This window comes from Octopus bimaculoides, chromosome 11 (assembly GCF_046866305.1).
Source record: "Octopus bimaculoides isolate indiv1 chromosome 11, ASM4686630v1, whole genome shotgun sequence".
Lineage (NCBI taxonomy): Eukaryota > Metazoa > Mollusca > Cephalopoda > Octopoda > Octopodidae > Octopus > Octopus bimaculoides.
The window spans coordinates 74,314,235-74,441,734 of record NC_142938.1 but is presented as its reverse complement, the minus strand read 5'-3'; the positions used below and the strand labels follow the sequence as shown (position 1 = coordinate 74,441,734).

General features: G+C 38.8%; 3 protein-coding genes across 6 annotated transcripts; 1 reads left to right on the top strand and 2 right to left on the bottom strand.

Annotated features, from left to right (window-relative positions):
- Positions 1 to 12,399: 12,399 nt before the first annotated feature.
- LOC106871654 (exportin-5) lies at positions 12,400 to 74,463 on the bottom strand. Of its 3 annotated transcripts, none has more exons than XM_089360346.1 (32): positions 73,848 to 74,463; positions 67,045 to 67,166; positions 66,704 to 66,776; positions 65,005 to 65,142; positions 62,747 to 62,929; positions 60,675 to 60,893; positions 57,944 to 58,020; positions 56,160 to 56,259; positions 55,202 to 55,285; positions 53,265 to 53,390; positions 51,894 to 51,984; positions 51,156 to 51,278; positions 48,918 to 49,087; positions 48,018 to 48,113; positions 46,303 to 46,434; positions 45,420 to 45,526; positions 43,963 to 44,055; positions 42,148 to 42,247; positions 40,783 to 40,848; positions 40,472 to 40,584; positions 38,953 to 39,053; positions 38,107 to 38,203; positions 34,885 to 35,021; positions 33,122 to 33,219; positions 32,155 to 32,201; positions 31,524 to 31,603; positions 30,502 to 30,629; positions 29,402 to 29,506; positions 25,363 to 25,503; positions 23,146 to 23,217; positions 21,267 to 21,362; positions 12,400 to 13,379 (listed from the first exon to the last, which is right to left on the bottom strand). In XM_089360346.1, the coding sequence occupies exons 1-32, from the start codon at positions 73,935 to 73,937 to the stop codon at positions 13,359 to 13,361; spliced, it is 3,426 nt and encodes a 1,141-aa protein (XP_089216472.1). In that variant the 5' UTR covers positions 73,938 to 74,463; the 3' UTR covers positions 12,400 to 13,358. The 3 variants fall into 3 exon arrangements, with proteins under 3 accessions (XP_089216472.1, XP_089216470.1, XP_089216471.1); XM_089360344.1 differs by lacking the exon at positions 12,400 to 13,379 and adding an exon at positions 16,397 to 16,991; XM_089360345.1 differs by lacking the exons at positions 12,400 to 13,379; positions 73,848 to 74,463 and adding exons at positions 16,397 to 16,991; positions 73,649 to 73,762.
- Positions 74,464 to 85,668: 11,205 nt separating this feature from the next.
- LOC106871655 (protein YIPF4) lies at positions 85,669 to 93,598 on the bottom strand. Its single transcript, XM_014918239.3, has 6 exons — positions 93,394 to 93,598; positions 90,151 to 90,322; positions 88,547 to 88,718; positions 87,891 to 87,968; positions 86,962 to 87,075; positions 85,669 to 85,854 (listed from the first exon to the last, which is right to left on the bottom strand). The coding sequence occupies exons 1-6, from the start codon at positions 93,566 to 93,568 to the stop codon at positions 85,717 to 85,719; spliced, it is 849 nt and encodes a 282-aa protein (XP_014773725.1). The 5' UTR covers positions 93,569 to 93,598; the 3' UTR covers positions 85,669 to 85,716.
- An 82-nt stretch (positions 93,599 to 93,680) lies between these two features.
- Positions 93,681 to 119,630, top strand: LOC106871652 (uncharacterized). Of its 2 annotated transcripts, none has more exons than XM_089360347.1 (14): positions 93,681 to 93,798; positions 97,441 to 97,618; positions 98,335 to 98,454; positions 99,613 to 99,736; positions 101,042 to 101,179; positions 101,903 to 102,118; positions 104,541 to 104,728; positions 105,614 to 105,710; positions 110,171 to 110,360; positions 110,655 to 111,102; positions 112,227 to 112,983; positions 114,479 to 114,521; positions 116,244 to 116,415; positions 119,400 to 119,630. In XM_089360347.1, the coding sequence occupies exons 2-14, from the start codon at positions 97,458 to 97,460 to the stop codon at positions 119,419 to 119,421; spliced, it is 2,676 nt and encodes an 891-aa protein (XP_089216473.1). In that variant the 5' UTR covers positions 93,681 to 93,798; positions 97,441 to 97,457; the 3' UTR covers positions 119,422 to 119,630. The 2 variants fall into 2 exon arrangements, with proteins under 2 accessions (XP_089216473.1, XP_089216474.1); XM_089360348.1 differs by lacking the exon at positions 93,681 to 93,798 and adding an exon at positions 94,222 to 94,359.
- The last annotated feature ends 7,870 nt before the right edge of the window (positions 119,631 to 127,500 follow it).

The following is a 127,500-nucleotide window of genomic DNA, read 5'->3' as shown; positions in this document are numbered from 1 at the left end:
ATGTATCTAAAGTTCTTTTAGTAGTGCGGCCCGCTTCACGATAAACGTTGTCCATAAATGACTCAAGCATTTCACAGACACATGCCCTCTTCACGTAATAAAGTGGCACTCCGTCGGTTACGACGACGAGGGTTCCAGTTGATCCGATCAACGGAACAGCCTGCTCGTGAAATTAACGTGCAAGTGGCTGAGCACTCCACAGACACGTGTACCCTTAACGTAGTTCTCGGTGAGATTCAGCGTAACACAGTGTGACAAGGCTGGCCCTTTGAATTACAGGCACAACAGAAACAGGAGGTAAGAGTGAGAGAAAGTTATGGTGAAAGAGTACAGCAGGGTTCGCCACCATCCCCTGCCAGAGCCTCGTGGAGCTTTAGGTGTTTTCGCTCAATAAACACTCACAACGCCCGGTCTGGGAATCGAAACTGCGATCCTATGACCGCGAGTCCGCTGCCCTAACCACTGGGCCACTGAGCCACTGCGCCTCCACCTTCACGTAATACCCAGGAGAAGTCAGTATGTTACGGTGTGTGACAATGGTTAAACCCGGTGCCAAGGTAAATGGCACACACCCAGGGTACCACACAGCAGACGACTGTAAAGTGAATGTTTTAACAACACAGCAATGCTTCCATCCGTCTTCTTTGATAAATTACCTTTTTGTTTACATATTTGTTCTCCTGTCTTCCCGCTAAATTTATATTTCTGCTGCCACTAAAACTGCATCTGACCCACCCAGAATATTTTTTGCTTCTTCTTTGCCCAAATATTTTAATCCTGTCTATTAAAAAGTTCCGCGTCTTCCTTTGCATTTACAAAAACTGTGTGTGTGTGAGAGAGAGAGAGAAAGAATTTATTGATAACGTTCTTTATTTTTTAATTTATTTCTATATATTTATCTTTTTCTTCATCCGAATCAAATCAAATTTTTTGTTATATATATATATATATATATATATATATATATATATATATATATATATATCTTTATATAAACCAAAAACTCTTAAAAATAAACCTAATACTCTACATAAACGTATTAAATGACTTCTCAGTTGATGTTTTACTCTTTAGATATTGTTACATATATAAAGTCATGTATGTGTAAGTGTTTATATATATATATATATATATATATATATATATATATACACACGTGTATTTATACGTTTATATATTTCATATACGAATGCACACATAACCGTACAGACACACACATGTACATAAGAAAGAACTCAATATAAAGACTATAGAGTTTATATATATATGTGTGTGTGTGTGTTTATATATATGTGCACGAGTTTATATTTTCTTTTATTTGTTTCAGTCATTTGATTGTGGCCATGCTGGAGCACCGCCTTTAGCCGAACCGCTAAGTTACGGGGACGTAAACGCACCAGCATCGGTTGTCAAGCGATAGTAGGGACACACACACACACACACACACACACACATATATATATATATATATATATACACGACGGGCTTCTTTCAGTTTCCGTCTATCAAATCCACTCACAAGGCTTTGGTCGGCCCGAGGCTATAGTAGAAGACACTTGCCCAAGGTGCCACTCAGTGGGACTGAACCCGGAATCATGTGGTTGGTAAGTAAGCTACTTACCACACAGCCACGCCTGCACCTATAAACAACAATAATATTATAATAATTAAAAACCTATTAATGGATCGGATTATACAAAGTTTCATAATATCGTGCCTCCAACCATTTCAGTCATCGGGCCCACGGACGGTAACAATCACAACTAATGAAGTCCCTTATTGTGTCGTTGAGAACAGAGTGGAAGTTCTATTTATTTTCGTTTGGAGCCATGAAAATATTCTAGAAAAAACTCAGTTAATATATATGTTCAATGGCAGGTAATCATAAATCAATGAACGGCGTTATTTCACTTATGAAAAGCTGAACGTGTATAATTTTTGGGTGTGGGACGTTTTGTCGCTTATTCGATACTGACGTTTTAATGTTTGTCTCGAGCTTTCTGTGTTAATGTGTGTGTGTGTGCATCTAGTTATTTAATGTGTGTGTGTGTGCAGCCAGTTATTTAATGTGTGTGAGCGTCTAGTTATGTCTGTATGTATGAGCAATGCTTATCTTCTCTTAATGTATATTCCTGTACGCGCAAATGCATACGTAACCAATGGTTAATGACTCCGTGGATAAGGTACCAAACTGGTTTGAAACTTGATTAAATCAACATCAAGAGACTTATCAATCCTTAGAGAAGTAGTAATAGAGCCCACTACTTGAGCAATTGGACGTCTTAAATTAAAATATGTTGGGTACTCAACATCTAAAAGGTCTTTTACTATTTCGCCTATCTTTACGTTCTAAGTTCCAATTCCGCCGTGGTCCACTTTGCCTTTCATCCTTTCGGGGTCGATAAAATAAGTACCAGTTGCGTACTGGAGTCGATGTAATCAACTCTCCCCCTCCCCCAAATTTCGGGCCTTGTGCCTATAGTAGAAAAGTTATTATGATTTGAGGTATGGAGACCCATACGACGTTGTTGAAAATATCATTGAGAGTCTTCAGGTTTTAAGCGTGAAATTATCATTTATTCCCTGCTATAATTTATTCAGTTTCGTGGTAGATTCTGTTTTTGAGTTACATAAATTCCTGCTTATGGAGCATCTCAAATTTAAATCTAAAAAGGAACAGCAAGGAAGATGATATTTGAACCCAAATATTTTTCAAATAAATTTGAATTATTTTGCTTTTATTTTTCAATGGTGAAGAGTGTGTTTAGAAGACGAATTAAATTCACGAACCGAGAATGAAGTTTTAATTTCACTCTCTAACCGAAATCACTTCAGTTTATTTAGTCTGTTGATGTCATCGAGTACAGAATAAACATTACGACCGCCTATTTTTTCCCTTCCTTCTGCAAAATTAATTTGAGCCTGGTATATATAACGTCTTCCTATTTTAGTTATAATTAAAAAAAAAAAAAAAATTAACATTAAACACAGGAGCAAGTAGAATCATACGGCCCTGGATACAATGTCTTTCGGTATTTTCCAACATCCCTTCACATCTAGTTTGAAATCCTGGGAAAGTTACTACAACCTGTGTCCGCCTGAATCATTAAGACATAATTATCCACGAAGTACGGAGGATCACTTAATTTTGGTGACTCGTTAAAATATTAAGAATTCATTTAAAAAAAATATTACAGTTTGCATTTGTTTTATAAGAATTTTGATCTGAAACCAATGTGGACATGGACAAACCGCATCGGGTCGTCTACGTATCGAGGTAGCGTATTCTATAGGGCAGTAGATAAAGATAGCATAGGTTGTCCACATTTCAAAACTGTCGGCTACACAAAAGACATCGACTACGTTTAGTAAGGTCGTACTGATAGAGAAAAATAGAACAGAAGGAGACTTAGAAACTTACAAGATGCTCTTGGGAAAGGAATCGCAACTGATGTGATCGAGGTGAGATTAGCTCTCGATAAATTCTTCAACACAAAGCACGAAGTCTGCATTATCAGAGCCAAATGCCTGTTGTAGGACGCGAGGGGACGAAAGCCGCTTGATGAGTCCGAGTGGTAGAGGTGCAACGTGAAAGCAAAACCACAATTCGGGCTTTTGTGGACCATAACTGGCGCATGCTATTCGAGCCCGAGTAGATGTGTACGGCATTTAAGTAGCACTTCGCTCGACTGTTCGGGGCGATTGGTGGGCCAGAACGCAGGATGGATCTCAGTGCTTACATTGTTGGCTTGACGGGACTCTCAGCAAAGGAGGCCATGTGTTACAAAATGCCAATAACGGCCGCGGAAATACGGGAAACAATAATTAGCTGCACGGGGTACAAATCGCTTGACTTGTATGATCTACCCTACGAGCTTTACTTTTACAAGGAAAACTTGTTTGGAGACATCTTGATAAATATCAACCGCAACAGGCAGCAGAACGGGAGAGTTTCTAGTTCTGTGAGCCAAAGAGCGGTAACGTTACTAAGAAAAGAGGTCAAACAAGATGAGCCACGTAGATAATTTTAGGCCCATAAAATTGCTAAATGCAGATTTCAAGATTTTTTGGCCAATGTTGGCAAATAGGTTGGCTGGCACTTGTCAATGATTTCACTGGTGATGCACGAACAAGTACAATTCCGAACAGATCTATCCACGACAGCCCCATCTCGTGCGATACATGATTGAGAGGGTGAATGCAGAACGTGGTATAGGGGAGGCCCACACAAGACTAAATCAGGAAACACTATAGTCTATATTCTACAGAACTGCACACACACAGAAAAAGCAAAATAGAAACGGGTAGCTCCTGGTTGCGAAGCGGACGTCTTAACCACTGAGCCCTGGCTGCGTCGTATTATGTCTTTGATAACATCTTGAAATCCCATAAACAAATGTAAGTCATTGAATCATCCTGCTGGAATCCTTATAAGTAAAACACCTACGTCCCTGTCAAAAGTCTTTCTCTCTCTTTCTTTCTCTGTCTGTCTGTCTGTTTGTCTCTCTCTCTCTCTCTCCCTCTCTCTCTCTCTCTCCCTCTCTCTCTACCGGATTGAGAGGTTATTATAAGAGAAGTGGAGGTTTTTTAGGAAGTGAAAACGAAGTGAGCTTTCAGATGTCTGTGTTTATTTATTTGTTTATTTATTTTATTCCAAATATATTCTATTTGTAAACCACTCCTGCTTGTTCAGGAAGGGCAACAGCCATGTCCGATGGCGATGGTGGTAGTGGCTGTGGTGGTGGCGGGGCTGATGGTAAGTGGTAGTCGAATTGCCACCTCCTTTCCCCCACCCCCACCCCGGTACCACGTGGCTCTCTCCACCCTCTTCTATCAAAGTAATTGATGACTTGGTCATTTACCCACTTTCCACGACGACAGGAACTCGACTTCCTACATTTTATCGCAATCCCTTCTCCCACCTAAATCTCTTTCCCTCTCCTCTTTCTATATATCTATTTTTCTTTCTATGTCACATACACCTCTCCCTCCCTCCCCCTCTCTCTCTCTCTCTCTCTCTCTCTCTCTCTCTCTCAAACACACACACACACACACACACACGAAACACTTTAACTCATTTTCCTTTCATTTTGACAACAGCAATGTTTCCACAGTATTCCTTCCCATTTCTTTCTTTCTTTTTTTCTTTTCTCACATTCTCCCTTTTTCTCTCGCTTTCTCTCCCTCTTTCTTCGTTGCATTTCCACCCAAGAAGAACTTGATTTTTTTCTTTTATCGTTTTCTTTCTCGCCCCCCCCCCTCTCTCTCGCATACACACACACAGACACACACACAAATATACGTATAACATATCTTCTCGTTTATCTTTTGCTTGTTTTAATCATTAGACTGCGGCCATGCTCGGGCACCGCCTTGAAGAATTTTTCGTCGAATGTATCGACCCCAGCATTTTTTTTTCCAAGCCTGGTACTTATTCTATCAATCGCTTTTGCTGAACCCCTAAGTAACCACACCAACACCGGTTGTCAAGCGGTGGTAGTGGTGGGGGACAAGCACAGATGCAAAAACACACACATACACACATATATATACGATAGGCTTCTTTCAGTTTCCGTTGGCCCAAGGCTTTTGTCGGCCCAAGTCTCTGGAAGACATTTGCCCAAGATGCCACGCAGTGAGACTGAACCTGGAACCGTGTGTTTGGGAAGCAAAATTTTTACTACACAACCACACGTGTGCCCATATATATATATATATATATATATATATATATATATATATATATATATATATATATATATATATATATATATATATATATATATATATATATATATATATATATATATATATATATATATATATATATATATATATATATATATATATATATATATATATATATATATATATATATATATATATATATATATATATATATATATATATATATATATATATATATATATATATATATATATATAAAATACAAATGATATATGACCATATGCATATATACGTACATGTATGTACAAATCTACATGTATATATAGATGCATATCTGGGTACAGGACGTTGCAAAAAAACGTGGACTGAATGATAAACAGAGTACAGAAAACACACAGGCCACCTGTTCTGGCTTGTATCCCTTGTCCTCGATCTACCTGAAGATCTCAAGTTACTTCTCGGCGGCTTCTTTGTCGGCTGACACTGTCTCTCCATGCAGGAAAACACACTTTATTTTTAACTGTTTCTGGAAACGGTCAAACCATCCCTTGCTGGCTTGAAAATCTTTAAGGCTCCGGTGCTGTCAATGGTCTTGGTTGCGGTTCTTCGGTGTCTTCTGCTCCGTCTCCTCTGTCGAACTGCTGGAATAATTTCCGTGCTTTCTCACAGATAATGTTACAACTCAAGGGGATGTTTTTCTTCTTGCAGTCACTGATCCACAATACCAAGGCAGATTCCCTCCTGACAAAGTGCTCATTTCTCACTATCGTTATCTTTTTGGCACTTTCAGCTACGGTAGTCCTGATCTCCACTTCGTTCTTCTTTATGTAACATATGGTGCTTTGGTCGACAACATAATAGCGACCTACTGCAGCATAACTTTTACCTTCCAGGAACATATCCAGCAGTTGTGCCTTCTCATGGAAGGTCATAACCTTTTTCTGGCACTTTGGTTCACTACCAGAAGCCTTGGAAGGTGTAGGGCGTTCGGGCTGCATCTTAGGGTTTTGATAACACGCTGCGAAAAACACAGCGCTCAACAAAATACTGGAGATAGCTACTGGACGCAGTTTTTCCCAAAAAATCCTACAAAATCTTGCTTTCGCCTAATATGTGCATACCAACAATGGGAAATTGAGCAGAGATTAAAAATAATCATGGTTTTGAAAAAGTGAGTTTATATTACCACTAGATATAGTAATGTATACTATAATAATGAAAGAGAGAGAGAGGGCGGGGGACTAGCAAGTAACTTAATTTCAATGAGGCTATGTTGGCTCACGACCTTAAAAATTATCCAGTTGAAATAAACAATGTGTGTGATCAAATTTAGCGATGATTTAAAAAAAAAAACGTTGGTATAAAATTAACGTTCAGTCTCGTGTTGTATATATCTTTGATCTGTCATCACTAGCTCAAATAATATCAGTGCGATACACTGTATATATATATATATATATATATATATATATATATATATATATATATATTTGTTTATTTACTTTCACTATAATGAGAGGTTGTTGTTGAGAGACAAATACAGTGAGAGAGAGGGAGAGAGTATGTATTTGCGAAATCTAGATAGATGTCGCTATACTAATTAGTAAGCTTTGACTGGAAGCAAGAATAAGAGATACACGATACACCGTATTTTGTATCTAAAACAATCAAGCAACGTGATGCGCAGCTATTCTCATCAGAGGGAACTTCAACTGCAAAGGGGCGTCCAGTGAGCCCGGTTAATACGGTATATTGTTATCAATAATTTAGCCTTTAAAAATGTGAAAAAATATATATTGCCACGAAAAATGCCATAAAAAATCGCGGACGATATTTACGATTCCGTGAATATGCAGTGGTTTCCGCGAACAATTATTAGTTCTACGAATAAGCGGGGGTAGACTGTGTGTGTATATATATATATATATATATATATATATATATATATTGATAGGAAGGACAAGAAAAGAAAGAAAGAGACCTCGATATTATGTAAATAGAGGAATTTATCTGTAAAAATATGTGACACTTATTCGGTTACCATAATAAAACTCCGAGTTTCGGATGCCGGGTTGGGAACCCACGCCAACATCTCTTCAGTTATCCGGCCATTGAAAATTTCTGTGAAAAATGGGTCATTTTTCACACGAATTCATGGCTACCGAATAAGGGTCACATATTTTTACAGATATATATATATATGTGTATGTATGTGTATATATGTATGTATGTGTATATAGATATATATGTATGTATGTGTATATATGTATGTATGTGTATATATGTATGTGTATATATATATGTATGTGTGTATATATATATATGTATGTATGTCTATATATATATATATATATATATATATATATATACATACATACACACACGTACATATGCGCCAACGCATGTATCTATGTATGTGTGTGAAACTAGCTGAAAATACCTCAGGAGCTACAAGAATGCACTTACGAACATGCTTGACAAACACGATGCCTTTACACGAAACTCTAGTCCCTTGAGAACCCCTGTGTCACTCTCGATTAATAACGAATCATACAAAACACTACTTTATGTATTGAGTTCTGTTTCTCCCGCTTGTAAAATGCCTACACACACACACACATTTCCAAAATGGTTAAGAAAGATATATAATCCAAGCAGATACCGTTTTCGCTCCTTATCGGTTAACAATGCTGGTTAACCACAGTGAATGTAGATAAACTCCATTTAGTTATAATTTGCTATACTCGGTTAATCGTCACTTGGTAAATCCAAATGTCTTTATAAGGACCGCAGAATGTCCGTAGAGAAAAAATAATGAAATTAGAATCGGAACAGAGATTTGCACATCCATGTTTTATTTTACAGTTAATCACATTTTTCTTCGTCTATATATGTATGCATATATGCATACATATATAGACACACATTCATACGTAAGTGCATATATGTATACACATACCGATGCACACATCCACAGACTCAATTATAAGACTCAGAGTCGCAGACTAAGCGTTTCCGCTAAATGATGTTTATAAACTTTTTATCACCTGTTGCTTGCATAAATACGCCATCTGTTTTCTGTTTTAAATATAATAATTTGTTATTAAAAATGGGAACAACATTTTTGGTACATGGCCCTCCTGAAATTGCTAATTTCGGTTGGGGGTGGGGGATTAGTTGATTATATTGACCCCAGTGCTCGACTGTATTTATTATTTTATCGACCCCCAAAAGAATGGAAGGCAAAGTCGACCTTAGCAGAATTTAAACGTAAAGGCAGACGAAATGCCGCTAAGCGCTTTGCCCGGCGTGCTAACGGTTCTGCCCGCTCGCCAATTTATCGATGTTTAACATTGGTTTCAAAGTTTGGTACAGGAGCAGAAATCTCGTGGGGGGGGGGTAGGCTAGGCCGGTTACATCAACCCCAGTGTTCGCTTGGTACTTATTTTATTGACCCCGAAAGAATAAAAAGCAAAGTCGACCTCGGCGGAATTGGAACTCCGAACGTAAAGATGGATGAAATGCCGCTAAAAGATTTTGCCTGGCGTGCTAACGAGACTGCCAACTCACCAACTTTATTTGTTATTAATATTCTTTTCTACTCTAGGCACAAGGCACAAAATTTTGGGGGAAGGGGCCAGACAATTAGATCGACCCCTGTACGCAACTGGTACTTAATTTATCGAACCTGAAAGGATGAAAGGCAAAGTCGACCTCGGCGGAATTTGAACTCAGAACATAAAGACAGACGATTTACCGTTAAGCGTTTCGCCTGGCATGCTAACATTTCTGCCAGCTTACCGCCTCTTTATTTATTAATATTAAACGTTCATTTAGTGGCATTTCGTCAATCTTCAGGTTCTGACTTCAATTTCAGCCGAGATCGACTCTGCCTTTCATCCATCGGAGAATGATAAAATAAGTACTGGGGGTCGATACACTCGACTTACCCCCCGCCCCGAAATTGCTGGGCTTGTGCCAAAATTTGAAATCAATATTAAACATTTATAACAGATAAAGCGGCGAGCTGGCAGAACCGTTACCATGCCAGGCAAAATTCTTAGCGCCATTTTGTTCATCCTTACGTTGTGAGTTCAAATTCTGCTGAGGTTGACTTGGCCTTTCATCCTTTCAGGGTCGATAAAATAAGTACCACGTAAACAGGTGAGCAACGACTTGTTGGTTAACCAACAAGAAAAAAAAAAAGAAAAAAACTGAAGTAATACCAAATAACTCATTCGTCTGTTTTTTTTTATTAGGTTGGTCATTTTTGGATACTAGTGGAATCGTAGGTTACTTAACAATAGTGATTTTACTTCATCGATGCCTTCCGTGTGAAAGGTAATGGATCACGTAACTATCAGCTTTGCCTGGTTCTGCCTAGCCAATTAGTGGCGCGCTTCGCTTTCACATGCCTTGATCCTTTATGGATTCATTGCAATCGAAAATATGTCGCTTATTTAAAACTTGTTTTATTGGACTAGGGCCATGCTGGGGCACCGCTTTCAAGGGTTTAGTCGAATAGGTCGGTCCTAGTACTCACTTTTTTTTTTTAAAGCTTGCTACTTATTCTGTTAGTCACTTTTTGCCGAACCGCTAAGTTACGGGGACGTAAACAAACCAATACCGGTTGTCAATAGGTGGTACGATACAAACTCAAACACACACACACGCGTGCATGTATGCGAAGTGTGGCTGTGTGGTTAAGACGTTCGCTTCGCAAACGCATGTTCTCAGGTTCGGTGTCAGTTAGAAAGCATCTGCTATGACTTCTGAGCAACGAATAGCTTGAGAGGAATTGGTTAACGGAAACTGCGACGGTGTGTGTGTGTCTGTGTATCGACATGTACTAGACATAAAAATGAGTTCCAGGGTCAATTCGATTAAGGCGCTTCAAGGCGTTACACAGACTTAAAAAGGAGAGAGAGAATGGTGTGTTTAAGTAGATAACCACACAATTCTATAACTGCAACTCGTTTCATTTAATTTGGAAGAATCGACCTGTCATCCTCAATGGTCACACGATGTGCTAAAAACAACAGCCAAATAACATCGATTCTACACTCCGTTGTATAACACGATCTTTATTGGAAACAAGAACAAAAAACAAAAATATGGAATTCACGATTGAAATACTTTTGATATAATAATGTCTGCCAAATCACAACTCGAAGAACATTTTATTCATTAATAGTTTAAGTGAAAATATAAAACGAATGTATCGGTTTATATTTTTTATTGATTTCATTTTATTGGATTGATTTCTTTTTGTCTCGAAGAGTCTGTACCTGTAGCCTGAAAGCCCAGAAATTATTGAGAACACAATTGATACGATTGCTGTGTGAAAGATACACGGTAGCCATTGCTAAACACACACTGTTAACTCACTTAAACGTTTATTATTTGTTATTTAGTGTCTAACGAGCCAAGGATCTCTCATAAGGACTCGTGGTGCATAGAAGCACACATAATTATATCGTTGACATATCAGAATCGTCTGCTATGGTTGGCTGCTGCAACAGCCAGATCGCGTAATTTCAACCTGCTATAAGTTCCTCAGTGACAGAAATCCAGCAGAAATACGGCATGATTTACCTTTAGAAGATCTCTTGTGATAAGTAGCTTACTTCCCAACCACATGATTCCGAGTTCAGTTCCACCATGTGGCACCTTGGGCAAGTGTCTTCTACTATAGCCCCAGGCTGACCAAAGCATTGTGAGTGGAAATGATTGACGGAAACTGAAAGAAGCCCGTCATATATATATATATATATATATATATATATATATATATATGTATGTATGTATTTGTTTTGTGTGTGTGCGTGTGTCCACCATCGCTTGACAACCGATGTTGGTGTATTTACATCCCCATAATACAGCGGTTCGGCAATAGAGACCGATGAAATAAGTATTGGGCTTACAAAGAATAAGTCGTAGGATCGAGTTCTTCGACTAAAACCCTTTAAGGCGGTGCTCCAGCATGGCCGCAGTCAAGTGACTGAAACAAGTAAAAGAATAATATATGTGTATGCATGAGGGGCATTCCAGAAGTTTTGAGACTTTATAGGAGAGGCAGTTATAGATTATTGAAATCGTAGTATATGGTTACTATAAATCTAATAAGCTGACTTGCCAACGTCTGTTATTTCAGATCGAAGGAGACGGCTGTAACAGCACTCTGCTAAACACCGCTTGTCGCATTCTCGGGTATCAAAACTGTTCCTCACCCTCTCGACAGTCTCGGCCTTGCTCCCTGTGAATTTTTGTCGTTCTCCCAAGCTGAAGGAGAACCTCGGGGGCAGTCGCTTTGAAGATATTGAGAAGATGAAAGGTTGTGACAAGGGTACTGGACACCTTCGCCTTGGAGGATTTCTATGGGACTTTCGCGAGGTGGCTGAAGCGATGCGACAAGTGCATTGAATTCAGAGAATCCTTTTGTTTTTCTTTCAAATTAATAAATGCCTCTCTGAAAAAAAAAGTCTCAGAACTTCTAGAATGCACTCCGTGTATATAACCAATGTTAAAAGCGCGAGACCACTTAGATATCTGGGACATTGATTGATGAGCTACCAGGCACGAATTCTCCCTGCATCGTGTTTTTGCTTCATTTTCTGCTCGCTATGTTTTTGTCCTGTTCTCTGTATGTCGCGGTCTCGTTCGTTTCCCCGTTTGCTGTGCTTTCGTTCATTTTTTCTCTTCATTATGTTCTTTCTGTTCAACCCTTTATATTTATTTTTTATAGCGGCGAGCTGGCAGAAACGTTGGCATGCTGAGCGAAATGCTTGGCGGTATCCCGTCACGTCTTGGGTCCAAATTCCGCGCCGATTAAATAAGTACCAGTTACGCACTGGGGGCGATGTAATCGACTTAATACCTTTGTCTGTCCTTGTTTTGTCCCCTCTGTGGGCAATAAAGAAATATATATAGATAGATATCAGCCAACAAAATCAAAGCTGAGTGTCAAAATTTTTAACATTATATAACAAATAATAAATGACAGAATGGACGCCAAGACAATGAGCAAGACCAAAGGCCAACCAAAGACATGATGGCGAAATGATTTCACCCGCAGCCCGGGGCTTACGTGGCCATGACTGGCCATAGACAAACAGCGGTGGAAGGAGTCCAAAGAGAAGTTCCTTTTTCAGGAATGATGAAACCCTGGATAAGGGATAAATGTTTAAGTGGATCTAATAGTCTTTGAGTACTTTTCAATGGCCAATATGGTTATTTTTTTTCCATGTTGTAATTGTTTTAGCATCAACACATGGCCTCAGGTCTTTTCACTTGTCCGGCAAATAAGTCGCCGAAACGCGATTGATGTTATTCTTGAACCATTGCAAACTGGCGGCTGGAGGCACAACATGGGCAAGGAGTGTGTCTGTTTGGGAGGAATTTCCCGAGAGTCAGCGTTCTGGGGGGGGGGGGGGAGGACTGGGCGTTGTAGTTAGTGCATAGACTGATGTAGTGGACGGACGAAATACGAATGCCAGGAGGAAGAGAGAGACGAAGAATGAATGGACGAGACCAGCCGAGTCAGAGTAGAGGCCATTGTAACTGCAATACAAAAGGCTGAGAGGACACTGTCCGTGTGTGTGTGTGTGGGGGGGGGAAGAGGCTGGAGCGATGGTAGCGATTTCGAAGCAGCATGAGGTACCACGTTGTATCTACTTCACTTCACTCTGTACCTGTGAAAAAAGAAAAAAAGAGAAAAATACAACGAGGTGGTCATAGATGGGTTGCCTTTGATCATAGCTTTGCCCGATCACGGCTCACATAAGGCAAAACAACATGAGTAAATTTCGTGTGTATATATATATATATATGTATATATATATATATATCAAGATAATTGAAAACAAGTATTACATTTGATAAATACCGCTGCTAGCGCCACATAAAAAGCACCCAGTACACTCTGTAAAGTGGTCGACATTAGGAAGGGTATCAAGCTGTAGAAATCATGCTAGAACAGACAATGAAGTCTGGTGCTCCATACGACCTGAACAGCCGGAGGTCAAATCGTCCAACCTGTACCAGCATGGAAAACGGACGTAAAATGATGATGGTGATGATATAGACATCTCAAAATTAAATAGACACCCCTCATTATACTGCTTTATCTGTGAAGACACTAATTGGTGCTTCAAGCTTGTTAATGTATTATACACAAGGCGTGTCTACTAAATAATAGATTAAGCATTTCAATGCATCAAACGAGATTATTTTGTTTCTAGAAATAAATCTTTCAAATATGATGGTGTCTATTTATTTTTGAAATATAGACAAAAAAGTTTTTAAAAAATAAAGAAAAGAAAAACTCCGTCGGTTTCAACGATAAGCATTGAGTCGTTCAATTAACTGAACTAGCTACTTACTGGATCAACATGGAAGTAGCTGAATATACCACAGATACGTTACCTATCCATAACGTAATCCTCAAACAGAATCAGTATGACAAAGATGTACATTTGAATTACAAGTACAATCCATTCAACGGGCTTCCATACAGTTTCCACAACAAGGTATGGGGACTACAGTAAAAAGATTCTATCTTAAGACACCATGCAATGTGATCGAACTCCTGACTTCGGAATTGTGAAGGAACTTCTTTACCGCTCGTCTGTATACTATGCACTTCTATGATAAAATATTTAAATTATATAGAATATGCCAAATGTAATAAATTTATATTTATTTTAATTTTTGAAAGAATTTCATTGGTTTCAATAATCAGATTGCGTCCATGCTGGAACAGAAATCATTCCAGCCTAGCTCCTTATTTTGTCGATTTCGACTTGTCGAATAGCTATTACCAGTTAGTTTCATATCAAGGGACACAACTCTGTATATATTCAATACTTGTAAAAAAAAAAATTGACACAAGTTATCTTTTCTTTTGTTTCTATTTTATATCTTTTGGAAAATTAAGATGCGCTTGTGAGTAGAAATAGTAGACGGAAACTTAAAGGAATCCGTAAGATGTGAATGTGTCTCGACATCTTGTGAAAGATATGAGCATCATGTCATACAAGCGCTGTCCTTCGTCTCCAATTTTTCAAGAAAAACATGTCTAGTTTCCTTACTTGGAAGCAGGTGAGAGTTGGCAGGTGGTAATATATCTAACAACGAAATTCAGTCTGACCCATGCAAGTATGGAAAAGTAGACGGTAAAATGAAAACGATACACAGACACCAGCCAATAGTTTGTCGTTCTCATCTACAAAGAATTCTTCTTGAAATGCTACTAACTCCACTTCTTCCTCCCATTGCGTTTATTCCATTGTTTGAATTAGACAATATTTGGTTTTAAAAAAATGACTGGTTGGCCATGGGTGGAACGCTATTGATCATTAGTCTTCTGGTACATCACTGACCACCTCAGGCTATACCAAACAATAAATGACCAAGATGTATTTAATGAAGCTTATATCACCCAAGCAGGTCATGGTAGGATTTGAACTCAGAACCGAAAGAACCAGAATAAATATCACAAAGCATCCCATCCAATGTTTCAAAGATTCCATCAGTCCACCACTGAGGACTAGTACTTTATTGATTCTGGAAGGATAACGACTCAAAGCTGACCCCAGCAGAATTTGAACTCAAAATGCAAGACATTGCTCTAATAATTCCACTCATCCACTGCGCCACACACGTACTTTGTTTATTGATCTTGGAAGGATGGAAAAGCAAAGCTGGCTCTGACAGGGTTTGAACTCAGAATGTAAAGAGTCATAACAAATATTGCAAGGCATCTTGTCCAATGCTCTTATGATTCTGCTAGTTCATTGCTCCAGACTGGCACTTCATTTACTGACCGTGGAAGGATGAAAAGGTTAAGTCGAACCACTTCCCTACAAAAGAAGAGTCTCTGTTAATTCACCCGCTACATATTAAAAACTGGCACTCCACTGGTTACAATGCTGAGGGTTCCAATTGATCTGATCAACAGGACAGCCTGCTCGTGAAATTAACGTGCAAGTGGCTGAGTATTCCAGAGACATGCACACCCTTAACATTAGTCCTCAGGGAGATTCAGCATGATACAGAATGTGAAAGGCTGGTCCTTTGAAAAAAACAGACACAACTCATTTTTGCCAGCTAAGTGTAGTGGAGCAATGTGAAATAAAGTGTCTTGCTCAAGGACACAGTGTAGCGCTGGGAATCAAACTCATGTCCTTAAGGACATGAGTTGAACACCCTAACCACATAGCCATGCACCTCTACACATTCATCATCATCACCACCACCATCAACATTTTAATGCTTGCATGGGTTAGATGCTCTTCCTGTTGCTAACCCTCATCTCTCTCCAAGCAACATAATATTTCCCCATGCCCTGACAGGTTTTCACAGAAAAGTGGAAACAAAAGATGCCAGTTGTGTGTCACTGACATGCTGGTGCCATGTTAAAACCACCCAGTTCACTCTGTAAAATGGTTGGCATTAGGAAGGGCATCCAATTGTAGAAGCAATGCCAAAACAGTGCTATTAAGTTAGACATGACCTGGGTCTATACTGGCCGAAACCTATCAAAGTCATCAAAAGTTATAACTGGAGTCTGCTCCTGTCAAACCGTCCAACCCATGCCAGCATGGAAAACGGATGTTAAATGATGATAAAGATGAGGATATCACACAAAGCGAAGTCAAGGAGACAACACAATACTTAAACATAAACCAAAAAAAAAAAAAAAAAAACATTTTGAAAGTTTTTTGCCCTTATTTTTTAATGAATGACATGAAGTAAAATCACAGATAATGTTGTTTGTAGCCAACATCAGTGCTAGACTGCATTAGTAGGTCTCTGTAGTTGGGGGCAAACATTATGATGTCATGGGCTGACATCACAGAGCAGGTCCCTTCGACACGCACACACACGCACACATACACAATGAGACATTTTTTTTTGCGGTTTATGTTGTGTTTTTCAAAAACTTCCAATGATTTAGATCTCCTTCTTCTTCTCTCTCTCATTCACTCAAATCTTTCAGTTCCCAGCACAGTTTGAGCATTTTCGATTCCACAGCAGTTATTTTCTTGTTGCAGCATGGAGGTTTATTTTTTTCGTTTTGCATTTTTTTTTTTTTTTTGTGTAAAGACTTGGTTGGCAGGTGGTGGCCATGGCTAGCATACAAACTGCCATTACTTGGTTGCGTCAACGCAGAAAAGATTGGCAAGGCCAGTAGATTCGGAAGCATCTAGAATGTCAAGAGAAGGCAGTTTATTCTTCAGCTGGAATATAGGGGGGAGTCTTTCAAAATGCCTTTCTTTCTTGAAGTGCTCACCGAGATTTTTCTGTGGAATTAAAAGAAAATTTAAAATCATTATTATATAAATATATAATTGATATGGTTGTACGGTTAAGAAGCTCACTTTCCAACTCCATATTTTTCAGGTTCAATCCCACTGCCCGGTACCTTGGGCAAGTGTCTTTTACTATAGCCTTCAGCTAACCATTGCTCTCTGAATGAAATCGGTTGACAGAATCTTTATGGAAGCCATTGTATACACACATACACACACATTATCACCATTTCAATGTCCACCTCTCCAGGTTTACATGGTTCTCTTAAAACACATTGTAGCAGATTTTCTACGGATGAATGCTCTTCCTGTTGTCAAGCGAAGAATTATTTCCTTTAATCCTTCAAATACAAACAGCTGAATGGCCAGACATGTTTCCATGGAGGACTGCAAAACATGATAAACACGAGTGTGTGTGCACATTCACTAAAAATCATTGATATATAGTTAGAGAATAAGGTTCATTTTTATAAGGAAAACATTGAAAGTGGCTTCAAATTTTGATGGTAGCTGGCTTCATCAGACAATCTGACAAAGCTGACCATTGGAGAAACTTTGAAGTCAGTCAACCTTTCCCATGTGCGTGCATGCATGTGTGTGTACACATACACCTCATGACTGTATGACTGGATGGACACCCATTATTTCACCATCTGTAGAGGTCCATTACCATCAGGTAGGTAAAGGCACCAGTAGAAGTTGTCAGTTTTTCTTCCTGCAAGAGTTCTACAGGTGGATGCCCTCCCTATCACCGACCACTTTACAATGTGGATTGCATGCATTTTATGCTGTCACCAGCACTAGAAAGGTTCTCTGCCAGAATTAGGTGGCCCTCTCTCCTGTGTCAGTTTGTAGTCATAATTATTAGCAAAGTGGCAGAATTGTTAGAATATCGGACAAAATGCCAACAAGTATTTGTCCTGGTGCTTTACATAATGAGTTCAAACCCTGCTGAAGACACTGCTTTTCATCCTTCTTACTTTACTTAACATAGCGCTTCACTCCCCTATGGAGCAGATACCATCAACAACTTTTCTTCCATGTTCTTCACTCTGGGCTGTCTTTTCTGCTTTGCTCCAGTTAGATCCCTGATTTTTCTACTCTTCCTCCATGAAGGCACATGACTCAATGGTTAGAGCATCAGGCTCACAATCCCTAGGTAGTGAGTTTGATTCCTGGACCAGGCTGTGTGTTGTGTTCTTGAGCAAGACACTTCATTTCATGTTGCTCCAGTTCACTCAGCTGTAGAAATGAGTTGTGATGTCACTGGTGCCAAGCCGTATCAGCCCCTTTGCCTTTCCCTTGGATAACATCAGTGGTGTGGAGAGGAGAGGATGGTATGCATGGGCAACTGCTGATTTTCCATGAACAATCTTGCCCGGACTCCTGCCTTGGAGGGTAACTTTCTAGGTGCAGTCCCATGATCATTCATGACTGAAGGAGGTCCTTACCTCCATATTTGCCCAAGGAAGGGCCTTCCTTTCCCAGGTATTGTTGTTTTTGAATTGCCGTTAACACTTCTGAAGCTGTTTTTTCTCTAGGCCCTACATAAACCCATTTTCACCACTGGGAAGAGGTGGTCCATGGCCTCTGTCTTTTGACCTGTCCAACATGGGTGGCTTCATCAGGTGCTTGCACTCCACTGGCTCAGCTCTTAGGGTCTTTGAGGCACACATGCCACCATACCACAACAAAGACTGAAGCATTCATCCTTCTGATGGGGGAGTCAATATATCAGAATGCTAGTTCAGGCAGAGGAATGACAGAATTGTTAGAGATATTAGACAAAATGCTTCACAGCATTGTATTCTGAAGGTCAAGGCAGGTGGAGCCAACTAGTTTACATCTAACCAGCTGCCTGACTTTGCCAGTATCGCCTGACTTGGTTGCCAGTACCGCCTGACTGGCCTTCGTGCCAGTAGCACGTAAAAGCACCTACTACACTCTCGGAGTGGTTGGCGTTAGGAAGGGCATCCAGCTGTAGAAACTCTGCCAAATCAGATTGGAGACTGGTGTAGCCACCTGGTCCACCAGTCTTCAGTCAAATCGTCCAACCCATGCTAGCATGGAAAGCGGAAGTTAAACGACGATGATGATGATTTTATGATTTTGCTTAGGAAAAGCAATACTAATAACCAGTTGTTAGAGCTTTTTATACATATGTATTAGAGGAAAGCATAAAGCAGAGCGTGATATTTTTTTTATTAATACACTTCATTTAATTAACACATAAAGAAGCTATAGGATGTTACACAGGCACTTAGCTCAGAGTGTACTGCTTCTTATAGCAGAAACAGATGTAAGCCGATGAAGTTGATTTCATGATTCTTGTTCCCTTGTCATTCATTAATATAAAAATGTGTGCGTGTACCTTAGTCAAAACATTGCATAATTGTTGTAAATGGATGCAATTCATTTCCAGTATTCTGTGAAAACATGTCTGGCCATGGGGAAAATATTATCTTGCTTGGAAACAAGTGAAGGTTGCTGACAGGAAGAGCATCCAGCCACAGAAAATCTGACTTGACAAATTCCATCTGGCCTTAGCAAGCATGGAAAAGTGAACATTAAATGATGGTGATGGTGATGACATGGGAGAGGTTCAGGAGATGTAAGACACAACCACCACCCCTCACCATCCACCACAATCTCATGCCTCAATCATACACTCACCCCAGAACCCTCATCCCACCACCACTACTTCCAGTCTTTGACATCACTACTCCCACTTTGTTCCTGCTATCGTCGAGTCTGTTTTCTGTCCACCCTACTCTCTAAGGATGTGTTAATCTAGAGGTTTTGCATCCTTATAACGTAGTTAAAATATTAGTTTTTGCAACCTGATAACCATCATCACCAGTTTTTGTTCCACTTCTATCTTCTCTATAAAAAATACCTCAAGGAAGGCAAACACCAGACACCATTCTATTATCACAAAACAGTCTTTGAAAAGCACACAGCGCATGCCAAAGAAATCACCAGAGGTCATTCACTGGCCTCAAGCACGCAGAAAGCACTGGTATCTCAGACAGGTGACCAGACTTACAGCTCGACGAATTCACTCCTTTTCTGTGTTCTTTCTTATTTTTGGTACTGGCTTTGGCAGAGTACATTTAGTACTGTAGAAAGGCTTACTGTAGCAAGAACAACAAATTCCTTCTAATCTGTGATTATATATCATCATCGTTTAACGTCTGCTTTCCATGCTAGCATGGGTTGGATGATTTGACTGCGGACTGGCGAACCAGATGGCTGCACCAGGCTCCAACCTGATCTGGCAGAGTTTCTACAGCTGGATACCCTTCCCATGTATATACCATCATCATCATTACTGTTCCGTGTTAGCAGGGGCTGGATGGAGTTTGAGACTGTTTTACTACAACCTAATGCCTTTCTTGTCCCTACCCCCTCCACCTGTTCCCAAGCAAGATAATACTTCTACAAGGACAGACATGTTTTCACAGAATGTTGGAAATGCATGACACTGCTTGTACGACAGTGACACTCATTTACAAATACCACATGACAGAAAGACAAGGAGACATAAACACACACACATATCAATCCATCTACCAATCTATTTCATCTATCTTTCTATCTATCGGTAGATAGATAGAACCCTATCTATCTATCTACTTATTTCATCTATCTATATATATTGTTGTTTTAACATCCACTTTTCCATGCTTGCATGAGTCAGACAGAATTTTGTTGAGGCAGCCCCCCCACTTCCTATTCAAACTTTACCCTGTGTACAAGTGACACCCCAGTTTTTTCAGTTAAAATCAAGTATAACACGGTGTGGCTTAATACATGAGCAAATGTTGTATATCCATATATGATTGGCTTCCTTCAGTTTCTACCTAAAAAATGGCCTCACCAAAAGATCGGTATGGTCAAGGCTATAGTAAAAAGGATCCAAGGTACCACAAAATGGGATTGAACTATAAACCATGTGGATGTGAAAACAACTTCTTACCCACACATCCATGCCTGTACCTACATTTAATTATGGTAGATAATCTATTATATATATATAATATTATAACACACACAATCAGTATTATAAATAATTTATGAACACAATAAGGTAATAGCCATCATTCTTTGGTTTATACAAGAGATTTTAAGATGATGTTAAAAGCAAGCTCAAAGAACTAAACTAGATTAAGCTTAAACCAAAGCTATTAAAATATCAAAGATTTTTCCAATAGAAAATTAGAAAATTAGAAAAAAAAAAAAAAAAAAAAAAATTCAGCTACTTACACCAATAATATCAGAGACCAGCTTTTTAAAAGCATCTTTTTTCCTTTTGTCAGACTGTTTCTGAGGTGCCACGTGGAGGACTTTGTCATCAAACGACTGCAACAAGAGGAAGAAATCAATGCCAAAACTAAGAATTATGGTTGACATTCATAACGCAACACAAAGCTAGTTGGTCATCCATTCACTCCTTTGCTAAACCTACTCATCAATGGAGAATCGATGGAATGGGACAATTCGGAGCAGCTGTTTGGACGCTACCGATTTGGTATGGCAGATTGAATATACAACCTGGTTTTGGCAGCAGCACTTTTTAGCACTGGAGGTATGTACAGAGAGAGAGAGAGAGAAATAGAGAGAGAAAGAGTATGGGAGAAAAAGTCAATAAAACTTATCAATTTAACATAAATGATAGAAATACTTTCCGACATAAAAAGAAATATGCTGAGAGAGAGAGAGAGTGGGGGGGGGGAAGAAAGAACAAGGAAAACATTACCCTGTTAGCATTTAAGCTGGCCATATCTGGCCCAAATATTCTGTTTTATGGTTAAACTGGCCAGGTCTGACCTCTTACACCTACCCTACAATGTCATTCTAAAAATAGAATGTCACATCATTGTCAGAAATCTCAGAGCTATGAGATGGTGCATGATTGATTTGAAAGAAATGTGAATAAATAAGCATTACATTTGACAGAGTAATCTGAATGCTAAAGGGTCAAATCATCTGATGCCAAATAAGTCAGTCAAATCAGCGATGCCAAATTGGTGACACCAAAACGGCTGTGCCAAAACGTCTCATACCTGAGAATCAAATACTAGCCTGACATGATATGGATTGGTCACCATTCATCCTCACCTCAGACTTGTTATCACTGGAGAGTCAAATACTAACTCAAACACATTCTTAATGCTTCACAGCTTTTAACCTCTTAACAGACATTTTTTTTCTTCAATTTTCATGAAAAAATATATCTTTTTATTATTTACTTTGAATCTGTATATAAGGAAGACTAAGTACAGAAATTGTTTTGGATCCATTATGATTTATTATATAGTTACTGATAGATATGATAGCTACCAATTGTTAATGATTGAAAAGGAGAATAACATCATGAATGCAGTATTTCGGGTTAGAAATAAGTGACAGATACCTCAGAGTACAGTGGATGTATATTTTCGTTCAAATATATATTTACTAAACACCTCTGAATGAAAATATACAGGGTACTATGTTAAAGAGATTAAAATGGATTAAAACACAAAGCCAATGTATTCTGGTTACACATGAGATCACAAAACAGTTAATGATTGCAATATCAATTAGGAAAATATTGTCTTAACCCTTTCATTACTGTATTTATTTTGAGATGCTCTGTGTTTCTTTAAATATAACAAAGAATTTAGTAAAAGAACTTAGTTATTAAGCGAGTGTTAGGAACATAAATTGTGACTAAGGTTTGATGGAAGATTTTAATTCAAAACTAGCCAGAGCCGGATTCAGCCGGGTTGGTAACAAAAGGGTTAATACAAAAAAAAAAAAAAGGCTAGTGAATGCACCCACCTTCTTTAACCCATTAGTGTTTGTATTATTCTGCCAAAATTAATGCTTTTTTATCCACATTGTTTTGAACTAATTATGCATTATCTTGTAGCTATGAGATCTTGATGAGGTAGCTGTTAATTTTAAAAACAATATTGTAGGATTGATGTGAGAGGCCAGATCTGGCCAGTTTGAACATAAAACAGGCAGAATACTTTTGGCCGGATATGGCCAGTTTAAATGCTAAAGGGTTAAATTAGCTAAAATAACATTGAATTTGAGGATGTGAGGTGAATCGTTATTAAATGAATAGAACAAGACAAGAAGAAATATGACAAACCTTCAGAGATGTTTCTGTACAATATGGTATCTGTTGTTGCATCACTAACCGGATATCAGGAAATAGAGGGCGCTGTGGCAGAAAAAGTGGAAAATGCATTGAATGAACCAAACAAAACAACAATAAGGGTAATGTTACTCGATAGATGGCATGGCTCAGAGATTGGAGATTTTGTTGAGGTCAAGCTGTTACTTTTCTGCATTGACAGGTCACAGCTCCAGAACTATGGACGTGTGATTAGAAAGCTGCAGGAAACAGTCAAAAGGCGAATTCTTTAAGCCAAGACAACTGGTAGGAAACCTAGCAGTAGACCAAGAATGAGATGGTTGGATAATATCTGTAATCTCAGATCATGCTTGGAATTTCAGCCAGAAAGTGTAATGATGGTTACTTCTTATAGGAGCCTAAGGAAGAGGTGCCTGAAGACTCTAATCCTATGACCGTCTCTGGAATAACGAGTGGAGAAGGTAGGTGGATGGATGGATAAATAATTTCTGCATCTTCCCTGTAACATTGTAATTTGTTGTATACTTACTCCAGTATAGGAACAGGCAAGGCCTGTGCCTATAGTGGAGTAAGAAATTTGCTTTCCAGCCACATAGTTTCAAGGTTCAGTCTTATAGCCCCTGGGTTAAACGAAGCTTTCTGAGTGCATTTGGTAGATAGAAACCAAGAGAAGCTCGTGTGTGTGTGTGTGAGCTACTGTCTCTTTGCCTAGACATCATGTGATAGGTGTACACAAATGTCACCGTGATGCAAGCATATCCTTTGCTTCCAACGTTCCATGAAAACATGTCTGGTTATGAGGATATGTTACCATGCTCAGAAACAAGTAAGAGTTGGTGACAGGAAAAGCATCTGGCAGCAGAAAATTCATCTTGACAAAATTCTTTAGATATACTAAAGTGGACTGTGAAACAATGATGAAGATATGATGACCACGTGTACCTTGATTATTTAATAGGTACACCATGCTTCTTGTAAAAGATAACCAAACACGTAGGTGACAGAAAGGTTATGATATTCTAATACAGTGCCTCAGAAAATCTGCCCAAAAGATCACAGCAAAGAAAATTGGATGTAGTCAATTGTATCCACACCATTGTATTACACTTGCTTCTGGATGGAATAAAAAAAAAAAATTCTTGATTGGGGTAGATTAACACCTGCAGCATCCATGCCACACATACATTAGAAATCATTGGCGTGTAAAAAGGACCTTTTGAGCATTGGGCCTCACAGAGGCAATGACAAATAAATTAGAATTTTGGCAATATGCTGTGCTTGAGAAGAAGATCCATGAAACCAAGTGAAATTGTAGTCACGGCAAGCACTGGTGTCACACATCTCGCACCCGTGCCAGTGGCACGTAAAAGCACCCATTACATTCTTGGAGTGGTTAGCATTAGGAAGGGCATCCAGCTGTAGAAACCATGCCAAATCAGATGGGAGTCTAGTGCAGCCCCTCAGCTTAGCAGCCTAGGTCAAACCATCCAGTCTATGGCAGCATGGACAATGGATGTTAAATGACCCTTATTATTATTATTATTGTGAAGGTACATAGCTGACTGGTGAGAGTACTTGGCTCACGTTTGTAAGGCCGTGAGTTCGATTACCAGTAGCGTGATGTATCCTTGAACAAGACACTTTATTTCACATTGCTCCAGTTTATTCAAGTGGCAAAATTAATCTGCAAGGAGAGGGCTGATCCTACTAAAACAGATTCTGTACTAAGGTAAGACATGAGTCTGTGTCGTAAAAAAAGGTTGAAATATAATCAAGAAATGCTTTAAGGAAGAATATCTAATCATAGGGGCCATGCCAAAATTCACTAGGAGTACAGTGACGCTAATTAAGAATTGATTGGGATCATGATGATGAGAGTTAGTTAAATAAATACTGAAAGGTTGATGTTAATCTGGACAACAGATTTTCTCGTAGATTGTTTAATCTGTTCATTATTATATTTCTTTCAAACTGTACTGCTTTTGTGTCAATCAATTTGGAAAATAACAAAGTGCGTGTGCCACTTAAAAAGTACCCATGCTGGTGCCACATAGAAATCACCTGTGCTGGTGCCGCGTAAAAAGCACCTGTGCTGGTGCCAGTACAGACCATGGCAGCACGGGCATAAAATAATGGTCATAGTAATGGTGGTATGTATGTATGCGTTACAGAGAGAGAGACAGATAGACAGGATTTTATGATTTTACTCACCAGAACTTCATAGACTTGTAATCCCAGACTCAGCAACATAGCCTGGCCTGCTTCATGTTGACCATGTAGTTTTAGTCCTAACAAGACAGCATGAAGTAAGTGATGGGCAACAGCTGAGGTTACTGTTTTGTCAGCAAGCATCTACAAGCGGAGATTTCATGAAAGAGAGAGAGAGAGAGAAATATTAAAAACTGAAAAGTTTTGCACATGTTGAGTTGAAATCAGAATTGGTGGAGAAGACAAAATATTTTGTGCAATGTTATTACCAGTTTGAATATGTCAGTGGCAAATATAAAGCATCACCCAGTCCAGGAATTGAAATCACAATTTTGCCATCATGGGTGCAACACCATAACTACTAGGTCATACATTATTACACACACACACACACACACACACACACACACACACACACACACACACACACACACACACACACACATATATATTTACATTATATACATTTGACGGATATTCGTCCTCATCTTGTTTGTTGTTAACACAACGTTTCGGCTGATATACCCTCCAGCCTTCTTCAGGTGTCTTGGGGAAATTTCGAACCTGGGTTCTCATTCCTATCGATGTTACTATTATTATTATTATTATTATATTATTATTAACCAGGTCGCTGCCGTGAATCGAACTCGGAACCTTGGGGTTAGTAGCCCGCGCTCTTAACCACTACGCCATATGCCCGTGGGCATATGGCGTAGTGGTTAAGAGCGCAGGCTACTAACCCCAAGGTTCCGAGTTCGATTCACGGCAGCGACCTGATTAATAATAATAATATAATAATAATAATAATAATAATAATAGTAACATCGATAGGAATGAGAACCCAGGTTCGAAATTTCCCCAAGACACCTGACGAAGGCTGGAGGGTATATCAGCCGAAACATTGTGTTAACAACAAACAAGATGAGGACGAATATCCGTCAAATGTAGATAATGTAAATAATGTAAATAATTCCTCATCTCTTAAATATAGAACTGTAATATATATATATATATATATATATATATATATATATAAAGGTGCAGATGTAGTTGTGTGATAAGAAGCTTGCTTCTCAATCACATTGTTTTGGCTTCAGTCCTACTGTGTGATACCTTGGGCAAGTGTCTGCTATTACAGCCTCAGGCTGACCAAAGCCTTGTGAGTGGATTTGATAGATGGAAACTGAAAGAAGTCTGTCAAATATATATCATCATCATCATCGTTTAACATCTGCTTTCCATGCTAGCATGGGTTGGACGATTTGACTGAGGACTGGCAAACCAAATGCCTGCATCAGACTCCAATCTGATCTGGCAGAGTTTCTACAGCTGGATGCCCTTCCTTGTGCCAACCACCCCGAGAGTGTAGTGGGTGCTTTTACGTGCCACCGGCATGGAAGCCAGACAGCTGCTCTGGCAATGATCACTCTCAGATGGTGCTGTTAGCGCTCTACTATTTATGTGTTTGTGTCTGTATTCGTCCTCCTACCACAGCTTGACAACCGGTGCTGGTGTGTTTACGACCCTGTAACTTAGCGGTTCAGCAAAAGAGGCCAATTGAATAAGCACCAGACTTATAAAAGGTAAGTACTGGGGTCGGTACATTCAACTAAAAATTCTTCAAGGTGGTGCCCCAGCATGGCCGTAGCTTAAGGACTGAAACAAGATATATATATATATATATGTAGGCACACACTTGAAAGGCTTACATGTAGTTACCCTCAATCAGATTTAACTCACAAGTCTTGGATCATTTCAAAATAAAGAGAATGAATGGGAGGAAGAGAGCCTGCCGTATGTCGACCCAATAGAGGGACCAGCTATCCGAGTTGATAGTACCAGGGTAGATAAAGCAATTAAGAGTATGAAGACCGGGAAAGCCCCCGGCCCATCAGGAATCACTGCAGAGATGCTCAAAATATCTGGCAGTGTTGGCTATAGCCTAGTCACCCGTATTACGAACCAGGTGATACACGAAGGAGTCATACCCAATGACTGGTGTAGCAGCATCATAGTCAACTGCTACAAAGGTAAAGGTGACGCTTTAGATACAAATAATTACAGAGGCATCAAGCTGTTAGATCAGGTTATGAAAGTTACAGAGAGGGTCATAGCCCAACTAATTAGGGAGCGAATCAATTTAGATGAGATGCAGTTTGGGTTCGTGCCAGGTAAAAGCACTACTGATGCCTTATTTCTAGTGAGACAGTTGCAGGAGAAATACCTAGCTAAGGATAAACCTCTGTACCTGGCTTTCGTTGACATGGAGAAAGCCTTTGACAGGGTCCCCCGATCCCTTATCTGGTGGTCAATGAGGAAACTTGGGATAGAAGAATGGTTAGTGAGAGCTGTGCGAGCCATGTACAGAGATGCTGCCAGTAAGGTGAGGGTTGGAAATGAGTACAGCAATGAATTCCGGGTAGAGGTAGGGGTCCACCAAGGTTCCGTCCTCAGCCCCCCCTTATTTATCATAGTCCTCCAGGCAATCACAGAGGAGTTCAAGACAGGTTGCCCCTGGGAGCTCCTCTAGGCTAATGACCTTGCCCTAATTGCGGAGTCACTATCAGAACTAGAGGAGAAGTTTCAGGTGTGGAAGCAAGGTCTAGAATTGAAGGGCCTTAGAGTCAACCTAGCTAAAACCAAAATCCTAATAAGTAGGAAGGTAGATAAAACACAAACCCCTTCAGGTAGATCGCCCTGCTCAGTATGTAGAAAAGGAGTAGGTAGTAACTCTATAAGATGTACCTGGTGCAAGCTATGGACACATAAGAGGTGCAGCAACATCAAAGGCAGGTTAACTAGCAAGTTAGTTTTTGTTTGTGGCAGATGTTCAGGTGCAATAAAGACTGTAAACAAACAGGAAACAACTTCTATCTCATTCCAGGGTGAAAAACTAGAGGTAGTCGATAGCTTCCGCTATCTGGGCGACCAAGTTAGTAGTGGGGGTGGGTGCGCTGAAAGTGTAGCTGCTAGAATAAGAATAGCCTGGGCAAAGTTTAGAGAGCTCTTACCCCTGCTGGCGACAAAGGGACTCTCACTCAGAGTAAAAGGCAGACTGTATGACGCATGCGTACGAACAACCATGCTACATGGCAGTGAAACATGGGCTGTAACTGCTGAGGACATACGTAAGCTCGCAAGGAATGAAGCCAGTATGCTCCGTTGGATGTGTAATGTCAATGTGAATACCCGTCAGAGTGTAAGTATCTTGAGAGAAAAGCTGAACATTAGAAGCATCAGTTGTGGCGTGCAAGAGAGACGATTGCGCTGGTATGGACATGTGGTGAGAATGGATGAGGATAGCTGCGTGAAAAAGTGCCACACCTTAACAGTTGAGGGAACCCGTGGAAGAGGTAGGCCCAGGAAGACCTGGGCTGAGGTAGTGAGGCAAGACCTTCGTACATTGGGCCTCACCGAGGCGATGACTACTGATCGAGACCTTTGGAAATGTGCTGTGCGTGAGAAGACCCGGCAAGCCAAGTAAGATCGTTGCCAGTGCCCCTGGACTGGTTCTTGTGCGGGTGGCACATGAGATGCACCATTTTGAGCGTGGCCGTTGCCAGTACCGCCTGACTGGCTCCCGTAGGATTTTCGAGCGAGATCGTTGCCAGTGCCCTTGGACTGGCTTGTGCGGGTGGCACATAAAAGACACCATTTCGAGCGTGGCCGTTTTCGTGCGGGTGACACGTAAAAGCACCCACTACACTCTCTGAGTGGTTGGCGTTAGGAAGGGCATCCAGCTGTAGAAACTCTGCCAAATCAGACTGGAGCCTGGTGTTGCCATCCGGTTTCACCAGTCCTCAGTCAAATCGTCCAACCCATGCTAGCATGGAAAGCGGACGTTAAACGATGATGATGATGATGATGAAGTAGAAGACATCTGCTGAAGGCATCATGCAGTGCAATGGAATCCAAAACCATGTGGTTGTAAAAGAAACTTCCAAACTATACCATGTCTATGCAGCACAATGGCTCCATTACCAGCCAGTTGACTATAGGCATTAAGAAGGTGTCACAAAAGTGTAATCTTAACGATACTCACCTGTTTAAGTACTGGCCATCCCAAGCTGATACATTTGTGGCATGTGGAACTGTCACGCCATAAGAGTCCATCATACACACACAGGAAGATAAAGGGATAGATGTCCTGTAAAGAGAAATATAGAAATGAGACCTCTGTAACAAGAAAATAACTTTTTCCCCCCAGCATTTCTTTTCCTTATTATATGTCATTGCATTCACAAGTTTATATTTGGTACAATTGATGTAATTAAATTACAAAATTACAAATGCTCTTTTATTCAGCATTGTGTTTCTTAGAAAGCACTCAATGAATATGAAAAGACACAGGAATCAACATAATTTGGCTGAAGCTTGATTAAACTTATAATTTGGAGAAATGTTTTTGTTGATATGTTTGAAGATAGTAGAATTGCAAACGTTTGGGTATATTTCCAGAAGTATGAATAAAGATGATAAAAATTGCTATCTCAAATGTAAGATGACAATGTCACAGTGAATAAAAATTTTGTGATTGCATTATGAAACTGAAATCTTCAATAATAAAAGAAACTTGAAAACTACATTTTGATAAAAATATATTAAAATTGGAATTTATAAGCATTTTCTAGACGGTGTTAATTTTAATAATTGCATTTTTTTTTTTAGTAAAAGTTACATACACCAAACAAATAACTAAACAGCTTTCTTAATTATAGTATAGATGTTTCTATATATTTATTAATTAGTAGGGATATATGAATTGGTTGAAGCAGATCAATTGACTTCATGAGATGGTATCATAAAAAATGCAATGCTATTATCTAGCACTGAATTCCATGTAGCTAACTTTAGGTTAGCTACATGGTCACTTGCCTCACTACAATCTACAAGCACAATTTTCCTTGTATCACACCTTACTGTCTTAAGAAAGGGCATATTGAGCAGAGGAGTGTAAGATTTGAATAAAGCCATTTCGGATACGTCCATCCCATCTTTTTCTGTACATCTTCTCAACCAGGACAATGAACAGCTTCAAGGCAACAGAGGTTCAATTTCAGGTGTGGAATTCTCAAACACACACAAACACCGATAGAAGGCAGATTGTGATGAATAAATTAAACAAAACAGAATAATAATTACTTCAGTTTTCATACACATTTGGCCCAATTCACTGAGGGTATCGTCCCTGGTGGCTGCTCCCTGAGATACAACCTCCATATCATCCATATTGTCTTCTGTTTCAGGTTTCTTGTTCATACATATCACACCTGAACAGAATGAAAAGACAGTAAAAAACAAAAACAAACCAAAAATCAGTAGACACAAGTAGTTTCGTTATAATTAGTGAAATTCAATGATTAGTTAATACCTGGGCTAGTGCAGGAGTGGCTGTGTGGTAAGTTGCTTGCTTACCAACCACATGGTTCTGGGTTCAGTCTCACTGCGTGGCACCTTGGGCAAGTGTCTTCGACTATAGCCTCGGGCCGACCAAAACCTTGTGAGTGAATTTGGTAGACGGAAACTGAAAGAAGCCCGTCGTATATATATGTGTGTGTGTGTGTGTGTGTGTGTGTGTGTGTGTGTGTGTGTATGTTTGTACCCCCAACATCGCTTGACAACCGATGTTGGTGTGTTTATGTCCCCATAACTTAGCGGTTCAGCAAAAGAGACCGATAGAATAAGTACTAGGCTGCCAAAGAATAAGTCCTGGGGTTGATTTGCTCAACTAAAGGCGGTGCTCCAGCATGGCCGCAGTCAAATGACTGAAACGAGTAAAAGAGAGTAAAAGAGTTATTTTTATTTGATTAGTTATTCATTATTCTAAGATCTTTCAAACCAAGTGAAATCATAGTTGTGGCCATTGTTGGCGTCAGGTAACTGGCACATGTGCAGGTGACATGTAAAAAGCACCATTTGAGCGTTAGGCCTCACACGGGTAATGTGGCTGATGCTGGTGTCGGGTAACTAATACCTGTGCTGGTGGCACGTAAAAAGCACCTTTCGAGCACATTATGCCAGGGGTTTGCTGGATTAGGGATGGCATAAGGCTTTGATCAACATCAATTTATATTAGTACAAAAAGAAGCAAGTGTAAGGGAGGGGGAGAGAAAATATGAAGCAAAGGTTGAATGATAATGAAAAATAGAAAGAAATTGTATCACCTAAAAGTTCTAAATATTCCCTCGTTAGCTGCCTTGTTAATTGGTCTTCTAGGACTTCTTTGTCTTCATCAACACTGGAACTAAGAGGAAATGGAAAGTAGAAAGGAACAGTCAGAGAAGAAAGGGGAGAGAGAGAGAGAGAGAGAGAGAGAGAGAGAGAGAGAGGAGAGCTGAGAGAGAGAGAGAGAGAGGAGAGCTGAGAGAGAGAAAGTAATAAAGACCAAATAAATTTAGTTCCAATAAAAAGAATCATGTGGAGGCGCAATGGCCCAGTGGTTAGGGCAGCGGACTCGAGGTCGGAGGGTCGCAGTTTCAATTCCCAGACTTGGCGTTGTGTGTGTTTATTGAGTGAAAACACCTAAAAGCTCAACGTGACTCCGGCAGGGGGAGGTGGCGACCCCTGTTGTACTCTTTCACCCCAACTTTCTCTCACTCTTTCTTCCTGTTTCTTGAGTAACGCTGTGATGGAGTGGCGTCCCGTCCAGCTGGGGGGAACACATATGCCATAGAAACCGGGAAACTGGGCCCATGAGCCTGGCTAGGCTATAAAAAGGGCGCATAATGATAAAATAAAAAAAAAAAGAATCATAGTAAAAAGTAAAAGAGGAGTGAATTGTGTGAAAGGACTCACGTATCTTGGCATCGTTTGTTGATTTGTTCCCATTTCAAACTCAACCGCTGTAAAAATAACAAAACAAAAAAAAAAACAAAAGTAAAATAAAATATGACAAGAAAAAAACAAACAAATAAAAGGCATTTTTTTTATCATCATCATCATCATTCAAAATCTACTTTCTCATGCTAGCATGGGTTGGGCAGAGCTTATTGAGGCAGATTTTCTACGACTGCATGCCCTTCCTGTTGCCAACCCTCACCTATTTACAAGCAAAGTAATATTTCCCCATGGCTGGACACGTTTTCGCAGAACACAAGAAATAAATGACACAGCTTGTGTGACAATGACAGGTATAGCTGTGCGGTAAGTAGCCTACTTCCCAACCACATGGTTCCAGGTTCAGTTGCAGTGTGTGGCACCTTGGGCAAGTGTCTTCAACTACAGCCTCGGACTGGTAGACAGAAACTGAAAGAATGGCAGCGACCTGGCAGAATCGTTAGCACGCCAGGCGAAATGCTTAGCGGTATTTCGTCTGCTGCTACGTTCTGAGTTCAAATTCTGCCGAGGTTGACTTTGCCTTTCATCCTTTCGGGGTCGATTAAATAAGTACCAGTTATGCACTGGGGTCGATGTAATCGACTTAATTTCTTTGGCTGTCCTTGTGTGTCCCCTCTGTGTGTAGCCCCTTGTGGGCAATAAAGAAATAAGAAACTGTAGGGAAGACTGTCGTATTATATTTATGTATATATCTGTGTGTGTCACTGTGTCTGTCTCCCGCCACCACTTGACAACCAGTGTTGGTGTGTTTACGTCCCTGTAACTTAGCAGTTTGACAAAAGAGACCAATAGAGTAATTACAAGGTTTCAAAAAATAATAAGTCCTGGGGTCAGTTTGTTTGACTAAAACCCTTTAAGGCTGCGCTCCAGCATGACCTCAGTCAATTGACTGAAACAAGCAGAAGATAAAAGATTACTTACTCACCTGGTACATATATGGACAGAGCTTGGAGAGCAAAGGAAGGACAGCAGTTACAAAATACTCTCGTGGACAATGTTGAACATAAGGCTTCATAAAAACACCTAGAGTAATACTTAAGGAAGAATAAAATACTTTGACTTATTTAATCACCAATTAAAGACAGACACAGATTTCCTAACTTCAGTAACTTACGGATTAGGCACTCAAATAAGCAAGCAAATAAACTGGATAAAACTGAGGCACCTCACTTTGTAATGGTTGGTGATGACAAAATGTACATTAATGACTAATTTATCACAGCTGACAGATTAACCAAGAGACTTTAATGAAGCTATATATAATAAATCGTATCAGGGCAATTCCCCCTGATGACGACTACCCCTAGGACAATTACTGCCCTTGGTTAATTACCCCATCTCCAATATATTAAGAAGTTTTAAATCATCATCTGTTGTCCTTAAGGGTAACTGTCTGGCGGGGGTGGGGGGGGGGGGGGGGAATATCCTAGACTCATAATAAACAACAACAACAACTCAGTGCTAGATTAAATACGAAACCCCTATCACGATATGAAAGAAAGAAGAAAAGAGAATAGAATTAAAACAAGTTCCTTAACTCTTTTGATACGCAGGTCATTCCTGCTGCTATGATGCCAACTTTATGTTATAAAGTGATCCAAATTAAAACCTTCCATCAAAATTTTGTGTTACATTATGTTTGAAACACCAGGCAAAGTCTCTTGTTACCATATTTCTGTCAACCCTTTAACATTTAAACTGGCCATATCCAGCTACACTCTCGGAGTGGTTGGTGTTAGGAAGGGCATCCAGCTGTAGAAACGTTGCCAGATCAGATTGGATCCTGGCACAGCCGCTCGTTCTCCAGACCTCATTCAAACAGTCCAGCTCATGCCAGCATGGAAAACGGAAGAGTACAACTGATTTAACCATTTAGTATCTAAACCAGTCATATTTGGCCAAAATATTTCATATGTTTTATGTTCAAACTGGTCAGATCTGGTTTCTCACATCAACCCTACAACATCATTCTAAAAATTAACAGTAGGCGTAGGAGTGGCTGTGTGGTAAGTAGGTTGCTTACCAACCACATGGTTCCGGGTTCAGTCCCACTGCATGGTACCTTGGGCAAGTATCTTCTACTATGGCCTTGGGCCAACCAAAGCCTTGTGAGTGGATTTGGTAGACAGAAACTGAAAGAAGCCCATCGTATATATATATATATATATATATATATATATATATATATATATATGTGCATGTGTATGTTTGTGTGTCTGTGTTTGTCCCCACTACATCGCTTGACAACCGATGCTGGTGTGTTTAGGTCCCCCGTAACTTAGCGGTTTGGCAAAAGAGACCGATAGAATAAGTACTAGGCTTACAAAGAATAAGTCCTGGAGTCGATTTGCTCGAATAAAGGCGGTGCTCCAGCATGGCCACAGTCAAATGACTGAAACAAGTAAAAGAGTAAAAGAGTTACCTCATCAAAATCTCAAAGCTACAAGATAATCCATGATTAATTCAAAACAATGTGAATAAACGAGCATTACTTGAGACAGAATAATGTGAAGGCTAAAGGGTTAATAGGCACCAATAAATAACTGGTAATTATTTCACTGACTTCAGCAAGATTTGAACTCAGAATAGCTAAGCACCACGCTACATTTAGTCTAATGCTCTAATACCAATGTTTTGTAAAATGCTAAACAATAAAATCAACAATACAAACATTATTTTTAAGGATACGAATAATTGGTCGCAGTCTGTAGTCGGGTATATTGTTCAGGTTGATTAAAACATAGTTCAACAGTAACGAGGACAATTCCGGGTGAGCATAGAATTCATAACCGAGACACAAGCCAGCATTGCCCAGGATATGGTAACTGAAAAAAGAAATAAGGAAAATATACAAAATAAAGCAATATGTGAATATCTTATGGCTGTTTATAAAGAAAAATGCTGTAAACATTTGTAAAAAGAAACAGTTATAATTGATTGATCGTAGAGTGTCAATATATTATTTTGTCATTAATATCTTTATGTGCCATTGGCATGTAAAAAACACCTGCTACGGTCTCGGAGTGGGTGGCATTAGGAAGGGCATCTAGCTGTAGAAACCTTGCCAAATCAGATCAGAACCCGGTGCCGCTCTCCCAGCTTACCAGTTTCCTGTCAAACCGTCCAACCCATACCAGCATGGAAAGTGGATGTTAAAATGATGATGATGATGATGATTCTGAGTTCAAATTCTGCTGAGGCCGACTTTGACTTTTATCCTCATGGGGTTGATGAAATAAGTACCTGTTGAGCACTGGGTGAGGTGTGTGTGTGTGTGGGGGGGGGGGGGGAGTGTCAATGCAATCGACTAGCCCTGCCTCGCCAAATTCCAGACCTTCTGCCTGTAGCAGAAAGGCTATTATTGATCAAGTGAACAGTTGTAATTGATTGATAATCTTAGAACCAATACAATAATTCCTTGTGTGCATTGTGAACGGTGTGGATCAAAATGATGGCTTACATATTCATTCTGCATCTGTTCTGGCAGCTTCCCACATGAATCTGCTACCAAGCCTGATATATATACTCATCCTGCCTCCTCCTAACTTTGTCTCTCTCTCTCTCTCTCCTCCTTTTTCTATACAATATGTGTGACTGGAGAATTAAACCAACATTCATATTGGCTATTATTATTTAGATAGGTGGGGGGAGGGGCTCTGAAAGAGGTCTCAGGGAGTAGCGTCCTTGCCTTCCTGAGCTAGTTTTCCACCACATTTCTTAAAAATCATGGTAGGGGCCTTGGTCTTGGGACCACTCATGTCTAGAAACTGAGGTAGGGGGTAAGCAAGGGCATGCTCCCTGTAGAAAATCCAGCTCCAAAAAAGCCTTATGATAGCAAAGGAGAATGGGCACCAGCCAGCCTGAAGGTTGGGGTGGACTGCACCTGCCTGCCTCGGTTGCTATGGCATTGAGGAAGATCCGGCCACTCCCGTTAATGGGGACAAACCCAGATTTAAAACACTGGATGATGATGATAATGAAATAAGGCAGCAAGCGAGCAGAAAAGGCTGAACAGCAGGCAAAATGTTTGGCAGTATTTCTTCTGGGTTTATGTTCTGAGTTCAAATGTCACTGGGGTCGGCTTTGTCTTTTATCCCTTTCAGGGTTGATGAAATAAGCAGCATATAAGCCAATGTGAATACCCGTCAGAGTGTAAGTATCTTGAGAGAAAAGCTGAACATTAGAAGCATCAGTTGTGGCGTGCAAGAGAGACGATTGCGCTAGTATGGACATGTGGTGAGAATGGAGGAGGATAGCTGCGTGAAAAAGTGCCACATCCTTAACAGTTGAGGGAACCCGTGGAAGAGGTAGGCCCAGGAAGACCTGGGCTGAGGTGGTGAGGCAAGACCTTCGTACATTGGGCCTCACCGAGGCGATGACTACAGACCGAGACCTTTGGAAATGTGCTGTGCGTGAGAAGACTCGGCAAGCCAAGTAAGATCGTTGCCAGTGCCCCTGGACTGGTTCTTGTGCGGGTGGCACATGAGATGCACCATTTTGAGCGTGGCCGTTGCCAGTACCGCCTGACTGGCTCCTGTAGGATTTTCGAGCGAGATCGTTGCCAGTGCCCCTGGACTGGCTTGTGCGGGTGGCACATAAAAGACACCATTTCGAGCGTGGCCGTTTTCGTGCGGGTGACACGTAAAAGCACCCACTACACTCTCTGAGTGGTTGGCGTTAGGAAGGGCATCCAGCTGTAGAAACTCTGCCAAATCAGACTGGAGCCTGGTGTTGCCATCCGGTTTCACCAGTCCTCAGTCAAATCGTCCAACCCATGCTAGGCATGGAAAGCGGACGTTAAACGATGATGATGATGATGATGATAAGCACTGAAGTCAGTGTAATCAACTAGTCCCCCACCCCCACAAAATTTCTCCTCCAGAATTATTATATAGAGATAAGTAGCGAGTGTGCAGTCATTAATAGAACATTAAAAACATTACCGATAAATCATTAAGCATTACCAGCAATATTTGACCAAAATCTAACATAGAAACAAGCTTACCCCTCACCAGATTTAGGAAAAGGTGGGATGTTTTCAAAGGTACCAATATTCTTCTCACAGAAGCAATTTGGCCGGTGCTGGTGTCGCAGAACTAGAAACTGTGCCAGTGGCATCTAAAAAGCATCTTTCGAGAGCTGGGCCTCACGGAGACAACGACAAATGACCAAGACCTTTGGCGATATGCTGTGCTTGAGAAAGAAGAGTCATCAAGCCGAGTGATATTGGTGTCACGCAAATGGCACCTGTGCCGGTGGCACGTAAAAGCACCCAATACACTCTCAGAGTGGTTGGCATTAGGAAGGGCATCCAGTTATAGAGACCATGCCAAATCAGACTGGAATCTGATGTAGCCCTTCTGCTTATAAGCCCCGCTCAAACTGTCCAACTCATGCCAGCATGGACAACGGGCATTAAACGATGACGATGATGATGATGTTGATTTTCACCTTCTAGCAGTGGACCAACAAATGATAGAGATGTTTTCCACATTCCAGCATCATTGTTTCATATCTGCCTTCCATGCTGGCAAGGGTGGGATGGTTTCACACAAGCCGACCAGGTGGAAGCCTGCACGTGATTTGTGTGTGTTTTGGCAAGGTTTTTACAGCTGGATACCACTCAATAAAGTGGACCAAGTACTTTTTATGTGGCACAAGCACAGGTGAGGTCAGTTTTGGCAAGGTTTTTGCAGCTGGATGCCCTTCCAAATGCCAACCACTTTACAATGTGGAATGGATGCTTTTCAAGTGCTGGATGCTAAAGAAACAAAAGGCGATATACACATGGTTTACAGTCCAGCAGTGGTCTTTGTAGTTCCATTTTGTCTTAGAAGGGTGTTTATAATGTCTAACAACAATTCCTGTGATACTGACCATTTTAGGTTTAAAATCGTAGCAAATACTCACCCATTGTCATGGATATTGCCAATAAAGTTCTGCATACGTTCCACAGGTTGTTTGGATATTGTAGAGTCTGTATTATCTATGTAAGGTGGTTGGATACCTGAAGAATACAAAAAAAAAAAAAAGACAATAAATAGATGCAGCAGATGTTTCCAATTTAACTCTTTGGCATTCAGATAATTGTCAAATGTCATGTTGCCAGTGCCGCCTGACTGGCTCCCCGTGCTGGTGGCATGTAAAAAGCACCATCTGAATGTGGTTGATGCCAGTATCCCACACCTGGCTGGCTCCGAATGTGGCCGATGCCAGTGCCGCCTGACTAGCTCTCGTGCCAGTGGCACATAAAAAGCACCCACTAAACTCTTGGAGTGGTTGGCGTTAAGAAGGGCATCCAGCTGTAGAAACTCTGCCAAATCAGATTGGAGCCTGGTGCGGCCTCCTGGCTTCCCAGTCCCCAGTCAAACCAGCCAACCCATGCCAGTATGGAAAGCAGACGTTAAATGATGATGATGTTTTGAATTAATCATGTATCATCTTGTAGCTTTGAGCTTTTTATGTGGTATTGGCTACTTTGGCTCCACAAAGTCCAATGCTCAAAAGGGGCTGCTTTCCCATACCAATTACATGACACCATCATCAACCACGACTACGATTTCACTTGGCTTGATGGGTCACCTCAAGCACATCATATCGTCAAAGTTCTCGATCACTGGTCATTGTCCCTGTGAGGCCCAAAGTTTGAAGATCATGCTTCACCACCTCATCCCATGATGATGATATTAAAAAAGAAAGACAGAGAAAATAAAAAAAAACAGTCTAATAATTAAGGAAAGCTTATAAGGTACTTACCTAAAACTGCTAATTTGTCGACTTCTTGCAGGTCATATGCATTGCAAAAATCTGGATGTCTTAATTTCAGGTTTTCTGGAAGCCAGAGAGCACTAAGCGTCCTATAAAACAATTATAATAATTATTGATTGTGGCTGTGTGATTAAGAAGCTTGCCTCCCAACCATGTGGTGTGGGGTTCAGTCCCACAACACAGCACCTTGGGCAAGTATCTTCTATTTTAGCCCCTGAGCTGAACAAAAGAACAAAGCCTTATGAATACAATTGGTAGAGAGTAACACGTTAAGGGTACACGTGTCTGTGGAGTGCTCAGCCACTTGCACGTTAATTTCACGAGCAGGCTGTTCCGTTGATTGGATAAACTGGAACCCTCTTCATCGTAACTGACGGAGTGCCATTTATACCATACTGTGAAAGTTTCATAGACCAATGTTTGTCAAACAAAAACAAAAAAACCCTTAAATAACAGGAAAAGGTTGCATGAATGTGTGCTCCAAATGGAAAAAAAAATTAAAATCTTTTTTATTTCAAGGGTAATTTTTATATTTTCAATTTATATACTCTTTTTACTTATTTCAGTCATTTGACTGTGGCCATGCTGGAGCACCGCCTTTAGTCGAGCAAATCAACCCCAGGACTTATTCTTTGTAAGCCTAGTACTTATTCTATCGGTCTCTTTTGCCGAACCGCTAAGTTACGGGGACATAAACACACCAGCATCAGTTGTCAAGTGAAGTTGGTGGGAGGGGGGGGGGGCAAAAAAGACACACAAACACACATATATATATATATATATATATATATACAACGGGCTTCTTTTAGTTTCCGTCTACCAAATCCACTGACAAGGCTATAGTAGAAGACACTTGCCCAAGGTGCCACGCAGTGGGACTGAACCCGGAACCATGTGGTTGGTAAGCAAGCCACTCCTGTGCCTATATGTACAAAATTATGAAAACAAAATTCTCTTAGATTATAAAATGACAAAATAGCAATAAAATCATTTGAGGTTACCACCTTGGTGTTATCAAACAAACGTACAGATGGAGAAGAATTGGTACACTTTCCGCATGTAGAGCTCATGTAGAATTGGTACACTTTCCTCATGTAGAGCTAGTTGAAACATTTCTTTCTTTCTCTGCTATCCAGAGCATCATCATTATCTATCTCATCTGATGATGAAGGACATTCAACCAAAGCTCTTCTTCATTGCAATATATGTCTTGCATTTGTAATTTGATTTCTGCCATTGATAAGGACCAGTTACGCTTGGGCATCAATTGATGGCCGTATCCATGTAAAATTATTGAAACATCAATTTATGATGATAACCGTTCTCTAATGAAACATCAATTTATGATGATAACCGTTCACTAATGAAACATCAATTCATGATGTCTGCCATTTAAGGGTGAAACAAATAAATAAATTTATAACAGCTATCAACAGGTGTAATTCATTTTTGATCTTAAGAGGTGCAGAGATATTGTCGAATTGACAGGTGTGGTGAGCTGTCTTACCTGAGCAATCCAAACAGATTGTTAAGTAAAATGCTGATGTGTGGAGTAGCAGGGTTTCGTATCTGAACAGTGGAATCAAGGTTTGGATTAACAAAACCACCAGACTTTGCAATCTGTTCAAAGAGAAATTAAATACAAGTTATTTTCGGTAATTGGACTGTGGTCATGCTGGGGCATCACCTTGCGGGAGTTTTCTTTTTTTTTTTTACAAGTTGAATATAAAGACGATATTGCAAGCGAGAAGAAACAAACTGATTCGAATGATTAAGATCGAAATTCATAAAAATGAAATGGAAAGAAAAAAGACAAACCTGGAAATCATCAGGCCATTTGCTCCTCTTCATAACAGCAAGTATTGTAATGATACAATATGAGATCTAGAAAGAAAAAAAAAACCTCATTTGTACAATTCTATATTTAAGAGATGAGGAATTACGTACATTATTAAGGAAGGATAGGAAAATATTAGATTCATAAGCCCTAAAATTCACCCCATAATTACCCCCAGGCATATGGCGTAGTGCTTAAGAGCGCGGGCTACTAACCCCAAGATTCCGAGTTCAATTCCAGGCAGCGACCTGAATAGTAATAATAATAATAATAATAACAACAACAACATGAGAACTCAGGTTTGAAATTTCCCCAAGACACCTGATGAAAGCTGGAGGATATATCAGCCGAAATGTTGTGTTAACAACAAACAAGATGAGGACAAATATCCGTCAAATATAAATAATGATCATTTGTACAAATAATACATTGTAAATGAATCACAGAGATCTTAATGTTTCTTAATATGAATTTCTTCATACTCTTTTACAGTATTTTCTGTCATACAAGTCAAATTCTTCAGACCAAAATTTATAGCCAGAAAAGGTAGGTTCCCCAGACAAACATTGTCATTCATTTACAATATTCTGTGAAAACGTGTCTGGTCAAGAGGAAATATTTACCTTGCTTAGCGACAAATGAGGATTGGTGACAGAAAAGGCATTTGGCCAAAGAAAATCTGTTTCAATGAGCTCTGTCTGACCCATGCAAGTATGGAAAAGTCGATGTTAAAATGATGAAAGTAGAGAACAGAATTGAGATTTTATGCAGACTCCCCACCACCACCATGGCTGTGTAAACAATTGCTGTGAGGTTAAAGTACCACACTAGAGTTTTCATGGTTAACAACCATCCATACAGCTGTAGCTCTGTAGGATCCTCTATGAAGCTGTTCAACCTATTGAAAATAGCAGCCCATCACTGCCGCCGCCACCACCACCACCACCATCACTATCATCATCATTTAACGTTTACTCTCCATGCTGGTATGGGTTAGACGGGTTGACTGGACCTGATGAGCTGGAGAGCTGCACCAGGTTCCAATCTGACTCAGAAGGATTTCTATAGCTGGATGCCCTTCCTTATGCCAACCACTCCGAGAGTGTAGTAAATGCCTTTTATGTGCTACCGGTATGGGAGCCAGTCAGGTGGCACTGGCATTGTCCACCCTTGAATAGTGCTTTTTACGTGCTACAGGCACAGGAGCCAGTCAGGCGGCACTGGTATTGACCACGCTCGAATGGTACATTTTACATGCCACAGGCACAAGAACTAGTCTTTGATTATTTGGACCCACAATAACAATAGAATGAAACTTAATTCTAGTAGTATGAGAAACCATTTACCTGTGAACGGTTAATACCACTCAAGTCATCAGTGCTTGGTTCTACAGGAGGTTGGTCTAGGCCTACAAATGACATGAATTTCTCAGGTGACTGAAAGGCTCTGAAAGAAGAAGTAATATTGTCAATGAAATTTCTTTATATTTTCCATAACATTCCATAATATACTGTATAAGGAACCCCCTAATTTTGGGGGGCTTAAAATTTGGAAAAACGGTTTTGTAAGGGATTATAATATTATCCATGTTTAAGAAACTCACAGAATTTTTAGACCTAATTTTTGACAAAAAAAAAAAAAAAAGGGTTCCTTAAACACGTTAAAATATGGTAGATACACAAATACACAGATACACTCATAAACCACTGAAATAACTCTCATACACCTGTTCTAAATAGCAAAGGAAACAACAAGGCACTGAAACTAGGATTCCACCTCCAAAACTTTACGGTAAAGTTATTTATTCTATTAATAATCCTTCTTACTATAGGCACAAGGCCGGAAATTTTGTGGGAGGGGACCAGTTGATTATAATGACCCCCAACTCTCGACTGTACTTATCTTATCGACCCCGAAAGAATGAAAGACAAAGTTGACCTTGGCGAAATTTGAATTGAGAACATAAAGTCAGACGAAATATTGCTAAGTGCTTTGCCCGGCATGCTAACGGTTTTGCCAGCTCGCCGGTTTACCGATATTTAACATTGGTTTCAAAGTTTGCTACAGAAATTTCTGGTGGGGAAGGGTAGGCCAGTTACATCAACCCCAGTGTTTGCCTAGTACTTATTTTATTGACCCCGAAAGAATAAAAAGCACAGTCGACCTCGGCGGAATTGGAACTCCGAACGTAAAGATGGATGAAATGCCGCTTAAAACTTTTGCCCGGCGTGCTAACGAGACTGCCAACTCACCGACTTTATTTGTTATTAATATTCTTTTCTACTCTAGGCACAAGGATCGAAATTTTGGGGGAGGGGGCCAGTCGATTAGATCGACCCCAGAACGCAACTGGTACTTAATTTATCGACCCTGAAAGGATGAAAGGCAAAGTCAACCTCAGTGGAATTTGAACTTAGAACACAAGGACAGACAAAATGCTGCAAAGCATTTTACCCAGCGTGCTAACGATTCTGCCAGCTCATCATCTTAATAATAATAATAATAATAATGTTAAGAACACTTTGTTTTCATTAGTATGGATAATAATAATAATAATGCTTTCTACCCCAGTACTTCACTGGTACTTAATTTATCGACCCCGAAAGAATGAAAGGCAAAATCGGCCTTGGCAGAATTTGAACTCAGATTGGAGCAATGTGCGAAATACCGCTAAGCATTTTGCCCAGCATGCTAATGATTCTGCCAGCTTCCTGCCTCGAATAATAATATTGGGTTGGTGCATAATTATTGTGGCTTTTTTTCAATAAAAACAATAACAACATGTAACAAAAACATCTTTAAATGATTATTTCGGAGCATATTCATCATCTACTTCAATTTCTGCTTGGCGTTTTGTTTAAACCTTTTTGTTGAATAAAATTTATTGAAAAAAAAAGCCGCAATTATTATGCAGCAACCTAAATAATAATTCTCTCTAATTTTGGCACAAGGCCGGCAAGTTTTGAAACCACAGTTATAATGGAGTAAACGCCTTAACCACAAAGTCACATCTTCAACTATTATGTCATTTTCAGCAGGTTACAAACTGCCAAGAATACAAAACAAACATTTTGTCAAACACATTTCATAACAACATGTAATGTAGGATTTTACAAAAAAAAAAAGAAAAAAAAAGCGAAACCAAACATAAAAATACTCACAATTCAAAACTGTTTGATAACCAAATTTCTTTCACTGGTTGAAGCACTTCTTCTATGAAAGTGGATTGTTTATCAAAGTTTTGAGATTGATTACTGAAATATATAAAGTTAGTAAAACTAAATGAGTCATTCTAAAGGACAGAATTTTATTGGATAAAACTAATGGTGGTAAAACAGCTTACCTGGACTTCAGGTGAAACAGTTATTAGTGTTTATGTTGTAGCTTAAGACTAGATCATCCCTTATCTTGACATTCCAACACTAATATTACGGTGATTTTTATTTTCAGTCAGTGAACAACATTATCTAATGTAAACTGGTCACCATTTCAAATATACTTTATTCTTTACTTGTTTCAGTCATTTGACTGTGGCCATGTTGGAGCACTGCCTTTAGCCGAACAAATCGACCTCAGGACTTATTCTTTCTAAACCTAGTACTTATTCTATTGGTCTCGCTTGCCGAACTGCTAAGTTACGGGGACGTAAACACACCAACATTGGTTATCAAACGATGTCAAGTGTTTATGTGTGTGTTTAGTACAAAACACATGCGTATATATATATATGCGACGGGCTTCTTTCAGTTTCCGTCTACCAAATCCACTCACAAGGCTTTGGTCGGCCCAAGGCTATAGTAGAAAACACTTGCCCAAGGTGCCACACAGTGGGACTGAATCCGGAACCATGTTGTTGGTGAGCAAGCTACTTACCATACCGCCACTCCTGCGCCTACAGCATATTTGAACCCATATGAAAGCCATTTCACTGTATTTTGTCAGAGAAAATTTTCTCATTGTAGACAAATAGGTGCAGGAGTGGCTGTGTGGTAAGTAGCTTGCTTACCAACAACATGGTTCCGGGTTCAGTCCCATTGCGTGGCACTTTGGGTAAGTGTCTTCTACTATAGCCTCAGGCAGACCAAAGCCTTGTGAGTGGATTTGGTAGACAGAAACTGAAAGAAGACCGATGTATATATATATATATGTGTGTGTGTATATGTTTGTGTGTCTGTGTTTGTCCCCCCAACATCGCTTGACAACCGATGCTGGTGTGTTTACGTCCTCGTAACCTAGCGGTTCGGCAAGAGACCGATAGAATAAGTACTAGGCTTACAAAGAATAAGTACTGGAGTCGATTTGCTCGACTAAAAGCGGTGCTCCAGCATGGCCGCAGTCAAATGACTGAAACAAGTAAAAGAGAGTAAGAGTAAATAGGTGTAAACACACCAAGTCAGCTTTGTTGTTGCTTATCAAAAGCTTTTGCATGGATTTTATGGCTGCATGCCCTTTGTAGTCATGCCTGTAGAGAGGGTTTCCAAAGTTCTATTACAGACAACCACTCTGGTAGTGATGGCCAAAGCATTCATGCAGTCCACATTGTAAAATGGTTAATGAAAAATGATGCAGCCAATTAAAAAAAAACATACTAAGAAAAAAAGGAAGAAACAAGACTGACCTAATAAGAATTAAAGCTTCTGTTAAAATACATTTCTCCATTTGAGACAGTTGAATTGGGTCCTTTGCAATGTTCTGTATGTGTTGATAAAGACTTGGGAATACAGGCTGGAATAAATTCACAGAAATATGGTGGTCAGGAATATATAAACCAGAAACAAGAGGTAAAACATTAAAGATTCACTTTATATGTTTTACAGCTGTACAACTTAAGAGAAAAACATATACAAAGTATATATTAAGTGTTTTAAAAAATGAAGGACAAAGACATATACTGTAATTTAAAGCAAAGCATTAACCCATTCCCTACCAGTGACCCCATATGGGATCACTTAGAAATTACAAATTTCGTAATTATCTGTCAATATTTACACATATCTAACCTTTTTGCTGTATCTACTAGGTATATTTCTCTGATATTCAAATGAGGTTTGCTAATTTTTCACCCAATATCTCGCTTATTTCTATTTAAAATGTTATTTTGATCATTCCAGCGCGTTTCTAAGGCTGTTTTATGCTAGAAATCAAAGTTTCATAAAAAAAATTCCAGTTAATAGAACTATGGGAGGTAATGGGTTAAACATATGTTAAACACATTAACTGCTGTTTAACCCTTTAGCATCTAAATCAGTCATATCCGGCCCAAATATTCTACTTGTTTTGTGTTTAAACTGGCCAGATCTGACCTCTTGCACCTACACTACAATATCCCTCTAAAAATAAACAATTACAAAATTGAAATCTCAAAGCTATGAGATAATACATGATTAATTCAAAACAAGGTGAATACATAAGCACTGCATTTAGCAGAGTAATTTAAATGTTGAAGGGTTAAATAGGGTGTTAAAAAAAAATGGAAAAGAATACAGAAAGAAGGATCTTACAAATAGCAAATCAGGATACTGCTTGCAAACTTTCACAAGAACTGAGCAAGCATGCTGCCGGACGTTTTTAACAGCTTTGCTTCGTGTCGATTTAGTTTGGCCAGGAAGATTGAAGACAACTGCTGAGAAAATCTGGTTTAAGAAATCGGTGAAAGAAAAAAGAATTTGTTGATGCTTTGATAAAGGATACAAAATAAAATACACACAGAGAAGTTATGCAAAATATAAAAATACAAACAGAGAATAAGAGATATCACATAATAAAGAGCTGAGTAAAAATGTAAAAATGTATTAATATAAAAATATTTTATTTGTTCATTTAACATTTGTTTCTTCATACTGGTATGGGTTAGACAGAGATTACTTAAAGCAGCACTGGATGCTCTTCCTGTCACCAACCATTACCTGAATTCCTACAAGTCAATAAAATAAAATATCTTAGTTCTTGACTGGTATTTTATTTTGTTGGCCCCAGAAAGATGAAAGGGAAATATAACTTTCGAGGGCTTGGGTTCAGTTTCACTACTTGATACTTTGGGCAAGTGTCTTCTGCTATAACACCAGGCCAACCAAAGACTTGTGAGGAGATTTGATAGAAGGAAACTGAAAGAAGTCTCAGGTGTTTGTGTGTGCATGTGTGTATTATTTCTTTACTATTCACAAGGGGCTACACACAGAGGGAACAAACAAGGTCAGACAAACAGATTAAGTCGATTATATTGACCCCAGTGCGTAACTGGTACTTATTTAATCGACTCCGAAAGGATGAAAGGCAAAGTCGACCTCGGCGAAATTTGAACTCAGAACGTAGCGGCAGACGAAATACCGCTAAGCATTTCGCCCGGCGTGCTAACGTTTCTGCCAGCTCGCATGTGTGTATGTACACATATATGTATATGATGTGTGTGTTGTATGTATAAGTGTGTGTGTGTGTGTGTGTTTATCGTCTTCTTGTCTTGACATCATATCATAGTTGTAAACAAGTATCACCATCATATAAGTGGTGTCCATTGCCAATCTTCTGTGAAAATGTCTGGTCATGGAGGAATATTACCTTGCTTGGAAACAGGGAAGGGTTGGTGACAGGAAGGGCATCCGACTGAAGAAAATCTTCAACAAATTCTTTCTGATCCATGCAAGTGTGGGAAAGTGGATGTTAAAATGATGACGGCATGGGTTTTGTAATAAGGTTCAACATCCAAACTAATGCCATCTAGCAAAGAATTCCACCAAACGATGTAATGTAAAACAATTCATAATTTACAACAGCATTAAGCCAAAATCAGAACAGAGAAATAGTTTATGGGGGGGGGAAAACAGTAAAATATATGTGGAATGATTTGGTTTGCAAGATTCTTTATGTGAGTTCGTGTGTTGAAGCATATTTTGTTGTGTCTGCGAAAAGTCATTCTCTCTTTAGTGCCTTATAATTTAATACACTCACCGGTAAAGTTTCCACTCATTTATTTTTCTTAAATTTCCGTTGTGTTCTGCAACCTTTTCAATAGTTGTTGACTCTGTCCGTCAAAGAACGCAGTTTGAATAACAGACAGTCAACAACTATTGAAAAGGCTGCAAGACACAATGAAAATTTTAGAAAAATAGATAAGTAAATGAGTGGAAACTTTATCGGTGAGTGTGTTAAATGATAAGGCACTAAAAGAGAATGACTCTCACCAGACACAACAGAAGATGTGGAAGGTTTTGTAACTCACCTTGTCTAATACGATTGGTAGCGTTTCAAGACTGTCATTAAGGAATGTGAATAATGCGGAGACACAGGACAGCAAACATGATAAAATCAATGGATCCTATAACAGGAGAAAAAGAGAAAAGTGAATTATTACTAACACGTTGTAAGCATGAACACACACAAGACAGAAACTATGAAATAAATATGGAAGATTACAGCCCCAAAGGTCAAGAATTTGGACCTTGAAAGCCACATATTAAATAGCAGACTAATCATATATTGTATTTGATGGCATATGATGCAGTTTTTCCCCCGAAATATAGGTATGGAGTTCATTATTTTTGGAATATCATATAAGAGTTCCAGAATAATATAAATTTGAGAATCACTGTTCAACATGGACATGCTAGAGATAGCATCCAAATCTCCAAACCACACCGACCATCTTAAGAAGTAGACATATTGGATAATGTAGTTTGTGGTAAGCTATATCTTGAAAGAAAAGATGGGGTAGTCTTGGTTTAACTATTTTGATACCAATCTGGCTGAAGCTGCTTCTGGCTCTGAGTACAAATGTCTTGTTTCCGTAAGTTTTGAATTAAAATCTTCCATCAAACCTTAGTCACAATTTATGTACCTAACACTAGATTAATGATAACTAAGTTATTTTACTAAATTCTTTGTTATATTTAAAATTAATTGAAAGAAACGCAGAATATCTCAACAGAAATATGGTAAAAAAGGGTTAAGTAACTTTTTGATTAAGGGTCTGCTCAATCAGGACTATTTTGGTGCTAAAAACAACAATAACGAAGAAGAAACTCATACAAAACAAATGATGGCAGCTCTAACAAGCAACACCAACAACAACAACAACAATAAAGTCAAAATGGGTTTTTTTTAAAACCATTGCATACAATACCTGTGTGTTGTAATCCAAGACTTGTTTCAGCAGCTGGACACCGGCGGCACGATCAGGTTGTGGATTAGGGGATGTTGTGAGTCTAGACATGACACTTTCCAAGAAAGTGGTCAAGCCGTCCCATTCAAGGAAAGCAGGCGAACTTAAGTTACAGTTACCACGTTCGGTTCCTACATGGAAATATCACAAAAAGTTATTTCAATTTATTTCTGTTAAGAAGATTCATCCACAAAACAATTTTATTTTGTGTGTGTGTGTGTGTGTGCGGCTAACTGTTCTTTTAGTTTCTAAGTACTCAAGGCATTTTCTTCTCATACAATATTTAGAGTACTAAGATGAGAAGGATGGAGAGAGAAGATACTAGATGGCTTTACTAACTGGCCCAATAGTATGCTAAGCTGTATGTGGGACTAAAGGGTATGGAATTCCACGATTGCCAGTGCCTGTGGGCATGGTACAGTAAAAAGATGGATAGATAACTATAATAATGAAAAATAGTTCAAAAGAGTTTCATAAAATGTTATATGACGATTATCTTGGGTATACAATGGGTATTACCAATGAGATCAAATTAAGAGGCGAGCTGGCAGAAACGTTACCCCGCCAGGCAAAATGCTTAGCGGTATTTCGTCTGCCGTTATGCTCCGAGTTCAAATTCCACCGAGATCGACTTTGCCTTTCGTCTTTTTGGGGTCGATTAAATAATTACCAATTACGCACTGGGGTCGATATTATCGACTTAATTCCTTTGTCTGTCCTTGTTTGTCCCCTCTATGTTTAGCCCCCTGTGGCCAATAAAGACATAAATAAGATAAAATTATAAAAGCTTTAAATTCATTACAAAAAAAATCACAAGTTCCAATTGTACAATAGATATCACCTTTAACGAGGCACACTATTGGCCTCAGTTTTCAAGATAGGGAGCATTTACTCTTCAAAGTTGATGGGTTAAATGTTAGGTAAAAAATCTAACCTGTTGAAATAATATATACAGAACATGAGCTGGTCTGGTAGTTGGTAATGAAGAACAATGCTTACTATAGAAAACAAGGAGTACACTAGCACACTCGCACCCCAATTTTTGGTCTATGTTGCGTAATTACAGCAATCAGATAGATCCAGAAATTGTCAATAAATGTTCAGATTGCAATGGCCCTCTACATGATGTTCTATCTCTCTTCCACTATGTAGCTAACCCTATTGTTATAGATATAGATCTATGGGACAACCCCAGGAAAGTGACAGAATGAATTCAGCACAAATTGCAATATTGAACTTTTGAGGGAAGCATTCACACCAACAATTTATATTGGGACAACCAGAACAACAGCCTCGATTGTAAAAACCATTTCAAAAATGCAATGCACATTCTGACCTGTCTAAGGGGGAAGTAACTCTGAATAAGAACAGACACTGAGCATAATGACCCACCTAACCCATGCTGGCAGAGAAAATGGATATAAAACAATATGTTTATATATATATATATATATATATATATATATATATACTGGTTAACCTCTATTGTCTTTATACTGCATAATTTAGTGGATTTATACCAGCCAAAATATGTTACTGGTTTTATGTTCAAACTGGTTATATCCAGCTGTTCACACTTTCCCTACGATCATCATCATCATCATCATCGTTGTTTAACGTCCGCTTTCCATGCTAGCATGGGTTGGACGATTTGACTGAGGACTGGTAGACCAGCAGGCGACACCAGGCTCCAATCTGATTTGGCAGAGTTTCTACAGCTGGATGCCCTTCCTAATGCCAACCACTCCGAAAGTGTAATGGGTGTTTTACGTGCCACTGGCAAGAGGGCCAGTCAGGCGGTACTGGCGACAGCCACACTCGAAATGGTGTATTTCACGTGCCACCTGCACAGGAGCCAGTCCATTGGCACTGGCAATGATCTCGCTCGAATGTCTTTTCGCGTGCCAGGTAGGCGACGTTGGTAACGATCAACGGCCATGCTCAAAATGGTGAATAAGTAAATAATGACATTATTGAAACCTCAAAGCTATAAAATACTGCCTGATTAACTAAAAATAATGTGAATAAATAAGCAGAACATTTGACAGAGTAATTTGAATACTAAAAGGTTGACAAATAAAGTAACAGGCTGAAATAAGTATCGGGGTTGATATGATTGACTAAAAACCTTTAAAGGCAGTACACCAGCTTGGCTGCAATCCAATGACTGAAGGACTAAACTGGAATCAAAGTACTGACCTCCGCCAATATCCACAGGTTTCTGCAATAAGTCTTGTAACCAAGTGGCAACAGCTTCAAAGGTACATTTAGGGTTGATGCGTGTAGCAAGTCGCAGAGTTTCTGCAACTTCGGCTCTGTAACCTGGGAAAAGAAAAGAAAAAGATACAATAAGAAAACACAAGAAAATGTAAAGATTCTTCAGTGATAAATTTGAATACAGTTTTATATTTAAGAGATGAGGAATTACGTACATTATTTCCATTTGACAGATATTTGTCCTCATCTTGTTTGACAAAAGACCAATAGAATAAATACCAGGCTTTAGGCAATATATAGCATTTTGGGAAAGTGTCTTCTATTATAAGCCTTCGGCTGATATCAAATCCTTGTGAGTGGATTTGGTCCTTAGAAACTAAAATAATCTTGTTGCGTGCACGCGTGTGTGTGTGTGTTTTGTTTTGACATCATGTGATAGGTGTAGTAAATGAATGTCAACTTTGTACAAGCGAAAGCAGGTTTCCAATCTACCCTGAAAGCTTGTCTGCTCATGGGGGAATATTAAGTTGCTTGGGGACAAGTAAGGGTTGTTAACAAGAAGGGCATCAAGTCAATAGAAAATCTACCTTAACGAATTCTCTCCGACCCATACAAGTATGGAAACGTGGACATTAAAATGATGAAGAACGATGACAGAATTATATTCTATATAAGGATCAATATTTCCAAAATCAATGAATTACAAACAGGAATACTTACGTGAGAAAAATAGATTGAATTCTTCATCGCTATCAAAGTCCAGCAAGGCATAGCTACAACTTGGTGAATTATTCTGACTAGGAAATCCAACCTAGAAAATAACATCACATGTATTTTAGATGTTGCTGATCTTCATTAAACACTTTCATGATATTAAAAATGGAGAGCTTCTTACAATGCAGAAAGGAAAAGGTCAATGTACACATATGATATATGAGCAACATGGCTGATACTGTGTACATTCACATTTGTTTACTTCTGATGATGGGCTGGTGAAGGCGCATGGCTCAGTGGTTAGAGCGTCGAGCTTATGATTGCGAGGTTGTGAATACGAATCCCGGACCGGGCTGCATGATGTGTTCTTGAGCAAGACACTTTATTTCATGTTGCTCCAGTTCACTCAGCTGTGTCACAGGTGCCAAGCTGTATCGGCCCCTTTGCCTTTCCCTTGGATAACATCGGTGGTGTGGAGAGGGGAGGCTGGTATGCATGGGCGACTGCCGGTCTTCCATAAACAACCTTGCTCAGACTTGTGCCTCGAAGGGTAACTTTCTGCCTCAAATAAACGAAAATTTGTTGACTCCTTATCATTTAAACAGATCTTATCTGGCCAAAATATTCTACCTGTTTTATGGTCAAACCAACCAGATCCAGCCTCTCACACCTACCCTACAATGTCATTCTAAAAATAAACAGTCACTTCATCAAAATCTCAAGGCTACAAGATAATACATGTTTAATCCAAAACAATGTGAATAAAAAAACATTACGTTTGACTGAGTGATCTGAATGCTCCAGGGTTAAACTTTTTTCTTCCTTTTGCATTGTAAGAGGTTCTCTGCCTTCACCATTTTGTTATTTTACTTCTTTACCACAATGCTTCAGACAAGCTACAATGTTCTGATCCCATAATCCTTCATGATGGAACATCCTCTCCCTGGACCTACACTTCCCTGTTCCAACCACAAATGCAGAAGTCAAATGGAACACCAGTTATATTCATTTCACCAACCTATCCCTAAGTAACCTCTATTTTTTTTAGCATACTAATTTGTCAAGAAAGGAGTGGCAGCACCTGTAACTCATTATTATTATTTCTTTTTATTTCAAGAATATCCAAGACTGGAGGAAGAGAAGAAGTTAGCCTCCAACCCGAAACCTGATTCGTATCCTTGCAACAGACTGAGCTCCACTAAAGGTACTCATGAATCAGGGGTTGGTATTAAACCAAAATAAATATCACAAGGTATCTCATTTCTTCGAGGCAGTACCCCAGAGTGGTTCAAGATTTTGGATAAAAGCTTATCAATCTGCAATCAAAATTAGAAATACCAATTATTTTTTTGTTTTTTTTTTTGTCAAGAAACTTACCTTAATGATGGTTGTAGTGGCACTGCGCACCAGACGAGGTATGAAAGACATTAATGTTTCATCTTCGGATATAATCTCATGCCTGAGGAAAGAGGCCCACAGGGAATGCGTTAAACTGCCAAGAAACTAGCAAGGACAATAATAGTAGAAAAAAAAAGAAAAAGAAAAAAGAAACAGAACGTTGTCAATAAAATTATCTCAAACAGAAAGAGAAGAAAATAATAAAGGTAAAAAAAAAAAAAAAAAAAAGTCATGGGTAATGGCCACAGGTATCATATATCTCACCTTTGCTACAGTGATGAGAAATATTTGAGTGTGTGAGGTGTAGTATATAGTACAGGTTTTTGACTTTGGTTGGATGAAAAGAAAAAACAAATGTGAAATCAATTGGTGGAGGGCATAACTCAGAGACTGTAGCCAATTAATTAAATATTGGTTTTAAATTTTAGCACAAGGCCAGCAAGTTTGGAGGAGGGGGGTTAAGTAGATTACACTGACCCCCAGTGTTTAACTGGTATTTGTACTATCAACCGCAAAAGATTGAAAGGCCTCAGTTGAAAAGAGAGAGAAAGAGAAAGGAAAGACTGACGATGGAGGGATTAGAACAAAGACTACTGCATTATTTACCATGAGAAGACTTCTTGTATGGACTCATGATGTATATAATCCATCATCATCATTTAATGTCTGTTTTCCATGCTGGCATGGGTTGGACAGTTCGACAGGAGCTGATCAGCTGAAAGGCTGTTCAGACTCCCGGTCTGTTTTGACAGTTTCTACAGCCGGATGTCCTTCCTAATGCCGATTATTTTTAAATAAGGCCACTGGCTATTTGCGAAACCAGTGCCTGATTAGACACTGAGATTCTATATACCATTGATGAGGGAAGTCGACTGCTGTGTCTAGCCATGGACATCTGCGATTGAGAAGCCCAAGGAAAGGCAAAATCATGTGATCTGACAGCCACAGCAAACAATTATCGTCTGTCAGCGATATAAACATATAAGTGCTTATATGTACCACAAGTCCACATGAGAAGTTCCCTCATGGTAACTACTGCAGTATACTGTGTTCTAACACAACATCCACTTTTAGTGGAAGACAAATATATATACACACACGTGTGTGTGTGTGTGTATGTGTTAGTGTCTCCTTTTCTTGATACAAATGTTTGTTGAAAACAGGTGAGGGGTGGAGACAGGAATGGCATCCAGTGGTAGAAAATCTGCCTCAACAAATTCTGTTTGACCCACGCAAGCATGGAAAAGTAGATGTTAAAACAATGATGATGGTTCGTTGTTTTATTTACATTTTACATCTTTTATATTATTTTATATACAGTAAAAATAAGAAGAGTCGTAAACATTTAACTACTCGGTCTTACTGTACTGGTACCTGGTGCAACACTCTGGCATGCCAGCTCCTGTCAAACTGTCCAACCCATGCCAGCATGGAAGACGGACATTAAATGATGATGATGATAAAATCATCAACATCATCATTGTTTAATGTCCATCTTCCATGTATGAGTAGGACAGGTGACAGGAGCCAGCCAGGTAGAAAAAAAAACAACCCTAGGCCACTGTGTCGGTTTTGGTGTGGATTTTACGGCTGGATGCCGTTCCTAACACCAGAGCCGGTAGAATTGTTAGCACGCCGGACGAAACGCTTAGTGGTATTTTGTCTGCCACTACATTCTGAGTTCAAATTCCGCCGAGGTCGACTTTGCCTTTCATCCTTTCAGGGTCGATGAAATAAATACCAGTCACGCACTGGGGGTTGATGTAATCAACTTGCCCCACTCCCCTCAAATTTCAGGCCTTGTGCCTGTAGTAGAAAGGATTATTTTATATACTTTAAAATACAGCAAACACAGCTGAAGAAAATGAAAAGCAATGATAAATTAGAAATTATTTAAGGTGAGAATAAAAATTTACCCTGCTTGGGTGCTCAGTAAAAGCTAATACTGCTTCAAGGTATTTCGTAAATGTAGGAGGTTTCTGGACATCTTCACTGTAACCCTGTTGAAATAAGAATAAACAGATAAGATTTACAGAAATATAGAAGCAGGTATCACTGTGAGATTGAAAAGCTTGTTCCCCAATCACTTGGTACCAGGTTCAGTCCTATTGCATGGCAGCACCTTATATTAATGTACCCTACTTGTTGAAATTCCAATTATTTATTTGTGCAGCTGAAGATAGCACTGTATTTAAATTGATGTAATGATTGCATTGTTCAATTAAATGGAGCCACTTGAAACAGTCGTACTGCATTACTACTTGATATCCTGTTGCTAATTTTGATTTTATGTATGTATATATATATATATCTTTTATTTTTTACTTGTTTCAGTCATTAGACTACGTCCATGCTGGGGAACCACCTTGAAGAATTTATAGTCAAATGTATTGACCCCAGTACTCTTTTAAAGCCTTAGTACTTTACACACATACACACACACACAGCATGTAGCACTAGGAAGGGCATCCAGCAGTAGAAACTAAGCCAAAACAGGTGACTGGAGCCTGGTGCAGCTCTCTGGCTTACCAGTTGATCCGTCTAACCCATGCCAGCATAGAAAACAAATGTTAAATGGTGATGATCACACACACACACACACACGCGATAGGTGTCTTTCAGTTTCTGTCTCCCACATCCACTCATGAGTCCCGTTTGACCAGGAACTATAACAGAAGACATCCTCCCAAAGTGCTGCACAATGGAACTGAACCCTAAACTGCATGGTTGGGAAGCAAGCACCTAAAACACCAACACAGCCTGTCTTTAGTGTGACTACTCCAAAATAGTAATGATGACAATGGTGTCATTACCAACGTTAACGATGATTGCAATGATTGAATTGTGAAAATGAAATTTTAAAATCTAACTTACCCATAAAGCACAAAGTTGTTTTCCAATTTCAGTGAAGACTTGACATAACCGTTTTAGGAAAAGATAATAACGCTCATCGGTCGAGGAATTGTTAGCTTCTCTTTATAAGTAGAAGAATGATGAAGATAGAAAATGGTAATTAGGAAGAGCTGAAATGATGTGACTAGCAATAAATAGCAGCAAATAGTTACTTAATTAAAAGAGGAAACAAATTCCAGTACAACATCAATGTTGGCACTCCATCGCTTACGACATCGAGGGTTCCAGTTGATCCGATCAACGGAACAGCCTGCTCGTGAAATTAACGTGCAAGTGGCTGAGCACTCCACAGACACGTGTACCCTTAACGTAGCTCTCGGGGATATTCAGCGTGACACAGTGTGACAAGGCTGACCCTTTGAATTACAGGTACAACAGAAACAGGAAGTAAGAGTGAGAGAAAGTTGTGGTGAAAGAGTACAGCAGGGTTCGCCACCAACCCCCTGCCAGAACCTCGTAGAGCTTTAGGTGTTTTCGCTCAATAAACACTCACAACGCCCGGTCTGGGAATCGAAACCGCGATCCTATGACCACGAGTCCGCTGCCCTAACCACTGGGCCATTGCACCTCCACTAACAACATCAATAACAAGGAGGAAACCTCTGATATGGTTACTAAGTCTGCTAGTAATAACAAGTAAAGCTCTCTAAAATTACACCCTGTTGCTTTTAACATGTACAACTGGTGGGTCATTGCAAACTTGACACAATCACCAGAAGCATCAATGGTGATACATTTTCATCATTTGAGAAAATATTTTATTTTTCATCCTTGACATGGTTTTGAGGACATTTAAATAACATGAGTGCTAAATATTAAAGTTTAATTATGAAATATTGTCAACATGCAAAAAAAAAAAAGAAAAGGATGGATGGGAGTTAACTGGAAAGAGAAATTAAGATGAATATGATGGGGTGCCAGAGCTAATCCCATAAGGTACAAGGGCCAAATTGACACGATTGTAGCTTCTAGCCTTCATTCATGTTTTCCAGTTCTTTCATGAAAAACATGTCTGGCCGTTGGAAATATTACCTTGTACGGAAACAAGTGAGAGTTGGTGACAGGAAGAGCATCTGATCATAGAAAAATCTGCTTTGGTAACTCTCGTGCGGGTGACACGTAAAAGCACCCACTACACTCTCTGAGTGGTTGGCGTTAGGAAGGGCATCCAGCTGTAGAAACTCTGCCAAATTAGACTGGAGCCTGGTGTTGCCATCCGGTTTCACCAGTCCTCAGTCAAATCGTCCAACCCATGCTAGCATGGAAAGCGGACGTTAAACGATGATGATGATGTCCAAAATTAAAATTTTTGTTGTAATATATATATATATATATATATATATATATATATATGTATGTATATATACGAGAAGAAAATGGAGGAAAAATAACAAACAGAAATGTATCTTTTGTGCTATAGTAAGCCTTACTAATTAAATAATGGCTTACTAGTGCAAAAGACACTTCTGTTTGTTATTATTCCTCCATTTTCTATATAAATTAAACTACGGTTTACTCACCTTATTACCTGCTGCCGTATACCTTTTACAAGGAATATACCTACTAAGGCAATCACCAGGAGAGCCTTTGGATTTACATATCCCTTAGAGGCTTTAAACACCTCTAACTTATACATACATACATATCAGGTATCTTTTGGTTTCTGTAGCTAATGGGGGTGATGATAACCTTTTTTGAGGTAGATACTTAGAAAAAGAGAAGGGAGAGAAGAAAAATGAACTTACATAGCAGCAGTAAAAATAATAGACATGGCATCGTCACTGAACAATATCAGTAAAGGTTTTCTCTCTTCCAAGCGACCCTGAAATTGATGAAATATTATGATACAACACTGACCAAATGCTATGTAAATAGCAAAACTCAACATTACCCCCAAATATTACATTATACAAATATCCACTTTCTATTCATAATTCTCTTCTGAAAAATCATTAAGCTCAGAGATCAGCGACACCTAAAATAGAGACACTCAAAATAGAGATGTTCAAAACAAAAGGCACTACTTCTCTAAATTGAGAGATCGCAGCTCCAATACTATGGATATGTGGTAAAAATGTCTCATGAAAGAATTGCTGGATAGGTTTTACTAGCAAAACAAGATGGTAGGATAACATCCATGAGTTTGGCTGTTTTTAATATCCATGAGTCCAGCTGGATCAATTGGAGACGGTTGCTTCTAACAAGACCCCATGGAAGGAGTACTTGAGGACACTGCCCCTACAACCCTTCCAGGAATAAGTGAGCGAAGAAGATGAGATGAGAGATGAGATTGTGCAGTACTGTAGGTTTGAAAGGTTTTCATATCTAAAGATTAACTAATCTACATTTGTAAAACAAACTGATTAATTGGCATCAAGTTGTTTATTGACACACCTCAACATCTGGCCTAAAGATACTCTGGTTCTTCTCTTTAACATTATTATAGTGGCTTTTGCTCTTTGGTGCCAACTGTTTCCATGCCAGCTCTACTCAAACACTTGTCATGTCTCAAATATCATGATTCTTCTTCATAAGCCCTATGTTTAAACTTATCTCTTCAGAACATCTCAGATTCCCTCCCTGTACATTTTTCCCCCCTGCAACTACTAATGTTCAAGAATAAAGATAACCATGCCAATACTAGTCCTACCACCCTCAGTTAAAGGGTCTGGTTTTGCAAATTACTTGGTGACCTCACTGGTACCAGTGTCATTCAGTACATTCTATAAAGTGGTTGGCATTTGGAAGGGCATTCAGCCATAGAAACCATATGGAAACAGACTTTGGAGCTTGGCTCCTGTCGAACTAATCAACCTAGACATTAAAGAGTGATAATGTTAATCTTACTCGTCCCAGAAACCCTGTGAAGGCCGTGTGCAAAGCCCCTTGTAACCAGCCTAATTTTCTAGAAAAAAAAAAAAAAAAAAAGCAAAGCAAAACCTAATTCCATCACATTAAACCTCACCCAGTGTTTTCTAGCAATGCTTTGGTGGTTAAACGAAAGTCTTGTGGATGAACTCTGCTGGATGGAAACTGTACTGGTTTGTTACTTGGTGAAATACTTTATCCGCCACCCAGTTTTTTCATACCAACATCACTTCTGATCCTTAGGTACCTTTAGCAGAATGATCTCTGCTGCTGCGAGTAGTCAGGCCAGGTTTGAGAATAAACAGATATTTTGATACACTGTTTCCTAAGGTAGTAACAACCGATAAATTGTGCTTCCCGTCCCTTTTCTTATCAACTAGTGTTTGAGGTCCTCTCTTCAACAAACAACCTTGGACACTGTTGCCCCCGACTCCACTTCCTGCTCTGAGTTAAGTCTTAAAAAAAGAAAAAAAAAAAAAGGACCATATTTGGTAGCATAAAGGACCCACAGGTATATTAGACACACCCCGATTTCAGCAGTGCATATTGAAGAAAAATTGATTCTTGAGCATTAAAGCTAATAATATTTCACCCTTTTAGCATTTCAATTATTCTATCAAATGCAATGTTTATTTATTCACATTATTCCGATATTAATCATGGCTTATCTAGTAGCCTTGAAATTTCAATGATGTCATCATCGTTTAACGTCTGCTTTCCATGCTAGCATGGGTTGGACGATTTGAGTGAGGACTGGCAAGCCAGAAGGCTGCACCAGGCTCCAATCTGATCTGGCAGAGTTTCTACAGCTGGATGCCCTTCCTAACGCCAACCACTCCGAGAGTGTAGTGGGTGCTTTTACGTGACACCAGCACGAAGGCCAGTCACACGGTACTGGCAACGGCCACGCTCAAAAAGGTGTTTTTTACGTGCTACCTGCATGGGAGCCAGTTCAGCAGCACTGGCAATGACCTCGCTCGAATGGTTTTCTAATGTGCCACCAGCACAAGTGCTAGAAGGCAACGCTGGTAACGATTACGCAGATGTAATTGATTATTTTTAGAATGACATTGTAGGGTAGATGTGAGAGGCCAGATCTGGCTAGTTTGAACAAAAAAAGAAAAAACAGGTACAATATTTAGGCCTGGTATAGTTATTTTAAGTGCCAAATGGTAACAGATTTGTCTTGTATTTGTAGCTTTGAGATTTCGATGATGCGATTGTTTATTTTTAGAATGATATAAATTTAAATGCTAATAGTTTAACCTATCAGCATTTAAACTGACCATATCTGACCCAGATATTCTGTTTCATGTACAAACTGGCCAAATTAGGCCTTTCACACCTACTCCACTGTGTCATTTTAAGAACAAACAATCATATCATTGAAATCTCAAAAGCTACAAGATAATGTATGGCTAATTCAAAACAATATAAATAAATGAACATTATATTTGACAGAGTAATTTGGATGCTAAAGGGTTAAAGCAACTTTGCATACAGGACCGGAGGTGACTTTTTTCAGACGTTCTTTAAAAGAAAAAATTGTGCATTTTATATGCCATCAAATAAGGTAACCAAATACAAGTTTATGATAGTGTCAGTTACCCTTCTGGAAACAATAAGTAGAAGACATTCTGCTGCCATTAACTGGAGTGATTTGTCATTTAATAGCAGACACAACAACCGTAGAAGAAGACTATTGTCGTCAAGAATATGACTCATTGGTACCCACTCTACAAAACCACACAAGGTCTGTAGTACAGCTTCACATACTCGACAGTGAACCAGTGCCCTCATCTGAAAGTCTCTCTCTGTACTTTGTTGCTGAAAAGGAAACATAAAAAATGGTTAGAAATTAATCATCGTTTGTCATTTCTCTTACATTATTTACATTTGTCCTCATCTTGTTTGTTGTTAAGACAACATTTCGGCTGATATATCCTCCAGCCTTCATCAGGTGTCTTGGGGAAATTTTGAACCTGGGTTCTCATTCCTAAGGTATTTTTCAATGTTATTATTATCATTCAGGTCACTGCTTAGAATCGAACTCGGAATCTTGGGGTTAGTAGCCCGTGCTCTTAACCACTATGCCCACGGGCATATGGTGTAGTGGTTAAGAGTGCGGGCTACTAACCCCAAGATTCTGAGGTTGATTCCAGGCAGTGACCTGAATAATAATAATAATAATAATAATAATATCGAAAAATACCTTAGGAATGAGAACCCAGGTTTGAAATTTCCCCAAGACACCTGATGAAGGCTGGTGGGTATATCAGCCGAAACGTTGTGTTAACAACAAACAAGATGAGGACAAATATCCGTCAAATGTAAATAATTCTCATCTCTTAAATATAGAACTGTATTGTCATTTCTCTTCTCACACTCTTATAAAACTAACCACCTTCTCTTCCCTACTCCCTGCCATCCTTAGATCCACTGTTTGTACCATCTTTTATGCTCACCTTCTTGTAGTTCCTTGGGAATTTGTTTGGTACCTCCATTTCTACCATCTTTACCTCCTTCCAAGCAACTTCTGTCCACCCTTATATAATGTGGGGTGGTCAATATCCTTTATAGCAAGACACTTGTGCTTGTCCCCTCTATCATACTTTAGCCTCTGAACAGGGGGGCTTTTTCCCTGTTATCTTCCTGTCTTAAAAGTTACTCAGTGATCGCACAAGTGCCAGTGGCTTGGAAAAAGTACCCAGTTTACACTGCAAAGTGGTTAGCGTTAAGAAGGGTATCCAGAACACAGAAACCATGCCGAACGCTGACACTGAAAAGCTCAATGCAACTTTTGCTGGATCCTGTCAAACCGTCAAACCCATATCAGCATGGTAAACAGACAAATGATGATGAAGATGATGACAATTTCTTACATAGGCCCAGGGCTACAAATTTTGGGTGGAAGAGAACAATTGATTATATCAATCCTCAGTATTTGATTTGTATTTTATCTCACATGGGTTGGATTGGTCTGAGGCTCTTACAGAAGAAATTTGCCTAAATATACTACGCAGTGGGATCAAGCCCAGAACTACATGCCTGCAGAATGAACTTTCAGAAATACATAACCATATCTGTATGGTAATGAAGTACGCTTTGTAATCATGTAGTTGTGAGTTCAAACCCACTTTGAGTGAGTGTCTTCTACTCTCGCATTGGGCTGACCAATGCCTTGTGAGTAGAACTGGTAGATAGTAACTGTACAAAAGCTTTTCCTCATCATATTTTAATATCCACTTTTCCATGCTGGCATGGGATGGAAGGAGTTTTTACTAAGGAAGCCAGATGCTCTCCCTGTCATCAACCTACACTTGCTTCCAAACACAGTAATATTTTTCTATGACCAGACATGTCTTTTGCAGTATATTGCAAACGAATGACCCTGCTTGTATGACAGTGACAGTCATTTTACAACTATCAAACGATGTCAAGACAAGCACACACAAACACACATGCGCAATGGGCTTCTTTCAATTTCCATCTACCAAATCCACTCACAAGGTTTTGGTTAGCTCAGGGCAATAGTAGAAGACACCTGCCTAAGGTGCTGCATTGTGGGACTGAACTCGAGGCCACGTGATTGAGAAGCAAGCTTCTTAACCACAAAGTCATGCCAGTGTCTGTAAGTATGATTATAATAAATATCAGGTGAGGCATTGATTTTGACTTACCAATGATTGATACTGTCCTTTATGATAATTGAGTTTGGCCAAGAAAAATTTAAAAAGGTCCCCTAAGTTAGCCGTTAGTGTCTGTTGGATTTCTCGTCGCCGCTGTTGTGGAATGCTCTGAAATGCAATGACATCTTCGACAACTCGTAGAAAGACCATAAGAACCAGCTCAGTCTGAGTTTCCTGTAGAAGAGAGAAAAAGAAGATAAATCATTCATCATCATCATTGTTTAACGTCTGTTTGCCATGCTGGCATGGGTTGGACGGCTTGACAGGAACTGGCAAGGCCAGGATCTGCACCGAGTTCCCAGCCACTTTACAGAATGTACTGGGTGTTTTTTTTACATGGCACCTTGGTTTTAAGATCTCAATTTTAAAAAATCTTTAGTTCAGCATTTTCCCAAACATTTTTCAACAAATATTTTATTCCCAACAGTATGTGGTCTGATCAATAAGTATCCGGACTGTTGCCATAGTAACAAAGCTACAGAACGCAGAGTAAAGTCGCTTAGTACAGATTGACCTTGAACTGTGCTGAGCATGCACACTAAGTTTTAACATTCTAGCTCACTACTGTTTACAGCAGTGCTTGGAAGGAAGGTGTGTAGCGTGTGATCGTCGCATTGACCACGACAAGTAAAGTTGAGCAGAAGCAGAGAATCTGCATCAAATTTTGCCAAAAGCTTGGTGACACCAGCTCAGAGGCATATGCAAAGTTTTCAAAAAGTTTTCATCGTTCTCGACACAATCAAGGAGATCTTGTGCAACTGAAACCCGAGTGTCTTTTTGGTTGGCTGAAAGCAGTTTTGGAACAAACTTGGCAGACGCACGTCTCACACCCAAATCTTCAGTGATAATGGACTGAACTGAACCGTAACTGATCTGCACATCTTCTGATAACCTACGGATGGTGGTTCAATGATTTCTCCCCTCACATCTGCAACGTTTTTCTCAGTTCTGCTGGTTGCGAGTCTCCCAGAACAGCCATCTTGGAAACTTCTGAACCACTCATATACTTCTGTGTGGCTCATACACCCCTCTCCATACACTTCTGCAACTTTGTATAGGCTTCTGAGCAGGTATCGCCATGACAACTTTCTCTATCGTGATCAATGTGACGATCACACGCTACACACCTTCCTTCCAAGCACTGCTGTAAACAGCGAAAGTGAGCTGGAACGTTAAAACTTGGTGCGCATGCACAACAGAAGTCAAGGTCAATCTGTGTGCTTTAGCTTCGTTACTATGGTAACAGTCCAGATACTTACTGACCAGACCTTGTATGGTTTCAGGCTCAGTCCTACTGTGTGACACCTTAGTTATCTTTGACTATAGCCCTGGGCCAACCAAATCCTTGTGAGTGGATTTGGTACACAGAAACTGAAAAAAGCCGGCAAGCTGGCGGAAACGTTAGCATGCTGGGCGAAATGCTTAGCGGTATTTTGTCTGCTGTTACGTTCTGAGTTTAAACTCTGCCGAGGTCGATTTTGCCTTTTCATCCTCTTGGGTCGATAAATTAAGTACCAGTTACACACTGCGGTCGATGTAATCAACTTAATCCCTTTGTCTGTCCTTGTTTGTCCTTTCTGTTTAGCCCCTTGTGGGCAATACAGAAATAAAAAAACTGAAAGAAGCCCATAGTAAATATATGTATGTGTGTGTGTGTGTTTGCATGTTTGTCTCCTTGCCATGACATCATGTGATAGATGTAAATGAGTGTCACTGTCATACAGGAGGTGTTGTTCACTTCCAATATTCCGCAAAAAATCACGTCTGGTTGTGGAAGCAATATCACTTTGCTTGGAAATAAGTGAGGGTTGGCAACAGGAAGGGCACCCACCCAGCCGTAGAAAATCTGCCTCAATAAATTCTATCAAACTTATGGCCAAACATGTTCTTTGCAGAATATTGGAATTGAATGACACAGCTTCTACAACAATGCCATCATTTACAATTATTATATGATGCCAAGACAAGAACACACCCACATATGCAAAACTGTACAATGGGATTCTTTCAGCTTCCATCTACTAAATCCATAAAGTTTTGGTTGGCCCAGAACAAAAGAAGACAATTGCTCTAGGTACCATATAATGGGATTGAACCTAGAACTATGTGGTTGTGAAGCAAACTTCAGACAGCCATGCCTGTATTGAAATACCCAGTCCAACCTATGCCAGAATGGAAGAGTGGACATAAAGAATGTTGATAATATCACACAAAAGCTAAAAAAAAAAAAAAAAAAATTAAACACAAACCCCTAGACGGCTTAAAATTTCCAAGTCTTTTAGTAACGTTGCCCAAAGTTGGGGCCAATCTCTTTTAAGAATTTCTACAGTTATTCGAGACACTGCATCTTTTATATGATGTTCTTCCACCAGAATACCTTGCGTTCCCTGAAGAAATAAAAGAGAGAAGAAAAGATATAAAAAAGGAGCCACCAATAATAAATAACATTTTAAACAAGAGCAGAATTATAGGAAGTTCTTCGTCTAAGAGTTTAGGTATTGGAACAGTGGTTGCTATTGGCACTGTTTTGTGGATTTTGAGGAAAATTGATATTCTTCTCTGCCCTTCAACCCTATAGCATTCAGGTTCCGCTGTCAAATGTTATGCTTTATCATCATCATCGTTTAATGTCCGCTTTCCATGCTAGCATGGGTTGGATGATTTGACTGAGGACTGGTGAACCAGACGGCTATTGATTTGAATTAATCTTGCATTATCTCATAGATTTCATAAAAAGCTTTCTATTCATAATTCTTAAGTTACTTTGGTAGTTAAAAAACCAAATCAGGAATGTATATCATATATGGTGTATGGACGAAGGGAAAGGTTCACTGAAACGCATAACAGCCAGTCTGTTTATTAGAAATATATACATCGTATTTGATGGCATAAAAGGTGCAGACATATTAGACAATCCCCAATTTCAGCAGCACATATACACTGGCACAAGGTGCCACACAGTGGGAACGAACCCAGAACGTGTGGTTGGGAAGCAAAGTTTTTACCACATAACCACGCCAGTCTAGGTAGAAGTGACTGACTGGATTAAAATTAGTTGGGCCTCACGCAGCAATGACCAAGACCTTTGGCATTAGGTTATGCCTGAGAAGAAGCCCCATCAAGCTGAGCAGAATCGCAGATACCAGTGTCATGCAAATTGGTACATGTGCCAGTGACACCCATTAGACTCTCAGAGTGGTTGGCGTTAGGAAGGGCATCCAGCCATAGAAAACCATGCCGAATCAGACTGGAGTCTGCTGCAGCCTTCCAGCATGCCAGGCCAGTCAAACTGGCCAACCCATGCCAGCATGGACAATGGACATATGATGATGATGATGATTAGTGAGAGTCAGAGACAAAATTAGGCCCAACATCAGATATAGGATGCAGAGTGATTTTTGGAATATATATTTTGGGGAAAAAAAAAAAGAGTCTTATATGCCATCAAACATGGTAGTTACATGAAAGAGCTAAACTATTTTGCTTCAGCATGAAAAACTTGCAAAGAGACAGAAACAGACAAAGACTACTCCGAAGCTGGGATGCATCCTCAGATTTGTATGATTCGGGAGCACGAGACTGTTTGACCATGTGGATTGATTTTCCAAATTAGACCCTGCTTACCAAGTTCTCTACACTGAACACCCAGCTGCGTTGATGGCTCATGTTGATCGACCACATGCCACATGGTTGTGGCAGGTGAGGACGTATCTTACAGAGATGTAGACTCACTGAGACTCTGCCCAGGAGGAACCAGCAATATACCAACAAAGAGTGAGTGCAGCAACACGCTGTGATGGCACATGGCACCACCAACACACACACACACCTGACCTAATGAGAAACTTAAAAACTCAGAAAAATCATTAAAAAAAAAAAATTTTCAAATAAAATTTAAAAAATGCAAAAAAAACCAAAAAAAAAAAAAACCGTCTCAAGATCACTTACTGTTGAAATTAATTCCAGAGCACTTTTCTTCATTCGATTTTTCTCTTCTGGTGTTAAATCATTCCAACGATATCTACAATAAGTTAAAAAAATGAAGAGATCAAATACTTTTTTGCTTTTAACATTTATTTTCCAATGTCAGAAATGGAAAAGATAGGCTCAGAAATTATAAGAAGTCTAAACCCTTTAAAGCCCTGATTACTCTGTCAAATGTTATGCTTATTTATTCACACCGTTTTGGGTTAATCATGGCTTAGAGAGAGAGAGAGAGAGAGAGAGAGAGAGAGAAAGAGAAAGACGGAGACGGAGAGGGAGAGAGAGAGAGAGATCGTGTAACTTACTTGATACAATGCTCTAGAAGCTGGAGACCAAAATGCCGTATAATGGGGGAGTAGTCTTTCTGAGCCAGAACCAAACCAAATTTTATACTCTTGGAAGGCATTTCCTTCAGTTCATCACAGACCTGAAAAAAATAAAAGAGAGCCATTTAATAACATGATTAAAATATTCTTCCTTTTCTTCGCCATTTAATATCCACTTTCCCATGCTTGCAGGAGCCAGGCTGTATTTGTCAAGGCAGATTTTCTACAGCTGGATGTCCTTTCCTGTCACCAACCCTCACCAGATTCCATGGCCAGACATGTTTTACAGTGATGCTTGTTTACAACCATCATTTGAAGACACACACACACACACACACACATATTGTACTGTTAAATTTAACAGAGTTATCCGAATGCTAAAGGGTTAAATCCCGTGTTTATTAAATGATGTATCATCATCACCATCTAATAGCCATCTTCCATGCTGGCAAGCATAAAGATGCACAAGGCTCCAATTGTCTGGTTCCAGGTTCAGTCCCACTGTGTGGCACCTTGGGCAAGAGTCTTCAACTGTAACCTCAGGAGACTTTGGAGACCCCTGCACTAAGATGGCAAGTTCAAAGGTTTTGAGTTCAGTCTCCTTCAGATCTTTTGTCTTTGAGCAACGTCATTTATTCTTTCTGTACACTCCAGTTCACTTAACTATGAGAGACAGAGAGGGGAAGGAAGAAAGAATTCTAGAAGTTGTATCCGAGAGATTAGCATTCTGGCCAAAAGGAGGCACATCCCATTCACTTTGGGTATCTGTCTGTTACTACTTTCATGAAGAATAGCTTCATTGAGACGCAGAGAGTCCAACAATTCAATAGATGTATCACACTTTAAACAAGGTGCCCCAGAGATAAGCACAAAACCCATTAGTTATCTATGTGGCATTCGTGAAGCGCAGGACAATATGATTGGGTAATGTCATAACCTACATCCCCCCCAAAATATGCAACAGGCTAGCATGCGCGCCTGCGCGCACACACACAATTCAGATGAATGATTTGGAGCTAGGTGTTACATCTATATCCTTTAACCCTTTAGTGTTTGCATTCTGCCAAAATTAATGCTTTTTCATCCACATTGTTTTGAACTAATCATGCATTATCTTGTAGCTATGAGATTTTGATGAGGTAGGTGTCAATTTTTAAAACGATATTGTAGGGTTGGTGTGAGAGACCAGATTTGGCCAGTTTGAACATAAAACAAGCAGAATACTTTTGGCCTGATATGGCCGGTTTAAATATCCTCTGAAACACCTGGAGTCAAACCCTTCTTTAACACATCTTTGACAATCGTTCATTCATCAACAGACTGCAACCATTGGCTCACAGCCACACAGAATCTTCTTTACGTCTCATCTGTGGTAAACATGACAGCGACTGTTCTTCTGACCAAGCTAATAGTACACTTTCTCCACACATGACCACTCGTCTCCTCACTCATTCCCTGTAACACGTCTCACCTTCCAGACATTACACTAAATAATTTGTCCAATCCTTTCTTTGGATCAGCATCATTTTAACAACCACTTTCCCATACTTACATGGGTCAGAGGAAATATGCTGAGGCACATTTTCTACAGCCAGATGCTCTTCCTGTGGCCAACCCTTACCTGTTTCCAAGCACAAGGTAATACATCCCTATAGCCACTGATGTTTTCACAGAATATTGGAAATGAACAATACTGCTTGTACAACATTGACACTATTTCATCTTCCCAGGCCCAGTTTTAACTTAAACTACATTTCCAAAAGCGTCCACCCACCCATTTTTTTTTCAAGATGATTACAGTTAGGTTTGTTGTGAATTTAGAGAGATTTGGTTGCTATTTTTTGCAGATCAAGAGATTATGTAGCAGCTCTTTCGTGTTTGGGATAAAAAGGAGTAAACGAAGACCACAAACCCATATCTGAATAGCCCTCCATTCTGCATTGTATTAACAGGATTGCTTCATACAAGAGCAGCTGCACAAAAACTCTACATATGAATTTGCAATCGTAATTACCACAAAAACTTTTTTGGGGGCACAAGGCCAGCAATTTTGGGGGAAGGAAGGGTAACATGATTACATCGACTTAGTACTAGATTGGTACTTTGATTTTTTTTCAAACACCAACAGGATGAAAAGCAAAGTCAACCCCAGCAGAATTTGAACTCTGCAGGGTGGATGGTGTCAGGAAGGGCATTCGGCTGTAAAAATCCTGTCAAAACAGTCACAGAAGTCTGGTGCTGGCTTCTGCCTGGCCGGCTCTTATCAAACTGTCCTACCCATGCCAGCATGGAGGGCGGACGTTAAACGATGATGATGAATGTAAAAAAAAAAAACCCAAAAGAAGTGCTAAGCATTTTTGTCCGACGCGCTTATGATTCAGTCAGCTCAATACCTTAATAATAATAATAATCATCGTTTAATGTCCACTTTCCATGCTAGCATGGGTTGGACGATTTGACTGAGGACTGGCAAGCCAGAAGGCTGAACCAGGCTCCAATAATAATAATGGTTTCAAATTTTGCCACAAGGGCAGCAATTTGGGGGGAAGAGAGGAGTAAATTACATTGACCCCAGTGTTCAACTGGTACTTAATTTATCGATCCCAAAAGGATGAAAGGTAGAGTCGACCTCGGCAGAATTTGAACTCAGAAATGAGTGACGCGCGAAAGACGTGCTATAATAATAATAATAATAATAATAATAATAATTTTTCTGCTATAGTAAGTTTGGGGAAGAAGATGAGCCGATTAAATTGGTCCAGTGTACTCATTTCATCGACCAATAACAATCCTTTCTATTGTAGGCACCAGGCCTGAAATTTTGGGGGGTGCGGATGTTTAGTCGATTACATCGACCCCAGTGTGTAACTGGTACTTATTTCATCGACCCCGAAAGGATGAAAGGCAAAATTAACCTCGTTGAAATTTGAATTCAGATCGTAAAAGACGGACGAAATGCCGCTAAGCGTTTTGTCCGGCGTGCTAACGATTCTGCCAGCTCGCCGCCTTAAAAACGATTAATAACAATGATAAAGATGAGTGATCGGTAAATATTTATTGCATCTCAGCCGGTGTTGTGAGCTAGTTTCTGAGAAAGGTCAATAGACCTACTAGAAATAGCTGTCAAATCACAGTCTTAAGAGAAAATGAATGATGTATTAGAGAGGATATAGTTCTAAAGATTGAAAAAAAAAAAAAAAAAGATGGGATGTACACGCATGGAACGTCTTCTTAAATCGGGGCTGAACAACAACTGAGAAAATAACGAAGCAATGAAAGGGGGATACTACGCGACAGACAGAATTGTTAGAAATAGCAGTCAAGTCTCACAGCCTACCGTCTTAAATAAGAGGAAAATACATTGGATAATGGCAGAATTCAAGAAGGGGGATGATCACAGTTGGAACTACTTTGATCAGAGCCCTGGCTGCTCGATCGGGGCTAAACAACAGACAACCACTGAGGAATAGCAAGATTTCACTGATTCACTGATCTCACAGCTCCTTAAACAAAAGAACCAATCTCCGCACCCGTAATACCTTATATTGTACCCAATATGAAAATCGATTTCTGTCTCACAAACCTTTAAACAAAGAGAACATCTCGATAAAGGACCCCAGTTTTATTTGTACAGTAGTAGAAAGAAAGTGCGTGTCAGACGTGGTAGTGTTGTTATCGTAACGTATTAACTTTAATTTCAAGGAAATTTGATATATAATTAAGGTAAAAAATAAATTAAAAGCTTAGCGAACATCCAGCTTGTTTCTAAGAGAAGAAGAATCAGTAATGAAGGAGTTAATTTAATGAAAGAGAAAGAAAAAAAAGTGCTTATTTAATGAAGATGCCGGTCAGTGGTTTAGAAGAACGGGGATTCCCCATTTGTAACGACACAATTACAATATCTGATTAGCACGCGATGGAAATTCTCTCCAAATATTTTAATTACCATTAATTTTGAGACTAGCAATATCGGACTGCCCAATGATGGCTAAGCTGGCCGAAACTTCGAAGTCACTGCCTTGTTAAAGAATAATAAAATTTGCACTCTACCGAAAGTATTGAGTAATGCTTCAGATTAATGTTAAATTGTTTTGTATTATAATATAAAAACAAACACTAATATTTATACATATATATATCTATAATATTATATATATATATATATATATATATATATATATATATATATATATATATATATATAGGGATATCTGAAATGAATGCGAGAGAACACAAAGCCTCCACATACACACAAAAACAACTGAGAACAATGACCAAACGTGTGGCCATTGCTTGCTAATTCAGATGAATTAGAATTCGTTGAAGCGAAAATGTAGAGATCGTTCTTACATTAAAAAAAAAAAAAAGAATTCTTTTACTAATTAAAATAGACATCTATTGTAATATTTTTTTGGTTGTTCCTTCAATTCGAGGTTATAAATATATATATACTATACTATACCATCCCCAAATTAATCAAGCCACCTTGTAGTGCGCTCTGTTTCTCTTTACCTACCTACCCCGGCGAAATTCCAGACATGGCTACTGTTAGTTTTTATTTTTTATTTTGTCACCAATAATTTCTTGACAGAAGAAACAGAAGCGGTATCAATAATTTACCAAGCAGGTAGCATCTAAAATGGTCCTCTGCAACATTTTTTAAAAATATTTCTTTCTTTTAATAAACCAAAACGTAGCGAGCAAAGATAATTTACGTTTATAAAAGTAAAAGGCATTTTTCATTTAAGATTAATTAAAACAAAATAAAAAAAACAAAACACTATTCGCAAATGAATTAATTCTTGCCGATTCTAAGTACGTATGTATGAATGTATGTATGTATGTATGTATAATGGCGTTTCACAATTAATTTGTACTTTTAGAACTGGTCTTTTAGATTTTCTAAAACGATCGTCCGTTCCAATAAAATGGTTACTTTGGTGCCCATTGGATCCTTCCAATAACTGACGTAACTTTTAACTTCAATTTTGTAATAAGCAAAAGAGATGTTTTAGACGGTCACTCTACCTTGACATAGTCAAGTGCGCGCGTTTATGTATTTATGTATGTGTGTATGTATACACATACACGCACAGAGATTTGGTTGGCCAGATAAGAGAAATAGAACTGTGTGTGGTATGTGTATATATATACGTAATCGGTAAAGTTACAAAAATGACTCGAGGGCAGAGAGTTTCGTGTATGCTTCTTAACAACCTGAATCCACGTTATCAGATTTTAAATCAATTTCATAAGAGCCATACACGACACTCTGGGTCCTTGAGTCCGTTTTGTAACTTTGTACAGATCAAAAATGAAAAAAAAAAGTATATATATACACACACACACACACACACATATATATATATATATATATATATATATATATATATATATATATATATATATATATACACGCACTCTCGACCGTTTAATTCCACCGACCTTTGCAACGGAAGCCACAACCACATGTATTTTTATTAAATGTTTAGTGATACTGTTTAATTTAAAGATAATCAGAATGTTATTATGAAGCTATTTCGTCAAACCTAAATCTAGGTGTTTCCTTTCCTCTAATTCTTCTCCCGATTTAGCATTGATTGATAGATTCCTTGTCATATGTATAGGGGTTAATCTGTATAGGTACAGATGTCTTTATACAGAAATCGTACTTTCAGATTCGTGTCGTTCGTTTGTGACTTGGTTAAGAATGGGAAGAAGAAAATACCTGCAGTATATCGCATGTGGTTGTTAAAGTTATTTTATAATATATTTATATACAATAATGAAGCAAAGATTAACAGTAAGGAGCAATGGCTGTTTGGAAATTTGGCGGCAGAGAAGGGGAGAAAGAGAGAGAGACAGAACAAGGGTGAGAAAGATAACGAAAAAAAAAAAAGAGACAGAAATAGAGAAAATGAGGAGAAAGAACGGGAGAGAGAGAGAAAAGGAAAGAAAAGCGGGTGAGATGTAGGAATATCAAGCAGAGAATAGAGACGTGAGAAAATATATTTGAAAAAAAAAAAAAGAAAAAAATCAGATGCGGGTGGCAAATATTTGAAAATATTTTGTCGCTGTTGATTAGTCCGAGGAGAACCTTGACCGAGCAAGTCTATAATAAGAGACTTTGCAGCTGCGACCATTCTGTCGGATTTTTTCGATCACATTAATTAAACGTGCACTTTTCTGAAGACATTACGGTATGATTTGAAAGTGGGGGGGGAGTGGGAGAACGGAATCTGGCTGCTGTTTCTAGCATGTTGAGCAACCACTAGAGGCTGCCTCATTGGTTCGTTACCGGCATTAAAGAATTCGAACGAAACTAAGCAATCTTGCTTTAAAACGAAAGTGTTTACAAAATATATGCCCGATATAGATAACTCACATCGTCGACTAAATTGCAGAAAACATAAGGAAATTTCGCCCACTTTCTAAACCTTAAACATAATATATATATATATATATTTACATTATATATGTGTGGTATCTAGTTCAAGTTGGCATACAGACTTGCCGGTGAGTGCGATTAACTGTAATGTCGATCGCACGAAACCTTTAAATATGACGGAATAATTCGATTTACCTCTTTTTTCCATAATAAACACACACACATATATATATATGTATGTATGGATGTATATAGTTAAACAAGTGTAAGCATGAAAGGTCATGTTTGTTACAGTAATAGAAGACAAAATGAGTGCATTTGAATTTCACTTTTGTCTTTTATTCTGCCAAAAGAAAGGAAATAGTTTCGTAAATGCCTTAATTAATTATCTCACCTGGTGCGCTAAAATTCGTTCCTGCTGGCTCACAGCTGGGTTCATTACTGTGTCCACGGCTGCTATGAGTTGTTGAACATCTGTATCCATTTTCGGTAATTCAGTTGCGTTATTTTTTTTTAATTAAATATATAGAGATATGTATATGTGGTTCTGGGTTTCAAAATATATATATATATATATAAAGATTACGCTGTTCTTGATTTTTATGCTGCGATGAGTTGGAGAAATTTTACAGAAATATATAAATATGTGTATAGTATTTATGTATATTCACTTATTCCTTTTTTTTCTTTCTGGTGAATGAAATTGAAAACAAAACAAAAAAAAAGGAAATCAGCAAAACATAAATTCGGTTGAATGAATTGAATGTAAAAAGAAAGAGAAAGAAATTCTCTCGACTCTGATTTCACCAAATGGAGTAATTATTATTAAAGCAGAAAGGAAGAATTTGCCGGTTTTGTAGTTGATGCAAGTATAAAGCTGTGGCAATGGTAAGAAATCATCCCAAGACCCCAACTAACAAGAGAACCTTGCAAAACATGCCAACATGCCGCATTTTACGCACGCGCCAATTTCTCACAGCCCAATGGTAATTTCGTTGACGGTGCTGCCCAAAAACTGTTCTACTTCGAAATTTATATCCACTCATTGCTGTTCAGCGAACTAACGAGTCCACCTGTTAAAATTATGAAACATATCAGTCTCAAATCATACTTTGACGTCTTTGAAATATTTTAAAAGGTTAAAAAAAAAACAAAAAAAAACGGCTTATTGGATAATATAATCTAGTATTGTGTGTTGGTACTCCGTCGGTTACGACGACGAGGGTTCCAGTTGATCCGATCAGCGGAACAGCCTGCTCGTGAAATTAACGTTCAAGTGGCTGAGCACTCCACAGACACGTGTACCCTTAACGTAGTTCTCGGGGAGATTCAGCGTGACACAGTGTGACAAGGCTGACCCTTTGAATTACAAGCACAACAGAAACAAGAAGTAAGAATGAGAGAAAGTTGTGGTGGAAGAGTAAGTACAGCAGGGTTCGCCACCATCCCCTGCCGGAGCCTCGTAGAACTTTAGGTGTTTTCGCTCAATAAACACTCACAACGCCCGGTCTGGGAATCGAAACCGCGATCCTATGACCGCGAGTCCGCTGCCCTAACCACTGGGCCATTGCGCCTTCACACAATCTAGCATAATCAGTGTCAAAAAGCTTGATGGAAAAGGTTAGAACACTGTGACCATTGTTCTACTCGATCAATGCCGAAATGGAATTAAAGAACGGTAACAATCTATCTATGAAGGGTTTTTGACAATTCTCACACATAATACTTTTCTTCACCGTATTTCTGCATGAATAAACACCTCAGCCGAATTACAATCACACGAAAGAATAAGATAGAATTAGTACACGTTGTTATCCGACAATTTTAGGTCAAAATAATATACAATGAAACCAAACTACAGCAATGTGATGATACTGTTAACGTTACTGGACAAGTGTAGCAAGGAACAACAACGGAACTAACTCAACTTTAGTGTATTTCCCATCACTGATACAGCTCTTGTGCGCGAACTTGCACAAAACGAAATTGCGCAGGTTGGAAGAATAAAGACAAATACATCGATTATATTATTAAGATGTTGAAAGTTATTAATTTAACGCCATCTGTTATACTATCATGCTTATAAGTATATCATTTACATGCTTCTGATGTGGATATCTGTGAAGGCGCGTGGCTTAGTGGTTAGGGCATTCGGCTCACGATCGTGAGTTCGATTCCCGGCGATGCGCTGTGTCCTTGAGCAAGATACTTTATTTCACATTATCCAGTCCACTCAGCTGGTAAAAATGAGTAGTACCTGTATTTCAAAGGGCCGGCCTTGTCACGCTGAGTCTCCCTGAGAACTACGTTAGGGGTACACATGTCTGTGGAGTGCTCAGTCACTTGCACGTTAATTTCACGAGCAGGCTGTTCCGTTGATCGGATCAGCTGGGGCCCGCGTCGTTGTAACCGACGGAGTGCTCCTTCTATGTGGATATCTATCTATTTATAGACGCACGCGCACTCACTTTGAAACGTAGGCTTTGTGTGTGTATATGTAATGTATGGAATGTATGGAAATGTATGGAAATATATGCATACGTATACTCACTTTACTCTTTACTCTTTTACTTGTTTCAGTCATTTGACTGCGGCCATGCTGTAGCACCGCATTTAGTCGAGCAAATCGACCCCAGGACTTATTCTTTGTAAGTCTAGTACTTATTCTATCGTTCTCTTTTGCCGAACCGCTAAGTTACGGAGACGTAAACACACCAGCATCGGTTGTCGAGCGATGTTGGGGGGACAAACACAGACACTCAAACACACACACACACATATATATATATATATATGCATATACATATATACGACGGGCTTCTTACAGTTTCCGTCTACCAAATCCACTCACGAGGCTTTGGTCGGCCCGAGGCTATAGTAGAAGACACTTTCCCAAAGTGCCACGCAGTGGGACTGAGCCCGGAACCATGTGGTATATCGTCATCATCTTCATCAGTTAATGTTCATATTCCATACTAGCATGGTTGGACAGTTTGACAGGATCCGCTGGGCCCAAGGACCGTATCGTGCTTCAGTGTTTGTTTAGCATTGTTTCTAAGGCTGGATACCCTTCCTAATACCAACCGCTTTACTCCATGTACCGGGTGCTTTTTTTTTTTCCGATTCATCAGCACTAGCGGGATCGCCATGCAGATTGCAAGACTACACACCTCGTGTGGGAAAGGAGAACTTTTGCTAGGAGGATAAGGAATCGGGAGGGCTTAAATACGAGAGAAAAGGGCCAGAGCAGAACAGGTTTCTTGCTGTAGAGGTAGAGTTAGAGTTAAACCACATTATTCCGGTATTAAGGATCGTAGGACCGCGACTATTTCATGCCAGCGGACGCGATCCTGGGCTACGTCCTTGATTCCGCCTCATCCTCCATACGTCCTTTCCAGGTCATCTTAGGTCGTCCAATTAATCTCTTTCCTTCAGGTTGCTTGTCTAACACTTGTCTTGCAAGGCAGCTTGGAGGACCGATTGATGGGAGTTCGGTTCGTTTTATCCCCTTCACTTCTATGTTTGAAATTTCGTCCGACCTCCAGATCTTGAAGACATTTGTTGACTGCCCACGTTTTAGAAGAGAAGATAGGGGCGGAGATGGAAAGTGATATAAGCGGTGAAGAGGTGCAAGAAGGACCTTCAATGTGCGAGGTGGGTAGGAATGAATGGGGCAAGGGTGCCAAGGGTGAGTGAGTGGTGTAGGGGATGTCTGATGCGAGGCGGCAGAATAGAAAGCATGATATAGCAAAGAGGTTTAGGGTGAAAGAAAGACGACATGTTGGTGGGTAGGTTGCAGAGATGGATGGGGAAGAGAGAGAAAGGGAGATCAGGCGCAGTGTATGGAGGAAGGTGAGACGCATGGGGATAAGGAAAGTGAAATAATTTGGTGCCATAGTGGAGGGTGAGGGTAGGGTTCAATGGAAGTATAGGTGGAGGTTAGTATTAATGGAGTGAAAGCGCGTAGCTAAGTGGTAAGGGTATTCGGCTCACATTCGTAAGGTCGTGAGATCGATACCTGGTGTCTTGCGCGTTGAGTCCTTGAGCAAGACACTTTATTTCACGTTGCTCCAGTCCACTCAGCTGGCGATAAACGAGTATACTTGTAATTCAAAGGGCCAGTTAAGTAACATTCTGTGCCACGCTGAATCTCCATGAGAACTATGTTAAGGGTACATATGTCTGTGGAATACTCAGCCACTTGCACGTTAGTTTCAGGAGCAGACCGTTCCGCTGATCAGATCAGCTGGAACACTCGTCGTAGTAACCGACGGAGTGCCGTTTTATTTGTGTTTTGTTTTTGTTTTTTTCAGTTTTAATAGATAACATGCGATGTTGTTCTGAGTAGTAAGAAACGTAGTATCAATGAAGAACTGTAGTTGGGGAGGGGGCGTAGTGATGGTGGTGGGTGTCTCGAGGAGGGTGGACATTGGGTGGAGGACTCAGTTGCGCACGTGCGCGCGCGCACACAGCTCTACAGGAACTCAGTTTCGTTGACGCGGGCGGGTCTTCTCGGGGAACCGCATGTCAGGGCTCAAGGTACTGAAATCAGTTTCCCCACCTCATCCCCATGTTTTCCTTAGTCTCTCTCTTCCGTAAGTTCCATCCAATTTTATATTACACTTCTTCATACATGTGTCTTCATCCATACGCATCAGATGTCCATACTAGCGCAGTATTCATTCTTGCACGCTATACCTGATTCCTCTTATGCCCAGTTTTCCACTTTCTGCCTTTGTACTATATCTTTCATGCACACTTACATTGCACATCAAACAGAGCATGCTTACTTCATTTATTTCCAGGCGCAGGAGTGGCTGTGTGGTAAGTAGCTTGCTTACAAACCACATGGTTCCGGGTTCAGTCCCACTGTGTGGCACCTTGGGCAAGTGTCTTCTACTATAGCTTCGGGCCGACCAAAGCCTTGTGAGTGGATTTGGTAGACGGAAACTGAAAGAAGACCGTCGTATATATCTATATGTGTGTCTGTGTTTGTCCCCCCCAACATCGCTTGATAACCGATACTGGTGTGTTTACGTCCTCGTAACCTAGCGGTTCGGTAAAAGAGACCGATAGAATAAGTACTAGGCTTACAAAGAATAAGTCCTGGTGTCGATTTGCTCGACTAAAGCCCAGTACACCCATCATGACAACCCGGCTGATAAGGGTACACCAGGCGCATGCATCACAACCATATGTGCGCAACACGGTGATCTCATATCAAGATAAACAGCGCATGACCTTCGAGGTGGGGCCCAGTTAGAATTTTCTTCAGATCGAGTAGCCCATCCCGCTCAAAAGGTCCCTGAATAAGGATTACCTAAGGATGTCGAACGAAACACCCGTTTCCAGAGATGAATTATTCAAACCCTAAAGAATTCCTTTCAACACAGGGCTATGATGCTCCCCCACAACTTCTGCTCGTGAACAGACATGCGCTACCCATGATTTCGTGCGTGATACTCAAGTCATTATTTATAAGGCAGAGATCACCTCTATGGAACACAACCTAGATTTGACTGGAACCAACAACATTAAGAGGAAAAATCATCGGCAGATCCATATTCTATAAAATGGAAGTGAAAGATGTGATATGTGCACAGGAGAAAAAAGAAACTCCATACTTCACCCCATAAAATAAACTGGCATAGCTAAGATCCTCATGTAAGCTTAGAGTAATTTCGAAAATACTGACACTTCGAAAAGTGCGTGTTATGGAAGTGGAAAAGTTGCACTAAAATCACATAACTGGTTCGAGATCTGGCATTGCTTCACTTCACTTGTTATCTTTACTCTTCAGCCGTCTGCCTTATTTTTTTCCAACACCCGTCTACCATCTTCTGTACCATTATTATGTTCCTCTTTTAATTCCATATATAACATATTTATTCGATTTTCCACCAAAACAATTCATTTTTCTCCAAAGTTAACGCCTGAATATTCAAGGGAAATAAGTCTCTTTTACTATCACAGAGTTATTTACCTTTAAAGAAACTAGTATTTTTTTTCTTTTTTCATATATATTTTCTATTTCCGAATTTTCGTAAATACAAAACCTGACTAAGAGCCAAGCACGAAAACTTCGATAGCACACTCATCTTTACCAATATTATTGCTTTGGGAATACAAATACTATTTCCCTATAAATATTACACATTGTGCCTCGAAGTCTCTTATCTTTGTCAAAGTACTTCAGTGGAGACAGTCAAGTTGGTTCATATCAATGTTGGTGATATGATAACGGAACAGTTGGCCTACTGCCCCGATTTACATATAGCATATCGTAAATATCACAACCAATACTTCTGGTTATATATTGACACTCAAAACCAACAGGGTTACAAAACAGACTTCATGGCTATAGAGCTATGCCAGTGATTATTCTGTATTTAAAGAAACGAAAATCCTAAATTATTGGGTTGTCCGGAAAGTTCGTGCCGATTTTTAAAGGAAAGAAAAAGGTCAATAAATACTTGCCCTTACATTTTTAATCAACCAAATATGAACCATTTTGTTGCACAATGCGTCTCCATCTTTCCTTTAACTTGAAAATACCCTCTTCCCAGAATTGAGGTGGTTTCATGGCAAATAAGTAGAAAGGCAAGCTACTATAAATCGGCACGAACTTTCAGGACAACCCAATATATATATATATATATATCAAAAGGATGTGTTATAATACTATTTCACAGCCATAGCAACAATCCAACATACCGCCATCATCAGCTGCCCCATGGATATCATTATGGTTTCGACATCTCAGCAGTACCATTCAATCCGGTGGTTGTCAACAACACTAAAATAAGTGTTGTTTGGGAACCAACAAACCAAAGAAACCACAACTTTCAAACACATTTACCCAATGTACAACCGTATCGGTAAATAAAATCAATAAGTAAATTACAACTAACTCCTAAATACATAATGAATATATATATATATATATACATATATATATATATATATAGAGTTATATTTTTTAGCTGTTATGTTTAGCAATTACAGGTACTGTTTGCACCCTTATTTGTGTATTTTGCCTTTTAATTGCTATAGCCACCTTTATTATAGTATATTGAATATATCATAATATACTAATTTACCATTATAATATCTTAATGCACATATATATATATATATATATATATATATATATATACACACACACACACACACACACAGAATGGGCTTCTTTCAGTTTCTGTCTACCAAATTTGCTCACAAGGGTTTAGTTGGCCTGGGGCTATAATAGAAGACACTTGCCCAAGGTACTGCACAGAGGGACTGTTGTATGAAAGCTAAAAACAACAAGTTCAATAGAAAACAGGGCAACAAAAGGAAAAAAAAAGCCCATTTATTAAAGTAAATATGTTATTTCCTGGTTAAACACAAAAATATACCCAGATTGTAAATAATGATAATAATAAAAAAAATATAAACAGCCAGAAGAATACTGTAACAAAAATGTTAGTACAGATAAGATTAAATGATTTTAATTAACTTCTGATTTAGATCAAAATAAGAAAATAAACAATACAAACATTTGTTCAAATAAAGAAATAGGCCCAGGAAGGGTGAAAAATTTTAGGCAAAAATTTCACATTAAACGACTGAGGCATGTTGTAAAGTCTGTATCTGTCAGCATTGATTCATTGAAATGGTTATGTAAGCATGAGTGTGTACACATATACATACGTGTATGTGTGTGTATATATATATATATATATATATATATATATATATATATATATATATATATATAAGAATTAAGATATAAACTCAAATTAGGCAATCATACTCATACAGTTATAAATTTGACTTAAAATGGATATACATATATTAATACATATTGACAAATATGAATATTTTTAAAAAATTTATAAAATATAAAAAAAATAAATATATATAAAATACATGTAAATAAAACCCATATGAGATATGTATGGAATGAAGTGTGAGGAAAGGAGAACTGATAAAATTTTTTTTTTTGTACTAAAATTAAGAGTGGTTAAGTTTCAATTAAAGTGGAGGCTCAATGGCCCAGTGGTTAGGGCAGCGGACTCGCGGTCAGTGGATCACGGTTTCGATTCCCAGACCTGGCGTTGTAAGTGTTTATCGAGCAAAAACACCTAAAGCTCCGACAGGGGTGGTGGCGACCCCTGTTGTGCTCTTTCACCACAACTTTCTCTCACTCTTTCTTCCTGTTTCTTGAGTAACGCTGCGATGGACTGGCGTCCCATCCAGCTGGGGGGAACACATACACCATAGAAACTAGGAAACCGGGCCCATGAGCCTAGCTAGGCTTTGAAAGGGCGACAAGAAAGAAAAAAGTTTCAATTAAAAGATCAATAGAGTTTGATGTGTTTTTTTAAAAATATAGAAATGGTATATAAGGTATATATTACAGTTCATAGAAAGTGGATTTCTTTGAACTGTGTTATGTACTTTATATAGCATTTATATATTCTTAAAAACACATCAAACTCCATGGATCTTTTAATCGAAACTCTTAACTGTTCTTAATTTTAGTACCAAAAAAAAAAAAAAATTGCATCAGTTCTCCTTTTCTCACACTTCCTTCCATATGTATCCCACATGGGTTTTCTTTACATGTATTTTTATGTATCATCATCGTCATCATCGTTTAACGTCCGCTTTCCATGCTAGCATGGGTTGGACGATTTGACTGAGGACTGGTGAACAAGATGGCTACACCAGGCTCCAATCTGATTTGGCAGAGTTTCTACAGCTGGATGCCCTTCCTAACGCCAACCACTCAGAGAGTGTATTTATATATATATGTTTAAATATATTTTTTTACACCAAAAATTTGGCAAAGGAATATAGTCATTTTCATTATTATTATTATTATTATAATAAAGTATTTTCAATGGATCAGTTTTAAGCTCTAGTTAAAGTTGATATATATTCATATATATATTTATATTCCATAAATATTTTAAAAATTATCCATATGTCGATATGTATTAATAAGTGTATATGCATTTTAAGTTGAATTTATAACTGTGTGAGTATGATTGCCTTGGGTTCGACCCGAGCACTTTTTAAGCAGTTCTCTATTTTTCAAAAGAAAGAACAATAATATTATATATGTGTATATATGTACCCAGATATGCACCTATACATACAGGTGGATGTCGGAATGCACATACCTGTACGTATATATGCATATACTCATTTACTATTTGTTTATATATATATATATATATATATATATATATATATATATATATATACATACATACATACATACACACACACATATGATGGTTATAATTAATTGGACAAAACAACATAGTTAAAGAAATATTTCCATCTAGATCCAATGGATAAAACATCAAACGTATGCGTGTGTGTGCATGTATACACACACACACGTGATGTCATATATCATTGGTCACAATGCGCTTTGCATTCTTTTAGTTCTCTGAATGTTGCCACTCCACTGGCTGGCTGAGCAGGCCAACATTACTCTTGATCGGAAGGCTACTCCATTGGAAGATTATGCAGTTTTGAAGCTGAGTAAACTGGAGCAACATGAAATGAAGTGTTTTGCTCAAGAATACAATGACTTGCTCAGTGCAGAAATCGAACCCATGATTTAGCGACCATAAGTGCAACATCTTGACAACTAGGCCATGTGCCTTCAACACACACACAAATCATCATCATATATATATATTTATATAGCAATAAGAAAATAGAGGGGAATATGTGGTATTCATCAACTTGCAGACATTGTATTAAAACAGGTAAATTGACATAATACAATGTCTGCAAGTTGATGAATACCACATATTCCCCTCTATTTTCTTATTGCTATATAAATTAAGGGTAAAATATCCTTTTACCCGTAGCCATTTATTACACTTGGTAAAAACACTAGTGTAATAATAATTGGGTATTCTTCTGGCAGTATATTGGAAAGATATTATCCCTTAGTGGGTTGGATTCACAACCCCTAACTTTCTTGGATTATATATATATATATATATATATATATATATATATAGATCAAGCATGTGCCATCAGTAATTACTCAAGGTAAGCAGTTGGTGACCTTTATGTAGTAAAACACACAAAAATATAAGTGAAACACAGACGCACGACAGAGTTGGAGGCAGATTTACTTCTGCTTTGTAGCATTTAAAGAAAACGGTGTTGTAGGAGTGTACGCAGCATGTGTACTACAGCAGTACTGTGCATAGCTTTAATACCAAGATTGAAAAGGAAGGGCAAATTATGCCTACCAAATCTACAGAAAAACAAAATGTTTTGTGTTTTAAGCATTGGAATCAGAGTAACCTTCAAAATTTTATTGAATTAGGTGCATATTTTGCCATAAAACGAAAATGTGGTTATCGATCTATTTTATTCAAGATAAGCACTGCCTACCTTGCCTACCTAGCCAGCACGTCCCTAAATATATATGAATATATATATATATATATATATATATATATATATATATATATATATATATGTGTGTGTGTGTGTGTGTGTGTGTATTGATATGTATGTATATATGTAAATGTTGAATGATGGAATGAGTGCTCAACACCGCATTGGTGGATATATAATTCCTTTATTTGTGAATTAAGGCTACCATTGGTTTCATGTTAAGAAAAGTGGGAAAATATCCTAGTGTCTTAACAATATTTCAAGCCAATCACATGGAGAAAGTTGTTCGCCTCCATTTTGGAAAACTGTCTCTCTTTGTGCATGAGATTTCTCATAAATTCGCATGTGAATGAAACAATGAATCAAGGGACAAAATCCTGTGAACGAAGCGAGACTATTTTCCAAAATGGAGGCAAACACCATTCTCCATGTGATCGGCTTGAAGAAAAATTGTTAAGATACTAACATGAAACCAATGGTAGCCTTAATTCACAAATAAAGAAATTATGTATGTATGTATATATATATACACATGCACTACTATTATTATTATTTAAAACAGTTTCATTCGGCCCCATGCGACTTAGAGTTTCATAAGCTCCTTACTGAAACCTAGCCCATAAGCAGCCCATCAAATTTTAAGTCTCACGGGGCTAAATCAAACCATTTTAAATAATAATATATTTAACTCTTACTAAATGTGTTGTGTGCCACATTCTTTCATTTCAACTATACATACATATATACATACACACACACACACATACAATATAAATGCATATATTCATACACATTTACACAGACACATACACACTACATGCATAGATATATATGGTGTTATAGACACTCTTAATAGTAATATATTTCCACCCAAATGTATTTAGTTTGAAGCATCATAGTCCACTGGTAAATAATAGCAAAGAAGGTTGAATGGATGTTGAGTTGAGATTCAATGTCAGTGTGTCACGTTTAGCAGTGTGGTCACAGATCAAATCTTTTGCAAATCACACGGTGCAAGAAAAGGATCACATGCACTCACGCACACAAACATGTGCATATGCACACACATACATACTTATAAACATACACACACAGATATATATATATATATATATATATATATATATATATATATATATATATATATACATATATATATATATAAATATATGTATATATATATACATGTATATTATATATATACTTATATATACACACAAATATATATACATATACATACATATACACAAATATATATATATACATATATATATATACTTATATACATACACGAATATATACTTATATATATAAATATATACACAAATATATATACATATTTATACATACATACATACATATATATACACAAATATATATACATACATATATATATATACACAAATATATATACATATTTATACATACATACATACATATATATATATACACAAATATATATACATATTTATACATACATACATACATATATATATATACACAAATATATATACATATTTATACATACATACATACATATATATATATACACAAATATATATACATATTTATACATACATACATACATATATATATATACACAAATATATATACATATTTATACATACATATATATATATATATATATATATATATATATATATATATATATATATATATTAATAAATATATATATGTATATCAATTGCAAATAGATGATAATGTATATCTAAGCAATATATATCATTTGAATTAATTATTTGAAGATAAACAGTATAGGAAAAATAAAATCAATATTCCTACATCCCAGTAAGTTTTATTCCAAATGCCACACCCACTTGTGTTTAAGCCCCAGTGTATAAAGAAAAGAAATATATGTACAAAAGGAAGATGGGGTAGAGGAGAAGGGGCCTCTTCTGTTGTAACTCTTGAACACAGAGGAGAGAACCAGCACTGTAAGCTGCCCACACAACACCAATGAACTGAAATGAAAGAAAAAAAACAAAAAGGGAATTAGAAGATTAATGATTTTAATAATATTTAATAAAGGAAATAAATGTGATAAAATGTAATAAGCCTTGTACTCTATTTCAGAATATATCATCATCGTCATCATTGTTTAATGTCTGTTCTCCATGCTGGCATGGGTTGGATGGGTTGACAGAGGTCTGGGGAGCCAGTGGCTGCACCAGGCTCCAATCTGATCTGGCAATGTTTCTACAGCTGGATGCCTTTCCTAATGCCAACCACTCTGAGAATATAGCGGGTGCTTTTTATGTGCCACTGGCACAGGAGTCAGTCAGGTGGGCCTGGCATTGACCATATTTGGATAGTGCTTTTTACATGCTACTGGCACGGGAACCAGTCAGGGGGTACTGGCCACAGCTATGATCTTGGTTTTATTTGACTCAACAGGTCTTCTCAAGCATATCATATCGTCCGATGTATCAGAGGTACTCTTAACTGGACCAGACATGAGTGGCTGCAATATTTACACGCACTTAAATATACATTCGGTCATAGAGTGACCAATGGTTTCACATCCATAAAGCGCTTTGCTTTATAGACGAATCGTCAGACTCCAATGTTGTTGTTTGTTCCTTTTTGAACCATGCCTGGCTCATAACGGCCAGTTTCCCGATTTCATTGAAAAAAGTGAGAGAGAGTTGTGGCAAAAGAGTCAGCAGAAATTCGCCATTACCTTCTGCTGGAGCCAAACAGAACAGGTGTTTTGCTCATAAACACACACATCACCCGGTCTGAGATTCAAACCTGCGATCCCTAGACCGCGAGTCCACTGCTCTAACCACTAGGCTAGTTGCCTCCGCCAGACTCCAATGGCTGTGGGCATATGACCTCTTTTCTACCATATATCTTTTAATTTTGCATATGAAATTAGAGAAACTTGCTGAGATTTTTTTTATTATTTGGGGAAAATAAAAGCAGTTTGTTTTGCAAGACTTTGTTGGATTAAATTAATACTTTGTTTGAAAGAAATGGAAAAAACCCACCCAAAAAACTAAAAACAAAAAACTAAAAGAAAAACAAAAGAACAAGAACCAATGTGAAGATAAGTAAAACATTCTTACTTTGAAAACAGTACTGACAAGTGGCAAAGAATGAACAACTGGCATTATGGATGCCATAATAACTAGTGGTAAAACGGAATATCCTATCACACCCAAACACTGTGAATAAGTTACCTGGAAGAGAGAAAGAAAGGTTTTAAAATTGATCCTAACAATTAAATACTTGGACATTAAAACTTCTTCATTATTACTTTGTCAAATGTAATGTTTATTTATTGACATTGTTTTGAATTCATCATGCATCATCTTGTAGCTTTGAGATTTCATTGTTGAGGTGTGAGAGGCTGGATCTGGCCAGTGTTAACATAAACACAGATAAATTATTTAAGCCAGATATGGCCAGTTTAGATATTAAAAGGGTTAAGACATGAAGTTTGTACCACAAAACCAGTTGGGTTGGTACCAAAAGGGTCAATTACAGTTACTAATTCTTCCTTCTTTTTATAAACTTTCTTGGTGTGACTTTTACCAAATCTTTTGTGCTTAGAATGGTCTGTCCCTAGTTTCAGATCTCATCTCAAGGGGTTCTAACTACGAAAACAGAATCATAGAAGAACAGAATGGACAACACAAGACATGCTGACTGCTACATACAATACAACCAAATGCTACATGGTTGAATGCACAGAATGTTCTTAATCAAAGCTGAAACATAACATATTTCTGGTGCAAGACATGCTGCTTCTAAGAAATCAACCAACTGCCTCTGTATTCTAGATTTTTCTCAAGCAGCTAAGATTGTTTTTTTTTTTATATATATATATCTTCTGTTATAATGACTCAAACTGATTCTTTGAAGCATCCATTCTAAACGTACTCGAATACTTTCCTGCTACCATTTCTGTATTCACCGAGTCGGTTACAAAGATCTTTGCATAGATTTAGTTCTACAAGAAACATTCAAAGTTGGTATTATTATCTTTACTTACTTCTCCCCCAAGAACTCTTGCCAATGTGAAAACAATCAGAGATCCAAAAACCCATATTGTAATGATCCAGGAAACAACCTAATAATAATAATAATAATAACAATAATAGTAATAATAATAATATTGATAATAGTAATAACAACAACAATAATAATAATAATAATAATAATAATAATAATATTGATAATAATAATAATAATAATAATAACAATAATAGTAATAATAATAATAATAATAATAGTAGTAGTAGTAGTAGTAGTAGTAGTAATAATAATAATAATAATAATAATAATAATAATAATAATAATAATAATAATAATAGGAAACCAGACATAGTGTTAATTGAGAAAGATTGATTACTGAAATGAAATGAAATTTCATTCTTCCATTTATAAATCTGAAAACATTAAAAAATTTATACTGAAAAATCAAATTGAAATCACTAATTTGAATTTCAGATTGTCATTCAGTTTTTGTTTTTAAACTTCAATTAAAAATTAAGTTTTAATAAATTTTTTTTCTTTTTTCATTAAAATTTCAGATTATGAAACTTTTTTGAATTTTAAACCTGAAAAAACCAACAAAACTTCCACACCTGGTCAACACAAAAGCTTATATTTTGGAACTAAAAGATAAAGAAATTGTTGTGCACTTACTCTGAACTGACCATAGAGAGAAACCAATGAATAAAGGAGAATTACGACAAGGGGTCCCCAAAAGTCAGGGTTATCTCGTACGATTTTCCGGTTAAACCCCAGCTGTGGAAGTGGAAACATCACACATCTCAGTTTGTAATAAATGTCTTTTATGTCTATATCCAACTCTTCTCTGGTAAAAGATTAAAAAAGAAATCATTTAGATAATTAACTGTAAGAGTTTCAGCAATATAAATGAAATGATGAAGCTGGTAATTAAATTGGCAGTAATTTAGCTTTAACCCTTTCTTTAATTTATTTCTAACGAATTGATTCCCTAGATTTTTCAGTAAATTGTTGTTGTTGGCACTCCGTTGCTTACGGCATTGAGGGTTCCAGTTGATCCGATCAACGGAACAGCCTGCTCGTGAAATTAACGTGCAAGTGGCTGAGCACTCCACAGACACGTGTACCCTTAACATAGTTCTCGGGGATATTCAGTGTGACAAGGCTGACCCTTTGAATTACGGGCACAACAGAAACAGGAAGAAACCAAGGAGCTTAGACTTATAGAAGAAGAGTAAAATGCATTTATGTCCAGGACAGGCTTATTGTCTGGAGATAAGAGGGCAGCCATGGACCTTTCTCATTCTTCATTACATATAATCTATTTAAGATATATCTATATGTAATGTATCTGTTTCTCTCCACACACATACACCATCATCATCATCATTTAATGTCTGTTTTCCATGCTGGTATGGGTTTGACAGGAACTGGCCAGCTGAAGAGCTGCCCTGGTTCCATGTCTGTTTTGGCATGGTTTCTACAGCTGGATGCCTTTCCTAATGCCAACCACTTTACAGAGTGTACTGGGTGTTTCTATGTAGCACCAGCCCAGGTGCTTTTACATGGCACCAGCACCCATGAGCCTGCAAGATTAAGAACGCTCAGCTGGAGAGGGATACAGGGGACAAGCCTGTATGGAAGGACAACTACCTGCATATAATCTCTCTCTCTATATATTATAGTGGGGGTAGGCTGGTTTATGGAATTACCCTGGGTTTCTTGCTCTTAGTCTTATGGCATATCTTCAGACCCCAAACACTGCTGGCCTGAGACCTCTTTAAAATATGGAGGGGGAAAGGCCTCGTTTTTAAGGGTAAAGCCTTAGGTGATAATCTCCCTTTGTCATTGTCCATCAATCTTCGGCCATGCTGCCATCTTGCGGTCACCAAAGCGCCATGAAGGTAAATGATTGTCTCCCTTTGGCCTTGGCTATTGCTTTCCAGCTGTGGTGCTGCCATGCGGATTCCAAAAGGCCAACAGGAATTTTCTAAAATGCAGTCATGGTCCGAAAATCTCCGTCCTAGCATTCAGGATGCCCCCTGGCATGAGTGAGTCTTTAAGGATCTATATATAAATTTATATACATATTAAAAGTGCAGGCATGGCTATAATTACAAAGTTCACTTTGTAATCACATAGTTTCAGGTTCCAACCCAGCGTGTGGAACTGTGGGCCAGTTTCATCTACTCCTCTACGATAACCTTGGCCTGACCAAAGCCTTGTAAGAATGAAATAATAAAACAACAACTCAATAACACCTGAATGACAAAACTTACAGGAGTGGCTTCTGTACGGCATTCTCATCAACATCCTCTTCAAGTAACCACTGGAAGCCATTATTTTCAAGGAGACTTCCAGCAATGCCCCGGTTGCGGACACCATAGGGTGAAGGTAAGTTGTTTGTCTCTTTTTCATTTCCAACAATTGCGCCTTCAAGTGAAGACTGGTCTAAAAAGAATTTCAAGAAATGAAATTGAAAAGCAAACCATGAAATAATCATACAAAAATACACCCAAATATGTCAGGAGAATCTTTAAGCAAACTTTTCTATCCCATTCACTCGCACACCATAAACCACCTTAATCACCTTAAATCACCTTACAACCGTTTGTTTTGGATGAAGATCCCTGTTATATTACAAAGCTGTAGGCACACAGAGAAAACTAGTGGACTAAGAATTAAGGGCTCTCAATCCTTTGTGCAATGGGAGTGGGGATTCCTTTCACTGTGGTTGGTTGGTTGGTCGGTTAACAATTAAGTTATTGGAAGATAGAATGAAGATATTCTTTTCAACTCTTGGCACAAGGTCTGAAATTTGGGGGGGATGGGAGCCAGTCAATTAGATTGACCCCAGTATGCAATTGGTACTTAATTTATCAACCCCGAAAGAAATGGAAAAATGGTTCGTTAAAGTTGAGAAAACATTTTATCACCTAAGAGCCATGTTGAGTGCAGAAGGTAGATAAAAACTTAATGATGCTGACTAGAGTGAGAGGTGGATGGAACTGAGTGGTGTACAAAAGAGAAGAGGAAGACTCACTGGAAGTGAAGGGAAATGTGTAAAGGGTAAAGACCCCCTTCAGTCATGTCTGACCATGGAATTGAACCTAGAGAGTTCCTCTCTGAGGCACAAGTCTGGACAAGGTTGTTTATAGAAGACCAGCAGTTGCTCATACATACCAGCCTCTCTTCTCCACGCCACCGATGTTATCCAAGGGAAAGGCAAAGGGGCCAATACAGCTTGGCACCTATGACATCACAACCCATTTTTACAGCTGAGTGAACTGGAGCAATGTGAAATAAAGTATCTTGTTCAAGAACACAACACACAACTCAGTCTTGGAATCGAACTCATTACCTCATGATTGTGAGCTCAACACTCTAACCAATGAGCCATGAGCTTCTATGGGAAATGTGTAAGTTGTAAGTATATGAAGGGCCATAATTTACAGGTGTGAAATATGAGTAATGAATGCAGAGAAGCAACAGAGGAATTTGTTACATTTTTGATCTAACTGTGCTGGAGGTGGTTGTAATGAAAGTGTTCCAGCTAGAATAAGGACGACATGGGGAAAAAGTTTAAGGAACTTCGTTTCTGTTAGCAACAAAAGGGTTTCTCTTTCTGTGTATAAGACACACAGTGAGAATGTAAAATACGTGCTGGAAACGAGATGCAACATGGTAATGAGTAATGAATGTAAAAGATCTGTAGAGGTTGCAGAGTGTTAACCCTTTAGCATTCAGATTACTCTGACAAATATTGCTTTTTGCTGGCACTCTGTCGCTTACGACATCGAGGGTTCCAGTTGATCCGATCAATGAAACAGCCTGCTCGTGAAATTAACGTGCAAGTGGCTGAGCACTCCACAGACACGTGTACCCTTAACGTAGTTCTCGGAGATATTCAGCGTGACACAGTGTGACAAGGCTGACCCTTTGAATTACAGGCACAACAGAAACAGGAAGAAAGAGTGAGAGAAGGTTGTGGTAAAAGAGTACAGCAGGGTTCGCCACCATCCCCTGCCGAAGCCTCGTGGAGCTTTGGGTGTTTTCGCTCAATAAACACTCACAACGCCCGGTCTGGGAATCGAAACCGCGAGTCCGCTGCCCTAACTACTGGGCCATTGCGCCTCCACTCTGACAAATATAATACTTATTTATTCACATTGTTTTGAATTAATCGTACGTTATCTCATTTTGAGCCCCACGGACAAGATGATACATGATAAACTGGATCAAATGCAAAACTGCAAAGTTGGCCATTTTATGATAACATCGAAAAATAAAAGTTTATTGATTGGTTGTTAGTTTCTCGATCGAATAATACGACCGACTTCGGATACCGTCTCATATTTTGGAAATAACATAGCATTTTTGATTTTGTTGACACAAAACTACAAATACAGGGGTGAGAGAAAGAGAGAGAGAGAGAGAGAGAGAGAGAGAGAGAGAGAGACGCAATCGATTTAATCCACTTTCCGTAATTGACAAATAGTTATTAAATCAATCCAGGAAGGAAGAAATAGTAACATTGATCCCCAGCAACCTCTCAGCGGGATCTGAATTCATGATGTAAAATAAAGGAACGTGAATTTTATTTTGTCTGAAACTTTATATAGATTCTGTCAATCCATTGTTATAAGCAATCCGAACTAAATGAATCCTGACTGTAAGCGGAGTCAGTACAGGAATTCTTTAGCATATATATATATATATATATATATATATATATATATATATATAAGGGGTTTATTGTATAGTAATGCCCTTATATAAATTACATTATATATATTTATGGAAGAAAATGATGTTTTTTTTCCTTATGAGGTTTTTTCACGCTAACTACTTGATAAATTCTTATAAAGTTTTTATCCTAAACGCCTGTGTTAGAATGGTGGCAGCTGATGAAGGAAAATGTTCTCTATGTGGCTTGTGTGTTTTCTGTACTCTGGTTATTATTATTTTTTTGTCTACGTTTTGTTTGCAACGTCCTGTACCCAGATATGCACCTATATATACAGGTAGATGTAGGTATGCACATACTTGTACGTATATATGCATATACTCATTTATTATTTGTTTTATATATATATATATATATATATATATATATATATATATATATATATATACATCGATGATCGGATATTATTAGTCATTAGCAGAACATGGGTAGAAGTGGGATAGGATAAAATAGAAAGCCAACAATAAAAATATAAAGCATAAACAAATAAACAAAACTAGTAAACAACTAAAGAATTGTGTCATTTTCATAATGTTCGAAAAAAGTGTGTGCCACACACAGATACGCAGTTTAGGTATATTAAACAACAAATCGGCGATTTATATACAAAGGGATAGATAAAAGTAACACATATATGCATGAAATCGGGTGAGAACGGGGTATTTTTAAATGTCATTGCGTTATTATTGAACGATGTGTGACAATATTTCTTTGTGAATGACAGAACCAAAACAACGTAAAAGGTGAGAGATGTGGGTGTGTCAGGATAACTTACTGGACGTTGTAACGAATTGAAACTCAGCATTTGATGCATGGAATTTATTTGAGTTGTCTAGCGGAGGTTTGGCGAGCAAAGACTCATGCATTTGCTTCGCATTTTGTTCCAACTGGTTGATATCCAAGGAATAACTGTTTCCTGCTGATGTGGACTGTGTTGGTAATTCGGCCATCTTTAACAGTTGAACAACAGTTTATCTAAAGTTTCGTATTCAATTACATTAAAAATATAACAAAAATGCGTTTATTTTGCTAATTAATTACTATTTCATATATTTAAATATATTTCATAATATTTAATAAACTAATTTATTTATTTATTTTTTTTTTTTTTCTACGAAACTACTGTTTGTTTGAATGTGTATAAACGCGGGAAGAGTAAATGAGAGAAGAACCAGTTGATGTGAGTTGATGTTTGTTAATTACTTTGATGTTTAATTACTTTGATGACTTTAAAATTAATCTAAACTAAATATACGGCTTAGTAAATATACTTTCTGACGGGGGAGAGTTCATATAAATATTCTGTGTCGTGCAATTTAATGAATTTATGCATGTAATGAAATATTTTTGTTTATTATTAATCTCAACATGATCGGGTTAGGGTTAATTATATGACAAGACAGTTTCCAAAAGTAAAAACAAAATAGGAAAATAGTAAAAAAAAAAAAGTAACTATATAAAACGTATGCTTCCACGATTATCACGCCGGGGGGGGGGGAGCGTACCCCCCCCCCCCCTTTTGGGGCTTTTTTCCTTTAACTATTTTATTTCTGCCGCCAATAAGCTTGGGTAATGCAATGCTGTGTAGTCCCGTATTCCGATTTCTAGAAAATTGAAACTTTATATGATATCAAATTATCAAAATACTTTTAAGCGAAACCTGGGACAGTTTATTTATTAATAATGAGATCGCGAATGCAGATTTGTTGATCCCGCCTGACCGCATTACCATTGAGAATAAGTAACGTACATTCTTATGTTATTAATCTCTTTTATTGTTTAAATTGAACTTTATTACTTCTTCTCACGTGTCAATAAGGTAACAATTAAGTTATTTATTATGTTTAAATCAAAATATTGCTGATGGTTTGCTCTGGGCGACAAGTTGTGCAGTAGATGCTTCTTCGGTCTACTGAGGTTTATTACAGCCTCAGCCTAAAATGATCGGGGCAGAATTCTGCTTTACCCATATAATCATTTATAACTTTTTATTATTTTGGGGGGGGAATTTTCAGAATTTTTTTTGCGAATTTGTGTTCTACATACTGGAATTCATACGATTCATGTAAAAAAAAAAAAAATATGGCGCGTGATTTAAAGTCTATTTAGCTGTTATTTTTAGCACATCTCAGGACCACCTCATAACCCTCCTTGTTTGTCAGTCTGACGTATTGATCGTTTTTCAATATCTTTCTTCCCCTAAACACATTTAATGGTCTGTTGCTGGGATTTAAGTCAAATATTCAGACTGTCCGTATTTTAAATTGTCATTTACAAAGAAAAATTCGGAAAATCGACAAAAAAAAAAAAGCTTTCGGAAAATTAAAAAGATTTTTTTTTCATAGTCGTGTGAATTCTGTGTTAAATATTTTAAAAAACTTTTTCTGAAAATTCCAAAAAATAAAAGTAATAAGGGGTTATATGGCGTGCATTAAGCTGAATAAGTTTTATCGTTGTCTCAGAAAAAATATTAACGACAAAACATTAATATATTTAATTTGAAAGGTTGTCGTATCGAAAGATCGCCTAAAGTATATAGCTACGGTTACATTAAATAACGGAGTATTAGCTGTAGGCAGCCAGGGGGATAAAAAAAAAAAGGCAGAATAGTCACGGTTGGAACGCTTTTGATAATAGGCCTGCTTAATGAAGACCAACTTGGGGGTTGAGCAATTGTAATAGCTGAAGAATCAGAAATGCCTTCCCCGACTCCATCTTTAAGCGTTTTATTTTTTAGGCTCCAAAATTTAGTATTAATGTAGTTGACCTTTTGCAAAGTCCGAAAATTCTAAGATTTTTATTGTTTATGTGACATAGCCAGACTTAAAAGCATTATTCTTTTGTTGTATGTTTGGAGTTCAGATTCCATTGATCTTGACTTGAACTCACAGCTGTCCTACAACTCCCTGAATCTGATTCTAGAATGTTACTCGAATTATCATCATCAGCGTCTTTTCCATTGTTACTTTGCATCTGTTTTTCATGAGTGTACTGGGTGCTTTTTTTCATGCCACTGGCTCTATTGGGGTCGCCGAGTAACTTGGAAGACAGAAAAAGAACAGGGGAGAAGGAAAAAAAAACCCTGCCTTTACTAAGCGGTGGGGGGTAATACTTGTGAGAGGGAGGTGGCTTTATGTCAGGTGTTGAAAGGCTAAAGTGTGATAGAGGACAAGTGCAGATGTTTTGTCACATGGTTGTGTAGTAAGAAGCTTGCTTAAGAACCACATGGTTCCGGGTTCAATCCCATTGTGTGGAACGTTGGGCAAGTGTCTTCTCCTATAACCCTGGGCCATGAGTGGATTTGGTAGACAGAAACTGGAAGAAGCCATCTTATATATATGTGTGTGTCTGTGTATGTCCCCCTTGCCATCAGCACTTGACAACTTGTGCTGGTGTGTTTACGTCCCTGTAACTTAGCAGTTCAGCAAAACAGAACGATAGAATAAGTGCCATGCTTTTGACTACAAATTCTTCAAGGCAGTGCCCCAGCATGGCTTCAGTCTGACTGAAACAAGTAAAAGATAAAAAGATATATATACATATGCATATAAATTTATATAAATAAGGATAAGATCGATATCTAAATACCGATTTTATCAGGTGGCCAGCATAGGAATAAAAATCATTAAAGGTAATAATTATTTAAAATTATATATTCATTTTGTCATTATATTCACTGCTGTGGTATTCTGACCATATCGCACGAGGAGTTTTTAGGCGGGCAATTTAAACTGGTCGTGTGCATATATATGTATGTATGCATTTGTATATGTAAGTATATCGTATGTTGTATATATATATATATATATATATATATATATTTGTATTTATGTGATTTTCTGAGTATATTCCACTGATGAAGTCAGAGCATTTCTTATGCAGAACCAGAAATCCGGGATCTGGAATTATCCAGTAATTCTTTGCTAGTTTATTTTGTCTCTTGGTCTTCTCTCCTGGTGCTATATGAACATTTAGTGTGGTTTTAGAGTCAAGTTTTGACTGCTATTTCCAGCGTGGTGGTATCTCTTAGATACCCTAAATTATAATTTTCTATATATATATATAAGTTGTAAAAATGAAGTAAAACCAAATAGTGAAATGATTTAATACATGTGTTTCAGGTCTGCATAATATATATATAATAGTAAATGCATCCAATATGTGAAACCTTCCTCAGTTCAAAATGTAACCCAGTTAATGGAGATAATTCAATATCTATAGTCAGTTGTAGAAGTTGGCTAGTGAGTTATGAGAAAGAATATGGAGAGAGAGAGAGAAGAAGAAGGAAGATAGATTGATGATATAATGTTATATGTGATAGCATGTTGTCAACTTAATGTGACAGTCCCATAAAAGGGAAGAATGCTACTGTTATTTAGCCCTAGGAAACTCCGTTTTCCGTTGGACTTGATACATTTCCTGTGTCCTTATGTTTTTAAAGGGGAGACAAGCACCTCCACCCAGCAAAGCCTGCATCCAGAGACTAGTTTCAGAGTCATTGCTCATCATCAGTCTGGTGTAGCATGGCTTGCTAGCTGTCGATGCCTGTCTGCCTTTGTAAACATATATTTCAAGTGAAATACATTCACTGATTTTTGGAAATTCCTAAGGCTAAATAACAGTAGCATTCTTCCCTTTTATGGGACTGTCACATTAAGTTGACAACAAACCATCACTTTATCGTGCTGCTACTGCATAAATCTCTCCGAGAGATTTAGAAATATATTTCTATTTTCATAATGTTATATATATTTTTATATTCTGCAGTTTCCCTTGCGTATTTATTTATATAAAACTAATTGCTAGGTTTTGTTGTTTTCAGATTGTAACCTCCAGAGAATGGGTATCACTGGTCTGTTGCCATTCCTTAAGAAGATCCATGTACCAACAAATATATCCCAATTCCAAGGAGCAACTGTTGCGGTGGATGTGTATTGCTGGCTTCACAAAGGAGCATTTTCTTGTGCTGAGAAATTGGCATTTGGAGAGGACACAGATCAGTAAGTATAGAATTACAAGACATTGTACTTCATGCTGCATGTCTGTATGTCACTTTAATTCTTTAGCATTTAAGCCATCTCTACCCTAGTCTACCTGATTTATGAGTGGGTGCTGAAAAGTTCTTGGTGTTAAGGGTATCACAAAATACCTGGTTGGAGGCCCAATCTTCCAAGTTCTTTTAAAGGGCTTAGAAAAACTGAAGGACCGCTGAAATAGGGTGTGAATCTGAGATGGGAATATCTTCGGTAAAATCATAATTAACTGATCCTACTGTATTTCCTTTTACCCAAAGCCAGGAACTTTTCAGTACTCCTTCATATGTTCAAACTGGCCATGTCCAGCTTCTCACACCTACCCTACAGTGTCATTGTAAAATTACACAGTCACATCATTGAAATCTCAAAGCTGGCAGAAACGTTAGCATACCGGGTGAAATGCTTAGCGGTATTTCGTCTGCTGCTACATTCTGAGTTCGAATTCCGCCGAGGTCGACTTTGTCTTTCATCCTTTCAGGGTCGATTAAGTACCAGTTATGCACTGGGGTCGATGTTATCGATTTAATCCCTTTGTCTGTCCTTGTTTGTCCTCTCTGTGTGTAGCCCCTTGTGGGCAATAAAGAAATAAATGTTAGCATGCCAGCTGAAATGCTTAGCAGTATTTTGTCTGTCTTTATGTTCTTAGATCTTTTTTTTTCCCCTAAATTTTTCTTTTATAGGTATATATACTATTGTATGAAATATGTTAACTTTATGATCAGCAAAAATTTGAAACCGATTCTGGTGTTTGATGGCTGTCATCTTCCTTCCAAAAAAGATGTCGAAGACAGCAGGAGAGAGTAAGTAACATTTTTATTCAGCGGTTTATTTGCATATACTCATTCTGTCAGAGTTAATTTACTCGTTAGCACATAATTTACACAAAGTTGTTAATTTTGAAAGTTTTTGTTAGCTTTATTTTTTACTTGTTTCAGTCATTGGACTGTGGCCATGCTGGGGCATCGCCTTGAGGGGTTTGGTCAAATAAATTGGCACCAGTACTTTATTTTCATGTCTGGTATTTATTTTATATATCCCTTTTGTCAAACTGTTATGGTATGGGGATATAAACAACCCAACACTGGCTCTGAAGGATACAATGCAAACACAAATGCACACATATACATACATATATATATGTATATATATGTCTATGGACTGATAAAACTCTACACATTTTTTTTTCACTCTCTCTATTTATTTCCTCTTATTCCTTTCTGTTGAAGAATGTACGCTCGAAATGTAAAAGACTTTTCCATTTTTCCTGAGTGTCAAACTAATACACTTGCTTGTTGTTCATACACACCTGTCTTCATCTTTTGTTTTTCTATAAATTTGAACTATATATGTATGTATGTGTTATCGCATGAAACTCTTGGACCTTGAGTCACTCTGATACTGCTGCTGTTGGGTCTCATGGAGGCAATGACCAAGACCTTTGGCATTATGTTGTGCTTGAGAAGACGACCCATCAAGCTGAGCGAAATCACAGTCGTGGCAGACACCAGCTTCATGCAGATGCCACGTTAAAGCATTACACTCTCAGCGTGGTTGGCATTAGGAAGGGCATCCAGCCGTAGGAAACCATGCCAAATCAGACTGGAGTCTGGTGCAGCCTTCCAGCTTACCAACCCCGGTCAAACCGTCCAACCCATGCCAGCATGGACAATGGACGTTAAATGATGATGATGGGATATATATGTGTGTGTGTGTGTGTGTATAAATGCAAATTGTGGGTGTGGAACAGGTAAAATCCAGGTTAGATATGTTTCCTAAGCTAGCAGATCCTCAACAAGGGGTACTCAGCCAGGTACTCGTCAGGCTGAAGATACCTTAATTATATGAAGGTTACCTTGTTGTTTGGGAGCCCCAAGTTAACTTACTGAAGATGTTATTTGAAATGAGTGGTGAAGCCAGAAGAACAGTGTAAAACAGATTTATTTTTTGTTTCATGATAGACGGCGAAAAGTTTACCGTCAAAAGGCTGCACAGTTTTTGAAAGAAGGCAAACGAAGTGAAGCCAGGGAATGTCTCCAGAGATGTGTGGATATTACTCCAGACATGGCTAGAAAACTGATTGAGGTAAGAACAGTAGATAGCATGAAACTGTTATCCATTTTAAAAGTTGAAAGAAAATTGCTGAAGAAAAAAAATGTGGAGAAAAGTCTCCCAAAATTTGCAGAGCTCAGTTATCACGTCAAACAACGTCGGATACTGTAACTTGACTATTTACAAAGTGAAATCATGTTTTCACGCATGTATTAACGAGATTTGTGCTGAAATTCACATTTAGATATCAATGGGTTCGCTCGATGTCTTTGGCCAGGTTGGTCATTTTAGCCAAAAAGTTTTTCAGCCGGCTGTGGTCGGGTCGGTAACGAAAGGGTTAAACTGTGTCCATTTCCCTTGCTGCTAGGTGGACCGGTAGGAAATCTCTGCCCTGGATAGGGCTGGAGTCCCTACAAATCCTCCCATGTATTCTCTTGGGTCGGATTCCTTACATCACAGAAGCACACGAAAGAGTAGTGGCTGCTCACAGTTCTATTTCCACCACAAGAACTCCACTTTGATAGCTTGCTGTGTCAGTGTCTTATTAAAGGCATTCAGCTGTAGAAAGCCGGTCAACACAGGCATAATGGAGCCCAAGCTGCTCTTCAGCCGGCCAGCTCTTGTCTAACCGTCCCAATCATGCCAGCATGGAGAACAACAGATGTTAAATGGACGAATCAATTCCCTTTGGTCTCTATTAGAGTATATGAAGGGAGATAAATCTGTAGTGGCGCAAAATTATAGCCGCCATTGAGGAAGTACTATTCTGCGCATGCGCAGGGGACTTCACCACCGGAAGCCCCTCGAGTGCGCATGCGTAGTAAAACTGGTACTTAAAGAGTGAGTTTCACTTTCTCAGACAGTTGCGCGACAGACCTTCTACGTGACAACTCCTCACTCCTCAACGAAGCACTCTTCACCACAATGCCTTCGATGGTGATAGCTACTTGCTCCTCTGGCAGGCATCAAGGAAGCCCTTAACCTTCTAATACCAAATTACAACTCAATCAGCGGCTGCTAAGCTGAATGACAGGAATTGCGAAACCAAGCATCATCAAAAGAATAAAACCTTTTTATTATGTTGTTAATTGTTCTAATGTCTCTTCATATATAATGCTGTTGAAATGGTGATAGAGAGAGACTAAAGTCTCTATGACAACTATATATATCAAACTTTTACACTGGTGACCCCAACGTGATCAATGGTGGCTATAATTTCGCGCCAATACAAATCTTCCTTTTGCAGGGTAAATAAACAACATCAGTTATTCCATGTCATTTATATTATCCCCTTTAATAGACGAAATATTCAATTCTACTTTGCTTCTTTTAAACCAGGTGTGTCAAAAACAAGGGATTGATTGCATTGTTGCCCCTTATGAAGCTGATGCTCAGTTGGCCTATTTAGCACAATCTGGAATTGCCCAGATCATTGTCACCGAAGACTCCGACTTGTTACTGTTTGGTTGTGACAAAGTAAGTTTCTATCACTGTCTCTCCATTACTTTTTTTGTCTCTTTCTTCTTTGTATTAAATTCATTTTTCTATGCTAGCTTTGGACATTTGAATAGACTTGGGGCAGTTATTTTATTACTGGAAGCAGTAGCAGGGGATCTATCTTGAAATAGAGACCTGCCTACAACTGGTGGGCAGTATCTGTTAATTAGTGGAGCGAGAACCTTCGTTTGTAAATTAGAGCTCTAAGTCTTTTTCACTTGCAGTTGTTGATTAAGTGTTAAAAGCACCCACTACACTCTTGGAGTGGTTGGCATTAGGAAGGGCATCCAGCTGTAGAAACTCTACCAAATCAGATTGGAGCCTGGTGTAGCCATCTGGTTTCACCAGTCCTCAGTCAAATCGTCCAACCCATGCCAGCATGGAAAACGGACGTTAAACAATGGTGGTGGTGGTGGTGGTGGTGGTGGTGGTGGTAGCAGCGACAGCAGCGAAGAAGAAGAACTGGCAGAATCCTTCTCATGTTGGACAATGCTCGAGGTTATAGTAGAAGACACTTGCCCAAGGTGCCACGTAGTGAGACTGAACCCAACACCACCTGGTTGGCAAGCAAGCTTCTTCACCACACAGCTATGTCTGTGCTTTTGGCCATTGATTGTATCGACATGACTGTCCATAAAAGGTGAACTTTGACCACTTTTAATTCAATATTTTGAAATACAAAATTAAATTTCTTCTTTGCAGGTGATTTTCAAAATGGATTTGTATGGAAATGGCATCATGATTGAAAAATCCAGACTAAATGAAGTCGTTGACATCAGAGATGGATTCTACACCTTCAGTAAATTTAGACACATGTGTATTCTATCTGGCTGTGACTACTTAAGTTCTTTACCTGGCATTGGTTTAGCAAATGCTTGTAAAGTATTCAAATTAGCCAGACAGGCAGATCTTAGACAGGTAATTTTATTTCCACTCATATTACTCTTTACTCTTTTACTCTTTTACTTGTTTCACTCATTTGACTGTAGCCATGCTGGAGCACCGCCTTTAGTTGAGCAAATCGACCCCAGGACTTATTCTTTTGCCGAACCACTAAGTTACGGGGACGTAAACACACCAGCATTGGTTGTCAAGCGATATTGGGGGGCAGAAACACAGATGCACAAACACATACACTCATACATACATATATATATATATATATATATATATATATATATATATATATATATATATACGACGGGCTTCTTTCAGTTTCCATCTACCAGATCCACTCACAAGGCTTTGGTAGGTGAAGAAGATGGATGGATTTTATATATATATATATATGTGTGTGTGTGTGTGTGTATATCATTCAACCACCATGTCTAGAAAAACATAATTTCTCTTTGTTTTCCGTTTGTTTTTTTAGCTAAGCACTAACTTTATATTTTTTGTGAGAAGGTTATTGAAAATGGCTGCTTTAATGTAACACAATGACACACATATGTATGTTTGCGTGTGTGCATGTGTGTCTGTCTGTCATTTATATATATATATATATATATATATATATATATATATATATATATATATATATCATCATCATCATCGTTTAACGTCCGCTTTCCATGCTAGCATGGGTTGGACGAATTGACTGAGGACTGGTGAAACCGGATGGCAACACCAGGCTCCAATCTCAATTTGGCAGAGTTTCTACAGCTGGATGCCCTTCCTAACGCCAACCACTCAGAGAGTGTAGTAGGTGCTTGTACGTGTCACCTATATATTGTCTCAAAAATCACCCTGCATCCTATATGTGAAGTAGGACCTCCCATATACTTCAATTCACTAAAACCATTTTTTCCTGAATATGCATTGCAGAAATTGAGATGCATCTTATATGTCTTTAATGCCATCAAATAAAGTGTATTTTTCTGTGCGCTTGTGCTAGCATGGCTGGAGTAGTGTACACAAATCTGAGCAATAGTATTCTATTGGAGAAATTATTGCAATAAATACATCTTCTTCCTGCTGATAACTATTACTGTGTGTTCCTGTATACAACTTGAATTTCTCAAAATTTATAAGTAAAATACGTAGATTGACTTATACATGAAAATGACTTTGGAGGTCGAGAAATTCCATGGAAAGGCATCAGGATTTGGAAAGATAGTGACATGGATTGAATGTTTGTTTGACATATTTACATTATGTACTTTATTGGCTTGTATCATCATCATCATCATTGTCGTTTAACGTCCATTTTCCATGCTAGCATGGGTTAGACGATTTGACTGAGGACTGGCAAGCGAGGAGGCTGCATCAGGCTCCAATCTGATCTGGCATGGTTTCTGCAGCTGGATGCCCTTCCTAACGCCAACCACTCCGAGAGTGTAATGAATGCTTTTTACGTGCTACCAGCATTGGAGCCAGTCAGGCGGCACTGGCATGGGAGCCAGGAGGCGACACCAGGCTCCAATCTGATTTGGCAGAGTTTCTACAGCTGGATGCCCTTCCTAACGCCAACCACTCCGAGAGTGTAGTGGGTGCTTTTACGTGCCACCGGCATGAAGGCCAGTCAGGAGGTACTGGCGACGGCCACGCTCAAAATGGTGTATTTTACGTGCCACCTGCACAGGAGCCAGTCCAGCGGCACTGGCAACGATCTCGCTCAAATGACTTACTGGCATCAGAAAATACAGTAGTCTTGCCCAGGGCATAACAACATAATGGTTTTAGTGAGGTTTTGAGAATTCTGGCGATTTGCTCTACTTGAGAAGACATGTCAATCTAAGTGAATTTGTGGTTGTGGCTAGTGCTGGTGACATGTAAAAGACACCCAATGCACTGTAAGGTGGTTGGTGTCAGGAAGCGCATCCAGCTGTAGAAAGCAAGCCAAAACGGACAGGAACCTGGTGCAGCTCTGGTCAAACTCTCTGACTCCTGCCAGCATGGAGAGCGAACATTAAATGGTGATGATGAGTAAGAGGCACAGAACCTCCGTGTCACTGCGTGGCACCTTGGCCAAATGTCTTCTACTATAGCCTCAGGCCGGCCAAAGTCTTGTGAGTGGATTTGGTAGATGGAAACTGAAAGAAGCCTGTTGTGTGTGTGTGTGTGTGTGTGTATATATATATATATATATATATATATATATATTTATGTGTGCGTGTCTTTGTGTCTGTGTTTGTCCTTCCACCATTGCTCGACAACCGATGTTTGTGTGTTTATGTCCCCGAAACTTAGCAAAAAAGACTTATTCTAAGTCCTCGGGTCAATTTCTTTGACTAAAGGCGGTGCTCCAGCATGGCCACAGTCAAATGACTGAAGCGTGTAAAAAAGTATTGTAAACAATAAATGCTGTTTATTTATTTTACTTTCTTTTCATTTCTTGCAGCTTCTTCGTAAAATACCATCTTATTTAAATAAATCGTTCAGTGTGCCCAACGACTACATTGAGGGTTTCATCCGTGCTGAGAACACATTCCTTTATCAGTTGATATTTGATCCCTTAACTCGAAAATTGGTCCCTCTCAACCCTTATGCCGAAGATCTTAGACCCGATGACCTTCACTATGCCGGAGAGTATCCTTTGTAAGAACTCATTTCACAGCAAATTTTGGTTCAGTGTCGCTATATCTGACACACAACTCATTCTCAGACATGTTGGGATGTGTAATGTTGGTGTGTGTGTCTGTGCTTAAGAAAAACAAAAAAAATTGGGCATATAAATGGAAAGTGGACGTTAAACGATGATGATGATGATGATGATGAATATAGGTGCAGGCATGGCTGTGTGGTAAGAAGTTTGCTTCCCAACCATATAGTACTGGGTTCAGTCCCACTCTGATAACTTGGATGAGTCGTTTTTTTATTATTGCTTCAGGCTGATCAAAGCCTTGTGAATAGATTTGGTAGATGGAAACTGAAAGAAGCTCATCACGTGTGTGTATGTATATATATATATATATATATATATATATATATATATATATATATGTGCACAGGAGTGGCTGTGCGATAAGTAGTTTGCTTACCAACCACAAGGTTCCAGGTTCAGTCTCACTGTGTAGCACCTTGGACAAGTGTTTCTACTATAGCTTTGGGCCGACCAAAGCCTTGTGAGAGGATTTGGTAGACAGAAACTGAAAGAAACCCATTGTACATATGGATATATATATGTGTGTGTGTGTCTTTGTTCCCCCATCACTGTTTCTTAACTGGTGTTGGTGTGTTTACATCCCCGTAACTTAGCAGTTTGGAAAGAGAGATTGATAGAACAAGTACCAGGCTTAAAAAAGTACTGGGATCGATATAATCGACTGAAAGTTCTTCAAAGCGGTGCCCCAGCATGGTCGCAGTCTAGTGACTGAAACAAGTAAAAGACAAAAGGTATATATAAACACACAATCAAATTCTGTGTGTGTCACCATTGTAATAATTATCATCGCTCCTTAATTAATATCTAAGATACATTCCAACATCTGAAGCTTTCAATATTGCTTTGGGTAACACTGACATTCAAACAAGAAAGAAACTATCAAGCTTCAATCCTGACACAGACTTGGTAAGTGCTTTTGTTTCTCTTTCCTTTTCCTTTTCATTCTTTTTTTTTTTTTTGCTTTACTTAAAATTTGAAGTACAACATGAATTTTTTCATTACCAGTGCTGGTGGCATGTGATTAAGCACCATCCATTCATGTGTGGGTCGCTGCCAGAGCTGCCTGACTGGCTCCTCTTGCTGGTGGCACGTAAAAAGCACCATCCGAACACGGTTGATGCCAGCCCCTTGCCCCGACTGGCTCCTGTGCTGGTAGCCCGTAAAAAGCACCATCTGAACGTGGTCAATGCCAGTGTTGTCTGACTGGCTCCCATGTCGGTGGCATGTAAAAAGCACCATTCGAACACGGTCGATGCCAGCCCCTTGCCCCGATTGGCTCCTGTGCCGGTGGCACGTAAAAAGCACCATCCGAACGTGGCCGATGCCAGAGCTGCCTGACTGGCTCCTCTTGCTGGTGGCACGTAAAAAGCACCATCCAAACACGGTTGATGCCAGCCCCTTGCCCCGACTGGCTCCTGTGCTGGTAGCACGTAAAAAGCACCATCTGAACGTGGTCAATGCCAGAGCTGCCTGACTGGCTCCTCTTGCTGGTGGCACGTAAAAAGCACCATCCGAACACGGTTGATGCCAGCCCCTTGCCCCGACTGGCTCCTGTGCTGGTAGCACGTAAAAAGCACCATCTGAACGTGGTCAATGCCAGAGCTGCCTGACTGGCTCCTCTTGCTGGTGGCACGTAAAAAGCACCATCCGAACACGGTTGATGCCAGCCCCTTGCCCCGACTGGCTCCTGTGCTGGTAGCACGTAAAATGCACCATCTGAACGTGGTCAATGCCAGAGCTGCCTGACTGGCTCCTCTTGCTGGTGGCACGTAAAAAGCACCATCCGAACACGGTTGATGCCAGCCCCTTGCCCCGACTGGCTCCTGTGCTGGTAGCACGTAAAAAGCACCATCTGAACGTGGTCAATGCCAGTGTTGTCTGACTGGCTCCCATGTCGGTGGCATGTAAAAAGCACCATTCGAACACGGTCGATGCCAGCCCCTTGCCCCGATTGGCTCTTGTGCCGGTGGCATGTAAAAAGCACCATCCGAACGTGGCCGATGCCAGTGCGCCTGACTGGCTCCTGTGCCAGTGGCACGTAAAAAGCACCTACTAAACTCTTGGAGTGGTTGGCATTAGGAAGGGCATCCAGCTGTAGAAACACTGCCAGATCAGATTGGAACCTGGTGTGGCCTCCTGGGTTTACCAGTCCCCAGTCAAACCGTCCAACCCATGCCAGCATGGAAAATGGACGTTAGATGAATATGAGAGGTTTGCTTTTTGTTTTTTGAGGTATACATAGGAAGGAAAGATGACAGAGAGAGAGAGAGAGAGTGTGTGTGGTGATGATGAGGTATGACTGTGGTTAAGAAGTTTGCTTCTCAACTAAATGGTTTTGGGTTCAAACCCACTATATTGCACCTTGGGTAAGTGTTTTTTTTTTTATATAGTCTTGAGCTGATTAAAGTCTTGTGAATAAATTGGTAAACGAAACTGATTGAAGCCTATTGTATACGTGTGTGTGTGTGTGTTTCCTTGTCCTGGCATTGTGTGATAGTTGCAAGCGAGTGTTGCCATCATACAAATGGTGTTACTTATTTCCAGTCCTGCGAAACAAAAATTATTTAGTCAAAAAAGAAATATTGTGTAACTTGCTAACAGGTAAAGGTTGGTGACTGGAAGAGCACCCAGCCGTGCGAAAACCTGCTTTACTGAGTTCTGTCTGATCCATGTGATCACGAAAAAGAGGGTATCAAAACGATGGCGGTGGCGACGACAATGATGCAGATGATGATGATACCACCATCTCCTCTGCTGATGACAATACTCGAGATGAAATAATTCACTTGTTTCGCATGTTTTTCTACCAAATTCCTTCTTCCTCCCATATCTATCCACAATGTGGTAACCTCTTCCTTTCACATATGTCCATAATTTGTTGAAGAAACCACTTCCCCTCACGTTTTCACAATACACACACACACACTCTCTCTCTCTTGTTCTCCCCCTCTGTCTCTTTGTTGTTCTCTCTCTTTATCTCTCTCTCTCTCTCTCTTCTATTATTTCTTTCTCCCTACATAGACCTCGAAAGGAGTAAACCTCCTCCCACATTGTAAATTCTACATTAACAGGCATCGACCTTTCCTCCCCCCCCCCCCGTCCTCCTCCTCCTCCTCCTACACAAATTCTCTTCACATGCCTGATCAGAAGTGATAAGCCACGAATTAATGGTGACGTGCTTACTGGGGCTTGTTGACCCCTGCCCTCCCCCGCCGCCTCCTCCTCCTCCTCCCCCTTCTCGAAATATTCATAAATCTTATCAATATAAATCAAATTATTATCATCGGGACAATATTTAAAGACGGAGAAGGAATTTATTGCAGCCATCTATTCCAGCCTATTGTTAGGTGTGTGAGGGGCGGGAAGAGGAGGGAGAATGATTGGAAAAAAAAGAAGGTTGGTGGCGGGGGCGGTTGAGGAAAATAGAGAAGAAGAGATACAGATATTGTGTGCATGTGTGTGAGAGAGTAAAGGAGAGAGAGAGAGAGAGAGAGATTGATATGAGATAATTATTAAAAAGATTCCATTTAATTTTTTTTTTTTTTTAGCCTATAAGACCTCAAACTGCTTTAACAATGCTTTAGCAATAAACTGGGGGTTAGGCTGCTCTGCTGCTTGACTGTCTCTTCAGCCTTGGTTTTGTGGTTAAGGACCTTGCCTTGCAACCGTGCGGCTTGGGGTTCAGTCCTACAGTGTGGTACCTCGAGCAAGTGTTTTCTGCTAGAGCCCTGGGCCGATTGTTGCCTTGCGAGTGAATTTTGTAGATGGGAACTGTGTAGAATCCCTTAGTTTGTGTGTGTGTGTGTGTGTAAAGGAGCTTGCTTCCCAACCACATGGTTCCGTGTTCAGTCCCACTGTGTGTCACCTTGAGCAAGTGTTTTTTTTTTTACTATAGCCTCAGGCCAACTGGTGCCTTGTGAGTGGATTTGATAGATGGAAACTGAAAGAAGCCCATCGTATATATGTATGTATATATATATATATATATATATATATATATATATATGTGTGTGTGTGTGTATATATATGTGTGTGTGTGTGTATATATATGTGTGTGTGTATATATATATATGTGTGTGTGTATGTATATATATATGTGTGTGTGTGTATATATATATGTGTGTGTGTATGTATCTTTGTGTCTGTTTGTCCTCCATCATCACCTTGACAACTGGTGTGGTGTGTTCATGTCCCTGCGATTTAGCAGTTCAGCAAAAGAGACTGATAGAATAAGTACTAGGCTTAAGAAATATCTTCTGGGGTCGATTTGTTTGACTAAAACCCCTCAAGGTGGTGTTCCAGCATGGCCACAGTTGAATAACTGGAACAAGTAATAGAATAAAAGGATGTGTGTGTATATGTATGTATGCATATGTACATGTGTATTTATGTGTGTGTGTGTGTTTTTGTGTAAGTGTTTGGCTCCTGCCACTGCTTGACAAACAGTGTTGGTTTGTTTACGCCCATATAACTTAGCAGTTTGGTAAAAGGGAGTTGATAGAGTAAGTACCAGACCTTAAAAAAAACCGGAAAACTTGTTTCAAAAAGTCCCCTTGCGCCTTTTATGCTGGGATCAGGCTTTGGCTAGATTTCGTTTGTGTTAAGTATTGTTACTTAACCCATCACAATATTCAGCTAGGAGATTCAGGATTAGCTGCAGTTTTTGTCTCACAGATTAGGCCTGCTAAAGTTGGAGTGTGCCTTATATGCCTGAAAATATGGTAAAAAAGCCCCCAGCACATTCTGTAAAGTGGCTGGCGTTAGGAAGGATATCTAGCTGCAGTAAGCATGCCAAAGCAGACAGCAGAACTTGGGGCAGTCTTCTTACTTACCATTTCATGTCAAACTGTCCAACCCATGCCAGCATAGAAAGAGGATGTTAACTGATGATGATGTTGATAAAAAGATCTTTCCTGAGACAACCATTGCAGCCTCTGACTTTTCAACAGTATACATCACCATCATCATCATCGTTTAACATCCGCTTTCCATGCTGGCATGGGTTGGACGGTTTGACTGAGGACTGGCAAGCCAGGAGGCTGCCCCAGGCTCCAATCTGATCTGGCAATGTTTCTTCAGCTGGATGCCCTTCCTAATGTCAACCATTCCGAGAGTGTATTGGGTGCTTTTTACATTCCACCGGCACAGGAGCCAGTCAGGTGGCACTGGCATTAACCATGCTTGAATGGTGCTTTTTACATGCCACTGTATGTTGTGTCATATAAATGAAGATTTCAATCTAGAACTGCTTCTGTTGCCTAATTTAATATATTTTTCAATTGTGAAAAGGAGAATTAATGTTCTGTCAGTTAAAGAATTTGTGATTTTCTTTCCTTCTATTTTTAACATTTCACATCTTGCTACAGAATTCCGGTCCTGAGGTAGCAGCTAAATATAATGGTCCTCATATGCTGAGCATTTGGAACAGGAATTATCGAATTCTTTCTAAAGGATTGCAGGAAAAGTCACCACTTAAAGAACGGCCGAGTTTAAAGAATAAAGAAATTGTCACAGAGTTTAAAGTTGCTCAACAACCACGAAAGCGACTCAGAAATGGTAAAGAATTTCTTTAAGAATTTTATTTTTTTTTTGTTTTTTGCCCGCTTTTATTTGTGCATTTGTTAATTTTTAGATTCGGCATTTTTAGTTCTGGGTTCAAATTCCACTAAGTTTGACTTTGCCTTTCATCATCTTTTCAAGAGTTGATAAATTAAGTACCAGTTACGCTCTGGGGTTGATGTAATCAACTAGTCCCCACCCCCACCCTAATTTCAGGCCTTGTGCCTATAGTAGAAAAGATTATCATTATTATTGTTGTTGTTGTTATTGAGGTTGTTGTTTTCTTTGTAGTTGAAAATTGTTTGGAATCAAAGTCTGATAACGAGTTATCACACATTTACTCTCTGGAAAGTCCCTCAGTGAAAAAGACAAAGCTACCTTCCAAAATAGACGAGAATGCCTGCGTGATCGATGAATCCGTTCTTATTCTGAGATCTTTACTTAACGAGCAGGATGATGAGAGTTCCAACGATAAACCAACGACAGATGAGGAGTGCCTGGAAACAGATTTCACTTCCATTAAAGAAAGCAAAATCTCCCATTTAGACACGAATCCTAGCAACGAAAGCCAGAATCCTGATTCGATGGCAGTTTTGAGCAAGGAAAACTCTAGTCAAATTCAAGAAGCAGCTAAGCAAACTGACATGAAACAGAAGTTAAATTCCACACATCAAAATAAGTTTGCCATTTTCAAAGAAGTCAAGAGATTTGATATCAATGCTCCAAAAGTCCAAAGTCGGTAAGTTCTATTTCGTTCTTCACCCTTTTCATACTTGCCCACATGGGAACGTCCTTGATTTTACAATACAAATTCCTTGTTTCAAAATGATCCTGATTAAAAGCTTCCACCAAAATTTCCATCAAATTTCATTTATATTCCAAATGTCAGCTTAAGAACGACAAAGTGTTTTATTAAATTCTTTGTTATTTTCAAAATTAATTGCGACTGATGTAATGTGTTTCATCAGGATTATGGGAACAAAAGGGTGAAACTAGAAGAAAAAAATGGTCAAGATTAGGTTTTAATAGTTGTACTTCTTCATTAGCTAAATACTGCCATTTTTCTATGATGGCATCAAACGGATCAGTCTGGAATATTCCTTTTCATCACGAAGTTCTTAAGGTTTGTCCCATCCATTTTGACCACTTTGGTCTGTTGCACACAGTTTCTATGATAATAAAGAATAAAAAATTTTGAATGGTACAACAATGGACAATATCATCATCATCATCGTTTAACGTCCGCCTTCCATGCTGGCATGGGTTGGACGATTTGACTGAGGACTGGCAAGCCAGAAGGCTGCACCAGGCTCCAATCTGATCTGGCAGAGTTTCTACAGCTGGATGCCCTTCCTAACGCCAACCACTCCGAGAGTGTAGTGGGTGCTTTTTACGTGCCACCTGCATGGGGGCCAGTCAAGCGGCACTGACATCGACCATGCCCAAATGGTGCTTTTTATGTGCTACTGGCATAGGGGCCAGTCAAGGGCATCGACAACGCTCGAATGATGCTTTTTATGTGCCACCAGCATGGGACCCAGTCAGGTCGAACTGGCATCAACCATGCTTGAATGGTACTTTTTATGTGCCACCTGCACATGAGCCAGTCAGGTGACAGTGACATTGGTGTCTTTCCTTTTTTGTAAGACAGTGTGTGAGTTGAGGGAGATTTGGTTGCTATTTCAAGTAAGTTGAGCAACCATGTCTCTGTAGTGGTGGGTCTCCTCGAGAAGTTGCAATTAAAAAAAAAGGAATCTGTAAATGTTAGATGAAATAACGAAGGATGTGAAACACTCATTAATCTTATGATTTAATTATCTTTTTCTCTCTTCTCTCTCTCTCTCTTTTTTCCCCATTCATCAGATATTTCCGACCAGAGAAGGAAGAGGAAAAGAAAGAGGATAATGTCACTACAAAACCTTCTCGTTTATCTCAACTATTTAAGGAAGAAACAGCCTGCCCTAAAGTAATGGAAGACAAATCAGCAAACAACAACAACAATGGTGATGATGATGATGATGACGATGATAAAATTGAGGATAATAATAATAATAACAATAACAACAACAGCCAAAATGTCTCACCCTCAGGTGTGAATAAAGAGATTAAACTTCAAAACAAAACATTATCTGTTCTGTCTGCTTTCTCTTGGGGGAAACGCAGTACCAGTTATGGCAGCACCAACAAACTAACTCCCGAACCTGTCCCCCAGGGATCTGATGACGAAGTGTGTGAACTGTCGCCAATACCACAGATCTCTGACGGCACAAAGGAGGCCGCATCGACAACCGATTGGACATCTGACACTCGGGCCAACTCGACTATGAATAGTTTGGAGAATGGAAGCGAACTCTTTGATTCTGGAATAGGTTGTTCTCCTCCGGCCCTGAGTCGAAGTTCTTCTAAATTGGAAGCAGATATCATTGACCTTGATACTGGCTCCCAGCAATCCGTAATGGGACTTGAAAGTGCCTCCCAGCAATCCGTAATGGGACTCGAAAGTGCTTCTCAGCAATCCGTAATGGGGCTTGAAACTGGCTCCAAGCAATCCATAATGGGACTTGAAACATGCTCGCAGGACACCGTCTTTGGTTTCAATTCATTGTTTTTGTCATCACAGGTAAGTGAATTTGTCATCTTGTTCTCTAGCAACTTTGAACATAATCCATTCATTAACTATAAAGTACTGTGTTTGGTGGTGGTGGTTGTGGTGGTGAAGATGCTTGTGATGGTGGCGAAGATGCTTGTGATGGTGGCAGCGAAGGTGGTGGTAAGAATGGTGATGATGTGCATTCGGCACACTCTTAAGTGGTTGGCATTGGGAAGGGCATCCAGCTGTAGAAACCATTCCACAACAGACAATTGGCGTCTGGACAGCTTCATGTCAAACCGTCCAACCCATGCCAGCAAGGAAAATGGACATAAAAGGCAGATGATGGTGGTGGTGGTGGTGATGTGTAAAGGAATAAATAAATATATAATTCTTTTACTCGTTTCAGTCATTTGACTGCGGCCATGCTGGAGCACCGCCTTTAGTTAGACAAACCGACCCTAGGACTTATTCTTTGTAAGCCTAGTACTTATTCTATCGGTCACGGAGATGTAAACACACCAGCATTGGTTGTCAAGCGATGGTGGGGGGGACAAACACTGACACACACACACACACACACACACATATATATACACACACATACGGCAGGCTTCTTTCAGTTTCCGTCTGCCAAATCCACTCACAAGGCTTTGTTCAGCCCAAGGCTATAGTAGAAGACACTTGCCCAAGTTGCCACGCAGTGGGACTGAACGGAGAACCATGTGGTTGGTAAGCAAGCCACTTACCACACAGCCACTCCTGTTTATTCTTTTATAATTTGTTTCTTTGTGTTAATTCCGTTTGAACCCTTTTGATAAAAAACTCATCTGAAACTGCCCCTATTAAAGTTTTCCAAATTTAAATCAAAACTTTGGACTGGAATCCCAATATTACGTAAAAAGTAATGTTAGATTTCAATCAAATATTTCTCATCATCATCATAATCATCGTTTAACGTCCGCTTTCCATGCTAGCATGGGTTGGACGATTTGACTGGGGACTGGTGAACCAGATGGCTACACCAGGCTCCAATCTGATCTGGCAGAGTTTCTACAGCTGGATGCCCTTCCTAAAGCCAACCACTCTGAGAGTGTAGTGGGTGCTTTTATGTGCCACCGGCACGAGGGCCAGTCTGGCGGTACTGGCAACGGCCATGCTCAAAATGGTGTATTTTACGTGCCACCTGCACAGTCCAGCGGCACTGGCAACGATCTTGCTCGAACGACTTTTCACGTGCCACCGGCACAAGTGCCAGGAAGGTGACGCTGGTAACGATCACGCTCGAACGGTGCTCTTAGCGCTCCACTGGTACAGGTGCCATCATGATTTCGCTTTCTCTTAAATAAATTAAAAAAGTTAGCTATTTCATTGAACCACCTGTAATTTTTGGTTATTTTGTAAATCAAAGCATCAGAGGTATGTATATATATATATATATATTCTTGTCCACGTTGGACACAAAAGTCTTTTAACTCTTCTTCTCACTCATTCTTTGATTTTTTTTTTCTCATTTAATCTACAGGAAGCACAATCTTCAAGATCTGAAACACCTATGTTTAATATTGGTATGTGAACAAATTATTATTTTTTTTTTTTGTTTATTATGTTTTAACCCATTACCTCCCATAATTCTATTAACTGGAATTTTTTTATGAAACTTTGATTTCTAGCATAAAACAGCCTTAGAAGCACGCTGGAATGATCAAAATAACATTTTAAATAGAAATAAGCGAGATATTGGGTGAAAAATTAGCAAACCTCATTTGAATATCAGAGAAATATACCTAGTAGATACAGCAAAAAGGTTAGATATGTGTAAATATTGACAGATAATTACGAAATTTGTAATTTTTAAGTGATCCCATATGAGATCACTGATAGGTAATGGGTTAATTATTAATATCATAATTAAGGCGGCCAGCTGGCAGAATCGTTAGCATGCCGGGTGGAATGCTTAACGGTATTTCGTCTGTCTTTACATTCTGAGTTCAAATTCCACCTGGGTCGATAAATGAAGTGCCAGGTGCATAATGGGGTCAATCTAATCGACTTGCCCCCTCCCCCAAAATTTCCGGCCTTGTGCCTAGAGTAGAAAAGATTATATGTATTTGTTGAACTGATTGGTTTTTTGTTTGTTTGTTTGTTCTTATGCTTGTCAGGCATGGCTCTGTGGTTAAGAAGCTTATTTCTCAACCAAGTGGTCTTAGGACCATTCCCAATGCATGGCACCTTAAGCAAATGACTTCTACTATAGCCCTGGTATGACCAAATTTATGTGAGTCAATTTGGTTGAGAGAAACCTGTCGTATATCATTGTCGTCATCATTTAACATCTGTTGACCATGCTGGCATGGGTTGGACGGTTTGACTGAGAACTGGCAAGCCAGGAGGTTGCACCAGGTTCCAATCTGATTTGGCAAGGTTTCTACAGCTGGGTTCCCTTCCTAATGCCAACCACTCTGAGAGTGTAGTGGGTGCTTTTTACATGCAACCGACACAGAAGCCAGTCAGGTGGCACTGGTATCGACCACATTCAGATGGTGCTTTTTATGTGCCACCAGCACGGAGAGTCAGTCAAGCGGCACAGGCAATGACCCACACTTGAATGGTGCTTATTATGTGCCACCAGCATGGGTGCCACTCAGGCGGCACTGGCCACTTTTTCACAAAAAATATATCTGGCTAGGGGGAAGTATTACCTTGCTCTTATTTTGTATTATATTAATCCCCTCTCTCCTGTGTGTATATATCTGAATCTTTGTTTATCAATCAAACCCCTAGAGTAAATGAAACTTCTTTCAGTTTCTATCAACCGGATTTCTCTCAAAATACTGGTCAGCGTGTAGCTATAGTAGAAGATGTAGTGGGAATGAACCCCTAACCTCATGGTTCCAAAGTAAATGCCTTAACCACATAGCCATACATCATCGTTTATCGTTTAACATCCGCTTTCCATGCTAGCATGGGTTGGACGATTTGACTGAGGACAGGTGAAACCAGATGGCTACACCAGGCTCCAATCTGATTTGGCAGAGTTTCTACAGCTGGATCCCCTTCCTAATGCCAACCACTCCGAGATTGTAGTGGGTGCTTTTATGTGTCACCGGCACGAAGGCCAGTCAAGTGGTACTGGCAATGGCCACCCTCGAAATGGTGTATTTTACGTGCCACCTGCACAGGAGCCAATCCAGCAGCACTGGCAACAATATTGAATAGAACAGTCTTACAGAATATGTTAATTTGAGTGTACAATACATACCATTATAGAATGTTGTTTTAACCTGTAGGCACACCTAGAATTTCGACTGCAGCATCGAAATCACCCAAAACACCAAAATGCCGTGTGTCTGGACTGTCCAAGAAGACTACGAAGAAATCGTCCAGTGTTGCTGCAATCAAAAAACTTGATGGTCAGCAATCTATCAAAGATATGTTTGCTAAGTTTGCCTATACCAAAGAGTAAGTTAAACATTTTTCCATCAACGTTGTTTTACAATCTTATTTTATTGTGTGTTCATACTTTTTCTCGTCACCTGAATAAGCAATGGCAAGCATAGGTGTATAGTGTAGCTAGCTTGAATGAGCAAAGGTATGCATACCTGTGTGACACTACTTGGTACTTCCCTGTTGTTGATAACCAGTTTTTTTTTAAATTTACTGAAGCATTAGTGAATAAACTCATGAGACAGGTGGAAGACTTTCAGATTAACTGTTATGACCCCATGGAGAAGCAAATTGGTAAGGAATTGGGTGATGATAGCATTCGGATTATTGGGTCAAATGTAACGCTTATCTATTCATGTTGCTTTGAATTAATCATGGATTTGCTTCGTGATGGTGGTACTCCTTCGGTTACGACGACGAGGGTTCCAGTTGATCCGATCAACAGAACTGTGAACTGCTCAGGAATGCTTTCAGGAAACCTTGATGGGAAACAGGTGAGGATTGGTGGCAGGAATTGCATCTTCGTTCGTTTAACTAGCAATAACCACGCCTCGGATTTACCTCATTGGCCATAGTACCGCCTCTATAAAATTTCGCCTGACTCATGAAAGCATGGAAATATAGACGTCAAAACAGTAACTATTATTATTATGATGATGATGATGAATAAACTGGCTGCTAATAGAGTTAATGTACTGAAGGAAGATATTTTAATTAGAACTATCTTTAATCAAGAACTATTATTGATTGCTTTCATTATTAAGATTGTAATTGTAATAGATTAAAATTTATTATAGCATCGATTATGCTAGCGTCCACTTAACTACTAAGATTTCAAGCAGCATGCGTCCCTAAGAGTTCCCACCCTATTCGTCATTCCTATAATTTTTATTAATTAGCTCATTAATCAAATTACTATACCAATTTCGTTTACCAGAAAGCTTTCAAAATCGTTATAACAATTTGGTTACACCAGAGTTATCTCCCCTCGACCGTATTTCTCTTCCTGTTTCGCTCTTTCAGAACGAATTTCCTGTTTCATTCTTAACTTCCAAATCTATTTAGCGAGGAAATTAAACAGTAAACAAATGATTTTTCTTGCTGACATTTCTGCTTCTATTTTCCCATGCTCGTCAGTTAGTCTCTATTAATTTACTTCCCTGCAAAACCGTATGGCGTATATACTTTCTTGAAGATCGTTTGTAACCCTGATTTACAAGCTCTCATATTTTACGGTTCTTCTCAATAAACTTTGAAAGATTTAAGACAAAACTGGTCAAGGTTTTCAGTGTCTGACACTTTCGTTGATTAAATTTAAACAAAATATTGAGGATTACTTGCTGCATCGTTCATATGTATCCTTGTAACGATTGTTTGAAGAAGCTTTTCTTAGCCCCAACACCTAATCATACTCCCTTTTACTCTTTTACTTGTTTCAGTCATTTGACTGTGGCCATGCTGGAGCACCGCCTTTTAGTAGAGCTAATCGACCCCAGGACTTATTCTTTGTAAGCCTAGTACTTATTCTATCGGACTCTTTAGCGGAACCGCTAAGTTACGGGGACGTAAACACACCAGCATCAGTTGTCAAGCAATTTTGCGGGTACAAACACAAACACACAAACATATACTCACACACATACATACATACATATATACGATGGGCTTCTTTCAGTTTTCATCTACCAAATCCACTCACAAGGCTTTGGTCGGCCTGAGGCTGCAGTAGAAGACACTTGCCCAAGGTGCCACGCAGTGGGACTGAACCCGGAACCATGTGGTTGGTAAGCAAGCTACTTACCACACAGCCACTCCTAATCATCATCGCTTTACCTTAACTTTTCACTCTGACATTGCTTGCACTGGTCGCCACAGCTAGACGAAGCAGGCCCCATATCTTGCTCTGTACAGGCAATGAGCAATGACAAGTGTAATACCTGGCAGTGTCCCAGTTGTATGATCTATCTTGAACTTCTAGTACTTTGCACCATCATCATCATCATCATCATCATCATTGTTTTAATGTCCAGTTTTCCATGTAGAGAAGACTTGTTTTGAGATGCCTGATGAGATAAGTTCATTCTATGAACCGATGAAACTTTAAGCTGCATGCAGCTGAGTCAAACTGTTATGAAATAATATATGCATGGATGTATGTATGTATATATGTATGTATGTATGTGTGTGTGTGTATATATATATATATATATATATATATATATATATATATATATATATGATATGTATGTATGTATGTATGTGTGTGTGTGTGAATATATATATGATGTGTGTGTGTGTGTGTGTGTGTATATATATGTATGTATGTATGTTTATAAATGTATATACATAAGTTTTAAAGCATCTTGCGATCGTTTCGCAGAAGTGCTGTCCCTTTAATGGATTTGGTCAATGGAAACTGAAACAGACCTATCTATGTTTGTGTGTGTGTGTGTGTGTATTTAGCTTGACTGCTAAATCTAAACTTTTTTTTTTCATTTTCTGTTTATTTTCTCTTATTCTTTTCTTCTGAAGAGCATAGGCTCGAAACTTTTTCATTTTCCTGAGCGTCAAACTAATACACCCGCTTTTTGTTCATACACCTGTCTTCGTCTCTTGTTTTTCTATAAATTTCAACTATATATAAATATATATGTGTGTGTGTGTGTGTGTTTCTGGCTGTTACTGTCTCCTTGTCTCGACATCATGTAACAGTTGTAGACAAGTGTCACTATTGTACAAGTGGTTTTATTCGTTTCCAATCTTCTGTGAAAACATGTCTGGTCTTGTCTGGAAACAGGAAGGGCATCCAAGTGTTAGAAAGTCTACCTCAAATAAACTCTGCCGACCCATGCAAGCATTGCGAAAGTAGACGTTAAAATGATGATGACAATGCTTATGAAGATTTTCATCAAAATTTCCATTTTTTTTTTTTTTTTTTAATTTCTTTTGTGAAATTCTAATTCTAATCAATGGTTTGATTTTTTTATTTTTTTATACAGATCCAAATCTCGTATGGCGTAGAAATTCCTGAAGGGCTCCATTTTGTTACAACTCTTGAGATTTTTCAGAAGTTCCAAACAACACGATCATTTGTAAATTTTATGAAATTGGAACCACAATAATGTCTTTTGGCATTCTTATATGGAATTTACTGAGAGGGATTTTTATTGTAAATAAATTTATTTTAATAATTTTAATTATAAATAAAATGAAATATTCTTATAAATTTATTCTTCTACTTGTTTCAGTCATTTCACTGCGGCCATGCTGGAGCACCACCTGTAGTCGAACAAATCGACCCTAGTACTTATTCTTTGTAAGCCTAGTACTTATTCCATTGGTCTCCTTTGCTGAACCGCTAAGTTACGGGGATGTAAACACACCAACATCGGTTGTCAAGTGATGGTAGAGAGACAAACAGACAAAAATAACAAACACACACATACACATACATATATATACGACAGGCTTCTTTCAGTTTCCATGTACCAGATCCACTCAAGGCTTTGGTCGGCCCGAGGCTATATATAGAAGAAGACACTTGCCCAAAGTGCCATGCTGTGGGACTGAACCCGGAACCACGTGGTTGATAAGCAAGCTTCTTACCACACAGCCACTCCTACGCCTATATTGTTTAATTAATTTTCTTTGTTTTTAACTTTTTATTGTAAACAAAATAATGAAACTTTGAAATGAATTTTTTCATCCATTTCTCTACCTGTTTTTCTACCTTCTTGGTCTATAAATATATATATATCTATATTTGTGTATATATATATGTGTGTGAGAGAGAGAGAGTGTATATGCGGTGAGATGGCAGAACTGTTAGCACGTCAGACAAAATGCTTAGCGGTATTTTGTCTGTCTTTACATTCTGAGTTCAAATTCCACCAAAGTCGACTTTGCCTTTCGTCCCTTCGGGGTCTATAAATTTACTACCAGTCGAGCACTGGGGCTTGATATAATTGACTAGCCCCTCCCTCCCTCTCACCAAAATTTCAGGCCTTGTACTTGTATAGTAGGAAGGGTTTATGTGTGTTAGTGTATATGTATTTATTGTGTGTGTAGTATTTGTATGCTTGCATCACAATATCTGTTTGTGGGTGAGACATTTGGTACAGCCTTTTGGTCAAGCATGTTTCTCTTTACATATAATATGTATGTATATAGTAAATCCCAAAAAAGAAGAACGACAAACACAACAAAAAAAAAAACAACAATGTAAGGACGTGGTACATGTAAAGTATTAGCTGACAATCAGGGAAGGAAAGTAAGTTGGTTTTACATTTCGAGCAAAGCTCTTCTTCAGAAACAGAGGAAAGTCCAATAGAAAGGAAGACAGAGGAAGAAAATTGCTAGCGATTCACATGTGGTTGCATTTTGAAATGTATGTGTGTGTGTGTGTGTGTGTGTATATATATATATATATATATATATATATATGCATGTATATGGATTGCTGAACTCTACCTATTTTTTTCATTCTCTCTCTATTTCTTCTGAATCCTTTCTGTTGAAGAGCGTAAGCTCGAAACATAAAAGACTTTTCCATTTTTCCTGAGCATCAAATTAATACACCTGCTTGTTGTTCATACACACCTGTCTTCATCTTATGTTTTTCTATAAATTTGAACTATATATATATATTTATATGTTAACGCATGAAATTCTTGGACCTTGAGTCACTCTGATACTGCTGCTGTTGGGTCTCATGGAGGCAATGACCGAGATCTTTGGCATTATGTTGTGCTTGAGAAGACGACCCATCAAGCTGAGCGAAATCGCATTTGTGGCAGACACTGGCATCATGCAGATGGCACGTAAAAGCATTACACTCTTGGAGTGGTTGGCATTAGGAAGGGCATCCAGCCATAGAAAACCATGTCAAATCAGACTGGAGTCTGGTGCAGCCTTCCTGCTTGCCAGCATGGTCGGCTTGGTTTTTCATCCTTTTTGGGATCGATAAAATAAGTACCTGTTGAGTACTGGGGTCTATTTAATCGACTAACCCCCACCCCACACTTGCTGGCCTTGTGTTAAAATTTGAAACCAATATGAGACATCTTAACCTTCTCCGTATATATACGCATTGCTTTGGGCCTGTGTAGGAATTGGTGGCGAACTGGACGGAGTCGTTGGTCTGTTACATAAAATGCTTCGCTGCATTTGTTCCATCTCTGAGTTTAATATACTTTCGGGGTCGATAAAAAAAAGTACTAACCCAGGGCGGCGGTTTGGTGGAAATATGAAAGATTGACCTCGGCGGGATCGAACTCAAAACATAAGCAACCGCAATAAATACCGCAAAACGTTTCATCTAACGCACCAATGCTTTTTGCCACTTCGCCGATTTATCATGCATTATTCTATCTTGTTTATCATTATACACACACACACACACACACACACACACACACACACACACACACACACATACATTTTGATACTGATAGCATAAGAGAATTGTCATGTGAAAGACTGGTGGCCAATCCAGGAGAGTATTAATCTCTCATCTCACTACCCTAATACCGTCTTTACTCGCCAATCCTTCAAACCTCTCAGTAACGTTTGCATTTCTTATTTTTTCTCTGGTTACTCTTCATTACTCCTTAAAGAACATAGGACCGGTTTCCCGGTTTCTTTGGCGTATATACTTCCCCCTGGACGGGACACCGGTCCGTCGCAGGGTTGCTCCTTTTAACCAGCTGAGTGGACTGGACCAACATGAAATGAAGTGTTTTGCTCAAGAACGCAAAGCGTCGCCCGGTCCAGGAATCGAAACCTCAATCTCACAATCATAAGTCCAACACCCAAACCACTAAGCTATGCGTCTCTTTACATTGTATCGTCGTCGTCGTCGTCGTTGTCGTCTGCGTTTTATCGTGTGTCTGAGACAATATATTTGGTTTCTTCTTGATCACTTCTTTCCCTCTGTCTGTGTTTATGTCTCTGATGACTAACGAGGCCGATTCTTGCATGGAAGCGTCTGTTGCAAAGTTCACAAGGGACCCATGGGGGAAGCTTTGGTTCTTGCAGCCTCCATTTTATTATTTTTTTTGTCGTTTCTCTTCCTCTTTCCTCTGTCGTTCAGCTTCAAAATTACATTAATACAGGGACAGCTTCGTTTGTGATGATGATGGGTGGTGGGTGGCGGTGGTAGAAAAGACTGCGAAGTGTGACGTTCACGATGTCGATATTCGATCATGGGGTTCACAATCTGTTCACTAATAAATTAAACGAAACCAAACTTTGTGAATCCGCCACAAGGTCCAGTTCGTGTTGCGATGCGGTGGCTTGTATTCCTCAGTGGCCCTAAGAGCTATGGCAGTGGAGTACAAGCTCCTGATAGGGCCTCCCATATTGGACAGAGGCCAAACTAATATGGACCACCTTTTCACAGATGTTAAAATGGGTTTGCTTTGAGCCATATGTTTCTATTTGTTCACTCAAGGGAATTTGGCGAACACAGACACGGACGCACACTCACACACACACACGCATGCATGCATGCGTGTCGGTGTATGTATATTTGTGTGTACATTTACCTTGTTTCTAATTATTCATTTCCCGACATAAGTGAGGTTGGAAGAAAGATAAACGAAAAACTGTTCGATGGTGTTCGTTTCTAGCCATGGGAAAATATCACTTTGCTTGGAAACAGATGAGGGTTGGTGGCAGGAAAGGCATTTCGCCGTAGAATATCTGTTTCAGCAAATTTCGTCTGACCTATGCAAGCACGCAAAAGTGGTCGTTATATGAGGACAATGACAATGATGCTTATATCTTCTCAAAATCAAGACGTAAGCAGAATAAATAAATAAATGAAATACGAAGCGATGCTCATAAAAAACACATTTTGAGACAGTTTCGAAAATACACGTTTTGACGAAACTTTTAGCAATACGAAATGGAAGAAAATTATCAATCTATTACCCTTGCGAGTTGGAATTTTAAATTTGTGAAGTTTTCAAACATTTTCTTATCTCTCTTACACTGTTTTTCGTTTTTTTTTAATGGAAAAGAAGAGAGGGGATCGTTTCAACGACCAAATAGTTTTGCAGATTTTGAACTCCACACTGAAAACTTCCAAAACACTTGGCAAATATGTACGTCTCCAATCAAACTTCATTTGCAAACATTTTCTTCTTGAAAGTAATATATTTTTATACAATAAATTTGATTTAAAAACAGAGACGCTGCGATAAATATCTAATTCGTTCACATAAAAATCTCACCACGATTGGCGCCATTCGCGTTTTCGTTGCAACTCAAAGACGCGGGCAGATATCACGACATGTATTTTTCATTCGATCTGACTAGAGAGACATAGGCACATACATACGTACGTACGTTCGTACGTATATGCATACATACATACATATACACATACACACGCACACACACATATATATGTGCATATATGTACATATACGTACATACACACACACACACTGTGTGTGTGTGTATATATATCTATATATATATGTATATATATATATATATATATATATATATATATATATATATATGTATTATATGTATTTATACACACACACATATCTATATATACAAATTTATACACACACATATATGTATACATATATATGTGCATATATATTATATATATGTATACATATATGTGTATATATATATAAATGTATATATATGTATATATATATATATATATATATATATATATATATATATATATATATATAAATGTATATATATTTGTATATATATATACATATGTATATATATGTGTATATATATGTATTTATATATGTATCTATATATACATATGTATATATAGATACATATATATATACATATATATATACACATATATATATACATATGTATATATATATACAAATATATATACATTTATATATATATATATATATATATATATATATATATATACATATATATACACATATATGTATACATATATATAATATATATATAATATATATGTGTGTGTGTGTGTGTGTGTGTCTGAAGGCCTCTTGAGAAAGTTCAATCTTTCGTATCCTTTTTAGCTCTTGAGTTGCAAAGGCTGTTCAATAAACACGTGTCTCTAAATGATTGATCTGCATGTTAATAATCAATTTGCTTACAAGCAATCACCACCACAGCCGCCGAAAACACACTCTTCTGAACTTCTTCATAGGCTTAACATCTCTCCATCGATAAAACTAGAACACACACACACACACACACACACACACACACATACACACGTACACACACACACGGTAATTGTTTTCTATTGATAAATTTCGTTGTTGCTTTTTGACAGCATCGTCCATGGTAGTCAATTGGATAGACTCCATAATAATATTTGTGTCTGGATTTTTCTGTTTCGAAATGGTTTCACTCATTTCTTCGAAAGAAGATCACAGACGTTCGATAACAGCAGACATCGTACAGCGTGTCGTAGAGTCACGTGGCTCAGTGGTTAAGGGCGTTGGACTCATGATACAACCTTGTCATAGACGGAGTCAAGCTGATTCTTCCAGAGAGTGACGTTAAAGGTTCATTGGTCTGCGGAATACTCTGCCACTCACACGTTAATTCGTGGTCAAGTAATTCAGTTGATCGAACACCAGAATCTTCGTCATCGAACGACAGAGAGCCTCTACCACCTTCATCGCCATTATCATTGTGGTTTCGATTCCTAGGCCGGGCGATGCGTTGTGTTCTTGAGCAAAACACTTCATTTCACTCAACTAGCGAAAATGAGTAACCCTGCGACGGTCTGGCGTCCTATCCAGGTGAGGAATATACACGCCTCAAAGACCGGGAAACCGGCTTTATGAGCCTATATGACAAGGGAAAGGATCTGTATCCTTTATATATAAAGTGTTGGTGCATGTTATGATGATGGAGAATATAAATGCGGACTAAAGGCCGCTAAGCATTTTGTCCGGCGTGCTAACGATTCTGCCATCTCATCGCCTTTGTGTTATTTAATATTAAAATGGTTACAGTACACAGCAAATACGTTGTTGCTATATAGCACCCGGGTCAACTGCAAACCGGAAGCCAATGATCAAATACGTTTCAGGCGAGGCCATTTCAACTATTTTCTAGACATAATGTTACTATGACTGCATTATCCAGTCCTTCGTTCCCCATACGGTGGGAATATAACATAAATTGAAGGAAATTTGGTTGCTATTTCTAGTAAGCTGAGAGACCTTAGAGACACCCTTTTTTGACTTCTATTGTGATCCATGTTATTTGACTATTTCTTTTATAGATTAAAATGGCTTTGCGTTTTTTTTTTTGCTTACCGCTCTTTCCATCTTCATGTGTTTAATGAGTTTTCTGAAACATAAATTAATCAAGAACAGGAATTATATTTTTAAATTTTGTTATTGTATTTGTTTCACAAGATTCTTGATGTGATGTGAAATCGTGTTGAAACAGTTAATGTTATTTTAATATACGCATTGAAAAAGCCTTAGATTAAAAATCCCGGTGTTTATAACATAATGTATACACAAATGTCGAATGACACGAGCTGAAAAATAACAGTTCGTGTCACTCCATGTTTCTATACAATCTAAGACTGTTTCAAATGCATATATATATATATATATATATATATATATATATATATATATATATATTAGAAAAAATAATAATCAGGTACTCAGATGTCTGGATGGTTGTATATTTACAGAATTTTATTCATATGTCACATGTTTTATAAATTAGCGCTTTCACCTAGTCTTGTAGGATTTTCAAATTTTGATTTCACTTTGAGAGGCTGTCTCTTTTTATAGTGTTATTGAATATGTAGGGTGGAGAGATATATATATAGGATAGTAAGAGAGGGTGAGGAATGGAGGGAAAAGTGAGAGGGAGTGTGAGTGTTTTTGTGTTGGTTTGTGTGTGTGTGTGTGTGTGTGTGCCTGTGTATCTGAAAGGAGTGTCAATGGGAAAGAGAAGGAAAGAAGAAAATTGTGTTTATAGCTGGTCAGTTCTTTCAATGACAAGCTTATTCTTGGCCTTTTAAAGAAAAAGCAAAACCAGGTGGCATTATTTGGAAGTAAGTTGGTTTTCAGAAAAAAATTTTTTGGCATCATTGTCCAGTGGGAGAGAGTGTGTGTTTGTGTGTGTGTGTGTGTGTGTGTGTGTGTGTGTGTGTGTGTGTCTGTGTGTGTGTGCACAAATCCGTAAATACAGTTCTATATTTAAGAGATGAGGTATTATTTACATTATTTACATTTGACGGATATTTGTCCTCATCTTGTTTGTTGTTAACACAACGTTTCGGCTGATATACCCTCCAAGAGAATGTGAAATAATTGCTTTATGGAAGCGTGAATCTCGAAGCACATGAAACTATAAATAAAAGCATGTAAATGTCTGCAGGAGATGTTGGGTCAACTACCATAAACAGCCTTCGACGTTTTCTATACAAAAGGGTACTCCAGCCCAATATTTGCTTCAGGTTTAATCAACTTCTCCTTACATTGGTTTCAAATTTTGGCACAAGGCCAGCAAGTTCGGGGTATAAGTTAGTCGATTACATCAATCCCAGTGCTCAACTGGTACTTATTTTATTGACTCTGAAAGGGGTGAAAGACTATGTCAACCCTGCTGACATTTGAACTCGGAACGTAAAGACGGACAAAATGGCGCTGAGCATTTTGCCCGACGTGCGAATGATTCTGCCAGTTGGTCGCCTTAACCTCTTCTTACACTAATTACAGTTCGTTCGTTTATTCCCATACTAATTTGTTACATTTCTGCTGGATTCATAACCAATATCTAATAGACTCCCAGCTGCATGTTCTCCCTCATAAATTAGTTTTAACTAATCTATAGTTTGTGTATAACATTTATAACCATTGCTGGTTTTATTCAGAAGATTTGTGAATGCATTTCAAACGAGGCTGAAGACTCCTCTTAAAATGAAAACGAGACTTAGTGTTTGTAATGTCTATTTGTCTTATAGCGATATGGCTGTTTGTTTTTCTCTTTTGTTATAACATGCTTGATGTACCGTGTTTAGTGTGGAGATACTTTATTTATATGGATTGTTTTCAACATCCAGGAATATGGTAAGCTATCAGATACTTT

Excerpts from the sequence above, each read along its gene's own strand:
- LOC106871654 (XM_089360344.1), bottom strand. The coding sequence starts at position 73,937 with ATGGATACAGATGTTCAACAACTCATAGCAGCCGTGGACACAGTAATG. Across the intron at positions 55,286-56,159 it reads AACAACTTTGTGCTTTATGG|GGTTACAGTGAAGATGTCCA; the intron begins GTAAGTTAGATT and ends TTATTTCAACAG. Across the intron at positions 44,056-45,419 it reads GAAGCTTTAATTCTTATTAG|TAATCAATCTCAAAACTTTG; the intron begins GTCAGTCTTGTT and ends TATATATTTCAG.
- LOC106871655 (XM_014918239.3), bottom strand. The coding sequence starts at position 93,568 with ATGGCCGAATTACCAACACAGTCCACATCAGCAGGAAACAGTTATTCC. Across the intron at positions 88,719-90,150 it reads GCCGTACAGAAGCCACTCCT|AGAAGAGTTGGATATAGACA; the intron begins GTAAGTTTTGTC and ends ATCTTTTACCAG. Across the intron at positions 87,969-88,546 it reads CTCTCTATGGTCAGTTCAGA|GTTGTTTCCTGGATCATTAC; the intron begins GTAAGTGCACAA and ends TATTATTATTAG.
- LOC106871652 (XM_089360347.1), top strand. The coding sequence starts at position 97,458 with ATGGGTATCACTGGTCTGTTGCCATTCCTTAAGAAGATCCATGTACCA. Across the intron at positions 101,180-101,902 it reads TACTGTTTGGTTGTGACAAA|GTGATTTTCAAAATGGATTT; the intron begins GTAAGTTTCTAT and ends TCTTCTTTGCAG. Across the intron at positions 111,103-112,226 it reads GCTCCAAAAGTCCAAAGTCG|ATATTTCCGACCAGAGAAGG; the intron begins GTAAGTTCTATT and ends CCCATTCATCAG.